This window comes from Molothrus aeneus, chromosome 9 (genome assembly GCF_037042795.1).
Source record: "Molothrus aeneus isolate 106 chromosome 9, BPBGC_Maene_1.0, whole genome shotgun sequence".
Taxonomy (NCBI): domain Eukaryota; kingdom Metazoa; phylum Chordata; class Aves; order Passeriformes; family Icteridae; genus Molothrus; species Molothrus aeneus.
The window spans coordinates 29,595,600-29,717,495 of record NC_089654.1 but is presented as its reverse complement, the minus strand read 5'-3'; the positions used below and the strand labels follow the sequence as shown (position 1 = coordinate 29,717,495).

The window sequence follows — 121,896 nt, the reverse complement described above, 5'->3', positions numbered from 1 at the left end:
ATGCCCACCACATCATGGTGAAGGGCTCTGAAATGAACTGGGCTTCTTCACTGTGCATGGAGTCATGAGAATTGTTCTCCAGCTGTGTCTTTATATCATCGTGCTTCTTGCTGGGTTTTACACACATTTCTTACTTTTGGTTAAGAACACACAGAAACAGGGACTCCCAGCCTCAGAGAGCCCTGAATGGCCTCCAGAACTTTATGAAGATTTGCAAAAACTCCACGTGTACAGTCAAAAATAGGTTTACTGGAATGTCTTTAGTCACAGCTGTAAGCAGCAATACTGAAAACACTGAGCTTGTGCATTCCCATGGCAGGACCAGAAAGTCTTCTGGATTGTAAAACCTAATTTCACTTTTTCTCTTTTCTTTTTTTTTTTTTTTTTGAACAAGAGAAAAACAACACCCTTGCAGTTGTCCTCAAAAGAATCAGTTCCCTATAATGGTGCATTTCCCTTCAGACATTTATCCCCTCCTTTTCTCTGATTCAGAGTCCCCTCTGCCTTCCACAGCAGGCAGCAGGGAGCTGCTCAAACCATATTATTATTATAATTATTATTATTAATATTACAACTCAACCATATATACAGATAGACCATAGGGGAAAGTAGCCAGCTCCAAACCAGAGACCCAGAATTCCACAAAATAGGTGGTTTGGGACCTGAATCTTATGTTATAAAAAAAGTCTGACAGCAGGACGGATACTTGACTGGAAAAGGGTGGTTTGGTAGTTCTTCAAATGCTCCCTTAGAGCTGGCTGCTTGCCACCACCTCCTGCTCCCAGGAGAAAAACCAACTTCCAGGCTATATACAGATATCTCACTTAAATTACACAGCAGATTGGTTATCCCAGAGGCAGCTCCAGCAAAGCCTCCAGCTGCCCTGTCAGGAACGGTACTTCAGGACTATGGGCACTGCAAAACACAAAGAAAGAAACTCTCAGCTCTCCCCATCCCTGCCAGGGGGGAGTCCCCCCATTTCTGCAGTGACAAACCCCAGCAGCTGTGAGCAGAAGTGTGTTCCCAGCCCCCAGCTAAAGCAATCTGCTGTCTGCACACATGCTAGACAACACATCCTGCTACCTTCATCTCCTTCCAGCTTCCCAAAACTAAACCAGATGGGATTTTCCATCAGTCTCTCTCTTAGCCCTGCTGCCAGCTTTGCCTCTCCCACTGCAGGCTGTGTGTTAGGAGGACAACAGAGGCCACAAAGGCTTTGCTGAAGGAACAGAGCTGCCCCTGGACACCTCAGAGGGAGGAAAAGCCTCCAGAGCCAGTGGCACAGAAAAGCTGCATGCCATGCTGGACTGCCTGGAGCATGTCCTGCTGCAGGCAGAGGGATCAATTATTCCTGCCTGGAAGAAACATGCTCTGGTCATTCTGAGCTGTTTGGTAGGAAAAGCAATGACATCCCTGCTCTGGGGAGGCCAGGAAAGGCACAGAGCATGGGAAGGGACCAATGGCAAAGCCACAACAGCTACTCAATGGAAATTAGGCAGCACATCAACTTTGGGGAAGAGCATTTGTACACAGCAGGCTCATTGCAAGGTGCCTGATACATGCAGAGATGTTTCTGGAAACATTGCTCTAGCCTGAAACTCTTCCATGTACTCCCACCCACCCTGGGTCAGCACAAGGCTGGCAGGGCACTGCTGGCTTTCTCTGGTCACAGTCAGCAGGACTTGCTTGGAGCCTGCTCCTGTGTGGAAGAGGAGCACAGAGAGCTCTGCAGGCACCCCTAATGGTCACTTAGGGCAGAGTGGAGCCCGTGGGGTGGCTCAGGCACTGTCCCTCAGGGCCAGCAGCACCACAGTGTCACTCCCAGCATGGAGGGCCACCAAGATGCCCATGGCAGACACGGCTGGGCTGATGTGGAGCTACTCACCGATGATCACGAGCAGGAGAATGACCACCACCATGGCTATGATCGCCTTCATCTGCAAGGGGAGCACACGGGCACCTTACACAGGGAGCCAGGGCCAGCTGCTTCAACCTGAAAGGAGCTCTTTGCTCCCAGCTGGGAAGCAGAGCTGCTCCACCTCCTCCCAGGGCAGGCAGCTCAGCACCCTTCCACAACCCCAGCCCTGCCTGCTCCCCCTCCTGCTCACCTTACAGTCTCGCCACCACATCTGTCTCCGGAGATGCTTGGCTCTTTTGCTAAAAGCTGCAGCATTGTCTGATAAACTGTCTATTAAAGGAAAGGAAAGAGTCAGTTCAGTGGTGCACACACTGTCACAGCACCCACTCACCTGTTCTAACTCAGTTCTATGCAGTAAAAGACCCAACCACAGCCACAACTGGGTCAATGTGACACGCTTCCCCAGAGCACACAAGTCCCACTGTGCTCCCTCTGTACTGGCTGCTCTGACAGGAACATGCTCTGCAAGCCAGTGGCCAGTGCCAGTGGCCAGTGCCAATCTACCTTTGCTCGAAGGACCAACTAGATCCCAGCACCTCCAAACTAATGCCTCTGCACAGAGCAGCAGGTGAAGGTGCAGAGAGACTCAGCAGAAAGTCAGATGTGCAGCCCAAGGCTGAGCAACACCACTCTGAGCAAGGACAGAAATGTAAACCCAGGTGTGACAGGAGGTGCTTTCAGAACTGAAGCAGGTTAAGCTGGCCCAGCAGAGCTGGTTTGCCATCACACCTGATTTATCCTGCAGGTCGTCCAGGCGCTCGCCCCTTTCGATCACCTTGGTGATGTTCTCCTGCATGACATCGATGACTTCATCCACCTGGTTCTGGACACTGGGGAGGCAAAGGCAGCGTGAGAGGCAGGAGTGAGCACTAGAGCTGCCCAGCCTGGCAGGATCTGAGAGCTCACCCACAGAAATGAAAGGGCACAACAGTGGAAAGAGATGGATGGGATGCAGAGAAAGCCAGAGGCGTGGCATGGCATGGGGTGGATCTCCAGCAGTCCCACGAAGGGCAAGGGAACACAAGGGGCTCAGAGGGAGCACTGGGAAGTCAGCAGAAGTGGGACACCCTCTCTAACACCTTCAACCCACAAATGCAGTATGAAAAGGCACTAATTGCTATTGGTGGGCACCTCTGCTACAGAAGAGCTCACAAAGGGGAGAAAAGAAGTACAAAAACCAAACCTTATCTTTCTACATTTCATAGACCTCCACATCACACCTTTGCTCAGTAACTTGGGGTGAAATCAAATCAGTTCCCTCCTCCAGGAACTGAGTTACTAAATTAAACCCACCCTGCCAGGGGCATCGAGAGGATAGCAAAGAAATGGCTGATGTGAACTAAACCAAGTTATAATTCATCTTCTCCTAGGTTATGTAACTCTGTGGGCAGCCTTCAGCAAACAGCAGCCTAAATCACACTCGTAGGGTTATTAAAAATGCATTTATTCACTCCAGAAAAAAAAAATACACTGGCAAGAGAGAAAAATTTTCCTGGTGGAAAAGTACTGCTCCATTCTGGTTTGTATTTTGGAGCTAATACACGTTTGTTTTCCTGGAGATAGAAATGAGGATTTTCTTGAGGCCTGGGGGATAATACATTGTTTGAGACATACCGTTCCCAGAAAGGCAACGGCACCAGCAGGATCTCGGAGGCAACAAAACAGAAATAGCTCCTGAGAGAAACAGCGTATCCTCCCCCAAGGCCCACGAAACTGGAGCCAACACAGACTCAAGGCCAGTCAATGAACCACAAACACGGCTCTGTCCTTGCCACCATGCCTCTAATTAATTGATTAATTAGAGACAGAGGTTCACACTGGCCTATTTCTCCTACCAGCTACATGCCTCTCAGCAAGCAGACACCTGTGCTGATGAGGAGCAGCTGCAACCAGCAATAGTGGTCACAATACTTGCTCACATTTACTTACTGTTCCAAATACAGGGGAGAATGGTCATTAAAAGGCATTTTTCTCTCCAGAAAGCTCTAGAAAGAGTTCCACATCTCTAAATATGAAGGGGTTTCCCATCTTAGCCTTTCAGATCAAGCTCCTCAGCACCATTGAACTGTGACTTCCAGAGCGAGAAGAGCCAGGCAATCCCTCTGAAATTTCTGAGTCAACAGCTGTGATAAGGCACATGCTGGACCCCAGCAGCACATGTAAAAATTTGCTTTATTTAGGACAGCATAAGAAAGGAACCTGCCCTCTCTGCTGCATCGCAGTCTGTGGGAGCAGCATCTCTCTGAACCCTCCTACACCACGCGGTGGCAGCTCCTGCCTTCCCCACTGCCAGGAGCTCCTTATCTGGAGGGGAAGGGCACAGACCATGCCCAAAGACCTCTCAGCAGGAGCTGCCCCGTGCCCAGGAGCCTGCTCTGCTCCCCTGTTTGTTTTACACAGCCCGAGGCGAGTGGCAGAGCTGTTGGCAGAGCTCAGAGGGTGGCACTGAGGACACGGACAGGAACACACAGCAGTGCCCTGGGGGGCCAAGTGTCCATCCCACACAGGACACACAGCCCCAGGGCCCATCCCTGGGCACTGGGGGACAAGCAGGCATGTTCTGCAAGGGGCCTTCCTTATCTTGGCACAACAATCCCAGCTTGGAGCTGCCAGCAATGCAGCTACAGCTTGGGGCGAGAGGAAAAGCACCAACATCTGCTACCCCAGCTGAGCCAACTTGGCAAAACCTCTAAGCCTCAAACATCGGCTTCACACACACAAGTCTACATTTGCACTATGTAAATGTTTCTAAAATCATTTTCTGGCTTCAAAATAGAGAGATTTCCTCCCACAACAGATTTGTCACCAAGTTATCCTGGTACAACTAACAAGTGGGAGCACACAAGGTTACAGTGCATCTAGGAACTTGCAGAGCAATGCAACAGCACCTGTAACCCTGCCAGTGCAGGTCAGAGCCCTGAGGGGGCTGCTGCAGTCCTGGGACACCCCAAAGTGCTCCAGGCAAAACAGGCTGGTAACTTCAAGCTGCTGTGGTGGTGGTTAACAGCATTTGGGGGAGAGCTATGGAGCACAGACCCTTAGTGCCCAAGCTGCTTCTCAGCATCCTGCCTCTTCTCACTTGAGCTGCTGGCAAAATGCTAAGGGCCCTTGTTACCTGCCCAAACCCTGGGCAAGCTGTCAGCTGTCCCCAAGAGAACAAAACATTGCACACATGAAGAATGGAGGCACAAAGAAATCAAGGCTTATAAACTCCCAGAAATGTTGAGGTGTTGACTCCTATGGAACACAAATGCATTTGGGTAGCACAGTTTGCCATCTGGGGGAAAAACCAACAAAACAACACAGCAAAGAACAGGAAGGAAGAGGCCTAGCCAGGGAAATTCAGACCTCCACATAGCACCTTAACCAGACCTTAAGCCAGCCCTTTCTTTCTGCTCTCTCCCACCCTTCACTGCTGCCTCTCCAAGAAGGGGGCTGAAAAATGCTCAGCCTATGTATTAGCCCAGCAGCTTCAGAACAAATTCAAAAATTCCCACTAGTCTGGCATGCTTGAGGTAGGAAACTCAAGTCACATCAAGAAGAAAATATTTTCTTGTTTTATTTGGCAAGAGGGAATGAGTCCTCTAATACAAAGTGTATTTCCTCTTGGGGAGCTATGGGCTTTTGACACATACACTTCATGTGCTTTACTCCTGCCAGACTTCCAAGAGAAATAAAGTGGAATAAAAACCTGCCAGGAAAGGGAGCCAGACAAAAACATGAAATATGTCTCCCATGACCTTCTTTCTTACTAATTACTGCAAGTCTGATGCTTTTAACAAGGACAGCAAGTGTACACCATCAAAGCAATGAGATGCAGTGGCACTCAGCTTGCTTTAGACTCCTCTCTTCTTGTGCTCTGCTGCTCCAGAGTGGGAGGAATAAGCCTCTCCATTGTGGCCACTCTGGGTTAGGTACTGAAAACCTGCCTGGGCTGCTCAGGGTGCTGGGCTAACAGCAGTGCTGCATTCTCCAGACACTGTAAACAGCCTGTGCACACACAAGGGGTGTGCTGCCCAAGGCTGCTGCTTGTCTCCAAGCTGGCTGTTTGCAGCCAGCACGACACTCCAGTTTTCCACCCCTGTGATATTAACAGTGTGTATTTTGGTGCACATTCCACCCAAACACCCCTGGTTGTGGCAGCCACCCAGGGAAGAGGGAACAGAAGGAAGAGCCAAGGCAGATGGAGGGTACAGAGGCAGAGGCTGCACAGCACTCCCCAGCTCTCTGCAGAGAGCCCTGCTGCTCCCAACAACGGGGTAACAGTGCTGAACCCCACCACACAGCCATGGACTGAAGGTGCTGCTCAGTCCCAGCTGGGAGGAGAACAGAACAGCAGTCTGTGCCTCCCTGAGGCCTTTCAGTCACTGAAAGGATTATATCCAACAATGATTCCTGTCAGCATGGGCCTGCTATCACCTTCAGATGAAGGCCTGGACTGTGGTTGGGGTTCACTGCACAACCTGCAAGGAGCCCTGGGAAGCTGCAGTCAGCTCTTGCCTCAAGAGTTCAAACCATTCCCCAAACCTTCCCCTGCTCAGGGCCAGCCAGAGCCACTGGGGCTGGCAATGCTGACCCCCCAAAGCTGCACCATGGGGGATTCACAGAGACCAAGGGCTCCTGGGGAACCCCAGCATGAGCCTCAGCAGCAGCATGAACAAGAACCCAATGGCACAGCTCCCTGAAAGCACAAACATCAGCAGTACAGTGAGTCAAGCAGTGCAGAAAAGGGGCTGATTTTAGCAGAATTTTTAAAAATATGGTCTGTGATGAGAAGCTCCTTTTCCAAAATAAAGAAATCCAGCTGGAAGATGAACATCCCAGCCTCCCTTGAAAAGACTCTCATGCACACATTCAGCACTTCTTCCAAAGCCTCAAAGCAAAGGCAGAGAAAGGAGAACAGCTCTGCCTTACCTGTTCTTTGTACCTTTGGGGAAAAGGATAAAAGCCCTTTAAAAGCTGTGTTTCAGCTCCAGCCCACCCTGGGCATGGGGGGCTCAAAGGGACCCCATGTGGCCTCTCAATTACCAGAGGAGAGTCCACCCCCACCAAGCAGCTCCAGACACATCAGGACAAGGCTCAGCTTGAAGGGGACTGGCACTTCCTCCTGTCACTGTTGCTGACTGCCACTCACCTCTTTCCCCTACAAGGTTTGCAGTGTTCCCCACAGCTGAGCCAGCCTTGAGGGTCTCTGCTGCCAAACTCCACCCTGACCCAATCCATCCCCCTTTCCTGCCAAGGACAACTAGGAAAACTTTCCAGTCTTGCCCCTCACGTTGAACATGTTCCACACCTTTGCTCCCATAATCCCATCACTTTTTCCTCTACCCAATCCTCCACCCAGTTTCCTTTTACATCCCTCTTCACACCTCGTTCCTCTAGCCCCACGCTGCCATGGCCTCTCCAGCTTTGCCCAGCTATGCCTCAGCTCTCCAAATGCTCAAATTCCTCCTTAAAATGTCTTTTCCTTACAGCTTTTCAGCAGCAACCCAACCCTGTCTTTGTTGAAACAAAGAAAACTGAGTGACTATGAGACCAGGCATTGATCCTTACAGCACAAGGGCTGAGCTGATCAGAAACTTCCCAGTGATCTCCATGACAAGAAGTGATGATTGCATGGTGTAAGTGCTTATTAAACAAAGCAATCAATGCTGATGAGAGCAGAAAACAAATTCTGTTGTGTAACAGATGCTCTGGATGCTCCACAGGTGTAGCCCCTTGACAGCCCAAGGGCCATATTCCATGCCACATCCACTGTGTCCAGGCAATCTCTGGCAATGGGCAAGCCTGGTGTGTGGGCCATTAGTCACATCACACCTATGGACCCACCAGCTCCTGGCTAAATGCTCCTTTCACTTTTCTTCCTTGTCACAGTGCTATGTCCTCCTCTACCTAAGCCACTGCTCCCTTCTGCCAGCCTGAGACAGGCAAGAGAAGAGCTCCTGTTGTCTCCCACCAACAGGGAACAGACACTGCAGGTGCTGTCCAGCAGAGAGGCTGAAGGGATGGACACTACCCCATCCCTACCTTTCTGTGGAGGTGAGACCCCACTCATAAACCCAGCTCTCAGTCTTATCATTCCCTGCAGATCATGCCCTAGAAGGGAGGCTCTATCCACACTGGCTTACTCCACAGAGCAGTTCCTCTCTACCAGCAGCATCCTCACACTCTGGGGGGAACAGAGATGCCCTGAAAACTCAGGGTGCAGCCACCTGCCCTCTGCCTCTTGTGCAGCTCAAGTGCCCTTCACCCCTCAAGATAACAAGCACAGCCTGATGCTGATAGTGGCAATGAGTCATCCCAGAGCTGTGCTGGCTTCTTCCAGGCATGGAAAAAATCCCTAACCAAGAGCCACACACAGGCTGCAAACAATGAACAGCCTGAACAATGCCCAGGCAGCAGTACCCACACAGATCTCTGTCCTGGCTCCACAGACATCAGCAAAGAACAGGGCAACACAGACCAGAGGTCTGTGAGTAACCCCACACTTCTCATTAAGTACCACCACCACATCCTTCACAGGAAAAACTGGAGCCCTGAACAAGCTTCATCCAGGAAATGACTCGATGGGAGAATGATCCAGAGTGTTCACTCCTTCCTTCTTGCCCCACTCCTCCTCCAGCTGTAATGGTTTCCTGTTTTCCAGCTGCTTTGACCCCAGTGAGTCACTGCTCATCTCCAGGTGACCTATATCAGGTTTTTATCTGGAGAAGAGGATGCCAGAGCACCAGCTGCTGCCCAAACCCCATGGTCCTGGTGTGTTCCTGGCCACTTACTTTCTTGAAATGTTAAGGAGCATGTTACAGGATGAGGTAAAAAAAGCCTCAAAAATCAAAAAATGACGCTAGGAAAGGTTAAAATTTGGGGTTAATGCTGTAGAAAAAGAGCCTCACAAAAGCATGGAACAGGTCACCACCAGAACACAGCCGAGGGCTTCAGAAACTCCAATAAGCTACTGTGATGTTATTTTATCCCCTTGCCTCTGTCAACACACAATTTCTTGACAGGCTGCATCAAAGCTGAGATTTCCTTTAGCTGTGGACACGTGGGGTAGGACAGGTCAGTTAGAAGAACACAGACACAAGGAATGTTCATATGATGAGCTACACAGAAATACTCTGACAAGACAGCAGCAGGGGCTCCCAGTGCCAGAATAAATTATTATCTCCATGACACTAAGCAACAACAACTTACTGCCTGATCTTGTCATTCCTGGGTCCAAACCTGGTTCCAGAAGGCCCCCTCCTGCAGGCAGAAAAGAGCAATCAGGACAGAAGGTACAATGAAAACATGTTTTTAAACCAGACCCAAAGGATACAGAGGAAAGAACCAATGCCTTGTGCACAGAGAATTGTTTTCATACTCCCATCAGTCCCTCCCACGTCTAAGGAGCCAAGGGACATCTCACTCTTACAAAAGGTCACACCTATTAATTCATGCTCAAGGCCAAGGCTCTGGAAGAACATCCCAAAGGAATCAAAGCTTTTCATTCCCAAGCCCCCAGCCTCAGAGCTGCAGGCAGGTATGACACTGCATTCCAACTCACAAGAAAAAGTCTTCCTCTTCATCCGAATCTTCCTCCAACAGGTTCCTCTGCAAACACAGAAAAGCCATTTCATCAATAAGCACCATTTCACACCCACATTTCCAGCTCTTAGGAGGCAATCAGCATCCTCTGACTGCAGGAAGGCCCTCTCTGCTCAAGGGACAATCCCCAGCCCTGCACCCAAAATCATCAGATCACCCACAGACACCCTGGGCTGTCCCATCCACACAGGAAATCAGATCCATTCCAGATATGAAGGACAAGGTTTCTCCTACATCTGATGGCAGCAGATGTAAGAGGGATGACAAGTGAACCTTGGGCTGGAGGGCAGAGGGGTCTGGCAGCTCCTCTGTTTCACCCCAAAGGGCCCCCCAGGACTCCCCTTTGCTGATCCACTACACTCCATGAGAGGATCCAAAATCTAATTTTTTAAGGGGAACCCCACAATCCCACTGAAGCCTGAATGTTCCAGACAAAACCATTTCTGTTTAGGGTCAAAAACAATCAGGAGGGGAAGGTGACACGCTAAAGCTGTGGGCCCAGGGACCCAGCAGATGGTCCATGGGGTACCAACAGTTGCTGCTTTCCCGTGTGTAGCTCTGGGCTCCCACCTGCAAGCCTGATGCTCTGATGCTGCAGCTCACCTACATTTCCATCTACATTTGTTCAACCAACTCAAGCAAACCTGCAACCCCGTGCAATAGTTCCAGCCAGTGCTTCCCTCAAGGGAGGAGCAGCCTGCTGTGGCAGCACCGGCTCCTGTTCTCGCTGGCAGCTGTTGGAGCTGCAGCAGCGTTTCCGACCACAGCCCAAAGCGAGCTTCAGCACAGCCTGACCCCAGCAGGTTAAATCCACCTCATCCAAACCAGGCAACTGCTGGGACCTGTACTCAAAGCCTGAAAGTGAGGGGATCGTGGTGACAGGAGAAAAAAACAGCTGTAAAGCACAGGGTGACTCCACTCAGCTCCTTCAGCCAACGTGGGCAGCAGAGCCAGGCCGTGTCCCCGCCCGGCTCTGCGGAAGGGCAGGAGGCTGGGGGACACCGGCATCTCCTGGCCACGAATGCGGCCCGAAGGAGCCGCAACAGGTTTCCAAAGCAGCCGTACCGGGGCCGGTGTGACACACACGGACAGCCCTCACCGGCTGAACGGCGCTGTCACGGCGCTCCGGGCCGCTGGGCCCCGCGGCTGAGGCTGCGGCGGCACCGACACCCGGCCAAGGCCCCCGTACCGCGGGCACCGAGCCCGGCGAGTCCCGCTCAGCCCCGCAGGAGAGGCACTCACCCGCTCGCTCTTCACCGAGCCCGTCACCTCGTCGTCGTTCAGGTGCCGCTTGAATTTGGGAGGCATGGCCGGTCTGTGCCGCGGCTCTATGCCCGGGGAGAGGAGCCTGGAGGGGAGAGCAGGGAGCGCCGGGCAGGCCCAGGACGGAACCCGCCGCCCCCGCGCTCAGCGGGCCGGGCCGGGCCGGGCCGGCGGGAAATGGCCGGTGCCGGAGAGCCCGGTCACATCGACCGCTCCGCCCGCCGCGCCGAGCGCCGAGCTGCCGATAGCAGGCGGGCCGGGGCGGAGACACCGCCGGGAAACCGGGCGGGACCAGCCCGAGGTGGGGCGGGGCCGTTCTGAGGTGGGGCCCGGGCCGGCGGGTTCGGTTCAGGCCTCGGACCCGAGCGGTCCCCGTGGGGTTCGGCCCCGGGCCCGCCCGCCCCGGCGTCACCCCTGGCACACGGCCTCGGCCAGCGGCCCCGGGGAGGCGGCGGGGCAGTGCCAATGCCCCCGCAGGCATCTGGAAGGTTCCGGCTCGCCCGCCCCCCGCCGCCCCGACCCTCTTGCTCTATAAATGCGGGCGCCGGTGGCCGGCGCGCTCAGAGGGGCGGCTCCGGGGCCATGCTGGGGGTCTGGCTGCTGCTTTGGGGTTCCGTGGCCCTAGGCGGCCGGGCGGACACCGCCTTCCTCCGCCGCGCCCATGACAGCTCCGGGCACTGCACCTACTCCTTCACGGTGGCCAGCCCCGTGGAGGCCGCCTGCCCCGAGGCTGCCAGCGGCGTGCCCGAGCTGCGCGCCGAGCTGGCCGCCCTCGCCGCCCGCCTGAGTCGGCTGGAGAGCCGGGAGCGAGGAGCGGGGGGCTCGGGGCCGCGGGGAGCCGAGCCGGGGGGCGCACGGGACCCCCAGCAAGTGGCCGCGGCCTCCCGCCTGGAGGCTGCGTACGGCGAGCTGCTGCGGGCCAAGTCCCGGCTGGAGGAGGAGAAGGGGCGGCTGGAGCGGGAGAAAGAGGAGCTGGGCAGGCGGCTGGAGAGCAGCGCCCAGGAGATCACCCGGCTGCGGGCCGCCCGCTGCCCCCCCGGCAGAGAGGGGCCCGGCCGGGACACGCTACGTGCCCCCGCCAAGGGTAAGTGCCGGGGCCGGGAGCCCTGCGCGTCCCTGCCGCCGGCTCCTTCCCTCCAGCCGGGTCCCCGTGCGGCCCCCGTGCTGTGCCCCCACTGCTGCCCCCCGCTCCTGGGGACCCTGGTGGGCTCAGCCGTGCTGGGAGGTCGCAGCCCATTGCCCCATGCCTCCCTCCCCACCCCGCCTCATCCCATCGCCTGCCCCACAGCAGAGGGGGGATGCAGGGTACCGTGCTAATCCGGGCTCTTAGGAGTTTGCCCCAAAGGGAACGGTCACAGATGTGCCCTGCTGCAGGGGGAGGGAGGATGCCCAAAGCATCTGCATTTCGGGGGGCAGCAGCCCGGCACGGAGCCCCCCGAGGGCGGCAGGGGCAGGCAGGCGGTGAGGGGGGCTGGCTGAGCCCGCTCACGCTGTGCCTGGCCCCGCTGCAGCGCCGCGCTGGGAGCCGCAGCCCCTGAGCTACCAGGAGCTGCAGTCGGAGAGGAGCGAGGTTCCCGTGTCCCGGCTGCTGGAGGAGGCGGCGCTCGGCCGCCCGGGCAAGGAGGACTCAGGTACGGGCAGCCGGGCCGGCCCCACGCCCCGCCGCTCCCGAGGGGCTGGCGGTGACCGCTCCGTGTCCCGTCCTGTCCCCGAGCAGGCTGCGGGCAGCTGCTGTGGGTGGGAGAACCCGTGGTGTTCGGCCGGGCCGACTCCATCGCGGGCAAGTACGGCGTGTGGATGAAGGACCCCGAGCCCGTGCCGCCCTTCACCCGGGACAACACCTGGCGTGTGGACACCGTGGGCACCGAGGTGCGCCAGCTCTTCCAGTACGAGGAGGCCGAGCAGCTGGCCCGGGGCTACCCCGCCAAGGTGCACATCCTGCCGCGGCCCCTGGAGAGCACGGGGGCCGTCATCTACCGCGGCGGGCTCTTCTTCCAGCCCCGCCAGTCCCGCTCCGTGGCCCGCTACGACCTGCGGGGAGAGAGCATCACGGCCGAGAGGGAGATCCCCGGCGCCGGCTACCACGGGCAGTACCCCTACTCCTGGGGGGGCTACACCGACATCGACCTGGCGGTGGATGAGACGGGGCTCTGGGTCATCTACAGCACCGAGAAGGCCCGGGGAGCCATCGTCCTCTCCAAGCTGGACCCCGAGACGCTGGAGATCCGTCGGACCTGGGAGACCAACATCCGCAAGCGTGGGGTGGCCAACTCCTTCCTCATCTGCGGCACCCTCTACACCGTCAGCAGCTACTCGGCGCCCAACGCCACCATCAACTTTGCCTACGACACCGCCACGGGCACCAGCCGGGCCCTCAGCATCCCCTTCGAGAACCGCTTCCGCTACCTCAGCATGCTGGACTACAACCCTGCCGAGCGGCAGCTCTTCGCCTGGGACAGCTTCAACATGGTCACCTACCCCGTCCGCCTCTCCCGGCCGTGAGCCCAGGCTGGCAGTGCGCCGGCTCAGCCCCCGGGAGCTCGGTGCGTGCCTCGGCACCCTGCTTCCCTCCCCCTTTGCCCCGGGAGCGCCTCCTCACACAGCCTCGGGGGTGCTGGGGGCCACACGCTGCCCCGCCACAGCGCATTGTGCTCAAGTGCGGCAGAGGGAGACGAGGCACTCACTGCTCCAGAGCCTGGCAGAGCCAGGGAAGTGCCTCGCACCAGCCCCGGTGGGTTTCGGGTGCGTTCCAGCAGTGCCCAGCCCTGAGCACCTCCCTGAGCACCCAGCCTGGCCATGAATGTGGAGCAGGGAGGGCTCAGGCATGGGAAGGGCTGGGCAGAACAGGTGGTGGAAGGGCTGTGCAGGAGGATCCTGCCTTAAAATAAACGTGTTTAGCTGTGAGCAGCGACCCCCTCTGTGGGGTCAGGCTTTGTTGTTTCCAGGCTCCAGCCCTGCAGAGATCCCACAGCCTCCACTGGCATCCCACACTTCCAGTGCCCAAGGGCATCCTGGAGCTCAGCCACCTCCAAAAATCATCGAGTAGGCTCAAAAGCAGCAGAAAACACAGACACACATTGCACAAGCCTTGTTTTATTGAGGAAAAAAAGCAGCCAAGAGAGCAGGGGTGAGGAGTGCTGGCAGAGCACCCTGCAGCCGGGTGGCCTCTCTGTACCCAGCCCTTCCAGCCATGTGCTTCAGCTTTGCAGCCATCCCAGGCCAGCAGCTCTCCCCAGCCAGCCCAAACCACGCTGTTTTATCTGTTTATTGTAGAAAGCTTCTAGGAGGAGGCTTCTTTCCCCCTCTGGCACCCGGGGCAGCAACAACCACATTCCCCAGCGGCTACATGGGGTCTTGGCCCAATAAACACTGCCCAGCACCTCTGCTGCCTCACACCTTGTGTTGCCAAGCCTGTTTTCCAAGGAGTGTGGTGGGCTAGTGCCCCTCTTGATGCACCTACAGGCTGGAGGTGCTGGGGGGAGACCTGCAAAGCCTTGAGCAGGAAAATGCCACAGTTTGGAAGGCAGCTCCTGACAGCAGTACACCAGTTATTGGAGCAGTGGGAAAGGACAGAGAACACAGTGGGACACTTGTGATGAGCACCTGCAGGGATTTTCAGTGAGAGGCTTCACCCCACTGCTGTCCTCCTGACACTAGCACTGTTTTCTTGAGTGTAGCAGCACTGTATGTTTGCATATCACAATGAAGCATTTGGTTTATCCATCATCCCCAGGCTTTATTTTGGAAAAATACGAGATGGTTGTAAAAAGTGAGATGATACATGTGAGGAATGTTTGCTAAGCTGCAGGGGGGGCAGCAGGGGGGAGCCCAGCACGAAGAGGGAGGAGGCTGAAAGACCCATTCCTGCTCCTGGGCAGGAATCTCACCTGAGCCAGGGCCAGCGATGGTCCCAGGAGGGTCAGGAACACATCAGCCCTGTCTCTGTCACAGCCAGAGCTGGGGAGCCCTGGGGCCAGGGCAGGATCTGGTGAGGGCAGGGGAGAGCCAAGCAGGCAGCAGCCAGGGCCAGCAGTGCCCAGCAAACCTGCCACCAAGGGTGGGGAGAGGCATTTCTGTCCCAAAGGCATTTCTGTCCCAAAGCTGGGTGGGAGGCGAGGGCGCAGGGCTTGCACAGAGCCCCGGCAGCAGCAGCAGCGCCTCGCTGAGCCCAGACACGGAGGGCAGACACCGAGGGCAGACACCGAGGGCAGAGACCGAGGGCAGACACCCAGGGCAGACACCCAGGGCAGACAGCTCCACCCCGCCCGGGGGCCTTTTCAGGCCGGGAAGTGCATCTCTCAATTGACTGAGAAAATAAAGGAGGACAAGCCAATGTACACAGGATTTCCAGAAAGCTGGGCTGGAGCTGAACAGCGCTGAATACACTGCTTTACTTAACAGGCTTTGGGAAAACAAGCCCTCCCTGCCCACATCCCAGCAAGAAGCCAGCCTGAGCCCAGGGGGTTGCTGGATCTGGCCCCAGTCACATTCAAACCCCCTCTGGCTCTTGCCCTGGAGAAAAGTTATGACCTTTTCACAGCCTCAGCATTATTAAGGAAAAAAAAAAATTGAATTCCCCAAACAAAATTGTTGCCTAATTTCTGTGAGGTTCAGCACAATTATTTCTGATGACCACAGTCCTAGAAAAGAGATTACAAACCAAATCCCACTCAAATTAAAAAAAAGCAAGAGCTACTCCAGTGTAAATAGCCAGGAGCAAAGTTATCTGATTAAATGTCATAAAATATTCAATCAACCGGGGTCAATGACTGAAAGCTCCACCTGGCCTCAAGGCAGCTGGTGTGGTTTGGGGTTTTGGAGAGGCACACATCAAACCTGGGTTATTTGGAGGCACAAAATGCCCAAGCATTTACTTTAATTAAACTTCTGCAGAAATACTCCCCTTGTTCTGCTCTGAGCACAAAACAGTCCAAAGCCTGGTACATTCCCACAGCCGACTGTGGGAAATTCCTCTGACTTCCCAATGGAATTATTATTACAGAATTGAACATGAATCCTTTTAGCAGCACTTCCTTAAAAATAGAACTCTGGTGAACGAGTTCCCATTTTTGGGGTGTCCTTTTAAGATGAAACAGGCTGAAGGCAACCTCAAAGCAGGGAAACATCACCACAACTCAGTTACTTTTATAGCACATTTCTGGATGGAAGCAGTGTCCACATTTACTCAGTGTCCCATGTCCACCCTCCTTCCCAAGCATTTACTGAGCTGTGCTCATACAGATCCTTGTGAAAAAGGTCATTTACCCCGAGGAGTGTGACCTGCTCAGAGGTTCCTTCTGCCCACAGCTGCATTTGTGGATTCCAGCACCTTTGATTTACTCCATATTGCTGCAGTTTTACCCCAAACAACACCAACCTGGGCAGGAAAGGACTGCAGCTCCTCTGGTGGCCCTAAGCTGCTGCTTCCCAACCCACCCAGGGCTGGCAGCGACGCCTGTGACCAAAGGTCAGCCTGCCCAAGGTGGTGCTTGCAGAGCCAACACTCCTGGCTGCAGCCTCCCTTTCTCAGAGGTGCAGAGCCAGCCAGCACCTTCTCCCCAGGCAGGAACAACTGCCCAGAGAGCGACACCAGAAGTTCCTGATGTTTGTGGGAAGCAAGTTCCCTCTGGTGGCCAGGGCTCCCTGAACTCCTGCCTGTCCCCCGCTGCTGCTGATGCCTTGGGAGGCTCCCTGGAACAGAGGCTGGGCAGAGTTAAAGGAATAAAGCAGAGATTTATTAAAGGACTAATGCAGGGATTTATTAAAGGAATAAAGTAGGGATTTATTAAAGGAATAAAGCAGGGATTTATTAAAGGCCTTCACAGGATACACCTTGGGCAGTACAAGATCTGGCTGTGGCTCCACCCAAGATGGACCCTGGGTCACAAGTTTTCACACTTTTATAAGTTCTGGTCCATTCCCATCTTGGGGTTCATTGTCCAATTCCAGCTCCAGGTGATGCAGTCCCATCCTCCCAGTTTGCTCTCCTCCATTCCCTGTTGTTTGCACTTTTTGGGCCTGCAGCTGCAGTGGTGCCCTTGGTTCTGGGGCTGGAAAAGGATTGTCCTGTGTGCCTGAGCTGTGAGGAGAACCTGCCAACACTTTATATGGAGTTCAGAGTTATGAACTAATGCAGTACAGAATCTGGAAAACATGAAAGCCCCAACTTAAGGCATCACTGGCACTCACTGGTCTATGGGACAAGTGGCACATCCCAGCTCCTGTCTGGAACAAGCCCCAGCTCCATCAGCTGGGGATGGAATTCCCTGCAAACACCCCCAGGCTCCTGCTGGGGCAAGTGGTGGCCACATCCTGCGAGCCCCTGACTGGAGAAGGGCTGGAAAGTGCCAGGATAACAAAGGAGCTTTGGGAGCATTTTCCTTCAGGAGCCTCTCCCTGGGAGCGCCGCTCTGCTCCTGCAGCAATCACGAGAGCAGCCAGGGGCTTTATTTAGAGAATACTTTATTAGTTTCTGTAATCAAACCCATGTAAATAAGACCGTACATATTTCATACAGTGCGTTACCCCTGTACAAATGGAAAAAAAATTAAGTTTAACATTTCTAGACCAATATGGCTGTTAATTTCTGTACAATGCCAACTCACACTACAAGTGGGATACTTTTTTCCAAAGTTGACATCACAGCTAGTTTCCAAAAATTCAAATTATATATATATTTATATAAAAAGATAACCAATAGCGATTCACTAGGCATCAATAGCAGCAACAGCCTTTCCAGCTTCTGCAGTCATTTGAACAAAATTATACACATTAGACTTTCAACTCTTCCTTCCAAAAAACGTAAAAAAAAAAGAAAAAAATCCCAGAAAAAACCAGCAAATTCTGCTACTGATGTGGTACCTGGTGCTTTTTATTAGCTTTTTCAATCATTGTCTGGAAAAAAACCTCTAGAATAACATTATTAAAAACAGCTCCAGTATAGCACAGTCACTACTACATATCATAAGCAGGTACAGGATATCTTACATTCACAGAAGTATCATACAGTACTGTCCTACAGCTAGAATACTAGAGGATACAATTAAAAAGGCATTTATTTGACTTGATTCTACTTTCCAGCACACTGTGGGCAAGGAGGTGGTGCGACGCAGCTCTGATATAAAGAATGCACCTTTGAGATAAAACTCTCGTTCATCTGATAAGGTTTCTTTTATTCTCGTGGCACAGTTTAAGTGCTCGTTGCTGTGTTACAGACAGAAACTGGAAACCGTTTAGGGACCACTCGCATCATATCAAGACAGCTGGACAGGGGTGAACGGAACAACTCTGACTATTGATGCAACGAACCTTCAACTCCAGGGGTGAGAGCCACTGAGGGGGCAGCGGGTGGAGAGGACACAGGTGGCCAAGTAGCTTTTTCATATGGTGATCTAAATGCAGTAAATTGTCATCCAAGCAGCAGCAGCCAGCAAAGCACTGCCTTCAGAGGGAAATCCAACACTGCCAGTGTTACTCTGGGTTAGGTTAAGCCTCGTGTGGCAAGTGTGTGGATCCCTCTGTTTATACAAGAGAGAAGCTTCTTAAGTCACTAAAAACTTAACACACATTACTTGGCCCAGCACCATCTTCAGATCTGCATGTTGTCATACTCACGGGTTTATAAAAAGATAAATAGCAGCTGAAGATCAGAGCCTGAAGAGAATAAGGAGTCATTGTGTCAGCCAGGAAATGCCTCCCCACCGCCGCTGCTGCTCCGGGCTGTGCCTTTGGGGAGCAGGCGGGTGCGAGCCAAGCGGGGCACACACGTGAGGCACGTGCACACCCCAAAGCAGCCTTCATGCTGTTAGAGCAGGTGTGACCCCGAGAGCCAGGCCTCAGCTGGCACCACAGCAGCTGGCAGCACCTCTGCTGCTGGCACCCACGCCCCGTGGGGCTGCTCAGAGCCCGGCAGGGAGGGCAGGCTGCTCTTCATCCTTCGGGCCACCAATTGACGCTGCTGACACCTCGCCCACCCTCCCCTCTCCCCCTCCACGGGAACACAGCCTCTAAGATTTTGTTTCCTCGGTTTTGATTGCCTGAGGTTTGATTGGTCCAGTTCTGACGGGTTTGGGTGTGGCAGCAGGCGCAGGGGTGGCCTTTTCCTCGCCTTTGTCCTGGCAGACTCCCGCAGAGTCAGCAATTGCCTCGCTGGGTTTGCTCCCGTTCTCCTCCACTTTGGGGGCTTTGCCTCCCATGGGTTTGTTCTGCTGCTGCTGCTGCTCAGAAAAGAATCTCTGGGTGGACTGAAGGACCTCTGCTCTTTGCTTTGCCTTAAGAGAGGGAGAAAGTAAGTTTACTGAAGAGAGGGCACTGGAACTGGAGTGACTTCACAAGCATTTCCCATATGAAAGGGGAAGGACTGACCACAGTGGCCAGGTTTTCCTAGACAGGCAGTGTCCATCCTGCTGCTGCCCTGATGTCACCAGGGCTGGGTGCCTGCCTCCTCAGCAGTAGTTTAACATCATGCCTAGGCTTGCCTTGCTCTTCCTAGCCCTTCCCCAAAAAAGAGGACCAGGAACAACAGTGTGAAGTATTACCCAAGCTGTTCTCATGCCACTGCTACCGCAGAGCTGTACAAGTAGGAGCACTGCTGACAGCAGCTGGAGCTGCGCACAGGTCAGACAGGAGCAGAGCAGCTGTGCCCCACCTGGCCCCACTCCAGCTGTCCCTGCTGCTGCTGCACTGCAGAGCACGGGGCTCTCTCTCCCAGCAGCAGTCTGAGCACCCCCTTCCCTCCCGTGGCTCTGGGCACAGACTGAGCCTGCACTGGGATGGAAATGAACCAGGTCAGAGCTGTGCTCTGGGTGAGATGAAGCCTCATCTGCCTCCTGCTCTGAGCAATCCCAGGCAGAACTAACTAACTAACTAACTAACTAACTAACTAACTAACTAACTAACTAACTAACTAACTAACTAACTAACTAACTAACTAACTAACTAACTAACTAACTAACTAACTAACTTCCTTTCTTTTTCTTTCTTTCTTTCTTTCTTTCTTTCTTCTTTCTTTCCTTCCTTCCTTCCTTCCTTCCTCCCTCCCTCCCTTCCTCCCTCCCCTGAATGCTACAGCACAAACTGCCTTCCTTCCTTCCCTCCTCTGAGTCCTACCAGCAACCCTGACCTGCACCTGTGCAATTCCCCTTGTGACACCTTCCAATTACCATTTTGATACTGATCAGACACTTCAGAGCAAGCACTTGTCTGTCCTGCCCAGACTGCAGAGACTCATCAAGAGTTCAATCATTCAGAAGTTGAACAATAAAAGCCCAGTGCAGTCAAACACCTTTTTATTTTAAATTCAAAAGGAGTACCTTAACACAAGGAACCCCAACTACAATACAGGCACTAAACCTCCCTGTACCTCTCTGAATATTTTCTGCTTTTTTACAAGAAAGAGGGCTGGGACACACATACACACAACAGGGAGACAAAACAGCAGAAGTCTGGAACAAGTGGCCTTGGCTCTCTGCTTTGTAGCTGCTCCAAGTAAGTCAAGCAGCAACAGAACAGAAAACAAACCTGTGAACTCTCGTTTGCAGCAACAGCCTGATTTCACTGGAGCCAGAGGGACACCTGAAACCTTCTGCCCAAATTTCAGCCATGCCCTGAGGTTAAGGCTGGATGACTTGATCACCAGTAACCAAGCACAACAGAGTAACTCTCACTGCTCTCAGCAGTGTTTGCAGGAGACTGAAGACACCAGAACTGTGTCAGGATTTGCTCTGACTGGCTACATTCAGTGCACACTCAGGACAATCTGTTAATCGTCACCTGGTAAGCATCTACAGGCTGCATGAACTGGTGGTAGGAAATGGACCAACCACCTGGAATTGAAGGGTTAATCAGTCCTTCCCCAGCCAGGCACAACCAGAACAACTCTGTCCTGCTCTGACCCCTCAGTGCACAGGTTCCAGGAATGGCAGCAGACAAAGGAGCCCCTGAGCACCATCTGCTCAAGCAACCTTTCTGCAGCATTCAGGCTGTGACAGACAGACAGTGCCCAGCAGTGTCCCCACACAGATGTCCCACCCTGCAATGTCCCCACCCTGCACTCCTGCCTTGGAAGAAGAGTTTGCCTCGAACTGAAGGGTCCCAAAGTGCTGTAACAAGTTAGGGTGACTGTCATCACCTGCCACTGAAATGCAGCCCCCTGTTCTGCAGAGTGCTCCAGGTACTGCATTCTAGCACAGAGAATTCACCACAGGCACCTCAAACCACGGGGAAAGATTCTCCAGAGTGCCCAAGGAGTGGGGTGGCTGCAACAGGAGGAGCTGGGGGTGAAGGGACAGCCAAGAGGCAGGAGTGCAGCCTCACTGCTCATTCCAGGAGAAGCAGGCTCTGACACCCCACTCTGCCTTGGACAGCAGTGGCTCTTCCACAGCTGCTGACCACCAGACTGCTTGAGACAGGAACTCCCTATGAATATTTGAGTCTAAAACTCTTACTAAAAACCACCAGGGCTCAGAGAAGGTCTGTTAAGAGCCTGGCTGCTGCCTTGGGGTCCAGAGGGACTTTTTAAAGCCATGACTTGCAGCCCCAAGCCTGCCTGGGAGCTGTCAGACTGAACTGCTGTTCACAGCCCTGCTGTTCACATACTGACCTTCACATCTCGTTCAGCCTTCAGCACAGCCTGGGCCTGAGTGCCTCTGGCTCCAGGCACTGATCCACAGGGACCTCTGGCCACACGTGGTGCCTGAGGGGGGCTCATGAGGCCTGTGCTCATCTGAGATGGCATCTGACTATGCAGAACCCCCAGCAGCCTCTGAAGAGGTGCTGGGAAGGTGTTAGTAAATGGGGCTCTTACCAATGGAGGGAGCAGGTTAGGCTGAGATAAGATCTAAGTGTGGGAAAAATGACAAAAAGAGACATTTCTCAATTAGAAAATGGCCAACTCGACTGCAGGTTGCTGTTATCTCAAAGGGGAAAAAGCTGCTACTCTGCTATGAATGAATGTCAGGAGAACAGGCTGGAACTGCAAAAGCAAAACAGCCCTGCAGCACCAACAGCTTCAGCAACAACTTCAACCCAGCCTGTGAGCAGGGAAAGACCCTGACAGGGCAGTGGAGCAGCCACTGGTGAAAGGCAGCCCCAGGAAGGTGAGGCAGTTTCTGCCAGTGACAATGCAGAAATCAGATCTCAAGTCCTGCAGTCAAACACTCCAAATGCTCAAAGGAAGACAGGAATGTCCTGCACTTTTATTTAGAGGTTCCATTTCCCTGGCAGCCTGGCTCCAGGCACCTGCAGCTCCCTTGTAAGCTGTGCTCCCTGCAGTGCCAGAGCAGATCAGCCCCTCTGCCACCAGCCCTGCCTTGTGTGACCTCAGGGATCCTTTCCAACCTGAACTGCTCCTTCCACACTTCAGAGCTGCACATCTGCTTTGTCCTTACACGTGTAAAATATGCACTGGGACCCTTGTGAGACACTGAGCTTCTCCCCTTCCCCAGCAGATGACCTGTTTCTGCAGGATGAGGTGCATTACAGCTGCCTGGGGAAGCCACACCACCATCTGTTCTACATCATTCACAACTTGGACTGAATTCCTCAGCGTGCACACAACTCTGAATTAAACACCACAAAATCAGCACTGCTTGTAAGCAAGATCAGAGAGGTAATTTTTTGCTCTGATCTTGGTTTCTTACACCACTGCATTTTAAGGATTCCATTTTGTATCTCCCCATGAGAGAGCCTGAGGAGACAGAGTCGAGTCAGAGCCACCAGGTGACACAGAGGAACAAATCTGTTTGCAGGAAGCCACCAATCACCTACCTGTGGTGCAAACTGTGCAGGAAAGGGCTGTGTCATTCTCACAGCTGCAGCTGCTGACTGGAACTGCTTCTGGTACACAATGCTGTTCATTTTATTGGACTGATTGTTAGGACTTGTAGAACTGGCCCTAAAAGAAAGAACTCCAGTTAAAATCAACTGCTTTCATTCAGAGGATGTTTCTGCCCCAGTTACAACTTAACTAGAAATTCAGCACTGGAGGGGGGAAGAATCAATCTCTGAATTTAAAAAAAAAAAAAAGGTGTGAAACTTTTTCTATATAGAAGCTCAAAAAACCTCAGAACTTCAGAATTCAAAGAGAAAGCATAATCAGGAATATTGAGGCTATGAAGAGGGTCCAGGGCATGTCTGTATGAAAGAGCCCTTTCCCCCAAGCACTCATGACACAAACACTGATGTCAGATTTGTGATGTTAGATGCAGTTTCCATCCCTGCTGTTTTATGTTCAGTCCTGCTCCTTTGCAGTCACTCTTTGCTCTCTCATGGCAAGTTCAGAGCTTGTCCCAGCAGGCAGTGAACATGCAGCTGCTTCTGCTCTGACCTGCTGTCCTGTGTTTCAAAATGCACTTGAAGAGATTTCAAGAATTCCCCCAAAATGCTCTCCCTGTTTTATCCGGCTGAGAATGTGACCTTCCACTAAAACTTCCAAGGTGTTGAATCACCAGGAATTCCATGAAGCTTGACTGATTATCTGTCAGGGGAAGGGCAGCAAACAGCCCTCAAAGAGAAAAGAGTGAAAAAGAAGAAAAAGAAGAAAGAGTGAAGAGGCTTCTTCAGGAAATAGAGCTTGCCTTGCAGAGGGTGTGGGTGATGCACTCCTGGCAAAATGAGCAGAGGCACCAGGGCAGGGACACCAGCTAAGCTCCACACATCAATATTTTATAAGCTTAAAGGAGTCTGTTTTCTTTATTAATTTCACTTGTGAGCAGCTTACAGACCTGGCAACAACACTTACTCCTCTAACAGAACTGTTGCCACAACTGCTGTCTAAACCTTTAAGTGTTTTTTAATTTGAACACCACAATTCAGATAAACTCTTACAGTTTTATCCCAAACCACATCTTCCCTGCCACTTCTTGTTTCTTCATTTACCCAAAAAAGTATTTTCCACTTTTTATTTCAGAGCCATTTCCTTCTGTTTAACACAGCAGATGTGATGACCTACTGGAATGCTGCTCATGAGCTCAGATCAAGCAGTGTCTCGTGTATCAGTGGCCCCTCACCTCATACCTCCCAGAAAAGGCTGCTCATGCATGACTAGGTACATTTTCTAGCTCTGGTTTTAAGGAATGTTGAGCTGAAGGGAGATTTACCTGAAGGGACTGGAGGTTGGGGTAGTGCTCCTGCCAGTAACTGGTGGTGTTCCAGGTTTAACATCAATGCCACCTCCAAAGGCCTTCAGGTCCATTTCTGATATCTGAAAAACACAGCAATTGACATGTTAATTCTAATTAAAAAAATGACATTTGCTAAGCAGCTGTTAGCTTACCTCAATGAAAAGAGGTCACTTAAGTGGAGATGAAAGCCTGACTGCAGAACAGCCTCTTATAAATAGGACAGGCCCAGCACCACAAGCACCTCTGTGTACAATTTTCCTGCCCTATCTGGCACTTGCAGCAATGGTACTGGCTTTCTAACTTGCTCCTCCTGCATAATGACAGGGGGTTTGAGAGTCATTTCATCTACTTGGCCCTAAAAAAAAGAAAAAAAAATGTTTTGGAGTTGAGATCTCCTTCTCCAAGACTCCCATCTCAGGTACCACATGAAAATATTTAGAAATAATCCTGAAAAATGCTGAGAAGAAGAATACCACCAAGTAGTCCAGGTCTACAAAAATAAACAAACCCAAGGCACAGCAAAAATGGAGCTGTCACTCATGCAAAACAATCTCCAGACTAACTGGAGCAATGACTCTTGAATGCTATTTTGCAGATACACTCAACAGAATAAATTAGTCTTTGGAACAGTGTATTTCCACACATGGCCATGAAGCGTAACAGCAACAATAAATCACTTAAAATGAGAGGCTGTTTTAAGTTGACTTTCTTTAGCAGCAACATGATGGGAATCTCAGAGCAGGGCAGGAAAGTCATCTAAGGCCAGAATCCCACTGCAGCTCTTCCCTCATTTTTTGCTGAAATGAGCAATCATTTTCCAGTGACAACTGCAGCAACAAACATGCTGCTGCCTGCAAAATGGGCTCCTAACAACTGCCAGGCTGAAAAGATTTGGCCACATCCCATGAAACTGGAAAACTGCTCGGTGCAAAAACCACCATACACACTCTGGGGGTGAGGAGATGCAAGCTTCATCTAGGTGGTCTGAAATTCTGGTTGCCATTACTGTCCAAGACGTGGAATTAACACCCGAGATGTTTCTTATCGCAGCTGTAAATCACTGGGACTGTGGGGTTATTTTATATTGACAAGCACCCTAAAATGGAGGCCAGAAGCTGCAGGGATTTCAGGTGCAGAGGTGGATCAGTCCCCCAGGTGGGAGGACCTTGCTGTGGCTGCCAGCCAGCTGAGCTGTGTCCATGTCCAGGGTGTCACCCACTGCTCACCTGGAAGCGAACTGCAACTGCCGAGTGCTGCACACTATCCGAAAATCCCCGGTGCCTGTAAAGCTGGGATTCCATCTAAGACAAGAGACCTTGTGATTGGAAGCCAGCTCCACACATCCCCTCATCAGCAATTACCTTAGCAGCTTCACATAAAGGAGAGGAGAGACTGCCCCCCATGATACACGAGTTTCTTGCACTGTTTTAGTGTTATTTCCTTCCTAGACCTGTTGCTCAGTTTTCCTGAGCTGCAAGAGCAGACTTTTCTTTTTTCATTACAGAAAGATCCTGTCTTGCATACAATGCTACATTAATGTGCACCATGCTGTGCTGCTCAGAAAGGCAGATCCCCAGCAATAATTACAGAGTTCAATTCTTAAGGTCATGGCTGATACAGAGTCCACTGAAGCCCCTAAAATTCCCCATTTTGCACTGGAAACCCCTGAACCCAAACAGCCTGCTCTGGTTTGAGTCCAGAAGCAAAGCAACCAACTCAAGCAGGCCCAGAATCTGCCACCAGCCCTGACAGAGTCCTGCTGCTCCCCTGCTGCTCCAACAGCATCTCAGTACTGTTTTCTGCATGAAATCCCCTACTAGTCCATGATGTCACTATCAAACCAGCTATTCCTGCAGTGCAAATGGAGCAGCACCAAGTTAGCTACAAAACCTCAGCTAAATGCACAGAGCCAGTCAGAGGCATTAACCCTGACTGGCTTTTTTATCTTTTAAAGCTGAGGCAGATTTTTGATGCAAGCAGTCAGCATGAGTTGCTGTGCTGGTTACATAAACCAAAGCCCAGCTGTGCTTCACATGAATTTGTGTCCTGTAGCTGTGGCAGTGCTGTTACCTTCCCAGTTGCAGCAATCATGCTGTGCTGAGTTCCTGCTGGGATCAATCCTCTGAAGGGCTGGGTCACCTGGGCAGGCCTGCTCAGGTTTTGAGCCTGAGCTTGTGGTGGGGTGTGCTGTAGTGGTGGCTGCAAGGACTGGGGCAGGGCTATCAGTGGCTGTGCTGTGGATCCAAAGTTGGGCAGGGAAATCTGTGATCCTGGCAAAGGTACTGTCACCTGGAGAGAGAGCACAAAATCACCAGTAACAGAGACACAAAGGCCATGATGGCACTGTCATTGCTGGCTCTAGTTCAGCTTTATCCCAGGCAAATGCCTTAATGAGTTCATTTATTTAACCAGAGAGCTGCAAGCAAATAAGTGAATTTATTGCTCAGTTTGCCTTTATAATCAGTTCTAATGGCATTTGGGTCTTTGCTTTTCAGAAAAAAAGGTGCATGAGATCTCCTGCCTCCAATATCATTCAACATGATTTCACTGTGTGACAGGGAATTCAATTCAACTCAGAAAACAACAGCAGTTCTGGCACAGGTAGGGACAGGACAGGACTGGTTTATTTGTTTACTTCAAATAATTCTAGTCAAAGGACATTGGGATAAAAATTAGACTTTACTTTCCAGGATTCCAACAACCAGCACTTTGAGCTTAAAAACAATGTCAAAAATACACAGCCTGTCCCTTGCTTGCATTTACCACTGTGCTGTGGGTAAATGCACATAAAACAAGAGAGGGTGATAGTGATAAGCATGGAAACACAACAGCAGTGACCTGACAGGCAGGAGTTACTGCAGGCCTTGGTCTCACAATGCACTACCTGCAAAATCATATTCTAAGGGTGACAAGGAGAATGATGAGAGATTCCCAAATGTGAAAGGCTTACAAGGATTCTGCTCTTGAAGGGTGACAGATTAAAATCAGAGAGACAGCCAGAACTGAACAAATTCAAAGTACCAACTCTTCTAAAAAGTCCTTAAAACTAGAGGATTCCCAACAGACAACATCCAACCTTTTACCACTCTTCTAGATTTCTGTCTTGGCACCTTTTCCAGTGTAGGAGGTAGGCTACTATAATAAATCAATCCATCCCAAGTTTGGTTTTGGAAGCCATTTCAATAAAAAAAAACAACAACCAGAAGATGGAAACCACTAGACAGTATCCTGCAAATATGACAGAATGCTTCCACAGAACAGTTTAGCAGTTCTTTCACAAAAGAGTGAAAAAGCCCTCAAATCAGTGGAGCTATTTTACTGACCTGCCTGTCCTGCATGATCACCTATCTGCTGACTGCTCAGTTATTTTCTGTGAGCACTCCTGGGTTCCAGCTCAGAGAACTGCTATTAACAATTAGGCTGCACTCAGCACCTGGACTTTGCCTCTCTCCACCACTCCTGGTATCTGCTTCCAGAAAGGCATCATGTGCCTCAGTCAATTAGCATTGTGCCAATTAAGTATCTGCCCATCACTGAAAAATGAACTGTTCAAGGGAAGGATGCCAGGGACAAATGATCAACAAGACCTGCAGGCCACCCAACCTCTGAGCCACCCAGTTTGTACAGTGCTGCTGCTGCAGCCTCCTTCACTATTAGCATTGCAGTTTGATTTTGGAGGACTTAAAGGCTGTCTCAGCCCTCCCCTCTATTCCCAGCCCACAGACACCACCAACCACGACATGCTTTTAGGAAGAATACAATGCAGGAAATTTACCATGCCATAGTTTACCTGCTGGAGAGCACTGGGAGACTGTGCAGTGTTGTAGAAATTGCTCTGGCCAGGCTGCTGAACCTGCCCAGAGTAGAGATTTGAAGCCTGAGTGAGGGTAGCTCTGGCCTAGGAAGAGAAGAGACACCTCCCATCAGGAGCATTCAGGAGAGCAGCTCTGGTGCAGCAACCAGTGCCAGAGAAAGTCCAGCAAGGGAAGCTGACAAATGAAGGTCTCACTTTGTGCTAAGGCTCTCATTTGCAGCTGGTGGAACAGCCCTTTACCACCACTGAGACAATTTCAACCTGAAGCTCTAATTAATGACAGAAGCACAAGGAGCCCTGTAATTTGGGGAACAAGCCTCAATTCAGAGATTATGCTAATGTACACTTATTAAATTAAAAGAACACTCTCCTCCAAGTGTTTTAAGTTTGCTGCCACCCAAACTGAGCAAGACCTGATGTCCTGTATCAGGCCAGAGCAGAAGGGCTGCATGGGAGCATCTCCTACCTGCAGGATGTGGGTGTCAATGAGCTGAGAGCCTCCCAGCCCTGAAGCCTGCCCAAGCTGGTGCTCATACAGGATGGGAATAGGCTGAGTGTTGGAGGTCTGCTGGAATGCCAGGCTGGACTGGGCCTTGGCCAGCTCCTGGTGCTGCACTGCTGGGAAGTTGTGTAAGGCTGTGCCAGACAGAACCACTGGGGATGGCTGAGACAAACCACTCTGCATGAAAGCTTGCTGGGATCTGCAAGAGATTCAAGTGGCATTCATAAAAATTCTGACAGAGCTCAACAATGAACCACCAAAATGAACAGCACAGTTTATATTCTTTAAACAGCATTAGGATGCTTAGCTCTACTGAACACCTTTTCACCTGAGAAAGGTAGATTTTTTTCAATTTACTCTGCATACAGCTGCTACTGAAGGCCACAGGAAAAAACAATGAGGCTTCTTACTAAAATCTTAAATCACAATTACCTATTTAGATGTTCATGCTGCAATAATTCTTGGATAATCAACTGTAACACAGAAAAACTGCCAGTTCTTAGTTCCTGTGCTCCAAGGTGGAATGGGAAAGCAGCTGTGAGCAGCCCCACTTAGTCACTAAGGGAACTGCTTTCTTCCCTTGACTCCACAGTCCAAATTCCATTACAGCTTAAATCACTGGATACTGACCATGGTAGCTTCCAAATGAATGTTTTGATTTCAAAAGACCTCACAGCCTTCAATTTTAACCAGCTATTCAATTCCTCTTTCAGCAGCATGGGGAAGCTGCAGTTTGTTTAAAGAAGACTGAAACCAGTACAGCAAAGCACCACAGACAGGTTTAGTCCATCAGAAATATTCATCTGAACATCCCCACTAGGAACTTGGTGAGTGGCCACCTTCAGCCTGAAGAATCAAGAGTTTTTAAATAACTGCTCCTCTCAAGGCTTTTGAGCTCAGAGTGTTTCTGATGTGAAAACACCTTTTAGTGTCCCTGGTGCTGGCTGTGTGTGAGCAAAGCTCTGCTCCTGCTCATGTGCTGCTGTGGTGGGGTTTGCTTGTGCCCACACCTGGGTGAGCTTTGCTCTGCACCCTCCCCTCACTGCAGAACACTGGAAAAACTCTTCCAGACTGGAAGCAAAGGATTGGCTTCAATGGAGCCAAATTTTTTTTCCCCAAGTTGTTTTTTAGCTCACTTTTAACTTTTGGTTGTAATGTTTTAAACCAGCAACCTGTGCATCTCCAAGCTTCTCCTCCTCTGCACATTTTCTATGTGGGAGAAGCACCCCCACTGTTAGAGCTCCATTAATGCCATGTTTGTGTGTGATCAAATTTATTTCATCTGGACCACATGCCAGCCTGATCGTGTTTTTGCAATTAGCCAACTGTTTGCAACAGCTTTTGTCAGCTGTAGCAGGACAAGCAATATTTGGTCCCACAAAGTCAGCCAAGCACCAAAGTCAGGATACAAATGTGGTTAATTAAACCTTCTGTGGCCTCAGCCTTCTACATTGCACCAAGCAGATTTAACTACAGCCCATGCAAAACCCTCTAATTAAACTTCCAAAGCAGCTTTCTCAAAGTGGAACTAACAACATTTGTCAGAATTCCACTGCTGTGGAGCAGCTTTCCCAGGAAGGGCAAGGGAGCTTTGAGAGGCTCACAGTGGAAGTCTGTCTGTCTGTCTATCAGGGCCACTGCAGAGATACTGGTGCTACTGTTACCTTCTGCAGCAAACAGAAATATTCTGAAACACACCATGCAGCCCCTCACACATCTGCAGTGAGGTTTTCACTACCTAGGAGTTCAAACTGGAACTTCACAGTGTTTCAAGACTCCAGTGTTGGTTTGATTAAAAAAACTTGCTGAACTAAAGGGACAGACATTTTCTGTTCTCTTAGTATGACAGACTGATGCTCTCAGCTCCTTAGCCTGGGTTTTTAAAGATACAACTATCATGCATCAGTTTTTAACCCAGATTTCCCAACTGCATCTGTACAAGGCAGACAATCTGCATACAGAGTTCTCAGGCAGAAGAGATTTTGGGGAAGACAGGAAGATGAGGCAGCTATGGAGCACATATCATAAGTCTGCAGGGAACCAAATTCAGTAATTCTGGCACTAAAATCCCAAAGAAATGTGCATATGCTACCCACCTGTAAGGTTGTAAGGAGGAATTGAACAACTCTTGGGCTTGTGAAACAGCTGGTGCTGCTCCTAAACTCAGCTGAGCTTGGTGCTGTCCCTGCAGGGGTGCATAGATGGGGATGGGGATCTGCTGAACTGAAGCAGGCTGCATAGAAGAGAAAACATTAAAATTAAGTTAGAAAGAAGAGAATACATTAAAATGAAGTTAGAAAAGCTACAGCTGAATGTGTGTGAGGATTTGTGCAGCATTATGAAAAGTAAATTAAGAATGTCAAATCCCCAAGGCTGCATGCAGAGCTAGTATTGCTGCCCTCATGAAAATTACTTTCTAGTTGAATTTTCTACTTTTCCTCACAACCAACCAGCAGAAACTGAGTGAAATATTCGGATCTGCATATAAAACAACTGTTTGAGATTGCATAGGATTTTGTATGACAGAAGTTGAGTAAGCCTGCACTCACATGGCCACAGAAACACAGGAATAGAAACTTTCCCATATATTTGTGAGTGGAAGCTTATTCTCTCAACTTCCATGGCAAACAATCAAGCACTGCCTGCATGCACCAGAAGAGACAGCAAGGGCAGGCATGATCTCATTTTTTGCAGTCTTTAGTCCCACTCTCCCCAGGCCCCATCAAATGATTAGTGGAACTTGAAAGGCAATATGGATAGGGGGGGAACAGGGTGAATGAGGAATCCCCAGATACCTGAGAAAGGCCTGGCTGAAAGCCCTGCTGCTGGGCCAGGGAAGGTGGTGCCAGCCGGGCGTGCTGGGTGTTGAACAGGTGACTTGTATCCATGTAGAATGCTGGGATTTGAGCTGCAGTGCCTCAGGAAGAGCAATACAATTAGTACCTGATTTCAGTACCTGATTTCAGTACCTGATTCCCAGCAGCACCCCTCTAGAAAGGTTTTCATCAAGAATTAGAGATGCAGCTGCTGTCAGTCCTTCCCACTGTAACAGCTCCAGAGGGCCTGGGAGAAGGAGCAGCACTGCAGAGCTGGCTGCCTCAAAAGCTTTGGTATCTTTTCCAATTCACCCCCAGAATCTATCAGTCTTGCACAGGTATCATTAATCCCACACAATTTTGGAGGGATGAACAACAGATTCTGGGCAAAAAAGGCATTTGGGTGAAGGAAGGGTTAGAATGTGTTACACTGCCAGGTAATTTAAGTGGATTGTTAACTAGATGTAGGATTTTCCTTAAAGAAAAAATGCCACAACTCTCAACTACTGTAGCATTTTAAGAAAGAAAACTAAATCACTCCTGGTCTTAAATAGCAATTTACAATTCTGCAACAGAAATTTGGTACATTAAGAGACTCAAACTTACTTTCTTCAACAAACTATACAGCACTACCTTTGTCCTTCCTGATAAAGCAGTGCAGATTCAGAGTAAGACAATTAGTGAATCTGAGTACAGAACACTCTTTATCATTCTGTCTTTACTGCAGAGCAAAACCAGAACCAAATTAAACTCCCCAGCTTCAAAATTAAAAAAAAAAAAACAAAAAGCAGATGTGTGGCTTGTCAGCCACAAACAGCATTACCTGCTGCAGACTGAGACACATAGACCTGGGGACTCTGCTGCTGCTGGGCAATGAGGGATGGCATGCAGCTCAGCTGGGAGAAGTGGCTGGCAGAGGCCAGGCTGCTGGTCTGCAGCTGCTGGGGTTTCACTTTGCAGATGTTAGGAGGGTCTGAGGTGCTTGCAGTCTTCGTACTCAGCGAAGAGGTTGTGTATGTTCCAGCTCCTAGGAGGAGAGAAGCCAGGGATGCAACAATCAAAGACATTTCAGAACCTCCTCATTCAGAGATCAAAGTTTTGGGAGAGTTCTGTAAGCACAGCCACAACTAGTAAAGAACACTGAAACCTAATGCAGCTGTTTCAAGGAAAACATGGAGCCAATCCTGTGGAGTTCACTGTGGGAAGTGCTGCAACCCTGCCACATCTCCCTTCTCAGGAGCACACAGAGCTACTGAAGGAGGCAGCTGGGTCAGCTGTCCAACAAAATATTGCAACCCACAGTGGTTGTGCCTCTCATGGAGATATATTTTAATATTCCAAGGGATGAAGACAACCAGATTTAGCATCTTTTGTTTGCTGCCAAGAACCAAGGTGACAACTAAGTACTGGTTGTGAAAAGCAGCTGGACATTTGCTCTGCTTTTTGCAAATAGGTTTTGATATGAGTTCTTGAAGCTTTAACTTAAAAAGCAAGAGTACAAATAGCAGTAAAACATCAGAATTATCATCTGCCCCAAAATCTACGTGCTTGCCTCCATTTGGCTGAACAAAATTAAACCAGTAGACAAGAGAAGTTTACCTCCTCTTTCAAGTCCATGTAAGCAGCTTAGGCAGAGAGTGTTTAATATTATTTTCAGGTGACTGAAGTGAAACAGGTGAAGTCAGTTAACAGGTTATTTGGGAAGTTGCTGTTCAGATCTGCCATTCCATTTCTAGCACAAACCTTCTGTTAGCTTTGCATTTAACAATTCCAAAAGGAATTCAATCCAAACATAAGCAAGGAACAACACAAGGGGACATCACTGCTTTGGCATGAGTTACCTGAGAGGGATGTTGTGGGGGTAACTGAGGCCACAGGAATAGGAGGCATTGATGCACTTGAGAAAGAGCTGTAAGTGCCACTGCTTGGCCCAGTGTTGCTGCTGCTGCTGCTGCTGCCACCAGCAATGGGAGACGCTGCTGAGGTCACTGGTGAACTCTTCTCCCCCATGTTTGGGGAATTCTCCCATGCTTTGCGTGCAGACTCCATCTATTTAAAAGAAAAAAAAAATCCTCATCTATTAGGAAGTTTCAAGCAGTCCCTGTTCCTCTTTTAACAGTTCTTTTTAGTTAAAAGGCAATTGGGGCTTCATGCCAGCCTCTTTTGGAAGTCGCTGTCATCGTGCAACTCTGTTCATGCAAAAAGCAAACAGCCTCAAGTTGGAGCTGCACATGTGCACAGTTCATCATCTTACAGCCAATGCTCAGGAGAGAATCCACTCACACTAATTTGGCTTGGTTTTGTTTGACATGAAGAGCAAAGACACAGTGAGCAAAAGAAAGGGAAAACCCCCTCTGAATACTTCCATCAAGTCCTTTCCTTCCAGGTTACTTGGGCCATTCAAATGAAGCAGCCCTTTGCTTTCTTGGTCCATCATCCACTTGGAGTGACCACCAAGGATACCCACTGCACACTTCAGTGAACATGACAGCAGTCAGGTTTGGATTTCCAAAGCAACTCCTGCTCAAGAAGCAACCACAAGCTCACACAGCTTGTGTATGCTGCTTTATGTTAAAGCTAAACAATGCTTCATGCTCCTCTGTCTCTATAATTATGAGCTTATGTCTTGCACAGCAAGGGAGATGAAACTTTCAATATTATACACACAGTTATCTTCCCCCAGAAGTGGAAACAACCAGTGCTTTACTGCAGCCAATAAAATCTAATTCTTGCTACGTTAGCTAGACAATGCAAAATCTAAAATGCAAAATCTAAATTGAGACACTTCTGAGGGTCCAATGAACAAGAAATATTAATGTTTAGACTACACTCACTAAGTTAAAAGCTCAAACATGGTCCATGGACTTCTGCACAACCTTCAGGTGTCTCCAGTGGAAACACAAGTTTAGCTAGCAGAACTGAGATTGCTCACTGTCAGTTTTTCAAGGCCAGGTGCTGCCTTTAGTGGTGGACATTAAGGGGCAAATATATCCTCACCACACACCTGTCCTCCCTGCCTGCACCAGAGAGCCCCCCCTAGCTCAGTCTCTCAAAGCCACACTTGTCACCCTGCCCTGCTTTACATGAGTTAGGCAGAGTCTGGACAGATCAAACATGGCTCAGGTTATTTGTCTAGATGCTTCAGAAATGATAAAAAAGCAGAGCAGTATCAAAAGAAGTGGGTCAGGTGATCAACACACACCCATGTGGAAAATGAGGTTCTGGATTCCTGAAGAGAATGAAGGGGGAGGAGGGAAACTTAGTTACACATTAAGTCCTCTGGGGGCAAGTCACCTGTTTTCATTTGTGAGATCATCTTCCCCAGCAATCATTCACTGTCTCCCCTCCACAACATTCTCCTCCAAACTGGTTCTGATTCTTACAGACAAGGCAAAGTTAATCCATCACTGATGTGCTGGAAAGGATTTTGTTTAGGCACTGAGAGAAAGTAAGTACCTGAGACTGTCAGGCTACAGAAGGTGTAGAAGGCTCTGTGTTCACTGATTTTCATGACATCCTGGAGAAACTACTGATAGCAAAAGCTACACACTGCATTTTGTCACATCTAGAGCATATCACCGAGTCCTGAAGTTTTCTTTTGGAAAGCCTCTTAGCAACATCTAACTTTTATAAGCTAGAGAAAAAGATGCAAGAGAGATTGATACTCTAGGAATGTCTATTCAGCACCATCTACAGACCAGATATGGAGGAATAGGAGGCTCTAAGTGAGACTGGGGACAGTGTTGTAGTTTCACTGCTCAGTTAGGGAGAAAGGAAGGCAACAAGGAGGAGATCATGGCTGCCTGAGGCTTCTCTTCATCACTGATCCACTGGGGCCCTCACAGAGCAGAACAGCCCTGCCCATGTTACCCAAAGCCTCCACTGGAGACAAAGCCCAATGTGCCTCTCCTTAAATACACCAAAGCCTCGATGGTTACAAAAACAAAGTTCAAACGTGTCAGTTTCTTGACCAGATGCCTACAGAGCAATTGTAGATGAAACCTTGGACATGAAGAGGGCCAAGCAGCTCAGTTTGAGATTGCTTTGGACTTTCTTCTGCTCAGCTCCTTACCTACAGCAGCCCTTTGAGCCAAGTCCTTAAGAAGATGACTGAGTAAAGGTGTCCTTAGCAAAGTTACTCTAAGGAAACAAGATCTCAACAAGGAGCACCTCATACCCCACTGAAGAATGATGCCAAGCAGTGGGAGCAAGTGTGGCCAAGTGCCCTACAAGTCTCTTCACAGACAGCTTGCTGTGACAGGGGATGGAGGGAAGAGCAGGTGCAAGGATTAATCCTTTATGCAGGCAGAACCTGGACATTTTGTTCTTTTAAGAAAATGAAGGAAATGCTTTCCTTTCTCCTGCTGCACAAGTATCCTTTGAAAAATGCAAGGGCTGTACTGGAAGAGGATGACAAAGAGCAGAGCTGTGCCTGCTGGGACAGGGACAGTCTCAGAGTGTGCTTTAGAACAAGCCTGCTGCCTTCTGTGTTTGTCAACAGGAGGTAGAGCTCCAGTGGCTGGAATGAAGAAATCAGGGACAAAGCTGCTTCCAAAAAGCTTTCCATCCAGATTTCAGTCAGAGGGTTCTTCAAGATAGCCTCAAAACATGGATCTTTGACCTATTTTGTTGCCACACATCCAAAAATCTATTACTCACTGAGAAATCACTGACACCACAAGAGCAGGAAAAGAAATGCAGGATGAATGACACAGACACCACAGTTTGCTCTGTAACTGGGCAGTGTCCCACACTTTGAGCCCTACCTGTGTGACACAGGATTGCATCTCCAGCTGCCAAACAGTCAGAGACTATTTCAGAACAACACTTTCAGACGCCAGAAAGTCACATTAGGATAACTCATCACACAAGAATGTACCAGAAACCCAGTTTTTTTTAAACTACTTGTCCCTCCACAGTGCTCTCCCCATTTCTGTAGGTCTACTGTTTGGAAGAGGTGTTATACTCTTTTTAGGAAATAAAGTGTTAACAAAAGAAAAGCAGAGATTCAACAAGAGAACATAAATATTTCTCATCTGTAGAGAACACAAGCAAGCAGCTGTCAAACCAAGCCAGTGAGACAAGTCTGACTGGGACTGACAAGCAAGCTCCTCCAAAGCATGAGCTCTGCATCCAATCAAGTTTCATTTCTTCTTTTAAAAACTTAGACAAACCAAGGTCAAACACCACTATTCCTTAATACCAGAAGCAGCAACAACACTTCTACTGGCTCAGTCACCTGCACTCACAATGACAAAGCAGATCTAGGACACCAAAAGAAGAAAAAACCCAACAACTTCTAAAAATACAGTAGTAAAGCTAGAGCCCAACTCTGTGTTAGTGAGTTATACGATGCACACAGTCCAAAATCCAACAAAATGAGAAAACAGCACTCAAAATATTCTCCACACTTGCTCTGCACTGGAAAGCAGGACACAGCAGAACATTTACAACCCTACAAAACGTTCTGACTCGCAGATCTAACAGCCCTTCAGAGACACCAACACACCAGCTACGTGCCACTACTTAGAACTTCAGCCATCCAACTCAAAACCTCATTATCACTGCACCTAAGTCTTAGAACTAAGAAGAAATCAAGCTTTGCTTATCAAGCAAATCCTTCAAGCCTTTACACCAAACCAGGCAACTTATTTTAAGCTCAACACTCAAAAAACCTCAGCCAGATTCGGATGGTTTGCCATGAGCACTGTGGTCCAATGCTAAAACTCTAGGATCTTGGTTTTTCAGGGCAGTGGGAGCCAAGATTGGTTGAGATGCCAAGTGTTAATGCAAAACGGGGTTAGAAATTTATGGTTTAAATGCATCCTTCGACAGAGTCTGTGTTTCAGCCATCCATTTATATGCAAAAGCAGTTCAGCAGAGGAAACAAAGGAAGGCTCTAAAAAAAGGTTCACCAGCAAGTTCTCCAATAACTTTTTTTTCCCCTGCATGCAAGAAAACGACCCTTAGAGGGATGTGGTACATACCTTGAGGGTGAGGTCGACGGTAGCGGGAGAAACTGGAGTTAGGCTGGAGCTCTGTTGTAAAGTCTCCCTCCTAGGGAGGGGAAGGGTGTGGGGCAGGGGCACCTGAAAGGCAGGCAACACACATCACATTCTAACTAAGTCTACTAGAAAAGCCCCAGAAAGCAAAGCTCAAGCTTTATCAAGTGAGCTACAATTTCTTCAAGGCTTGAGCATTTGGCAGGGAGACTGATAAAATAAGGTGAAAATTTGGTAGGCAAGGAAAGGCCACTCAGCAGGTGCCAAGATGCTTCTCATCTCTCAAAGAGGCTGAAGATTAAGGTTTTAAGGTGTCCATGTCCTCTGCATAAACAAACCAATTGTCTGTTTGGGGATTTAATTTCAAGTACCATTTCACTTTACTGATATGCAAAAATTCTTCCCAAGCCAGGTTTGTCCCTTTTTGTACCAATACAGTACAGGGGGCTTCATGAACCTTGAGTTCTTAGATGCAGTTTCTGAAAAGAGGAAGCTTTTATAGACCTGCAAAATCACAGGACCATGAAACAAACTACAACAGATTTGCCATCCAATAATTGAGTTCAGTTATTTTCTCTTTCAAAAGATGAAAGATGTGATACTTGGGGAAATAAATCTGACATAATGCTATTGCTGTCTTTGCCTATGAAAACTGCAATGAATTTCCTAGAAGTTTTAAAGGAAATGAATCAAAAATACTGCAGTGTCCAGTCTGTTACTCCTAACTATTCCTTTCTCTCTCCATAGCTTAGCTAATGGACTTCCACTGGATGAGGTAAGGCTAATCCACAAGACAGATCCTGAAGCTTTGAAGCAGGGGATGGCACAGATCCTTTGTGGCCAGGAACCCCTAATTCCCGTGTTAGAAATTCAACTCTAACATCCACAAGGATTGGACATCACTAACACAAAAGAGTTCAGTCTTCCACACTAACCACCAAAGTCAAACACCACAACACTACCAGAAAGCCAGCAGAAGAGTAAGAAGTTCAATCAGTACTGCTTCAAAACGGTGCTGCAGTAAGCTGAAAAGCATTTTTAGACGGAATTCACAAGACATCTTCATAAAAAACTGAGATCCTGGAGAAACTATTCATGATTCTACCTTCCCCCATCAACAAGGGACTCAACCCTGAGCTAATTCTGTTACTCAAACAACAAGAATCACAAGATCCAAGCTCCCTGATGCCCCAGCACACTCAAGACAAACTTGATTTTGCTGCAAGTCACAACCCAGCTGGTTCTCTCAATCACTGTGCCATGCTCACAAGTCAGGACCGCTGCACTGGCTTTGAGGGCTGCAAACATCTCATCTCCATAGCAACTGAACACCTGAAGCCTGCTCTCTGCTCTCACAACCATTCAGCTTCTCCCTCTGCATGCAGCTGCTGTGATTTCAGGCTACAGTTCAAAACTCCTTTGTTTGGAAGAGCCTTTCTTCAAACTCAGCCTCCAGAGCTTTGCTCCTGGTACCAGGCTCAAGTGCCAACTGCTGCCAAGAACACGCTCCCTCCCTCATGATGCCTACCTGTGCTTTTTTTAGAATTGTTGCTATAAACATCTCCACTTTCTGTGCTCTTTAGCTCACTGTGATTGTTCAAAAGACAAGAAAACACCTGAAGAATTCCAGAGCAGGTACTAATCAAACCAAATGTCCTTCAGAGTAAGATTACTGGAAAAAGCCCAGCTAGTTCACATGAAAGGAACCCTGTGGACTTGTTCACTGAAGGCACTATTTGGTGCTTTAAAAGAAGTGTGAAAATATTTTCTTGTCTTCAAAGTCAAGACGATCACTGCAATGGACTTACGTTCGTCACCAAAGTCTCCTCCATTTTTGTACTGCTAGTAGCCACTGTGTTAGGATGAGAAGAAGGTGTAGTGTAGTCTGTTACAGACTCCTGTGAAGAAAAACAATTCCATTAAAATATCTCCCTTACCTAAATTCCATTTCAATTTCTTGGACAGATGCCAGCCTTTCTACAGGAGGAGTTCAGCAAGCAACAGAAGATTAGAATTTCACACTGATTTTTCTAACAAGTCATGTCTAGCAATCCTTGCTGCAGAAGTGCTACTCAGGTCAGGAGGATTCTCAAAAGATTACAGTTTGCCTCATGACCTCACAATGTACATCTGGAGAAAAGTCAAAATACAGTCTGTAAGGCAAGAACATACAGAGCAATGTATCTCCTGGGCACTGTAAAACTGGACTGTGGTGGTGCAACCAATCATCATTTGTCACCCAAGGTGCTTCAGCCACCTGCAGGCCCTTTCAGTCTGCTTAAAAAGTAAAATACCTTAGCTGAAAGCTTTCTGTAGCTTTAAATAAATACAGAAATTTCTTAGAATGACAAGAAAGGCCTTCCAGATTAAAAAGAACACAAAGGGATGGTTGCAATTTGCAAAACAATTTTCTCTCCTGTAAGTTTTGTCTCTGAAAATCACAAGACTCAGATTCTCTGGATGGTGCAGGCTACCTTCTGATTTCTGCACTGCTTAATGACTTCAAGGAAGAAAAGGACTGAGGTTTCCAGTCTGCTCAGAGGCTTTCCTTGAAGCTTTTTTGTCACAGTTGAGTGGCCCTTCATGTGCTCAGCAAACAAGTTCCTTTCAGTGCTGGCTGTAGGCAGTGACTCCTGCAGCTGTAGAAGTTGAAATGTCTGAAGTTTTACATCCCTGAAGCCCAGGAAAGGCTCCACCATCTCGACAGAACCAAACACCACAAAGGAACTGAAGGACAAATCAGCAGCAGAACTGTTACCCAGTGTCTGGACTTGCCAACCCATAATGATTTTGAAGACACAAGCCATACAATGCTTGTTTAATTGCATCCAACCTGTAGGATGATAAGCTACTAAAAAAGTGCACACTCCATTTACTCCTCAGGCCTGTGGCAATGCCTCTAAAAACGCAATTAGAGCACTGAGACAAAGTGACAAATGCCAAAGAATCCTCCCTAAAAGGATGAGCTCATTTTGGTACAAGACCACAACAAGCTAAACCCTAACAGGGTGAGAGAGGACAATGTGCACAGTGATTTGGTTTTATAATTTATGAAGAAAACAGAGAACTCTTTTCTCTGTTTATTTATTTCCTTTACTTGTTAAAACTGGTGAAATACAAGATATATGGTGCTTCCCACAATGCCAACCACCAAACTGCAAGTTGCACATTTGCACTGGATTCCAACAGGCAAATTTAATCTGGGTAAAACAAGGCAAGCATGCAAGGCTGCTTTAACCACAAAAGCCTTCTAATGAAGGAATTAAATGGCTCCATGTTTTTTAAGGATGCATCACTGCATAAGAAAGAGGAAGTGTTTTTATTAAATTTCCTTAAGGTCTAGATGCAATTTTTTCAGGGTTTGAGCAGTGAAATTCCTTATGAAAGGAGATGGATCAAGACTACTGCTAACCTCCTTACTTTGTAAACTCACAGCACAAAAGGAGTTTTTCACTAGAATTAAACCCAAAGCACTGTACCAGCTCTGGTGCCCTTACAAGGGCATGTGCAATGCTGAAGCACAAGGGTGGTTTACAGGCTGAACATGAAGACAAGACAGAGCTTTAACCACATGAACACTCCTCCATAAACTGCAGATTAATCTCCATCCTTCATTTCCTGGCACATTAAGTCCAGGATTCTGTTAGATGTGGCTTAGCACCATAAGCTTTTGCAATTCAGTTCAAGTGATTCTCCTGGACAACTGTTTGACTGAAGAAACCAACTGATTACTTTATTAATAACTAGCTAGAGCCAAAAGCTCATGTTTATGCTTTTTCTGGAGCTCTCCACAAATGGTTTGCACCTGAAGAAAAAGAACAGGCAGACTTCTTGTGACTACCTCCTTGAAAAACAAGAGATCACAAAACCCCCAGTGACTGATGAACCAAGAACAAGGCAAACCTCAGAGCTGACCCTGCTGTAAAGGATCAGGCTATTTAGTGGGATGAATTAGCTATTTGATTGGTTCCTGATTTACATAAATCACCCAAATTAGAGCTTGAAAGATACTCAAAATCTTCTGAAAAGCAGTCTGTGTGTCCTTTTAGCCATCATCTGTAAGACACAGCTGTTGCTCCCTGTACAAATACTTCACCGATGTCCACAGCCAGGTATTGACCTTCCTGAGATTTGACAGGTTCAAATGGAAGGCTGGGAAAGGCAAGGGCCAAGATGTTTTACCCAATTGAGAAAGTTACACATCAGACTGCCTTTACTACAAAAATAGTGTAAAATCCAAGAGAAACAGCTGCAATGGCTTCTGAGGATCATACTTATGGACTAAACTTAAACATCTCACTGTAGGAGTTCATTTCTATTTCTACAGTTTCTAAGCAGTCTTGTATGATTAAATGCACATGCTCTTATCAAGATGTTTGTTTTGGAATGGATGGGGCACTCTCACAAAGCTTCTGAGGGAGGACAGCTGGCTTTTACAGCCATTTAAATCAAATACACCACCACAAGTGTGCATTCCTAGAAGCTGAGCAGGAATCTCTGAGAGGGATGTTTAAGACTATCAAAAGAAAAGACATTTAGGTTTGCCAAAACTTCAACATTTGACATTGTAAACAACAGGTTAAAGATGTCAACACCTCTTCCCTCATGAGCAAGCAATGGAAAGAGTAGCAAGACAAGAAAAAGCAATTGCAATGTGCTTCAGTACAAGAACTCCAAGGCTGGAGCAGCATTTGAAGCCCTTTTAAAAGCCTCTTAAAAAAGAAGGGACATTTCTTGTAGGTTTATTCCTGCAAAACCTACATGAAGGTTATCTTATCCAGTAAATTTGCAGGTTGTTGGCTTAACTTCCAGAGATGTAATTCTGTTGGTTTAATTTCCACTTCTTTCCTAGAAAAAACAACTTACTATTGCCTCAGGAACTATTCCTAACAAAGGAATTTAAAAGCACACCTGGTGCTGTTAAGACAGGAGTATTTAGGCCTATTATTAAAGGCTTCTTTAAGCAACCACTCAATAAAGAAATTATTGGGAAGTTCATATGCAGCACAAACTGGAAAGCTTCTTTCCACTCTGGTTTTCCTTCCAGAAGACAGAACCTAGGTGCTTTAGTAGTGTGGTAGTTCAAAGAACCTTGGCAACCCAAGTTAAACTAAACCTAGACTGGCACAAAGTCCAGACTCCCCTTCTGAAAAACTGATACTTCAAAAATACAATTGCAGAGGGGAAATGTTGCTGATTTTAGCAGAGCTACTTAACTACACTCAGGCTGCAGTAATCAAAGCTCTGTTTCCCATTCTGTTTGTGGCTTAGAAGAAGCCTCTTCTCCTGTCTTGAGCTCTGGCCACAGGAGTTTGTGGGACCTTGGGAAGCACAGGATCCAACCAGGCTCACCAAACACCTTAGCAAGGTATTTGCTGCTCTGCACTTCTGATTCTTATCCAAGGACACTTTATCGATTTCTGGTATGAACATAAACCACTCACACCTACCTACAAGATGGAAAATGTCAGGAAGGATGAGAAATCCCTGCACGGAATTTTCTTAAGCCTGCAGCTTTCATGTTGGACACAAATATCCTTCCACTTGCTCTGTAGCAACACTTCATTGAGACAGTATCTTTTATGGCAAAAAGCTGCCTAAAAAGCTTGTTTTGGGGTTCTTTCCCTAGCTGTGGGTGACAAAGATGAATTGGGGGTGATCTACACTCCATAGTCCCCAACTATCAATGTAACTCTCAAAGAGGATCAGTTTTCCTAAATGACATCAGAAGATTTCTGTTTAAAACCAGGATGGTTGAGACAGTAGGTAACCAACCTGGGTCTGTGCTTACAAAACTGCTTTTCAAACCTGCAAGGAGAATTTTTCCTGTACCAAAGCAGGTGTAACTACTAAGCAGTAGCTACTCAAACTGAGAGAGCTACTCAAACATTTGAGAGATGACAACCAGAGTACTTGCTCAAGACACAGGCAGAAAGGAGATGCCTCTGGGGATGATTTTCAGCCCCATCTAAGAACTGACCTGCAGAGCAATGAATCCCAACACCAGATCACCATCTCACTGCTGAGCAGTTATACAGAAAACAGGGGACTATGATGAGTCCTAAATATTGTGAAGTTCTGCAAGGAATATCTAGACAATATCCAAGCCAAGAGGATACTCATGACCATCTAGGGACACAGAACAAGCCTTATCTAAAGCTTTAGCACATTGCTAGGATAGAGATTTCTTTTTTTCACAGAACAGCACTCAACTCACAGCTTGAGGTCATCCATACACTCATCCAGCAATCATGCACCACTTCACTTCTCTGCTGGAATACATCACATCATCTTGCATACATCACATTGATGTGAGTCTACAGACTCTGCCCACACCAGGCTCCAGTGCCACTCTCCACAGCAGTGCTCAGGAATGAGTTTTGCCATTCAGCAGAACAGATTTCCAAGACAGCACATCTCTGCAGCACTTCTTTTAATTCAAGCAGCACCAAAGTTTCCTATCAGCCACTCAGTGGGCTCTGCTGCCCAAGCACCACCAGCAGGCAACCAAGTGTCAACCACCTCACTGTAATCACATTTTACATCCAGTGCTCAGTAATGTGGCAGGATTTTTCTTACCTTTGTGTTTGTCCCAAACTCTGGAGCAGACACAGAGATCATGGTTCCTATCTCGGTGCTCAGCTCGCTCGCTGCTTTGGTCTCCTTTGCAGTGACAGGTTCTGGGCTTCTGACAGAGGTGGGAGATGGCTTCTCCTGTCCCTCAGGCTCTCCCTGCTGGGCATCCTTCACCTTCCTGTTCTTTAAGGAACGCTCTTTCCCAATAGGACCAGGTTTATACTCTTTGTTTTCTACTGGGCTCAAGTCTGGAAGCTAAGTTAGTGTTAACTTGTCAGTCATGCCTTCCTCTCTGTGTCCTATCCAACAAAAACACTTTAACATGCTAAAAGTCATTGTTTAAACAGAACAAAGCCTTTTCTAGCAGGTAAAGAATTTGAGACTAAGTCATAAGTACATGAAATGCATTGATTTTGAACATTAGGAATCTAAACCATTGTTTTCAAGCAATGAATTTTTTATGTGAAGTGGCAGAGTTCAAATAAAATACAAAATAACGTCAGTTTGATTGTCCTTACAAGAAAAGCACAAAAATTACAGAAACTACATGACTTTGTATACCTATAGGTTATTGTAATTTTCAGGGATTCAGGATTTTATGGGACCCCAGGAAACCAGAACAGAATTATTTGAAATTATCTTGACATATGGATGTTGGCAGCATTTTCCCCTGGAAAATGATCACTAAAGGGATCCAGAAAAAACCAAAACCACCTACACACAAGTGTTGCCTTACACTGCAGACACCATGGCTGGATCCCTGCTGCAATTCAGCACTTCCTTCCTGTGCAGCTGAATTACAGCAGCATGAAGGGCCCTAGGGAACCCGAGTGCTCTGCTGTTTCAACAGCCACGTCCTTCCTGGCTGAGACTCTCAGCCCACTTCACTGCTGAGCAGCACTCAAATCCCTTCAAGGCACTCCTGAAAATCCAATTCCTTAAGCTTTGACAGCAGAAAGACAGAAGCTGCTGGTAATTGTTTTTCTCAATAAACCAGGTATTTTGGGAGTGGATGAAGACTCTCTAAAATACCCCAAATAATTTTTTCTCTAATAGTTTATAGAGGCTGAAATTCCTCCAGACACTTTAAGGTCACTTAAACCTTCACTCTTCACCTTGGAAAGGTAAACTGCTTTGTTTCAAGCATGGTCCTCTTATATTGCCCATATTAATTCAACAATCCCAACCTCCAATCTTAAATATAAGCTTGCATTTAGGCCTCACAGCAAACAATATCAGCACAGGGGTGGGTGAGTGTGTAAGAATTGTTTGTTTGTTTGCTGGCATTTACTTTTTGTCATCAAGGCAGTTAGATTTACAGCTGCCTCACTCAAAGGAGTGTAAACAATATTACCCTCCAATGCATTTACTATTTAGTCATATAAGTGTCCTTCAATAAAATCTGCAGAAGTCTTGATAGCTCTAAATAAGCAGAAAAAAGGAACTTTCTACACAGTGTCAAGCAGACTGTCTCTCCATACATTGAACTTTGGAGTTCAGTATCTGAAAGTGGTTTTACTGGGCAGTTTTAGGCATGCTGCAGTGTATCTGAGACATGGGGTACTGCAATTCACCAGCAGTTTTAATCAGTGCATATTTCTCTGCTGAACAGGTTTCATATTCTGCAGTGAAAGCCATGAACTGCAACACATCCACTCAGTGTCTCCTACAGCAGAAGTTAAATTCATTCTGTGGCTGAACTTCCAGATTTCAGCTCTTTTTTTGGAGTGGGGGGAGAACCCAACAAAGAACCAAAACATGAACAACCAACACAAAGAAACACCCACTCTTCCAGAAAGACAAAAGGGCTTTAATTGCATCAGGACTGCTGCCAAATCTCAGCCATCAAGAGGGACTGGAATAGCTGATGCTCTAAGTCACCAGACAAGTTTATCTGCTATAACCTTCTCTTTCTGAGAATTAGGAGCTGGTGCTGAGTGCTAGTGATGCACAGATTAGTGTGCACTGGAGGTGGAAATAACAGAAAATCCCTGGAAGGCAACACACTTATTTTTTTAAGCTGATTTAAGTTTGATTAAAATTTAATTATTCAGACATCTGAATTCTCCAGTTCATCCATTTGAACTGGAGACCTCCAACTAATGCCTCTAACATTCCTCCCTTTCCTCAGAACACTTCTTCTCCTGCAACTTCAAGTACTGATCAGTTATAACCTGGCTACAAAACTAAATAGGGCACCATTCATCACTTCAGGGGGCAGGGCAGGAAGAACCAACTGCACCTGCAGACACAGCCAGGGCAGCACTGCAAAGCTGCTTCCAAACAGCTCTCAAGGCCTGAGTGAGGCAAGCTCAAGAAAAACCAGAAAACTCAAACTACAGACAAAGCCAGAGCACTCCAGCACATCCACAGCTTCCCAACAAAGCTATCACAAATCCATACTCCCATCCCTGACTCCCAACACAGAACCAATGTGCAACCTCTGCTGGGCTAAAATGCAGTTTAATTACCTTGCACATCTTCTTTGCAAGAACTGCCTTGCTGTTTGTATTAGGAAATATAAAAAGGGATACAATTTTAATGGGTCTAGTCCTAACTCACTGTATTCTATTCTGCTATTTGTGACCCTTTTTTGATTGAACTTTGTACTGCAATTATGAACTTTTACCTTTTGTGCTTTGATGGGTCCAGCCCGAGGCTGTTTCTGTCTCTGCTCTTTGGGTTCTGGTAGTTTATCAGTGGACTTCTCAGACAGCACAGGACCAACTTCATTGTCACTGCCACTGGAAGCTGGGGCTCCAAACTGAATGGTTTCTATACCAAGATCGACTCCACCTTCTTGTCCAGGCTTTGTCCCCTGGTTAAAAAGAAAACACTTAACCCATTCTGAGAAATTTCTGTGTCAGTACTGTGACAATGGATCAGAAAAGAACACAAAACATGCTCAGCTGCAAACCACTAGAGGGGTACTTTTATCTCTTGCAGAGGTACCATTTGTGACTGCAACAGATTTGCAAGAATAAACAATATCTGAAGCTACACTTCCGCCTCCTCAAGTCTCTATTGTTAAAGGAGCTCAAGAACAAAGCAGTGAAGACATCAGGAGGAACAAGTGCAATTCAGATTCAGGTTCACAACATTCTCTGGGAAGTTCAAAACTTAATGCTCAATTCAGGAGAAACAGTAAGAAATATAGAAGTTATATAGATTTCCAGATCTCTTGTGCAGTTCAAATTGTCTCCTACAAGAGCTGTCTCAACATTCTTGCTGTTTAAAACAATTAAGACCAAAAAAGTACCAGGAAAGTAAGACCACAGCACTTTAAGTGTAAAATTTAAGGCTATGCAAATTCCATGGGAATAGCCACAGATAATATTGTCATAAAGCACTGACTGCTTTTTATATTTCCAATTTAAGGAACACAAAACCCCTTTAGTTCTCTGGAGACATCCTGTCTCTGTCTATATTACTGAACCCTACACAAAACCCTACACAAACAGGGCCATGTTTTTCCACTGGAAATGCAATGAGTAACAGCTATCCATAGAATCTGTGCATGGCTGAGTTATTATCAAGAGAACAGCTTTTCCCTGCTGCAATTATAAAACCACCAGCCTATAGCCCATGCTTCAGTACCATCTCCTGACTTCATGGAATTTTACACATTAGTTTAAGTATCTGCACTCCTGGATAAATGGATAATCTGCACCCAACCCCAGTGAGATATAATTTGGGTAACTTCACATACAGCTACTCTTCTTCCCCTCATTCTCACCTCTGGAGATGGAGCTGAACCAAAAGATGTCAGAGGCTTGTTCCAGGCACTGACGGAAGGTGGCTGAGGGGGGCTGATGGGTCCCACTGGCAATTAAGAAAAGAAAGAGAGTTAAAAAACCCCTCAGTGTTGCTAGAGGTATTCAAATCAATGTATCGACTGACTGAGAAGTAAATTACAGATGTCTTGAGTAAATAAGCTTTAATTAACCTCTTCAGTGGTTAAAAACGTGCTATCTGTTCAGTTGCTTTCAAGTGGGGCAATTAACATGTCTGGAACAATGACCAAGTCTGACAAAACAGACTCCTCAAGGGAGTGACAGTTGCTCATTTCTTGTGAGTGAAGAACACAGTAACATAAAATACTGACTAATACTCTACTGCAAACCCCTCTTTTTGGAGGTTACTGTGCTGCACTTGGGTATGCTGCCCTCATTCCCTGTACAGAATCCATCTGCAGGTAAAAAGACAACTAGAGAGCTAGATGGCCCATCAGCCTTCTCTAAATACAATGCTTGCTTGCCCCCACTTTAAATCCAAAAGCCAGCACTTACATTTTTTGGAGATGTCATTCAGAACTGCTGTAGGAGGCACTTTGTTGTCCCATAATTCAGCTCCCAGGCCGTTGTGAGGCTGGGTGTTCTGCAGGACTTTGCCTGACACGCTGTAGTCTGTGCTGGCTGTCCCTCCTGCAGCCTGGCTCTGTGCTGCAACAGGAGCCTGGGGCTGGGCTGGAGACTGGGCTGGGCAGGGAGGCTGAGCCTGAGCTTGAGCCTGAGCCTGCTGTGCAGCTGCAGCTGCTGCCTGCTGCTGCTGCTTTTTGGCAAATCTGGGGGGCAGCTTGGAATTCTGACCTCGGCCTTTTTCGCTGGATCCTTTTTTGGTCCAAACCTGTAAGGAGAAGCCAATTTTATTCTCCCAGGTGACAACGTGTACAGACAGCAATTGCAGAGTGCAAAACGCAACAAGCAAACTGACGAACCCAGCCTTACAGGAAATCTATTTTTTGGGGGGGTATTTAACCACAAGAACAATGATTTCATTTCTCATCCATTTTCTTCTTGGAATCAACTGCTATACAAGCAATAGGGTAAATCTTTATCATAGTATGAAAAATGGTGTTTTTATCAGTTTGCCAATTCCACCTCCCTGACAGTGCCCAATTGAGAACTACAGAATCCCAAGGTGACTAAATAAAAATTAATTTACGAAATAGGAACAACTTTAAATATAACTAAGTAGTTGTTTATTTATTTAGAGGGAGTTGTTTATTTATTCAGAGGGAGAAAATACAGCTTTTTTGGAAGGAAGTTTCTGCACCCCTGACAATCCCAGTACTGCAAGCAGCTTTTTCCCCACTATAAATGCTGGTCTTGTACCTGCACTGTTTGTTCTTCCTTCTTTCTGCGCTCTTCATCTTGCAAACGTTTTTGCTGCTTCTTAGACACCACTTCTGTGAAACCATCATCATTCAAGTTAGATTGGGAGTCTTCAACTACTGTCACTTCAGGGTGATCATCAATGATCACAACACCTATAGGAAAAGGAAAGGTATAGATGCTGCTGTTTCAACAGCTTCAGGTGCAATGCACCAAGCCAAAATTGGCTTTGGAGTGGAAGTTACTTCCCCACAGACACAGATGGGGGCCCTGATCAGTGGCAAGCTTCTGCTTGCCAAGTGCTTTGCTGCTGAGCTCAAAGGCAAGGAGTTCATATTTAAGAATTCTAAAACTGGAGCTCCCTGTACCAGATTCTCCAGGAAATTACTGAAACACAGTAATGAATAATGAACAGCCCTCCCTGATATCAAGTCTAAGCCTAGCAGTGATAACCACTGCCCTTACTTTTGAAAATTAACTAAATTATGAGAATGTGATGGAGAATGGTAGGAATGAAATGTTATGATTATACAACATTGTTCTCATCTAGCCATAACACACAATTAGGTTTGCCATCTTTTAGAGGCACATACATTATTAGGTATCACAAAGATAGCCATGCTCAAGTGCACAATTATTCTGGTGTTTTAAAAAAAATCCCCTTCTCTTAAAGTTTTCAAACATCTAGCTCTATATGCAACAAAACTAGCAGAACTATCAAAAATTATTAGGATATTAGCAATACATACTTGCATAATTATTAAGATCAAATTGAGACAAGGCATCCACTTTTTCCTTAGGCTTCTTTGGACCAGCCTTTGGTTCTTCTCTCTTTTTGCCACTTGCATCCTTGGTGGTCTTCTGTCCTGCAGCAGTGACACCTCCATCCTCCTGATGTACAGAGGTGCCATTGGCAGGGTCAACACCAGGCACAGGTGCTGCCTGCTCTTCAAATGGCCTGTGTTGGAAAAAAACATTTCAAAATTAAGCCACAGAGAATGCTCAGGAGGGAGCCAACAACCTAATTCAGATCCCACTGTAGGGCTGTACATGTTTACTGACTTCTTAGTAGGGTCCTGACTTTTTACTTTCAGCTCCTAATGAGAAGCTCAACAGCAAAAGCTGTTTTGGGGAAATACCAAATGCCCTGCTAAATTTTCCATCAAATTAAGCTTATGGAAAAATGAAGTTTAGTCTAAATGGTAAGCATCTCTCAACCTGTTAGCTGATTGATCTATAATGCAATGCAGCAATTTATATATTAACTGCAACCCTGTTCACATGAACATTTCTGCTTGCACCCAAATCTCAAGAAACATAGCTCAGCTCAGAAACAGCAATGCAATTTTTTAAAATTAGGCTTTTTTTGCATTGTGCATACAAGAACACCTCACTCTCAGCTTCAGGCTCCAGGTGTCTGTACATAAACAGAAAAAATAGAAAGTACAGAGCCACAGGTGCACATATCAGTGTCTTTTCTACTGCTCCAAAGATCTAAACTAGCTGGTTATGGTTTCAAACCACAAGAGGACAACAGAAGACCACCACCCCGTGTGCATCCTCCCAGAGGCTGGGTACCCACCCTCTTTTTCCACTTCTGGGAGGAGGACCACTCCGCCTTTCACTCCGGGGCCCTGAGAAGTTCCTCCCTGGCTTAGCTGGCCCATTGTTGCCACGTCGGTTCTGACGGTCTATCCCAGGCCGCTGACTTGAGAAGCTTCTCTTGGCTATTTCCCTTTTTGGAGCTCCAGCATTTTCTCCTGCCTTTGCAGCAACCTGTGCTGCTGCATCTGCTGTTTTCTTCTCATCCCTTTCCCGTCTCTCGTTGAAGTCGCTGCTTTCCGAGGCGGTTTCCCACTCTTCATTTGCCTGGTCTGAAGAATTCTGGTTGGACAAGTCTGGTGTCTTACTTCCTGACACATCCAGAGCAGGGTTGGAGGGCTCATTAACTGCATTATTAACTGTGGTGCTGGTTGTGGAGCTGGTCACCACCTCACTGATCTTGGATGCAGCCTCTCTCTCCTTGAGGCGCCTGAAGCGTGGTGGCTTGTCCTGCCGTGGAGGCCGGGCAGGCCTCTGTCTTCGTGGCCTCTCTCTGTTTGGATCAAACTTCCTCTCAAACTTTGGAGGTCTTTTATCAATTGGTATAGGACCATAATGCTCATTTCTTCTTGGAGGCTCTCCATCTTCTGGTTTAATGATCTCTGTTTGCCTGGGGTTCCACTGATTGTCCCTGTAGGCTGGTCTCCTTATTGTGGATGGGCGTGGAGGACGTCCCCCGGGATCCCTGCCACCACGCCTGTACATTCCCCCTCTGCCTCGTCTGGAAGGCTCTCCTTTAGGAAGAAATCCTGGTTTGGGCTTGTTCTCATAATCTCTGATGTATGTTTTTTCTAGGGATCTGTTGTCTACTCTGATATTGTTCTCAGGTTTGAACGACAGGGGCTTTGGAGGCTTCTTGCCATCAGCTCTTTCTTCTCTTTTCGGGTGCTTGCCCTTGATGCTGCTGTCTTTGTCTGAGAGCAGGGTGTCACTGGCGCTCTCGTGCACTTCGCTGTCAGAATCTGTCTCCGAGCCATGCTGGCGCCGCCGCTTCGGGATCACTTCAAAGTCAGAACTCTCACTACGAGTTTCACTCTCTTCTCTTTGCCTAACAGGCCCTGAAGGCACATGCTCTGATCTAGGCTTAGGATCTCTGTAGTGTGGGTACTCTCTGTTATGGCCTCTACTGCCCCGACCACGTCCTCCGTAAGAACCCCTGTAGCTACGGCCCCTAGAATAATACTCGCCCCGACCTCTGCCTCTGTATCCCTGATCTGGGAACCAGTCCCTATCCCTGGCCTCCTTCCAGTATGTCCTAGGTGGTAAGCCAGGCTCTCTTTTCACTGGCCTGGTTTCTAGGCGTGGTTTCTCCACCACCTCCTTGCTCACCACCTTCTCAGGCTGTTTGTCCTCCTTGCTGGGGGGCGCGGGGGGCTGTGTGTGGGGCGGGGGCTGAGCGGCCGGCGGGGCGGCCGGGGGCTGCGGGAGGGCTGGGGGCAGCTGGGCAGTGGCAGGCTGGGCAGCTGGGAGCTGCTGCTGGGCTGCAGGGGCAGGGGGCTGCACCACGGCTTTAGCTGCTGCCTCGGGCTGACTGCTCTCCTGGCTTGCTGGTGCTGGGGGAGCATCCTGGGTTATCTTCTTAGCCAGAGGAGCGCTGCCGGAGGTGGATCTCTCGGGCTCAGCCTGAGACAGTGGCACTTGAGGTGATTCCTTTTTGTCACTTTTTTCAGGCTTGCCTGGTTTTTCACTAGCTGTCTTCTCTCCTTCCTTCTCCTTTCTCTGCTCGCGCTCTTCTCTCTGCTCACGCTCTTCCTTCATGTCCCTAAGCACAGGTTTCTTAATAGGACCCGATCTTCTCACTGGTCTGTCACCACCTTCGTCTCGCCTGCCATAACCTGGCCTAGGACCCCATCTTGTTTCAGACTTAGGTTTGAAAGTTTTCTCAGGTTTTGGTCCTTCTGATGTTCTATTAGTGATCAAAATTTCTTTTTTCGGTTTAATCTCAAGTCTCTCAATTGTCTCCTTTGTCTCAATAGGTCTGTTAGTTAATTTAGGGATATTTGCTGCTGTTTCACTCCTCTGGTCTTCTGATTTTAGAGAGTGGCTTGAACCATGGGAAATGCTTCTCTTTAATGAAGAGTGACTTTCCCCCATAGGCACCAATTCTTCTGGAGAACTACGTGTGACCTTCTCACTCACTCCTTCAAAATTAACTGCTGTGCTAGGTGTGTCAGTTTGGAGAGGTTGTACATCCTCCAAAGGCCTGCTTGGGAACTTATGTATCTCTACCTCTCCCGATTCTCTGAAAAATTCTGTCTTTGGATGAGAGTCCAGTTGGTTGTGTTCTACAGGATAAGCACTGGCAGGGACAGCAACTCGTTCTTGCTCCAAGTGTGCCTCAGACCTAAGCAGAAAGCAAATAAGAGTATTAGAATATGGGGGAAAAATTTATTCATACATAATTACTCAAATCAAATCATTTTCTATTAAGGATCCATGTCGCTTCTAGGAAGGAACAGGAAATAATTTTAATGGAGCTACCAACTATTATACATATGGCAGCAGAATAAAAAGAACTTCTGAATACTTCTAAGAAGCAGAGGAAAATCCTGACCATTCACCATGGATCAAAGGCCAAAAGGACTTTTGCTTTAAACCACTTGTATTTAACACACCACTTTTGAAACAAATACACAAGTTCTCTAAAATGGGGAGAACTGAGTGCAAATGGAGGAGAACACTGTAGAAATGTTCTACAAAACTACAAATTCAAAATATTCTGCCAATCACCATTCATCTAGGCTAATGATCTTAAACAAGGACTAAATTGTCTTTCTACATCCTGCTACAAAGCAGGGTCTTCTGTTTTGTACAACAGCACCAAGCACTTTGCATCCCCCAGTCACAACTCCTCCTTTCAAGTTTTGTGTGAAGCTACAACCCAGTCAGTCAAAACTGCATTTTACAACCTGTGTGACTTGGAGAGTGGCACAACTCAAGCTTACCTCAAATCCTCAGGCTCTTCTAAGACCTTGGGAGGAGAAGTGGACTGCTGAGATTCTGCGTGGGGGTAGGGCTCCGAGCCCCACATCATGCGTGGCTCTGACAGCGGCACGCTGTGCTCCCTCGCAGAGCGAGCCATGTGCTCAAAGGACTCTGAGCCAGCTGCTGAGCCCTCCAGCTGCTCTCTTCTCATCAGTGGCTTGGGAGGCATGATTCCTGTGGCACAGTGAAGTTCAGCAATTGAAACACATTTAACACTAGCAAAGAAACCGACCTCAATACAAACAAAGCCTGTCAGGAGGTACCAAGGAATGCTGTTCTCTCCCCTCCAATCTCCTTCCCTTTGAAACCAAATGTCTGTTCCCTGCCAGACGACCTGAGACTGACTAAATCACATGCAGCACTTGTATCCCATGTCCCAACAAAAGGAAAAAGCTGTCTGCTTTCACTATAATGGGAAGAACCAAGCCTGTGGACCTGTAAACTCATGGATGAAGATTGTGCTGTAACATCTGAATGGCAAAATTCAAGATGAGCGTACACACAGGCAGTTTTTTATACTCTATTATTCCAGCTTGAAAAACTTTGTACCATTTCAAAGAAATTTTATAGTTTTCACTATCTCTGCTTAGCCTGCTATTTCCTCCATTCATTCCTTGCACTCACTGAGAATACCCTTTCCCTTGCTCTTTTAGTTGGGCAAGTATCTTCATTACATTACATGACAGACTTCTATTGTTTATGCCCAACAGCTTTCCTAACTGCAAATCAGATGGCCATTCCACAAATTAAAAAGGACTTTTTAGGGTCAAGAGACTGAAACCACAAATTTATTACGACACTGGAGCTGTTAATATGTAATGTAAAAATAGCAAAGTTTCATGGGATTTTTTAGGAAGCAAAGTAGTGCCAAGTGTTAAGAGGTAATGAAACACAAATGGTAAATACACTTTTTCTCAGTTCAACCTAACTCTTGCTAGCTTTCTGTCTGTAACAAAGAAAGGCTTATGCAGACATTCTCCATCATCTTAACTGTCACTCACATGCCTGCAGTGTGACAGCTGGGATTTTACTTTATAGTCAAAGGTATACATTCTCACAGGACTAAAATTTTAGTCACACATACCTACAATCTATTTTGTCTCAAACAATAAAATAATGTTGATTTTTTCTTAAAAACCCACCAATTCACGAAACAAAGCGTGGTCAATGAAAGAATTCTAGCTCAAAATCAGTAAGTCCAACAGCCAAAAAACCATTTCCAGGTTTACCTGGATGAATAGGAGGCATATCCATGGCAGGTCTTCCTGACATCATGCGTGGGTCCATGTAGGATTGCATCATGAGCCAGCGGGGGTCGAAGCCCATGGAAGCCAAGTGCTGGGGATGGGGCTGCATGGGCTGGTAGAGGGGTCTGTGCTGGGGGGGTGGGACAGGGCCACTGGAAGGCTGGGAGGGAGCAGACTGTGGAAGGACACCTTGCTGCTGCTGCTGCCACTGCTGCTGTTTCATTTGCTCCTGCAGATGAAAAACCAGTGTTACAGTATAGGAGTGTGCTTCTTGCTGATGGAGTGACAAAACTGTGGAAGGGGCTAACAGCAGGCTTGTTAGCTAAAGGAGCGAGAAGAAACTGAGAAGTAAGAAGAAACTGATAAAGAGCTCTCTTTAAAGCTGTAACCAAGGAGACTGAGAGAAGAAAGATAAAAGAACTTTGCAGCTAGACGAAACCTTTTTTAGAAAGTTAGTTAAGTCACTATAACTTCTCACCAATTGTATTATGTTGATTTATTGTAGCCAATAGTAAAGATAGAAAAAGCATAAACAATTAAAAAGTGTATAGAAGTCAACCATGTTCAATAATAAAGTGTTGCCAATTGAGACTGCATGTAGTCTCTGCTTTATGTCGTGACTGCCTCAACAGCAACACAAACTAGTTTTTGTCTTCTTCAAAAGGAAAGAAGCTTAGAAGTTTTTCTTTTTGATTAGGTGAAAAAGATATCTCATAGGCCTAAAGGACTTCACCTCAAACATAAGGACAGTTAATTGGACAGAAGCCAAAAAGTCTTTCTTAGGCAACTGACTAGAAAAAGTGAACAAAAGAAACTAATCGTTTTTGTGAGGCGTTTTACTAAGAGCAAAGACATCCTACACTTAGCTTAGCTTTTCTCTGCTTCTTATTTTGCCTTTTATTAAACTTTTTTGTTTCCAACAATGCAACAGAAGCAATCCTGCTAATATCTATGCCTCCAAAAGTAGCTGAGCTATCTTAGGTGTGTTATAGGCCTCTGAGAGCTTATTAGACCTGGCTCGAGGAGGCTACTATAACATTACAGGACTTTTTGATAAGATGAAGACTTGAGCACAGCTCTAATAATCTTTGGGAACAACAAGGACAATTATCTCCAGGACAGCAAGTATTCTGAAAGTTAATTGTGAACATGCATCAGGTTGATGTAGGAGAAAAGGGAGAAAACCAGACTGGGCAACTTACAATAGCTACAGTTTAACTGGTGTGCAGCTGAGACACAGAACAACCCATACTTTGTGCATGTCATTAATGCAAAGTGCTCCTCAGACCACAGGACCCAAGTTAAATGTGTGTGTCACACCCTTTTAGGAAAAGCTGCAGAAATAATCAAGCATCAGACTTGAGGCTCCACAGGCAAGCCCAGGGCAATGCCAGTGTGGGCCAGTTTCAAAGCCTCTCCAGCCTTCTGCTCACTTCCAGACCTTAAAGTGACAAAAAGTGTTTCAGGCAGAGCAAGTCCTGCCAATATGATTTTCTAGAAGCTGGGAAGCAAAAATTCAGGATTTCTGAAACTCCTTTGGTCACTTTCTTCTTCAGAATGAAGCAGAACACAGCATTTTTTAAAAGTGCCTCCTTTTAATGAACTGCTTTGTTACCTGCTGCCTCTGAAATCTTGGTGGCAATGACTTCTGGAACTGCTTAGAATAGCCTGAGGAAACAGCAGGACGAGGTTGGGATCCTGAGTCTGGCTCATTCTCATGAGTCACCTGTGAAACCTCCTTCTCATTCCGACCACTGTCTTGGCGAGCAAAGACTGCTTGATCTTCTGAAAAAAACCCAACAAAACCCCCACCTATGTGAGACAACAGTCAATCTTAAAACTGACAATTTTACCAGAATATCAGGTAAAGAATGCTCTAAAATGCCTTTCTTTCAAGTCCACAGTTTCCAAAACCAGTAAAGGCACAAAAAGTCAAGGACAACCCCTCAAAACAGAAGAACTGCTGTTAATACACCTCTGTCTTTTTAAACTCATTGGGATATCAAGCACTGGCATTCAGGTTGCAGCTATTACGTGATTTAAGAAGTGCTGTACCAATGACACCATATAGCATTTGGATCAACTTTTTTTCATTAAGTAAGGTTTGGTTTTACAATCAATTTTATCCACTTAAATTTATATAACCTTACCAAGCACAGTCTGACAGTTTTCTCATGGCATTCAAATTACAGTACAAAAAAGGCACCACATTTAAATAGGTGCCCTTTGTGTCTACTTCTCTAGGCTTGGTGAAAGAACAGAATAGCTGAAATAATTTGCACTGCTTTTTAAACAACATGGGTGGCTGACCCTTCTTTAGGAAGAGAAGAAAGCCTGCTTTTCTTTCTGTATTCCTCAAAGTCCAGCCTAAATCACAGAAGCCATTTTTCCCCTAATCTTTTGATGAGCTGGGCAAACAGGCTTAGCTCAAAGGACAGTTATCAGCTGTAATGCGCCAAGAAAATAATTGGTCTAGATGCACTAGGTTAATTAGGTATGCAAATGAGACTTCTAGACAACAGCTATGCTCTGTGACTCAGCTTTAAGAAGGACAACTCCTACTTGTGTGCAAGCATACCTTTTTCTTCCTTGTTATTCTTGGTTTCACTTTCTTGTTTTTCTACTACAGGTGTTGCCACAGTTTCTACAGGCTCAGGAACCTCATGTGCTGGTTTCTCCTCTTCTTTCTCTTTTTCATTCTCCTTCTCTTCTTTCTCCACCTCTTTTTCTTTCTCTTTCTCCACTTCTTGTTCTTTTGCCTTCTCCAGTTTTTCTTTTTCTTCTTTTTCCTTTTCCTTCTCCTTTTCCCTCTCTTTCTCCTTTTCCTTCTCCCTCTCTTTTTCTCGCTCCCTCTCCCGCTCCCTCTCCTTTTCCCTCTCCCGTTCCCTCTCTCTCTCCCTTTCCCTCTCCCTCTCTCTCTCCCTTTCTTTCAGAGGGTCTTCCCGGGAGGGTTTTGTCACACAGCCGAATTTCTCGTTTAACCGTTTGAGCTTTTCAGCACAAGCTGCTTTGCGCTGCTCTTCCATTCTCCTCTCTTCCTCCTCGCGCCGCTTACGGGCTCGCTCCACTGCGGCCGATATCTCTGACTGCTGCCTCCTCCTCTGCTTCCAGATTTCATCTTCATCTGGCACTGGTTTAGGGGGAAAGGGTCCCTGCCTTCCCATCTGCCGGTCAGGGGGAGGAGGGTGCTGCAGGAAGAAAATCAGTCGGGTTGTACACATGTTACATAAGCAGCCAGCTGAAATTTTAACTACATTTTAACTATTTGTCAACACAGGTGTATCTGCATGGCATCCTTTAAAAGTAGGACTTGGAAGAAAAAGCCAGCCCCCACCTTCCTGCTCTGGTTCAGATTCTCACAACCTGGGCTCAGAAAGGAGAGGTAGAGAAGCACTTGGGCTCATGTCTGCTCTCCTCCCCACCACCATCAAGGCAAAGTGACAGCAAAGATAACAAACATGTTTTAGATTTGGTTAGAGGCTGCTCTGAATCTCAGACAGAAGTCCCTCAAGGAGCTAAGAATTTCAAGGTAGCTCAGGATAAGAGAGATTTTAGTTCACATTTCATTTGGGACTCATCTCCTCATCTGTGTTGGCAGCCATCCCTCCAGCACTGTTCCCCTGCTCCCGTCCTCTCCAGTTCCCAAGTGGGGCTGGATAACTGAAAGCTCCTGAAATTCTTCTACATTTCATATGGCACTTACAAGATGGGGCAGCTTTACACAACTGCAGCATGGCTGTGTTGGGGTCCCATTCCTACCAGCCCCAGGCACTACAATCATTTTACTTGGTAAAGGAAAGTTTTATCATTATGTGAAGCATATTTTTACTTTTCTTAGTCTAAATCCCTCTACCACAGCCTTAAAGAATTTAACTCAAGGAAATGAGGACAATTCTAATCTTTCTTACCGGTGGTAGGATAGATTTTGGAGGAAGAGCAGGGCCACCTCTTTCATGTATAGAAGGCTGTGGTGGACCTCGATCCTGTTGGATCAAGCACAGTACCAAGGTTAAACAAGCTTCTAACCACAGACAAGCTGAAAAATTCTAGATTTACTCTTTTCTACTGCATTAAGATACTCCATCTAACAAGGCATCTGCATTCAACACAAATCTACACGTGAAACAAGGGCAAAAACATTTTCACTTTTATGTACTGAGAGCTGAACAATTTAAGTTCATGTTTCCTTAGATTCAATGTAGCATCAAACCTTAAAGAACAGTGTGATCTTTAATACAGAGAGAAAGTGCAAGTAAAACTGCTCTCAGACTTCCCATCTTCATTATTACTGGTGTCAAGAGAAAATACTTCTGGGAAATTTTCAAAACCAACAGCAGCTTTTCCTGGGGGAGGGGAGGGGGGAAATAGGGCTGTAGCAGGGATAAATTGAGGTGGATGGCAATATTCCTCTACTAGAGGAAACAAAAAATGGCTGAGATGATGAATTCTACATGGGCTGTATAAAATCCATTAGTGTGAGAAGTGAACTCACATTACAGCTAAGCTGCACTGCACAAAGTGGACTGTGATACTAAAAAAACATCCCCACACCCATGAAAAATCTGTGGGCTATTTATCCACTGGAAAACCTGATAAACAGCAGAATGGCTTCATCCAGTTCCAGGGATGGACACACAGAGTATGGAGCCTGTCAGCTGAGCCCCAGTGCCTGATGAAGAGCTCTGCCCCCTCAGGGCTGTGGGGCAGGACACACTGCATAAAGCCAGGCTATTTTTGTGCTGCAACCAGGGGCAGCTAAGTTGTCTGAGCAGCACCTGATCAGTTAGCAGAGCTCAGATAATGCTTTCAGCAGCTAATGCCTTCCCTCATGTTCATAACCTTAATTGACCTGACAGTTTGGAAAGACACCTGAGTCGGAGCTCTCCTGACAAGGCTGCTGTCACAGGAGCTCAAGAGAAGAGCACACAAACCTGATCAAGCTGAGAGCTTTTGCTGTAAGACCCTTTGGCTGCTGCTGTGGAAACCTGGGTGGTAGACTTGGCATTTGTCTGTTCTTCAGTTTCCTTCTGGCCATCAGGACTCTGGGAATCTTTTGATGGTGTTTGTTCATCACTATGTGCAAAGAAATAAGAAAAACAGAATGCATACTCCACACAGGTATTTGGTGATTTATCTCCTAGCCTCAGCATTTCTTAGTCAGGATAATTTCTACTCCACACCCAGCTGCCTGGAGTCTGCAGGCAGTTATGCAATTGAATACAGCATTAAATTACTGGAATTAGTGCTACTGGAATGAGTATTTGCACTAATTTCATTAATCTTTCCAAAATCTAGTTAAGTGACATTTCCCATCTAATTGGCAGCACCAACTCACCCGCTTTCCTTCTCCTTCTGACTGCTTCCTTGCTCATCATCATCACTGAAATTCAACTGCTCAGTGTAATCCACTTCACTCTGAGCACCTGATGCATAAACAAAAGTTCAATTAACCTTTCAGAAACATTCAGCATACAAATAACAGCCCATTAATCTGATGTTCTTACCTGCCCAGCCTTCATCAGCCTCAGCATCCAGATTATCAAATTTATCAAGCTCTTTGAGTTCACTAGCACTGAGGATGGACGGGCGTTCAATAGGTTCTGAGCACCATGAGGGTGGGCCTCTTCCCCTTGGGCCTCTAAAAAATGACAGAAACAAAAGCCACTGTCACTACTTATCCACAAGCGACAGAGAAAAGGTCAGCTTGTATGATCATTATTTGAAATATACAGCAGTGTTGTTTCAAGCACAGTGAACTCTCATGCACTGTGTGTCTACCAGAATTCAAATAATTACTCTTCCATGTGCCCAGCTATCCCACACTATGGAAAAACACACAGAAATGTGGAAAATTAGTTTTATAGTGCATTAGAGCTAAACTTTAATTGGAAAGCATCAAAGTTGACAACCAGGAGTTGATTACTTTCACTGTAACAATGGAAAAGTCTTTTTATGGGCAAAATACTGGTTTAATTTTCAAAGATGTTCCTGCAAGTGACTCCTGCTCTTCACAATCATAATCCCTGTAATATGCAGAATTGCCTCAAGTTTTCCAGCTGAGCTCTGAAACTCCAGACACCCCATGACACTGCTCCACACAAGCAAAACTTGGGAGGCTGACCAGTGTCAGTTCTTATCAAGGGTATAATCACCATTGAGATACTCAGTGCAAATGATTTCTTTTTTGAAATTAAGTCACAGAGTTCATATCCATACAGAAACCACAACCATTTTTAGGTTTCTTACCTGCTAGGCTCAGAATTAGGAAATCTTGTTGGACCTTGCATGGAGGGAGGATATGCCATTCTGGGATACTGATTAAACATCTAAAAAGGGATTAAAAACAGGAGCCACTCATTAAAAAGTATTACTGCATTAAGTACATTGAGACCATCAAAAGAAGTAATGGAAATAAAGTGAAACTCTCCACTCAAGTTGGCTTAATACCTCAAGTGGGTGACATCAGGTCCCCAAGGGGAAGCGCCTGGAAGTGTTAATCAACCCCTGACAAGTTCAAACTCCATGAGCCACATCCTGTGCTGGCTTTCAGTCCTGCCCTTCCAGCAGAACTGATAACAATTCCATGGAGGGGACAGAAAGGGGCCTAAGAAAATCCCACTAGCCAAAACCCAATCCCTGCTGCTTAAAAAGGGTTCATGCAACCATCACTCACATAAGGAGGCATCATTGCTCTGTACTGGGATGAGATGGGTGGCTGCTGCTGGCCATTCAGCTTGGGCTGAGGGACCTGGGGCAACCTCACATCCCTCTTGTCTCCTGCCTTCTGGCCATCATTCTGTTCTGCTGGTGTAGCACTGCCATCTTCTTGTCCCTTAGCTTCTTGATCTGTTAGAGAAGCAGGAGAGTTGTTCTTATTACCCCCATCCCTCCAATCAGTAGCATCTGCATGGACAGAATCAGCACACAAAAAGCCAGAAATAGACTTTAAATTGCAGATTTCCAGCCAGGGATGGTGAGAACACGTTGTTCCCACGCAGCCCTTGGTGACACAGCAGATGCATGTTCCTATCTGCTACTGCAACAAGCACTGGCCACTCAAGAATCAACAGAAGCTGCTCCTGATCCTCTTCAGCCCTAGGTCCAGCTGTGTTCCTCAAGGGTCAGAGCTAAATTTATGGACTGCTCTAGTTGTCCCATTCTACCTTCCAAAACACAGTGCAATTTTGGAAGGATACTGATTATAGCACAAGAAAGAAAACAGATTCAGCTGTACTAAGTGGGCCACTGTTGACTCAGTGTGAAGATGCTGTCAAGGCAAAGATCAAGGTTCCTAAGCAGCAAAATCCTATAAGGAAATTCTCAAGCAGCTCAAAAAGAAAGGTAATGCACAGAATGTATCCAGATGAAGACAGGTATAGTCTGGTTTGCATCTCTGACTGATAAGAATGGAATGAAAGTGATAAGGGTTGTACTTCTGGTGTGAATGTCTACCTAACTGTCCAGGAAAAGTCAGAGATTTTAATGACTTATTTGTGCCAGGCACTCCATTCTTTTAGGAGTTTCTGCCTGCAGAGCACGGGTTAAAACAAAAAAATCCACCAGGGTAAACTTAGCAGCAGTGCTCAGATCAATGGAGACAAAAATTCAGAGACACACACTGTAAATTATGTTCCTTTAGGGACACAAACCTTTAAGCAGAGTTAAACTCTGCTCCTAAGTATCCATTACAGTTCTTGCACTTATCTTTGCTGGGAAGCACAGCTGCTAAAGGGGGACTGACTACTTGCCAAGTTCATTTAGCTTTCTGCTGTCAGACAGGAAAGAAGGGCTTAATATAGCATGTACAGTGCTGACCAAAACTGTAACTGCCTGCAGGAGGCTGCACAGACACAGAGCTGCTCTCATTTGGGGCTGGACACCTCTCCCTTCTCCTGACAATTTCTTCTTTAGATCAAAATCAAGACAAGACATGAACAGGCACAAGGCCTTGGTCTGCAGGACCTGACAAACCAATCAAGGAAAACCAAGACCTGTAACAAGGAAAGGAGTTACAGACTCCTTTCTAAAGTGCCTATCACTGGCACAGGACAGCACATCTAGTCCATCAACCCTCATCAAAACCAAACTTCTGAGGGAGAAAGGAACTTTGTTTTCCACTGGTAACAAGCACATTAAAGTGCTTGTTACCACTTCCCATTAAAGTGGTCTGGGGAAGAAATACACATTACTTTCCTGAGAGATGTAAGGTGTTATAGTTGTTTTCACCAGATCTAATCCCCCACTGCTGAAACAGGTCCAGCTGGTCAGAGCACTGCATCCAGGAGCTGAAGATGCCTTTAAAGGCACAACCCACTCTTTTGGCATGCTGTAGACTGAACTTCCTCTTCAGGAATCTTCAGGCTCCACTCTTAGGAGTACGAACAACTTAAGGCCAGCCCTGATCACCATTTGTGTAATTAATTAATTCTAGGAGAGCTCTTTAAAGAGGTATCCCACCTGCTGTGACATTAGCAACTGAAGTAAGAAAATGACAGTATTGTGCAACTAAAAATGCTCCTCAGAGCACAACTACAGTACTGAGTACACTGGGAAAATGGGAAGTGATTAAACACATTTTCCACACACCAGATACACAGAAAAGCAGAAAAAAAGCCCCAAATATCCACTTCTTCTGTTTAGCAGTGTGCTGATGGAAACAACATATTCATCTACTTCTTTTGTACAGGGCACAAGTAGTAAGTTCCACACAAACCAATTTCACAACAATTTGTAGCTCACACTTACTCTGTGGTCGTAGGTTGGCTCCTGATCCATCTTCAGCTGCATCCTTATCCTTGCCTGACTTCTCCTGATCCCCAGCTGCCGGCAGACTGGGGAATTCTTGCTGGAAATAACTATTGATTGGAAGAGGTGGGCCTGCACAGCAAGATATTCACAGAGTCACAACCTGCTGCAGTCAAAACACTTCAGAAAGCAACAGAAGCCTGATCATCCTTTAGGAGTGAACATAGAAAGCTTTAAAATAAAAACCATGAAGTGTTAAAGCCACAGTCATTTACTGGCAATATAAAGGGTTCCAAAATTGTTAAATTTACTGGACCAGCTATGACAGCTGCTGAGGCTGAGAAAAATCCAGAAATACTAGAGAGCAACAATTGACAACGGGACAAGACTTAGCCCTGGGAGTACCTGGAGTTCCTCAGCTCTGTAACACTTTTCCCCACTCCTTCCAGACAAAAATTTCCCTCTTTTCACTCTAAAACTATAGTCCACCCAAGAATGGGCAAGTGTGTAATTGCAAATCTATTAATAATTATTGTTCTAGTACACAATCTCCAGGACTTTAAAAGGCCACAGCTTTTACACTATGAAAAAAATATCAGAACAACATTCTTTGATTTCTAAAACCCTTGACATCACACTCAAGCTTGGAATTCAAGACTTCTGTTGCACATAGCACGGAAGCCACATATATAGGTTTTCCTTGTCAGAAGGTTCTGTTGGCATCTGCTTTGCATCAGTTTCCTCCCCATACACACAACGTATAGTGACCTATTAGACCAGCAGCATTCCTGTGCCAAATCACCAATAACCTGAGTGCAGACTTCCATTCCAACAGTGTGAATAACAGCCTGTTCCTGTACCTGTCTCTGCTACTGACCACTGTAAGGGATGTGGTACATGGATTGTGGGAGAGGGCAAACTCACAAACAAGGATCTGAATATATGGGGTCCAAAACCTCCCAATCCTGACTAATGGCTTTTTTTAACAACTACAAGAACTTCTGTTCTCTCCAGTCTCTGACAGAATCATTCACAAAGATAAAATGCAGGGATGTCAGAGGGCTTTCATTTGGTTGGGTTTTTTAAAGAGTTAAACACAAGATAAATTCCTTACTCTGTGCTGTGTAAAGGCATGTCAGCAAATACCAGTATTTACCCCTGGGTCTACAAATTTCCTTAAACTCTTTCAATTTTCATTCTGACTTCACATACTACAGACCACATTAATTTGTTTTTCTTAAAGGACACTGGACTGTAGCTGTTCCCAAGCAGCCACATGCAGTGACTTACTCAAGGGGAAAGAAAAGCAGTCCCACTGACCAGATGACCTGCCAGGCAAGGGAGCCCCTTCTGAGATCCTGTGGCATGCAACATTCCTGAGTTTTATGAATCTGGAAAAATGCTTCCTGCTCAAGCCTACCCAGTGAGCAACATTTTAATGGCAAAGTAACAAAATCAGAGCTCTCCTTGACTGTGTTTAAGCTAGAAACCTGAAAAAGCCAGACTGGCAACCAGCAGTTCAGAAAAAAGTTAAAAGATATTTTGGTAGCAATTTACTCCAAATTTTAGCTGAAGCATGGGCTGAAAAATACACACTGCTGTTACATTTTACAAGTCTTTCCCTTCTCCATGGCCACCAAGAGGATCAGAGCAAGGTTGAGCCTTGCCTCACTCAAGTTTTACAAGAGCGCGAGGCTGAGTGAGTGCTGGAAAACAGCAAGGTCTGAGAGCCAAGTGCAGCTCAGGAGAGCAGGAGCACAACAGGTGGAGCCTGGGTTCCAAACCCAGGACAGCAAGCAGCTGCTGCCAATTCACAACCAGTGCTGCTTCCTGAAAGCCTGAAACTGCAAACCCAGTGCTGCATTAATTGAATGAAATGAGGGTGCCATCTGGGCTTGGCACACAAGCTGCCATGGTAACTATGAAATAATTAGCTAAATGCATTTGGAAGCTACTGAGCCCAATCATTATTTCCTGTGTCATGGAGATGATCTTATCAGCTTCTGCAGGAAGGCTGCTATGCAGATCACTTTGCATCAGTGTTCATTCTTGGTTTTTAATTGCACAGAAATCCTATAAAAGCTTAAAGGAGAAAAGTTGCTATATTTGACAGAAGAGCACTGAACATTAAGCAGCAAGAAATGGAGTATTTAGAATTGTCACTTCTAATTCTCAGTGCAAAAAATCATTAAATATATGATGTTAATGAACTCCATATAATATGTAAGAAATTACCCCCATGCTATTAATATTTTATTATTTGAAGAACTCAATTCTTCAGCTGGAAAACCTAAACTCCATTTTATAGACACGGAAAGCTCACAAGTCTCAAACTTAAGGAATCAAACACATTGCAGGTTATTTATCATAATGGGGACAGAGGAATTTAAAGTAACCTCTCACTCTACAAGCATTTTAAAAGAAGATTTAGTTCTGAACTTACATCTGTAATAAAAACACTCAAGCTGAGAGTCACACTGATGGAAACAATTTTCCATCCTTTCATCCAATTATATTAAATAACCCTCAAAACACACCTTCAATGTTTTTCCCAGAAAGAAAACTACTTTAACGCAATCATTTTGATACTAAAATAACCAAGTAACTTATAAAATGAAGGGAAAAGTACTGCTATTTCACATGTTTAAACAGAAGCAAAACTACACATACTTTGCACCAAATGATCCAAAACTATGATCAGAATGACCACCAACTGTTTACATCTCTCCTTCCCGTGCCAAAATTGTTTGTATTAGAAGTGACTGTGATTTGCCCTCCTCACCACAGCCACACTGAAGATTTTATGCTGCCACCATCACTTCCCTGTCAATTCAAAAGAGGTGACTACACCAAGCTTGTAGAAGTGAGCCAGACCTGCTGATGAATGCAGTGGCTGGGATGGGCTCATTTCCCAGCCTGGAATGTTGCTCCCACGACTTTCCCCAGTCCCAACTGGCCTGGCCAAGCCTGAAGGGGCTGCTGAGTGTGGGGGTCTCTCCCAGCCTGGTGTGCAGTGCAGAACCTGAGCAGCACTCACCATCTTGTCCTGGCTTGGTGTTGGCCCAGGATTTGGCAACAGGAGCTGCTTCTGGAGGAGCAGGAACAGCAGGCTTTGGCTGGGTCTGCGGCACGTCTGGCTGCCTGCAAGGAGAGGAAAGCACTTGTGAATACAAGAGGGTGAGCACACAATAACAGTGCCAGGATGGCTTCTGCAAACAAGGGAATAAAACAGGGGAGCTGTGCAGCTGAACAACCAATAACTACTCTTCCTCAGGAAAAGCATTTTCTTACATAAAAGGAGTTGTTATAGTAACAGTTAAAAAATTGACTAAATTAACTAATTATTTCAAGATTCTATTTCCCAAAGAGGAGAGGAATGAATGAAAATGGCTGGGCAGAAAATGCAGCCAGGCATGAACTGAATTACAGCTTTTAAAGAATTGTATTGGACAATCAAAAAAACCAATCCATCTCCAACCATCAAAGGCAATAATCTGAATTAATGTTCTCTTGCCTTGGGAGTTAACAGAGGAAAGCAGTTCAAGACCACCATGAACTGAGAGAAAGAAGTCAAATACATGTCAGGAATTCCCAAATAAAAGGAACTGATAAGGAAAGCTAAAGATATCATGAAAAATTCTATGGGTATCATGAACTGAAGCTTAGAACATTAAGTCTTAAGAAATGGGCTCAGTCCCACCATCTTAACAATGAAGAGGCACAAGCACTCTTTTTGTCCAGGGTAAAAAGCCCAGACACAAGCCCTTTCTAGTCTGCAGATTCACTCATATTGTTCAACCTCCTTCAATAAAGGCTATTTCTGAAACCTGCCTATTCAGGTAACTTAAGACTCAAAGCATTAGTGTCTAAAACCAACTAAGACTCCTTAGCTCCTTAGTAAGAACTTTTGATAAAACAGCAACTCTGGGGCAAATCCTGTAGTCTAGAATCACTTGTACACCAGTGAAGAGAGAAGCAGTGTGGTACCATGCCACTTCACTGAAAAGAAACAACTATAAATGCTTCAAGTAGATCCTAAAGTGATCCTAAATTGCTGAGGACTATCACTCAGAAATCAGTTCCATTTGGGTTCTGCAGTGATCAACCCATGCAACTCCACAGGACTCTCAGAACTGACAGAGAAACAAATGCCATCAAAAAGATCACTGCTGGCAGAAACACACAGCTTCTCATGGGGATAACAAAATGCAACTTTCATGTTCCAAGAGAGTATTACAATCTAGGGAAAAAACCCAGTTCTCATTTTTTTCTGTTTTGCACTTGCATTTCTTACAGCTGCACATTTTCTAAGCAGGCTTTGGGAAATTTATGACTTACATGGCTGAACTTTGTGACACAAGTGAAACAAGGAACAAGACTGTGAAAGAAACTACTCCTTGCATTTCTCCTGTTTCAAATACAAGCCCATTTAGAATTTGAATTAGCTAAGCACTGCCCTGCAAATATGGATGAGTGAAAGAACTCAGCTAAATTTATCAAATCACTACACAACATCCTGCACTATCCAGGAAAGAGACTGAAGCAATACCCACAGAATGAGTGGCAACTCAAGAAAGCAGTAAAGTAATTAATTTTCATAATTACAGGGAATAACAAATCCATGTGAACTCCAATGCAATGATACAAGAGAAAACGAATTAAACTAAAGCAAGCTGTTATCAAGATGTAACCTTTATCTGCAACACTTCTGAGAGGAACAATAAAACACTTCACATGTAAACTGCAGCATTTCAAGTCTAAATATCACAAACACAGCAGTAGTCAAACAAATGATCTTGAGATCTGAGCAAACACATCAGATATTCCAAATTTTGGACAATTTCCTCATGGCCTGGGCATACACACCTGTTCTTGGGAATGAATCTCTCCCTCACTAGTTTTATCTGGATTCTGAGGCCCTTATCAGAGTAATACATAGGGAAATACAAACAGCTTCCAGTTGCAGATAAGGGACAGTTACTCATTTGTTTGTAAACAGAATCTCCTAACACATGGTCTGGTATCTCCTAGCACATGGCCATGCAAAGGCCTGCTTTAGTCAAACAAGCTCAACACAGATTTAACAGGGCACAGTGTGACCTTGAAGCACAGGGAGATGTTGTTAAAATACCAAAGAAAACCCAGGGCAGAAAACTGGGACTCTGCAGTTTCAAAAGTTTAAAATAAAAGGCTAAATACAACACTATATCCCTGAAGTCTATCAGCTTTTTAGGGAGATGCCTAAAATTGGTATTTAAATGTAGGAATGTATACAAAGAAAAATAAAGGGAGAGAAAGATGAGGAAGGAAACCTTTAAACCTCATCTTTTACTTTAACAAGCACTAGGAACATACAACCACTGTCCCTAAATTCCAGTGTTTTCCAGAGCAATTTGTATGAAAAGAATTAACACTTAAACCTTGCTTCTACTTAAACAGTGAGAATCACATCCTATTTTAGGCTTACATGGCAAAAAAGAACTGCTTTAAAATACTTTCCAATTAGAAACTGAAAAGTTTCAATTTCTATTTTATTTCTTCCTGTGCAGGACCAGGAGTTGGACTCCATGACCCTGATGGGTCTCTCCCAAGTCAGCATTTTCTAAGATTCTATGATCCTTTCATCCTATTTTCTTTAGCTGTACAAGTGTGAAACAAATCATGCACTGAGCATGGGAAATTTGTATCACACAAGATATACAACAGTGCACCAACATTGCCACAACTTCTGTCTTGTTTATTTCACATATTGGAGGAGTCTGAAACAATAGCGTAGAGCTCAAGATAAAAAAAAAATTGAAAGTCTTTAGAATTTATGGCATTCCAGCAAAAAAAATTAAAGTACAAATATTAAAACCATTAGGAAAATAAAGCAGAGACTTAAACAAACATATGCAAACCAAGAATTTTTGAGTTTCCTCTGCCATACATCAGCACAAGCAAATTAAGCTGATTTTTACATACTCATGAACTTGCAAGCTATTCTCTAATTTTCCTGCTGTGCTCCTTGGGGTTTCAAGAGAATTTTATTTAAGGTGATGACACTGATCTTACAAAAACATGCTGTAGTATTTCCTGTCAGCAGACATCAAAATTTACATGTCCAAGGAAATATTCTTCCCCTCACATGGAATTTATAGCAGATAATTTTCAACTTAAATGTAAGGAGGTTTTTTTGTGCAAGTTTTTTTTTTTTTTAAACTATCCTTCTGCTAGCAAGATTCTGCCTCACAGAAATTAATAGTGTGCTATTTCCTCTCTGATAGCTACACTGAGAACAATCCAGTGTAGCCAATTTCTTCCCAGGTCCTGCCAATCTCAAGTTTTGGGCAATCCTGAGAGAAATGGCCCTGCAAACCAAGCTAGAGGGTTTTTTTTTTTGTTTGTTTGTTTGTTTGTGGTTTGTTTGTTTTTATTCCACAGAAATCCTGTAAAAGCTTAAAGGAGAAAAGTTTCTCTATTTGGCTGCAGAACTGCAGAAGAAATAGAGTATCTAGAATTGTCACTTCTAATTGTCAGTGCAAAAAAAGGTGAAAACTCACTTCTCTTCTTCGTGCTGTTCTTGTTTTGAAGCCCATCCTGTGCCATCCTTAGGCACAATGTTCACATTGGGGTCGTTGCCTTTGTTCTCTGCTTTGAGGCTGGGCAGATTAGCTGGGGGAGGCATCCTCCTGGAAATAGCAACTTTTCCAAGACTCTGCAATCCATGGCGTGCAGCAACTGTGTGCCAGAACAGAAAGTGCAAGTTAACAACTCTGTTTAGGCAGAGCTACATAAAAATGTTTTGTAAGAAAGTCAGAAAAATTTAAGAGTGTTAAGAATTAAAAATTTTAAATGCTTGAGAATTTATTATTTAAAAAAAGGAACTGAAAACACATGGTTTGGGAAGACCTGAGTACTTTTTGAGGAGTGAGTCATTATGCCTATTCCAGATATTAAAAAGGATATATGGCCCCACCTTTATATATAACATTCAGTGACAGAAAGCTAAAGAAGCCATTTACAACATGATGCTAATGTCAAGCATTATTCTCTTGCTCTCCTGGAGCTTAATGTACATTGATGAGTCCAGGAATACCCCTATGGGTCTGGCCCATTTCCTTATTGCTGCAAATTTCAGCTGGCAGACGCTGCCCTTGCAAAAACATTCCTACAAACTGTATTTACTCCAGACCACAAGTACAAAGCTAATGCACTCCACAGGACATTCAACCTACCAAGCACCTAACTCAGGGAACAAGCACAAGTTACTGCCCTGGGTAAAAAACAATATTGTGGCAACCTTCAACAAGCTTGGGCACTCTTTTTCTCTTCTACAAACAATTTAGGCAACTTTGTCAAGTTCAAAACCTTCAGAACATCATGTCCCCCTGGTTCTCCATTCAATGACTCATGAAAAAGCAGGCTCACAGTCACCTTTTTCAAGATATCAGGGTGTAAGTTTTATCTAGTGTTTGTCAAAAAATCCAAGTCCCTGAGCTGTAAGTGAGCATTGCCTTTTCCTTAATTAAACACTTCCAGCATGGCAAATGTAAATGCAGTAAAATGCACAGCTGGGGAATGGCACATCTTTATTTACCCACATTCTACTTCCTACTAGGCTGCAAATGCTGTCTCTCTGAATTGACACTCCTGTTTACAGCTAAGCAGAAGCTCTAATGAATGCTGCCTTCCACAATCCCTCCATTTCACTGCTGCACCAAGCAGTTATGGAAAAGCATGCTGTGCTTAAGTGCTCATATACTCTGCACTCTTAATTAGCACTGCAGTAATGATGAAACTGCAAGAATGCAACTCTAAAGAGAGCTTACTCACCTGTGGTTTTCTGAGTTTCCAGTGACTTTCCCTTGTAAGTATTAAACAGACTGAGTGTTGCATACTTTGTTTTTCCATCCTTTGCTTTTGTACTCTGGCCTGACTTTTCCGACATTTCGCTGGAAACTCATCGAGTCCGGTACCTTCCGTTCGCTCCTCAAAATCTGCCTGTGGAGAAAAACAACAGAAAAGTGAAACAACCTGAACAGGAGCCAGGACTGAAGTCAGAGTTCACAGGGCAGGAGTGGACAGCGTATTTAACACCATTAGCACTGTTTCATTTAAGAATTCTGCAGGATGCCAAGGAATGCATTAACTCCAGAAACCTTATCCTTATGTAACATCAGGAATTTTTAAGTGTTTCTGTATCTTCAATAAGAATGTCAAAAAATCAGGAGGGTCAGCATTTAATTAACATCAAACACTGTTAAAATGGTAAATACCATCCATGATTTCACTAGAAAATGAATAATAAAAAGCCAATCCCAAAGCCCACAGACACACACAATTTCCACCAGCAGCTCCTTCCCCACTGGGGAAGCTCAATGACCTCACCCACTCCCAAAGCCAAGTACTGAGACAATTACAGTTACTGCAGTACAGTATTTCTGGAATTTGCTTCTTTTTTCTCCAATTAAAACCATCATGAACACAGCAGCCAGAGACACTAAATACACAGAGTAAGAATTTTTTGTTTGTCAAAACCAGAACACAGTCTGCTCAGAGGAGGAGAGTGAGAATTCCTTAAACCAAGAGTTACACTATTCTTCCTGCAGCAGTAAATTACAGGGCTCTTGCAGCAGGTCATTCCTCTCCTCCCTCCTTCCCCCAGAATAACAGGCCTTGAGAGAAAGAACCCAGTAATTAACTGTGATACTTCTCCAGAAGTTCTTGGAAGGAACTTGCAGAGTTGCTGCTCATCACCAGGCAGGAACACAAGTGAGCATTCACTCAAACAGAGCATTATTATACATGTTGATTTGTCTTAACAGTCAAAAATCCTGCCACTCTCTTCACAACAATTTTTAATCTGTTTCTATATGAATTCCAGAAGAGTTATACATGCTCAAAGCCTTGTGTTTCAGTCTAAAAGCAGGCAGCAAGAAGCAAGACATCCTGCTCAAACCCTTCAGTGATCAAACTCCCATGTCAAACCCAGAGCTGCAGATCTTCAAAGGGAACGTGATTCACATGCAAGGTGCTCATAGATTTAAGAGTCTGCAAGGACAAGCAATCTAAAGACCAAAGCACCTACTTGGGCATGACAGACATTCAGCAATGTCAAAAGACCATGGAAATTTAATTTATACAGGTATGATAACACTCCCAACCTCCTCTGCCTTCTACCTCAATATACAAGGCATGATTGAAAAGAAATTAAGATGGCAAATAACCTTGGGATGGCTCAGATTCAGCATAACTTGGGAGAGAAGCTATTCTATTACAATCCATGCAGGCTGCTGCAAAGGGGATAATCTCCAGCCTTGTGTGGGGCCAAGAAAATATTCTCCCCTTAGAAAAAGACAGCAACTCCCAGATTCTTCTTCCAGATTAGTCAGCACTTGGCTATTTCAACAGCAACTGTTCCACCAGCAGTTATTTTATGTGTCATCCAAAAATACGAAATGCAGGACGGGAGCAGGGCTGGGAATCAGAACTCTGGATGAGCTGTTTGCACTTGACAGAACGTGTGAGCACAGTGACTGCAGTTCAAGGATCACCTGAAAGCTGCTTTGCCACCCTGTGCTCCTGGCAGCTACTGCCCAGCACCTTCTGTGGTGCTCCAGGATGACTGTGATGGATTCTTTTCCATAAATACAAGGCTGGGAACAGAGAGGAACAGAGGAGTGGAAGGGACAGAGTCTGCCAGGCTCTTTCACAGAACTCCTCCTGGTAAACTGGATCTCCTTCCAGAAGGAAAGGCCAATGCAGAGGCTCATGTCTGATGCAGACCCAGCCTGATAAACGAGTCTGCCTGGATTCAGGTCCCCAGACAGGCTGAAAGCAGCAGTCTGGCCATGAATAACACTGATGGGCAAAGCCTGACATGCTGGATTGCAAGCAACTCCTGGGGCAGCCTGAAGAGTGAATGGTTGCTTGATAACTCCAAAGATAAGCTTGTCTCAATTCATGTTTCAGACTGGGTGGGTTTTTTCCTGTAAAGATATTTGAGTGTTGAGCTTTGGCTCCCAGTGGAACCTTGCAGTGTAGTTTTTTTGGAGAGATGAGGGACAGCCTAGCAGCCAAGTCTGTGGCTGGAATGTAGATTCTGTATTTATGATAAAGAGTCCATCACAATCATCCTGGAGCATCAGAAGGTCCTGGGCAGTAATTGCCCAGTGCAGAGGGTGAAAAACCAGCTTTGAGGTGAGCCTATAACTGTATCAAGTCATAAACTACAATCACTGTGCTCACACATTCTTTCAAGTGCAAACAGCTCCTCCAGAGTTTTAATTTTTGGCCCAAGACTCATCCCAGCCAAGGAGTTTGTAAACAAGAAGCAGCTTCACAAAGGTGAATAATCTAAAAACTGGCAAACAAAACAAATAAATTAAAAAAAGACAACTTGGGTCATTTTTTACCCACAAAATTGTCAACAGCAGCAAAGCCCTAACAGATATAGACAAAGCAAGCAGAGAGCAGTTTGAGGGTGGTTTAAGATAATCTTCTGTCATATTCTTCCAAAGCCTGCACCGCTGGTAGAGATGAAATATGGGAAATCTTAATCATAATAACACTCTTTTTTACAGAGCAATACAGATTTCATACTTGGGCAGACCTTCACTGTAACAACTGCTCTTTCTAGAACATTTGACAGCTTCAAGAACAGGGCAGTGAACACATTCCCTGAATACCTCTTTTTATGTTTAATTGAGAAAAATTAGTCTGCTCATTACAACTGAGCTCTAAGCCTTTTATACTATTAAAATTCATACTGTTTGACAAGTTTTTCCCAAATTGTATTACACAGAAAAATAAACTGTTTTACAATTATTAAAACTGCACATTCCTCAGTAATCTGACTTGCACAAAATAACTAATTTCAACTAGGCAGGTCAATATATTTGATAATATACAATATATAGATATATTTAAGTACATTTAGACCTGATACTGGTTGCCAAAGAAGATATTCTTACAAAATTAGATTTTAGACCAGGTACTGAAGCCAGGGATGACAAACCCTCCCTCTGAAGAGCCTTGAACAAACATCCTGCCGAGTCACACATTAAACAAGCACTCAGAGCACTCAGAGCCACCTGACATCAGCTGTGAAGAGACAAATGCCTGACTCTGAGCCATGTGAAACCATCCAGCTCCAAGACTTCATCCAAACTTCAGCTGTGTGTACCACATTGCTACACCTGAGCACTGGAATCACTCCCTCTGTACAGAACACCTGAGGTGTTTCACCACAGGACACATGGAGCCCTTTCCTCCCGAGGTGAGTCCCCATTTGCCCAGCATTTCCATGTTTTGTTATTATTAGTCAAATCCTCACAGTGAAGCGCTGCTCTGCACTAGTTTAGGCTGTGTGCTGTAGCAGAGGCAGCTGTGAGCACCCCTAAGGACACACAAGGTGTCAGGAGCACTTTCCAAGCTGAGGAAGCGCAGTGAGAGCCACCAGGACAGGACAGCACAAGCCACAATTGCACTTGGCAGGAGGGTTCACTGCACCATCAAGAAATTTAAGCAAGTCAGCTGCTCACTGGGAATGATTACAGTTACTATCATGCACAACTACAGAGAGCACAGTGCTCCCAACATTCTGGAGCAAACCTGCTCTGCAATGTTATTTAATAAGTTAACTGAACTTCACTGTGCCTTGAAGATTTTAGAGTAAAAATTATTACTCTAATTTCTGTACCAGACTATTTTTTCAGACTCCAACTGGTTGACTGTTTTAAATCCTGCAAGGAACTCAGAAGCTTGTGTACAGAAAATAGCACACAAAGAGGCTGCCACAAATTCTAAATATCCTGGTCTCTGTTAAGGAATATTTACTTGTGCCCTCTTAGACGTTTAGAGCTGGTACAAGAACAAACTGAATGCAGTGGATTCCAGACTACAAAAACATGTTTTTAATAGTAAAACCCCAACAAACAAACCCCCACACATATTCCACTAAATTCCTAGCTCTCCTGATCATTTTAGAACTCACCTCTAGGACTTGTTTAGAATTTCCTGATACCATTTGTTACTCCTGCAAACTTTGCACAGTGTTCCATTAGGAACAATTGCAGCCTTGAAAAGGTGTCACCTCTGCTTCAGAAAAAAGTTTTACTTAAACAAGGGAAAAATCTTGTGTATTTTGAGGTCACTTTTGAGGACTGAGTTGCAAGAAGTAGAAAACATTTAACAGCTTGACTCCTAAGTTCTTGTGAGACCAGATGATAAACAATATTTTATACACTGCATTTTTAAACTCCTACCTAGACAAAAAAGGTCTGATTTTTAGTGCAACATGTCAAGAGACTTCTTCAGCCGTATTACAGTCAGATTTAATGCAGTCCTTCCATGTTAACCCCCCAGCCCACACCTCTTCAGCCTGCAAGCTCAATCAGAACAGGAAACCTGGACAGGAGCTTCCCAGGATTTAAAGCATTAAAAATACTGGAATAATTCTCACAATTCCTATTCAACACAGCAAGGATCTCTAGTCCCTGTCAGCTCTACTCCAAGGGCTGAGTTTTGGCCACATTTGGAGAAAGATGCACTGAAATGATTTAAGGCAAAGAGCACCACTGAAGACTCAAACCAGGTGAAGATCTGAACTCTCAGTGCCTCAAATGCCCATCTGTGAAGTGGGAAACATCACCAAAAACACGACATGAAAGTTTATTCATAACTGGGACACATTAGCACCTCTCTCAAAACAGAAACCAATCCAGAAGGAATTTCCATACACTATTTTAAGCACATTAAAAGTAGTGAAAGGGTAAAAACCATCTTATACAAATCTGTTATTTGTATCCAGCCATAACTTCACTTTTCTAAGAAAAGCTTTGTTTCTGGGACGCTGAACAATGTGGTTCTGGTAAATCCTGGAACTAAATACAACTACAAAAAAAATATTTATACATATATTTAAAATATATAAAAATATATATATTTATGCATATATTTAAAAATATATAAATATATACATTTGTACATATTTTAAATATATATATATATAAAATTAAACTTTTTAACCACATATGCCATTGGTTGTAGAGACAGATGCTCCCAAATCAGTGTTAGTAATTAAAAAAAAAAATTCACTACACATAAAAATGTGGCATTAAAAATTTTAGACAAAGTTTTCATTTCAACTGTAAGTCTGGCATATTTAGATCCTAAAACTGAAGAAACTGCCCACTGCTGTAAAATCTAAGCATAATCTCCAGCTAGATATGAATTTTTGAAAAACAACAGTGTGATCTTCAGAAAAGAGACCAGTTTAAATCAATTACAGAAACAGAATGCCAATTTAAAACAAAGAAACAGAGGATACTGGAGTCAAAGCACTTGGAACCCAAGAAAGCCTTTTTTGTGCTTTTTGTAAGCCAGTCTCATGGAATCCTATTATTTTAAAAGGACACTCCAAAATACTGTGCAATTACTGAGTACATGGGGTTTGGATGTGGCTTTGAAGAGGGAAGGCTGCACACAGATAAAAAATGGAATTCCAATTAAACATTCCTCTGACATGGATGTTTATCAACAATCTCTTCTTGATGGCCTCATACTTTCACCTCTGGAACCAGCATTTTTAGCCCAATTTTTATTTACAAAAACATAACAACAAAACAAATACACAAAAGCTCTGGTCATTTATCCCACTATTAAGAATTCTTAAGAACTGCAGCACTATCAGCTTAATATGACCCAAAAAAACAAGCTTGGTAGCAAAGAAGTCTCTGTCAAATCTAAGCATCTAATAAATAAAATCTCTCAAATCAGGATTTCCCTTCCCTCCAAGAGCCACTTTCAGCAAGGTTTATTATCAAGCAGATTTCTGCTAAGTAGGCTGAAAATTGCAGGAGAACTTTGGGGATTCCAATCTTTTTTCCTTCATGTATCTCCATCAAGGCTCTATGACCTACAAGAGGAGAAACTCCTCAAATTTTTGAAGAGTTTAGTATAGATCTCAGTACAGTCCATTCTATACAAGTTTACTATCCTTAGAAAGTCTCACTTATACACTCTCCCATCTCTAGGTTTTGGGCTCACTGGTTTCCAGCACAGCTTGAATGAGGGTACAAAGCACTGATTGCATGGACTCTGTAAAACCCATGGAGATTGGCAGCCAAGGACACAAAAACCCTTTAATCACCATCTCCTCTTACCCATCACCTCAGTGGGAGAACTGTGGGATGGGCACAATCTACAGAGTTCAACAGCCACCAAATGGAAAAAAATCAAAATTAGTTTGGCTCCTCAGAAGCAAGACACTCCATCCTGAGACAAAGCTGGAGCAAAGCAGGCTTTGCTAGTTCAATTATTCCTCAAATAGCTCCTCTTTAAAGGCTAAAAAAAGTCTTTCCAGAAGAGTACCAAAGCTGAGTGTGCCAGGTGGGAAACACACCATGACACCAGACAGCCATTTTAGGGCATCATCCCCACAAATACATCTATAAAAATGCAGTTTGGGGATGCCAGAAATGGGCATCGACAAATATGTCAGCATCAATTCTAACAGACATGCAACAACAGTCTAAATAGAGCTAAGCAATGACAAACAACCCAAATTAGCCACCCACAAAAAACCCTCTACTCAGAAACTACTTCAAAGCATATGTTACTTTGAACCAGCAATCTACAGGGCAAGCAAATGTGCTGCCTTAGAAGGCAGCTTGTGGAACCCATTTTTGGGAGAAATACTGATCACCTAAACCCTGGCTTTCCAACAGGAGAACCAGCAACAAGCCACAACAGCTCAGGGAATTTTTGTTGGGAGCATTTTAAAGCTAGCATGGCACTAAAACTTTTAGGATGATTACTGCAGGAAAAATAATTATGTCAGTTTTATTCATTTTTTTTTCTTCAGAACAAAAGAAAAAATAATTAAAAACTCCACAGATTCAAGTACAGCAAACCTTAAATTTGTCTCTATCCATAGATTTAAATATCTATTTAACAGTATGTGCATGAATATTTCAATGCAACCATATTCCTGTGGAACAGCCCTGACAAAAGAAGCTTGATCAGCAGGCTCAATCAGAATCAGCATGACTTAAATGTGTCCACATAACAAGGGATTAAAAAGGCACAGACAGGTTAAACTCACACTGGCAATAAAGCTGTCAAAAATGCACTCAATACTTTCAGGTGTCACACAGCTGCTTTTGTTCAGCTGAGATCATTTCTGGTGTTTCTAGTGCTTATGAAATCTTTTCCTTTTAGGTAACTGAGAGATTCTGGTCCCATCCCCTCTCCTCACAGGCAGAAATGATGCCAGTGCAGCGATTTAGGAACTTTGGGTGGAAATAAAGCAGTTTCAATTTCATTTTTTGTGGAATTTTTTTTACATGTTTATAGTCAGAGCATAAAATAAAGCTGTTCAGTGTCCTCACAAATACTATTTCAATATTACCTACAACAATGCAGTTATCCAGGAATTCAATGCTTTCAATGCTTGTCTCTTTCTTCCATATTTTACACCAATGGCCCAAGTCTGGTCTTCAGCTTTCTACTGACTAAGGGAAGCTGTTCATCAAGACACCCCTTGCACTGACCTCTGCCTTTTACAAGGAGCTAAGGAGACAATTTAGAGATGCACTCAAGCATAAATACAGCTACTCTTAAAACAAAATGCTGAAATTAGGAAGCTCCTCCCTAAAAATTTCATTCAGTTCTCAACTACTGCACATGCAGAAGATATAATAACCCTGTCTGCTGTAGCTTTATAATACTGTTATTTCTATTGTAATGATAACTTTACAATTAAAACAGAAATTGATTTCAAAAAATATCGATTTTCAAAGTGGAGTATCAAGCAAGGTAAAATTAAGAAACTCCCTTCAGTGAATTTTGTGTCTGGTAATTCTTTGCATTTCCAGAGGTTAGATAATGAAAAATGGTACAAGAATCACCAGAGAGTTTTAACAAAAGCTCTTCTACTTTTCTGGACTGAAAGCCCAACATCTGCCACCTCAAACAGCAGCACTTTCAAGCAAGTAAGACTCCTACAGAAATCCTACTCTGGTGGTCAAGTACCCTGAAGACGTGAAATACATGATGTCCAAACTCAGCCTTAAGGCTCAAATCCTTAATTTAAAAAAAAATTGCTTGGTTTAAAAGATCAAGATAGAAGTGATTTTAATTTGGTTTCTGAGTTCAGAAAATTTACTTTGGTCATTTTTTTCAAACTTCTTTGCAACACGAGGAATAGTTCTTTAGGCTAACAGACTGATGGAATTTGCATACAAATACTAAAGAGAAGGGACCAAAAGGTTGAAGTTGTGAACCTGATTGCACCAAGTCATGAGCATCAGAATGTGCCTGGAGGTGCCAAATGCACCCTGGGCTCAGCATTCCCCTCTACTGGGATGGTCCAGACTGGTCCTGGCAGAGGCACAGCAGCCTCAACACTGCAGCATAGTCTGTGTGTCTGTCTGTCTGTCTGTGCACCCACAGGTTTGTAGGGCTGCCCACTGCTGATGGAGGTGATGTGGAACCATGTTCAGTGAAACAGTTCTCCACATGTCTGCTTGCAGATTCCAAGAGTAACAGCCATCACACTTACCCAGTTCTTCTCAGAGCAATTCCCAGTTTGGGTTGAGGCACAGCAATGCAAACCAAACCTTATTGCTCACTGGCACATGAATGAAAAGCTGTCAGAGGCCCAAAAGCCTCCTACCTGTGGGATGGGAGCAGCACAGGGCAATATGGCAAACACAGCACAGCCCTCACTGCTACTGCAGCTGTCCAGCTCCTTTTCCCATTTGTTCTACACAAACCACACCAGTGCAGAGAAACTCAACACCACAAGCACAGCTCAAGTGCAGATGAGGAGTTAACCACCAATACCTGTACTAGAAGCCTTCCTTCAATGTCAGCCCTTTGCAAATTATCTGAGTTTCTCTGCCACAAAGGATTCTTCAAGACATTCCAGTAAAGAGACTCCACCTAGATCAGCACCAAACTGGACAAAGGCAATGCACCAACCCAACAGAGCTACAATTTAGATGTTTCAATAGATTACCAAACATGTTCCAACCAAAAATCTATTCTTTTCTGAAAACCCAACATCCCAGATTTCTCTGCAGGTCACTTTTAGAGCAGGTTATTTTATTTCTCCTTAGCCTGACAAGGTCTTTACAAGTCTTTTCTGATTTCTTCGACATCAAGTATTAAATGAATTTTTTGCAAGACAGATTTTTGATTTTCCAGTTTCATGCAGCTGGTTAAGAAACTTTCATAAATTGTAAATTTTTAATTGAGGCAGGAGTTTTGAAGTTCTGGAAGAAAGCCAGGGCCAGAAAAAAGCCCCAAACAGTTTCTATAGAATTAAAGAGAGCATCATAATGATAAGCATTCTCATTATTTCTGGGAACAGAACAATGCAAGTGCTTTTGCCCAATTAGCTTTTCAACTTGCAGATGCCAAATGAGACTTATTTTTAAGATTTGCAAAACCACTTATTAAAGAAATTTCCATTATTTGGAAGAATGAGAAAACTTCAAAGCTCACCAAACTGAATCACTGCCTATTTTTGAGCACAAGATAAGGGAATAAATTAAGGCAAATTCTTGCAGAAAGAAGCTGTGTACCTGCTATCAAAGTGCAGGATTGAAACAGCAGCCTGGGAGGCAGCATTTTCTGTGAATACAGAACACTACCATGACCTGTCTTACCTGTCAGAAAGATTTTTAACTGAAAAAATTACAACTATTCACCAGGCTTCTTCATAGCTAATTGAGATCAGTTTATCCAGACCCCAGCAGCTCTCTGTAAAGGCATCTGGTAATGGTTAGGATCACAAACAATCCCATAAAAATTACAAACACACTCAGCAGACTGTCACAAGCACCACTCTGTTTCTTGCTCAACTGAACCACACCACCCAGCAGAAGCCTGGAAAGGCAGAAATATCAGCAAATCCCTTCTCCCCACACACGAAGTGACATGGGGAGCATCCTCCTTGGTGGCATCCTGAGTGGTGGCTGCTGTGTCAGGCTGAGAAAAGGGGGACAAAAGACAAAGGCACAGCGGGGCTACAGCAGCAGCCTCAGCCTCTCCTCTGAGGTGAGCTGGCTCTGCAGGTGCTGCCTGGGGGAAGTTACCACAACAACAGCTGAGCAGGATTCCCCTCCTGAAGCTGCTCCCAGTGAGAAGCTGGTGCAAAACACTTCCTTCTAGGAAGCTGGTGAAAGAAAATCAATGAATACATGAAAAAAGACCAGATGCCCAACAGATGAGCAGAAGCTGCAGCCATTTACAGCCAATGCCCATCCTTCCACTGTTTCATTTTTCCCTTTAATACTTACTGCAAAAACCTCTTTATTACCAACCCTCACTGAGCTGGTGGCACATTTCAACTCTTCCTACCCACCCCATGTAAACCTGGGCAGTGGAAGAGAGCAGGACAGATTAGGAGAAAAAAGTTAAATCACTCCTTTGCTGGAAGTAACTCAAGGAATCTCTTTCAAAACTTCCATTTCCTGCTCCTTTACCACAATTTCCAAGCCCCATGGAATAATTAATGTTTTTTCACAGAGGAAGTGAGACCTTTTTTCAGCATTCTTCCCCAGGAACAACAACATTGAGCAGATTTCTCATCATGCTTTTCTGTATCTTTAAAGTATCCCTGACCCCAACTGCAAATAAGTAAAAATTTTTATACTTGTTTTTCCAAAGCCCATATTCACAAGTTAATCCTTAAATAAGAAATAATTACATCTAAAGGGTTTTAATTTGGAAATTTGTTATTAGTTGCTTGGAAATAATGTTCAGGCAAGCTCCTCTGTTCATGAGCTCCTACAGAATATTCTGACAGAGCACAGGAACAACTTTAGGGCCACATCCTTAAGGATTTCCCCTCTTCTTTAGAACACACGTGCCAAAATTATTCCCCTCTTTGCCAGCTTTTTTCCCCCAATTCTTTTGTGCTCATCTTCTCAAGGTGTTTCTGTTGTGAAGGCTCCAACCTGAAGATGAAAGCACTCAACAATAAGAACCTACTGAAAAAACCAGTTTTGAACTCTTGTACAACCTCGCCATTATATAAAAAAGTTTAAAACAGTTACTCTAATCACTTATGTAATGACTTAAGCTACTTGTCACCACATTTAAAACTTCCCACCTTGCCCAAATTCTTTGCTGCCCATTACTCCTATTATTCCTAACCTGACTCATGTACATCAAAAATAAACATAATTTCTTCTCTGTATTAAAGAGATGTTAGTTACAGCGTTATTTTGAAGGTTTTTAAGATACTCCCACTGTGATAGTGAGAGCCAGGGCTGCCAAATACTCCAGCTTGTAACAGGCTGTCAGCAGCAGTAAAAAAATCTCACTGCAATGCAAATAAAGGTGGCAGAATTTTGTTCCTCGGCCTGGTCCAGCTTGGAGAGAGCTCCCAGCCACTCACAGGCTCTTCTACCTGCTGCCCATTATCCTCTGGAGCTCTGGTTACATGCTTTTCCCTGTGACTCACTCAGTTCTTGGAACAGACACATCTCCTTGTTCACTGAGGAATGCTCAGCATGGAAGAGATGCAGCTGCCAACACCACACTGACAACAGCTCTGGACAACACCAGTTCATTACAGTAATGGTTGACTCCAGACCTCTGCTTTACACTGGGTTTGACCACAAAAAAAGGGGAAAAGAGAAGATGAGAAGCTAAATTGAAAAAGCCTTATCAGCACAGGCAGCTTTCTGCATCTGTCTCTCAGCACTCCAGAATCCATTTTCCATGGAAGTTAACTTGCATCTGCCAAATGGCTGCAGAGGAGCTTTAACATCTTCACTTGCTCTGGCTTCTCTGTTTCTTCTGCTCAGAAAAAAAACCAACCCACACATCCCTTGACACTCTGCTTTCAAGATGCAGTAAATAATTCAGGCTCAACACATGATTAAAAAACTTACCAGGGAACTTTTTGTTATCCAAAGCTCTGTGTGTCCCACAAAGCTCTGTCCATGCTGGTGGCTTCATCTGTGGCATGAAAACACCTCTTAACCAAGGTGACTGCAGCAAAGCAACCACTCAGAAATGCCATAAGCCAAAGGCCAGCTTTTCTTGCTAAAACCCATCTTTTTTATTTCCATTATCAAGGAAAAATGTTCTTGTTCCTTTTCATTAGAGGACTTCTGCTGTGCACCCATAAAAAGCACAGACTGTCCTGAACATGACTAAAAAACAAGCCCTGGAAATCAGTATTTTTTTTTTTTCAAAACAAAAGCATCAATTCATTGATACTAAGACTGAGGCCCTTCAGTGGAATATCTGGTGAGTTTGAAACAGAAGTCCTAAAGCAGTATCAGGTGTTTAACTGAGGAAATTATTGGGTTCTCAAACAAAAAGCAAATGTTGCTGCACTTCCACCTTAGCTGAAGGTACAAATCATTTTAAGTCCATCTTAAATCATTACTGCTGCAAGCATTCCTTAACATTTTAACTGTAGATTGAAACTGTAAGTTAAAATTTACAAACAATAAAATCCAGCAACAGTCACTTGCTTACAAAATATAAATTTTAAACCAAGGTGTAGTGATTTATTTGATTTCATGAGGACAGCCTGAGAAGGGCTGCTTTTCTAAGCACACAAAGTTTGGTTTGCTAACTTAAGCAAGCAGTGCAGCAAAAAAGGGCAGCCTAGTCATTGCCAAACTACAATTTACAGCCCAACTAGGTAAAATCCCAGTAAGGCTGCCATTTCACTCAAGAATCAGCATTGATTAAATTGGTACATTGGTACATTGATTAAATTGGTATTTAAGAGACCTCTCTTCTCTCAGTTACCCAGGACTGGGGGATGCCCCAGTTCTTCAGGCAGTACTTGTGCATTTGCTGAACACAAAGTGCAGCCATTCCTGTCTCTGATGCTGGAAGACCCTGGAAATGCAGCCCACATTTTTTCAAATAAACATCAGTTAAAATTTATCACCATCATCCTCCAGACTGAAGACATGTAAGGCTGATTCTGCACTCTAATTTCCCCGTTAATCAAGGCAGTGGCAGATAATTTAAACCATGAACAATGGGAATGTTAAACAGTTTCTCCCTCTAGTATGTGTTTGCAATCTGTAACAGACGAGCTCGTTAGCATTGACTTAGAATGTTATGTAATGGCTGAGGTATTTGTAATAAAAACAGTCTATTTCTGTTAGCCTGTTCTTCATAGACATAAAAGCTGTCTTCATCTGATTTTTATTAGGACTTCATCTTTCTCTGCTCTTGATGCATTTTTTAAGACTCCTGTGCACTCCATTTTCATTTCACCAATGCTCAGTGTTATTTTCTCCCACGTCCTCACACGAATTCCAGTTTTTATTTTCACACTACTTTCACCCGTAAGCTTCCACTGGGTTTTGTAAAACCCAAACCCAAAAGACAATGAGAGCATGAAGCTGAGCAAAGGAAAAATTTCCTACAGAGGATGAACTGGTTCTACCAGTAAAACACCACCAGCAGTGCTGTCATTACAAGCCCAGCATCCATCCTCAGCTAGTGGGAAGGTGCTGCATTTTCATGTGGTGGTTTTCCCTCTCAAACCCTCCACTACTGCAGGAGCCTCTGAAGTGTTTTTCCCTCTCTCACATCCCAATCCACTACACAAGGGTTTACTCCTCTGTAAGAGTACACTGTAAAAAGCTTGAGCTCTTCTGTGAGATTTTCATCTTCTCATTTTATCCATACCACCCCTTATATGGTATTTATCCTACCCTCTCTCCACTCTCACATCCCTGCCATTCCCTAGCCTGGGAATCAGCCTGCAACACAGCAATTCCCAGTCCTGCAGGACACCTGGCTGAAATGGGCCCCACAGACCAGAATCCTGCTCTGACTTCCATTCTTTCTCTTAACTGGCACCCAGCATTCATCCAGACAGCCCCAAACCCACAGGGAGCTCCCTCTGGAATTGCATCATCTCCTTCTTGCTCGCTGGGGCCTGTTTCACTTTCCCAGGGACACAGGACCTATGGAAGGTGCATCCCATAAATCTCCAGCACTGGACCAGGAGCCCAAGTTAAAACTGGAGACTGATGTAACATTCTGCTCTACAAAAAACCAGGGCTCCCATTCTGGAAAGTCTAAATGAGAGCAAAGATATTATAAATTGCAACTAAACTGCCAAGACACAGAATATTTATATTACCAAGACTCACAGAAGCAACTGTATATTGAGTTATACATATTTCATGGCCTATTATCTACAAAAGCCAAGAACTTCATACAAGCACATCCACCCAGCAAGGCAGAGCTTGAGGTGGCACACAGAGCCTCAATCCTGGTCCCCAAGTGGCCTAAGAGAGAACCAAGCTCTCACTTCAGTTTAAAGAGTGACCTCTCAAGCTCACATCACCAAACCACCTCTGCACTAAACACCTGTCCAACTTCCAAAACTTTGAGATTCTTTATTCTCAACCAAATGGTTGCAGAGTTGCAACAAAACACCACAAAATTAATGCAGAAGCAAAATTCTCTAGACTACAGAATTAAAAAAAGCCCTGACAGGCACACTGAGCTCCTGGCAGTCAGTATTTAAGGTCAATCCTTTTGTTTCTCATACATGGACAAATGAGATCATGTCCTGTTTCCTGCCTCTTCAAAAGCAGTTTCTAGTCTGAGCAGAGCTCTTTAAGATGAGACACCAAGTAGGCCAGGTGCCTCACTGCACAAGGAATAAAACTATTAAAAAAACCACAGCCCCGTTCCTTCTGTTGGAAATATTGCTGTAATATAGCTATTTAATCCCAATAATCAGGGCAACAAGGAGAAACGTTCCTTCCTTAAAAATACTGACTTCAAGACCTTCCACCAAATAATATATTTACAGAACACCCACGTGAAACACAAAAAGGAAGAAAAACCACGATGCTCCATGCAGGGCCCAGCACCATGCTTTCTGCATGTCCTCTTCCTCAGCAAGAGGGCCCAAACTATTGCCTTTTAGCCTGAAAATGATCTTTTAGCCTAAAAATCTTCAATCTCTGCATGCCTGGATGATGCCCACTGCAGACCAGCTGCCTGAATTTCAGCCGTGTCATCTCAGCACGCTCACCCATCCTTTGAGCGCTATCCATGAGCGCAGCCCCGGCTCTGCCCACCCCGACCCCAGGAGCACAAACAATGACTTCCTTCACTCAGCCCCGCACCAAACCACCCAAGAACCGCCTTTTACCGTAGGCGAGGAGTCAAAGAGCCCCGGATGCGGATTCCAAGTTGGAAAAGCGAGGCGCTCTGCCTCCAGCACCCGCAGGACAAGGCTGCGCTCCCCCCGCGCTCCTGCAGAGGAATCACAGCCGCGGAGTGAGCGCGAACGCGCGCAGGGCTCGGCGCCTTCCTCCGGGAACCCCCAGAGAGAGAAAGGGAGGGAGAGAGAGGAGGGGAAGGGAGGAAGGAGCAGAGCAAGCGCCGTTAAAAAAAGGAGAAAAGTGAGGGGCAAAAAGGAGAGCGGGAGAAGGAAGCAGCAGCCCCGCAGGAGCGGTCCCGGCACGGCCGCCTCTCCCGCCGGCCCCGGGCGCGGCCCGGGCCGTGCCCGGCGGGGCGCGGCCGGCCCCGAGCGCCAATGCGGGCGGCCTGGCGAACCCCGGCCCGGCCGCCCGGCGCCGCCGCCCGCCCCGCTCCGTCCGGCGGCCGTGCCGGGCCCGGGGCGCCCCTCACCCGCCGGCCGCGGGCCCGCCCGGGCGGAAGCCGCCCCCGCCCGGGGCCATGCGGCGCAGGCCGCCCGCCCGCTCCTGCCGGCGCCGTGCCGCCACGCGAGCCCGCGCTCCGCCGCGGTGAAGCGGAGGAGCCCCGCCGCTTACCGGGCGCGCTGGGCGGCGCTCGGCTGCCCGCGGGTCCCGGTGCCGGCGGGGCCGCTGCCTCTCCCGGCGCCGCCGCTTCGGCCGCTCGCACACAGGGGCCAAGATGGCGGGCGGCCAAGCCGGGAGCCAACGACGTCTGACGTCACCGCGCACAGCGCGAGCGGCCGGCCTCACCCCCGCGCCGTCGGTCACGTGACAGCGCCGTGCCGCAGTCGCGCGGGCTCCCGGGGACAGGAGCGCCCCCTGGCTGCGCGGGGCGGAGGGCGGGGCCGAGCGGAACCGGCCCTGTCCCGGTCCTGTCCTGGTTCCTATCTCTGTTCCCATCCCGGTCCCCTCCCTGTCCCGTCCCAGTTCTGTCCCGGCCCCATCCCAGTCCTGTCCCGGTTCTGTCCCGGCCCCATCCCGGTTCTGTCTGGGTCCTTTCCCGGTTCTGTCCCGGCCCCATCCCGGTCCTGTCCCGGTTCTGTCTGGGTCCTTTCCCGGTTCTGTCCCGGCCCCATCCCGGTCCTGTCCCGGTTCTATCCCGGCCCCATCCCGGTTTTATCCCGCCCCTGTCCCTGTCCTATCCCGGTTCTATCCCGGCCCCATCCTGGTCCTGTCCCGGTTCTACTCCGGTTCTATCCCAGTTCTGTCCTGGTTCTGTCCCAGTCTTGTCCCGGTTCTATCCTGGCCCCATCCTGGTTTCCATCTCGGCCCTATCCTGGCCCCATCCCTGTTCCCATCCAGCCCCATCCTGGCCCCATGCCAGTTCCCATCTCGGCCCTATCTGGGCCCCATCCCAGTCCCATCTTGGCCCTCTCCCTGTCACATCCCAGTTCCCATCCCAGCCCCATCCCTGTTCCCATCCTGGCCCTGTGCCGGTTCCCATCTTGGCCCTATCCCGGCCCTTTCCCGGTCCCATCCCTCTTTCCATCCCTGTTCTTATCCCAGTCCTATCCCTGCTCCCATCCCAGTTCCCATCCCTGTTCTCATCCCTGTTCCCATCCCAGCTCCATCTTGGTTCCCATCCTGGTCCCCATCCCAGGAATTCAGGGTTCCCTATAATCCTAAGGCTGCTGGGGCAATGTCAGGGATGCTTGCTTGCTTGGATTTGTCACTGTATGTGTAATTTATTATTGTATATCAATATATTAACATATATAACAATTCTCATCTACCTTATTTGTTGATATTTCTATCTATACAATGGGTAGATTATACATACACAAGGGCAAGAGTCTCCCCTCTGCCACAGCTTGGGATCCACCTCACACACCCTGATAATAAACCATTAATAAAACCATCAGCAAAGAGCAGATCTGTCAGGTTTATTTGTGGCTCCCTCCTTCACATCCCAAGTTACCAGACAGAGAAGTAGCTCTCTTCAGACAGTTCATGTTTCATGAAATCTCAAGGTGGTGTGGGTCTTGCCCACATTTCAGGGAGCAGGGGGAGGAAGGCTGGCCTCATGCTCAGAATGGTTCAGGGTGAGCTCTCTGTGTCACCTTTGGTGGAATGTCAGAAGGAACATTGTCCCTATAGAGCACAACACGGTGCAAAGCACCAAGACTCCATCAGAGGGGTGCATAAGAGAGATTTATTACAGCAACATGTGGCCTTTATAGTTTTTCAAGATATTTATGTTTACTTAACAGACACGTTCACTGCCCATTGGTCATAAGAAAGAAACAAAATTCTGAATAGGTGAACAAGGAGCCACGTCACTCTGTGAGCCAGCTCGAGTCCACATCTTTTAACTTTCTCTCTTCCATCACATTGTCATGGGGACAGCCTTGGTGTCTTCCTTGAGAGAGATACAGGGCTTTCCTTATCTTCAGGAAGCCTTTGCTGGCTCACAAGAACAGCACAAAATGCCTTTCCTACAGAACATCAGCAGGAGGTGGCTGGACACATATCACCCTGATTTTTTAAGATTTTCTAAGCCTTCTGATGTTTACATTCTTGTAACAAACTTTCTCACACACTTTCTGTAAATAACTTACTGTTTTGCATTCTTTTATGGAGGAAGAGAAATGTGACAGACTGTTGGTTTGTCCAGTGTCATTGGAGAGGTGGCACTGTCATTCTCCAACCCACTGTCACTTTTAGAAAACTATAAATGTTAAGGTAAGAAAATAAACTTCCCTTTTTCTTCACTTTAGGGAAAAGAAGAAGCAGTGTGTGCACTTGTGTTGTTTCATGTCCTATAGTGACAGACACAGACAGCCCCAGGCTCCTGCTGGTGCCAGCTCCATCCCTCTGGCAGCACCTGGCTGTTTCAAGGCAAGATGTTTTCAATTGTCATCTGTATGGCAGGTTATCTTTTGTCAAGTGGGCAGTTTGCCTTATCTCTCTCTCTCTGAGTGACCACATTCACACCTCCCTCAGGAGGGGACATCTGCTGATAACAGCTATTGAATGTCCCTGCATGGCTGATAAGAACTGCAGCATCCCATTGGGAGATGTGAGCCCAGAGGGAGGAGCCAAGCATTCCTACCTGGATATAATCCAGAGGTTCTGAGACACCAGCACGGCTTCTGCACTGGATTCCCCAGAGGAACAGCAGCTGCCTCTTCCACTGGATCTTCAGAGGCAGAATCCATCCTTCTCTACAGGATCCCTGCTCCAGCAGAACCACCCCTGACACTGCAGGAGGACTGCAGCCACATTTCCAATGGCACTGCTGCCAACACCCTGACCACAGGGTGTCAGGTTGGGTTCTGACTCTGTCAGTGTTGTTCTGGTGTACTGCATTGTTTATTTTATCCTTTATTATTTTTCTTCTCTATTAAAGAACTGTTATTTGCTGCTCCCATATTTTTGCCTGAGAGGCCCTTAATTTAAAATTTATAGCAATTAGGAGGGGTGAATTCTCCATTTCAGGGGAGGCTCCTGCCTTCCTTAGCAGACTCCTGTCTTTCCAAACCGAGACACTGGCACAGCTTTGCACCATGCCCACATCACTTGGCATCACATCTCTCCATGTTCCTCCTACAGCCGGGGGCTCCAGCCTGGCTGGGGGTGTTTGGAGCAGAGCCAAGCTGCAGTGAGAGCTGCTGGCAGAGCCAGGAGGCACATCCAGCTCCAGCCCCAGGAGCTGCTGGAGTTGTCACCCAGCATTCGTGTCCTCAGGGGCCGCAGGGAGCGCTGCCACTGGGTGAGGATGGCAGCTCTGGCCCCGCTCCAGCTGCCCCTGCCCTCCAGCCGGTACTGGTAGGGGGAGCAGGGCCCAAAGAAGATGGCCAGGCCCAGCTGGGGGTCTGTCAGCAGCAGCCTCAACACGCTGGGCTTGACGCCGGCGCACGCAGCGATTTTGTCCACGTAGCTGATGAAACTCATCTTCAGGTTCTCCCTCTCAGACGGGTTCCTTTGATGGGACATGAGAAATAAAAGTCAGGTGGCATCATCCTGCCTCATTTCCCCACTCCATGGGCAGCAAAGGCCTCAGGCTCAGAGATCAGGTAAGCCCCAGGCTCTGGGGCAGAGCTCTCTTAGCCCCAAACAAAGCCAAAAACACTGAAGGAGCCTCTGTGGGGTTGGTGCCAGCAGTTCCCCGGGGCAGAGGACAAGCAGAAGCTTGTTTTGTCTCTGCAGCATAGTTGTGGCTTCAAAATCAGCTCTAACTTAACAGTAGCATCATTGTAATGCCGCAGCAGCCTGCTCTGTCCTTCTCTGAGGTTCAGGGGTATGGATTTGGCAGATTTTGAGAAGTAGAGATATAGACTTTCAGAGATAAGAATGCCAAGGGGAAATCTGAGAAATGCAGAAAGCTTCCCATGCTGGGAGGGACCTCCTAGATTTCTCTGCTTGAAACCTTATCTCCCTCACAGAAGGAAGGACGTGCTGATCTGCTTCAGGAAAGTTTGAGACAGCCTCAAGTTTGTTCCCCTTGCACCTCAGGCTTCAATATTTCTGTGTAACAGAAATTTCCATATTTCTGTGTAACAGCACCCTGGTGCAGTCACTGGGGCTCCTGGTCATTACCCCTGTGGCTCTGTTTTGTCCCAGCTTTTCCCCAGTGTCCCATGAGCCAGCCCTGGCAGACCCAACCCCTGAGGTCCCCTCCTTGCTCCATCATGATCCATCCCCCATCCCTGTGGACACATCTCCACCTCCTGTAAAATCAATCCCAGTGCCAAGGAGGCAGGCTGCCAGCTCCCACACACACACACAGCAGCCTGGTGGGACATTCACCTTGACCTGCCAAAAAGTGACACAAACTGTCCCCCACCCACACTGCCCAGCTCCAGGGGGGTTCTGGATGGAATCTGGATCATAGCTCTCGCCAGGGCCTGGATTTGGGAGGGAGAAGCCACGAGATGGCACCCTCAGTCTGGAGGAAACCAAACCTTCATCTGGACGTGCTGGGAGCAAGGACATGGCTGGGAGGCCTGGCAGGGGGGGATCTCCAGAGAACAGGAGGGAAAGGGAGGGAGCAAAGGAGGTGGGAAGAGAGGGAAGGGGAGCTGCAGGCCCTGGTCTTGTCATAAACTGCTCCAGAGAAGCTTATGGTGTCTTGTTCCATAAAGGAGCCACGGGAGCATTTTCCCAGCTCACTGTGGGTGGTGAGGTATTAAATGCAGAGTTGGGTGTGCTGAGCAGGTCCCTCCCATGTCTGCCATCGAGTCCCCTCCTTCCCCGAGCTTTTCCTGGCACACAGAACCTGTCTCATCCTGACTGCAGGAGCATCACACACCTTTTGACTGCTGGCTTCCTCTTCAAAACCTCAGCCATCATCCTGCTGGGGGGAGGCAGCTTGTTCCAGCCTGAGAACAGAGAAACCAGCAACTGCCCATGACATCAAAATAAATAAGAGTCTTGGGATTTTAACTCTTGTTACACTATGTGGTCTTTTCTCTTTTGTATGAGGAAGAGATACCATGGATGCAAAGAAAAATGTTTTCCAAATGCCTCAATTTAATTTCAATCTGTACTTTGTTTGAGCCAATTTGTTAAGTCTAGAAGGGGTCTCATTAAGTGATTAGAAGCTGGGTTAGAGCTTTATAGTATCTTTTCACTTTCTGAAAGCTTGAAGCCTCATTTAATTATGTCAGAGTTTTTAATTCTAGCAGGGGTAAACCTAGACAATATTCATAAGTATATAATAGTTCCAGCAGCACCTTAAGAGAACATTCAGCCCCTTCCCAAGATCCCAGCACTTTTCCTGAAGTGTGGGATGCAGCTGGTGGACAGAGGCTACCCATGGAGCTGAAATATGCCCTAAGCTGTGTAGGCAGCAGCTCAGGCTGCCCCAAACCTCCCAGCCAGAAGATCTCCCCCATCTCCTACCTGCAAAGACCCCTGTGACCCAGCGAGCCTGCATCTCTGAGCCCACCATGATGGAACCTGTCAGCTGGATCAGGCCAATGATGGCCAGCGTGGGCTGCTCCAGCTGGGGAGGGAAGATGCAGTTGTAGAGGGAACGGTTGTCGTGGATGGTGCCCCCAACAGACTCCTCGAGGAAGGGGAAGGAGAAGTTGTAGCCCGTGGCAAAGAGCACCACGTCAATGTTTCCTTCGGTTGTGCCGTCTTCGAAAACAGCAGAGCTTTCAGTGAACTCCTTCACGTTGGGCTTCAACACCACAGTCCCAGAGAGGAGGCAGAAGGGCAGCTCTTCATTGATAATCATCTTAAATTTGGAGCTTGCAGCAGAGAAAAGAGCGGTGTTAGTATCTGGGAGAGACCTAAAATGACTTTTTTTACAGTCAGAATTCCCCTCCAATGGTTTGCTATTCCACAAATATCCCCCAAACCTGAAACTTAAGCATTTCATATTATAAACACCCCCTGAGCACCCAACAAAACAACCAGAAAAATCACCTTTTGCTGGAGGCCAAGCCATAGTTTGTGTGGTTGAACCATGAATTGAACTTCCGAAACTTGATCCTCCTTGTGAGGGCTGATGGGAGGAGCCAGTCCAGGAGGGAGTTGAAGCGGGTGGTGCTGACCATGTCCAAGGGGAAGCCGTGGTCTGAGACCCGGCTGACGACCCATGTGTGGCTCCTGGTGCTGAGGAACACCTGGGGGGAAGGCAGGTCTCAACCTCCTGCCCAGGCATCTCCTCGGTTTTGCCCTGAGTGGCACATCCCATCTCCTGCACTTGAGCTGGCACAGAGTTACCCCAAGGGAAGGAGATGACATCCAGTTGAACCAAACAGCTTGGGTTGCTTTGATAAAGTTCCCACAGCTGCTCAATGGCCAGTCCTCAGGTGGGCCAAACTCTCCAGGAGTTGCAAAGCTTCTTCAACTGCCCTCAGTGAGAAGTGGAATTTATAGAGGAATCTGGGGGCAAAGCTCCCTCAGGTACCTTGAGCTGATGCCTCAGGTTTTAACTTATCTATTTTTCAGGTTCTGTGCTGCTTTAGTGTGTGGGTCTGGGCTCCATATTATGGGATGGTGAGCTCTCTTCACAGAGTAGGAAGACAAAACAATTCCTTCTCTAGCTGGGGACCAAGGACAAATGAACCAAATCTCAGGCCCAAGAGCACAAACAATGTGGGCTGAAGAGAGAAAACAAGAAGGATGGGACTTCATGGGCTGGAGCTGCAATTGCACAATTAACTCCAATATACAAATGGAGCAGAACTTGTAAAAGTGAGAGACCCCTTGACCTCTCGTGCATTTTGTGACCATTTTGAGTTGTGCTGCCCAAGGTGGATCCATTGAGGTCTCTTAATAAATCCCTTCTTTATTCTTTAACTCTGTCCAGCCTCTGTTCTTGGTCAGCCCTCACAAGGCATCAGAGCCACTGGTGCTCAGAGGCCCTGTCTGGGGCACCATGGAGCTGTACCTTGGGGGAGGCCCTGTCTGGGGCACCATGGAGCTGTCCCTTGGCAGAGGCCCTGTCTGGGGCACCATGGAGCTGTCCCTTGGCAGAAGCCCTGTCTGGAGCACCATGGAGCTGTCCCTTGGCAGAGGCCCTGTCTGGGGCACCATGGAGCTGTCCCTTGGGGGAGGCCCTGTCTGGGGCACCATGGAGCTGTACCTTGGCAGAGGCTCTCTCTGGGGCACCATGGAGCTGTCCCTTGGCAGAGGCCCTGCCTGGAGCACCATGGAGCTGTCCCTTGGGGGAGGCCCTGTCTGGAGCACCATGGAGCAGCAGAGGCCCTGTCTGGGGCACCATGGAGCTGTCCCTTGGGGGAGGCCCTGCCTGGAGCACCATGGAGCTGTACCTTGGGGGAGGCCCTGCCTGGGGCACCATGGAGCTGTACCTTGGGGGAGGCCCTGCCTGGAGCACCATGGAGCTGTACCTTGGGGGAGGCCCTGCCTGGGGCACCATGGAGCTGTCCCTTGGGGGAGGCCCTGCCTGGAGCACCATGGAGCTGTACCTTGGGGGAGGCCCTGCCTGGAGCACCATGGAGCTGTCCCTTGGGGGAGGCCCTGTCTGGGGCACCATGGAGCTGTCCCTTGGGGGAGGCCCTGTCTGGGGCACCATGGAGCTGTCCCTTGGCAGAGGCCCTGTCTGGGGCACCATGGAGCAGCAGAGGCCCTGTCTGGGGCACCATGGAGCTGTACCTTGGCAGCCACTCGGCTCAGCTCCACAGACAGGTCCCCGCCGGTGTTGCCGATGCCAAGCACCAGGACGCGCTTCCCACGGAAAGCCTGCACGTCCCTGTACTCCCAGCTGTGCAGGTACTGCCCTTTGAAGCGACTTTCAATGCCTAGGCAGAGAGCAGGGAGCATTTCCTACTGCCAGATACATTTATTCACCCCAGGCTCGTGCCCAGATCATCTGCAGCCCCCAACTCTCCCCACTCCCACCTCCCCTGGCAGCTGAGAAGCCCATGGAAGTGCCCTGTACCTCCTCAGCTCAGTCTTGCTTTGCAAATCCTAAGGGAAAAGCCTGGCTGCACCCTTACAAGGTTTTTTTCTCATTCCCTGCAATGCCCCCCACCATTTCCATGGGGTCAGGGTCCTGCTTACTCCATTGTGGGGGCTTCATGGAGCAGGCAGGCTCACAGAGCAAAATCCAACCAGGGATTGGGGGAACCAAATCCAACCATGGCTGCTGGGGGAACCCCACTGCTGGGACAGGCCTTACCTGGGAAAGAAGCCAATGGCAAGTAGGGCTCCTGGTAATGGCCGGTGCAAACCATGACAGCGTCGAAGACGTGGGACTCACGGACACCACGGCTCTCAGTGACCACCTCCCACCGGCCTGAGGTGCTGAAATCTGGGCACTTCCTCACACTGAGAACTGTGGTCTTGCACAGAAGCCCAAGAGAAGAGAGCAGCAGTCAGGGATCATGGAGACATGCCTGTGAAAGGCTGGGTCCCTGGGGAGCTGTGTGCCGCTTCTGAAGCTGTTAAAGCCCATCCTGAATTTCCCCTGGTGATGGCACTGGGGGGTAAGCCTGTGTGAAACCTTGGGCCTAAAGTCTACATTCAGGACTCAAAAGGGCCTTGAGGGTTGGCACCCAGCCTTGTCCCATCCCACCTCCACTCTGCAGTTAGCCATGGCTCTTCTCCCTGTGGGTTTGGGGTCCCTGCTTCTTGGGACCCAGGACATTGCTCTGGCTGCCCTGGATGATTCCAGACCCTGGCAGAGGGCTCAGAGACCTTGGCACAGAGTCAAAAACACCTGTGCCTTTGATTTTAGCCCATGGAAACAATTACCAACTTTGTGTGAAGATTTACAAGGCACAAGAGTTTGAGTAGAATGATAGTGAATTTGTCACAGGGTGAAAAAGTAGAATTTTGGGGATTTAGAATGGGGGTTCAAGGGGCAAGATGGAGGAATCTGGGTGTGTCCAGAGCTTCTTCTTCTTCTTGTCCTCCATCTTCTGCTGTGATGGTGACACTTCTGGATTGGTTTAGAGTAGATACAGACTGTCTAACATAGGTGATAGGTATTGGAAAATTATTGTAAATAAAGCACAGGTAGTTCATAGTATAAAATGTTAAAACCACCCCAGGGGCAGTCACTGTGCCACAACCCGACCTGCTGGACAGATCTCAGCAGGTCAGAGAAAGAATGGAACAGATAAGAGAAAATAAACAACCTTGAGAAGCAGAACTGAGGAATCTCGACTTCCTTGATTGTGGGGCTGGGAAAAAAAAAACCTCTTTAACACCTTGGGAGCCATTCCAGCCACACAAAACCCAAGACCTGCTCACCTGGAGGCGAATGTGCCGCAGGAGGTCGAAGTGCCGGGCGTACATCCTGAGGTATTCAAGGACCAGGCTGTGGGGCAGGTAGTTGGGAAAATCCTCGGGGAAGGGGAAGTCACTGAAGCAGGACATCTCCTTGGAGGTGTTGGTGATGACTGAGCGGTACACAGTGATCCTCCTGCTGTCTGTGGAGTCCTATGTGAAACCAGTGCTGATGTTTCCAGGGGGGCAGGGGAAGACTTTCTCCCCATCAAGTATATGAGTATTTTTCTTCCTCACATTTTGGTACAAGGAATAAGCCAGGACAAGCACCTGGAGACAATCATTACTGCTCCCTCTGTCAGATTAAGCTCTTTTCTGACCCAGAGGTGGGACAACTGAGAGGCATTTTAAAACTTTTATTCTATTTTTAGTCTCATGTGAAGGATGAGACAATACAGATGTTATCATTCACTCTATCACAATCAGAAGCCAACTAATTCTTAATTACAATACACTATAAGCATTTCTTGGCCTATCTTGGCCTTGGTGTTTGCCACACCATGCTGTAAATGCCTTAAAGCCAATCATCTAAAATTATCCCTCATGGGTCTTACTACAATGCATCTTTCATTGTTCTATTTCTCCAAAGTATTTAGTCTTATTGGCAAGGCTATCCTTTGAAACTTATTTCTAGTTCCATTTCTCTCTCAGCAATGCCTATTCCATGGCATTTCTAAGTCAGCATTTCTTATCTCAAAGTTTACATGCAGATGCACACTATATGAACCTTCTGCCAGGGTTTGAGAATTCTCTACAAATCCATTTCCCACATTTCCCTCTCTCTCTTGAACAGAAAAAACTTCTTTGATGGCTTTGTTTGTCGTTTGCAAGTGAAGTACACAAGGCACAATCACCACTATTTTCACTACAACAATCAATGCATATAAACCTATTTTGCAAAGCTCCTTTATCTAAGGTGCAAAACTCCATCCATTTCCCACCCCTTCCATTTCCTTCTCCATCTTGGAGTCAGGAGGAGCCCCACGAGTGGGACCGGGACAGTCCCTGAGGGTGTGGCCACTCTTTCCTCTTTGCTGCAGTCCAAGAGCATCCAAGGAAGGGGATGAGAGGAATGGTGGATTTGTCTTTACAAACAAGCTGTGGGTCTGCTGGTAGATAAAACTAGCACTGGGAGAGAAAAGAAACAATGGGAAGGATTCCACTGATTGATGAATGGAAAAAGATATTTGATTTTACAAATAAACTTTACAAATAAACAAATAGAGAAGAAAAAACCCTAAATTCCATAAGAATTAAAAATGAAAAGGGAGGGTTATACATTAGAGGGGAATCTCTGGTATCCCAGGTGTTCAGGGAAGTCTTAACCTCTCGGGTACCTCAGCCAATAGGGAAAAAGAGAAGGGAAATTTGGCTGGGAAATTGGGATAAAAAGGAGGCTGTGTGCTCCAAAAATTCAAGAGATCCCAGGGGAATGCTCCATGGCCTCTGCCTTTATTGGAATAAAGTAAAAGGGCTCCTCTGTCTCCTTTAAGACATAAACCTCTGGTGTTTGTGGATGAATTTTCCTGAGAGGGACAAGCCCGGGGACAGACGCAGGGGGCACTGACCGTGTAGCGCCAGACGCCGCCGATGTCCTCGCTGCTCTCGAAGCACGTGGGCTCCAGCCCCTCAGCCAGGCAGCACTTGACAGAGGCCAAGCCCCCAGCCCCAGCTCCAACCACAGCCACACGCTGGACCATGGTGGCCTGCAGCAGGTGACAGGCTGGTGTGACAGCAGCTGGAAGCACAACAGCCCAGGGGTCAGCAGAAACGCCACTCCCTTCTTCCCATCCCCACAAAAACACCCCTGGTCTTCTCTGCTGCAGGTGTCCATGAAAGAAAACTGTCCTGGGAGAACCCCACAGCCAGCTGCTGCTGCAAGTGCTGTGCACAGATCCTGCTCATTCCCCTCCCAAACCCACTCTGGGGATCCGGGAGTCTCCCTCCTCCATGGAGGGGGAAAAGGAGGCACTTTTAAACCTCGCTGTTCTGCTGCTTCAATTTATTCTCTTTTCCAGCCCAAACCAGGGCATGCAAAGAAGTTGCAGCTGTCTTCTTCTGCCTGAGCATCCTGAAACCTTTGGGAGAAGCAACTCCAGCTAAGCTGGCTCGTTTTCACGCTCTCCTTTTTAACTTCCCATTAAAGAGCAATCTCTTGAAAACAAAAAGGGTTTAAAAAGAGGGAAAAAAGCAAAGCAATGCCTGACTGAGCAGGAGCAGGGCGCAGCCATTCAGCAGTTAGACAGCTCTGTGAAAGCAAGGCTGGGATTACAGGATATACAAAAGGTAAGGAACCCGGGAAATGCTGGGGATAAATGGGAGGAACTCAAAGCTGGGGTGTGTAAACTGAGCTGCACTGAGCTTGCCTGGAAAGCAAAGAAACTAAGAAAAAATGAACCCACGTGAACTTTGATTAGATAAGAAATACTGCTACTGCAGGGTCTGCAGAAAGAGTAATTTATAATTTTTTCTATCGGTTTTGTGTCAAAAAGTAAATTAACATAAATAGAAACTGGAGAAAACTGAAGAAAGCCAGGGAAAAATGAGGGAGGTGCAAAACAACCCCTTTGGCATCCACAAGCCTGGCCTGAGCCACTCCTTAATCTGCAGGAACAGGGCAGGACATGCCCACAGCTGCCTGCCTCATTTCTGGAGCCTTCCTTGACTTCAGGAAAGGGCAGGCAAGCTCAGGGTGCTCAAGCCACCCCACTTTTCCAGGGCTGCCTGCAGATGGATTTACTCCAGAGGGTCCCTGCAACACCCCTCTCCCCCCACCAGCAGCAAGGCAAAGCCAGCAGTGAATGCCAAAACCCTGGAGAGCTGTCTGCCCGCTTTTAAACCCTGCCAAAGCCACCCAAGAGAATTGAGGAGCAAACCTTGCAGGACAGTGCTGTGCCTTCGCCGCTCTGCCTCTCCAAATTTCCCTTGAGTTCCTCCTCTGGCTGTGGATTGGAAGGGAAGGCTGAAGTCCAGGCACAGCCACAGCTCTTGCACCACTGACCTTTACACCTGCATTCCCCCGCCCTGTGGGCTTAAATGCACTGGAAGAAAGTTCTCAACCTCCCTGCGGCAGTGCCAGGTGAAAATTCAGAGCTAATCCCAAAGAGAACATGCTTGCAAGGACTCCCACGCTGTAACTTGTCCCTGCCCCAGCCCAGGCAGCAGCGTGGGGCTGTCCTGATCCTTTTGTGGTGCCTGTGCTGGGCTCTTGTTCCCTTGGCATCCCCAGGAGATCAGCAGAACACGCTCCCTTGGCCAGCAGACAGCGTGGATGTGGGACATGGAGCACTGTGCAGCTTCATTTTGGGGAGTCAGGGAGAGCCCTGAGAGCCCCAGCCTTGTGAGCTGCCCACAGCAATTGGTGGCACTGCCCCCACTCAGACACAGCCTCTGTCCCCCAGCTCTTCCCATGCACACAAGAAAAGCACAGGGAGGCATCTGCAGCAAACTCCTGCCACAGCCACGAAGATTTTATTCATTTAAAGTCTCTCCACACACAAAACAAAACCTCAGGATTGTCCAGTGGTGGAGCACACAGGGAAGCAAAGGCAGGAGTGCTCAGCCCCACAGGCTCCTGTGGGACAAACCTGGAATCTTTCCAAACAACTGGAAAGATGCACCAATTCAACCCCAGCTGGGATTTTGGGGTTGCAGTGTTTAGGTTTGGAGAAGGGACAGCCTGACCTGTGTGCATAGCCCAGGTAATTCCTGTGATAGATAATCACAGGAATATTTTCCCAGATAATTCTTGCTCCTGTGACACACCACCACTTTTGCTGGTCTTGTCCTCTCTGCATCCTGTCTCGTATGATGCAGGCACAATTGTGGCACCAATCCCTGCTCTGCTCCTGGCAGCAGGCAGGGGAGCAGAGGGGCAAAATACACTTGGGCAAGGCTGCCATCCCTGGTTAATGAGGCCTGCAAAGCTGGGCTTGGGGCTGAGAGGGAGGTTTATACTGCAGGTTGCAGATTAAAGTTTGTTGCCATCTACTGAAATCCTTTTCCCTAGTCCCGTGGGGCTGCCTGACCTGAGATAAAATCCCTCAGGACAAAAAAACCAACCCAAACAAACAATAAACAAATAAAAAAGCTATAGGAAACCAAAAATCACAGCAGCCAGGAGCAGAAGGAATCCCACCACCGTCAGGAGAGACAGGGAAGAGCTGGAGGAGCCAGCAGGGACTCGTGTTCTGGTGGGCTTCAGCACACGGTCCCACTGGGTGAGGATGGCCTGCCGTGCCCCCTGCCAGCGCCCAGGACCCCCCAGCCTGTACTGGTAGGGGGAACAGGGCCCAAAGAAGATGGTGAGAGCCAGCCAAGGGTCTGTGCAGAGCAGCCCCAGCACGCTGGGCTTGGCACCAATGAAGGAGGCCAGGGTGTCCAGGTAGACCAACCACTCGGTTTTGAGGACTTCATCAAAGGTCAGACCAAACCTGAATGATCAGAGAAGAGAAAGAGGCAGGAGGAAGATTGGTGTCAGCAGGGCTTAGAGGAGCTGGGGTGGACATCCTCTGCATCCTTGGTGTTATTGCATCTGGAGTATGACTGGGTTCCCTAGGAAAGGACTGGATGTAGCTGAGAAGGTGGGACACAACTCCTGGCCACCACACAGCTCCTGTAAAGGGATGCTGGCTCCAGTCAATCTTTCTCGTCCTCACTCACAAGTTGCACTTGTTCCTCCCCTTCCCTTTGGTGAATCTTTGTTAACAGACTTTGGTTAACAGTTTGGGGTCTTTTTCAAAGCAAGCAAACAAAAACCCCTCAAACCCAAATCCCTTTGCTTTTTGCAGAAAAGTCATGTGCAGCATGAGAAAGGTGGCACCCTTTAGTATCCCTCACATTCATTTCCACCAAATATTGCAAGAATACACAGTGGCTTGGAGAATTGCTCTCAGTTCACCTTCTCTGCAGAATTCATAGCTTCATGTCCCACCTTCAGAGGTCTGCAAAAGCCCATACCCACTTAGTCTTGTATTGTATTCTGTGCAATTCTGTACTTCACTCTCCTATACCTTTTCTCCTATAACTATTTAAGTGAGCCATGGATTTATCTATCACCCAGTTTCCTGGGATTGGCTCATTCATTCCCTAATCCTTTTAAGCCTTTTGCCTGCCTGTGAACCACACACCAGTGTGCTCAGACACCTGTTCACAGTGAGTTAGGTCTCCATGTCTCCATGCTGTGAGATGAGACAATCTCAGTGTACACCTTGCTTGTTGTAGGTTGGCTTTCCCCCCCCAAGCTGAATTACTTTGCATTTATTTCCATTTATTTCTCTGCCATTTTATCTCTCAGTCGGTGGGGGTCCTGATGTTCTTCCCCAACTCCTAAGCAAGCTTTTGCCTTGAGTACCCTGAATTATTTTTTTCCTGTCACCAACAGGCAAAATATCAGTGTTAAATCAAAGGTTACATTGGCTCTTTGCAAGTGAGTAAAGGGGGAGCTGGATCCAGGAATCCTCCCCTCTCACTCTGTGCCTGCAGAGAACAGGCACAGAGTGAGAGCCCCAAAAACTCCAGAGGTTTTTCAATCCACCAAAAAAACCTTTGGATCTCTGGGGAATGACTTACCATTGGATTTGGTTTTTCTTCTTCTCATTTACTTCCTTCTCCATGACAGCCTGGGGAGGCAACTGACACAAGCCTGGAAGAGAGAGTGTTCTGCAGAGTTTAACTCCTGGAGGGAAACTGTGAACTCACTCAGTGATGCAAAATGTGGGAATCCCTTCCCTGGGAGGGCAGGAAACTCTCATTGCAGGCAGTTTATTTGGCAATGCTGCAGTCCTCCAGTATTCCAAATTCACCCACACCTCCTCCTGCTCTTACAGATGTGTGCTGTCAGGGCACAGGCAGGGGATGTGGGGGCAGATGGGCTGTGCAAGCCCCAGAGAGGATCACCCCAAAGAGAAACCCCAGAGCTTCTCATCTCTGGGGCTTAGTCCTGACCTAGCTCTCCACGAGGTTATTCTTACTATTTTTATTAAAAACCCCAAACAAAACACCAGTAGGTTTCTTTCCTCACTCATGTTGCTGTAGCTTAGCTGAGGTGAAATAACTTGGGAAATCTGAGCCTCAGAAATGCTCCCTCATCCACTCTGAACTTCTTAGCTCTGGGATCTCCCTGGGTGAAGGGACAAACCATGTCCAGTTTTGTCTGAGCTGCATTTTGGGCCACAGGAGGGCTCACATTTGCTCCCCTACCTTTGAAGACACGGCTCACCCAGCGTGCCTGCATCTCTGCCACGGGCATGATGGCTCCAAAGGGCTTAATCAGCCCAAGGACAGCCAGGGTGGGCTTCTGCAGCTGGGGTGGGAACACGTATTTGTAGAGGGACGCGTGCTTGTTCTCCACCCTGACGATGGATTCTTCCAGGAAGGGGAAGGAGATGGTGTAGCCCGTGCAGAAGACAACGATATCGATGGGCTCCTCCTCAGGGCAGTTGTGGAAAAGGACTGAGTTGTCCTTGAACTCCTTCACACCTGGCTTGATGGTGATCCTGCCTGTCAGGATGTAGCTTGGGAGCTCGTCGTTCAGCACGGGCTCCCGCACCAGCCAGCTGTGGAGAGCCAGGGCCTCTGAGAGTGGGGCACCACAAACAAGCATTGCTGCTCCCCTGCTCCTCCTCCCACCAGCTCACACCTCTTGGTGTTGTTTTCTCTGAGCAAACAGCCCTGCCTCCCACCTCCAGGCAATGACACGTGTCACCAATGTCACCCTGTCCCACAGCGGGAGTGATTAACTGACATCTCCTGCCACCTTATTCCCCTCACTCAGTTACTCTTCAAATCATCTCTTTCCAGAACTTTAAGCTTTAAGCCTTCCTTCTCCTCTTTACCCAGAGACCCTCCTCTGGGCCGTCCTGGGCTTTTCCAGCATGCCCAATCTTTCACCACTTAAGGGAGCTACAGCTTATTTTCTCCCCAGTCTGGGCATTGGTTGATGCTGGTTACTGAACATCTCCCCCTGCCCACACCACAAGCCCATCAGCATGGGATGGGGACCACCAAGAATACCTGTTCTCTGGCTGAAGGCCATAGTTTTCATGGTTGAACCACTGGTTCACCTTATAATTAATCAACCACCATGAAAGGGGTCCAGGCAAGCTGGTTTTGATCAGGCTCATCAGGCGAGTGTTTAAAATCATATCCCAGGGGTAGCCATGCTCAAACACACGGCTGAGCAGCCAGGCTCCTCGAGTGGTGCTAATGGTCACCTGCAAGAGAAGAACCAATGCTTCAGGTGATGAATTTGCTGCTTTTCCTTTATAAAGGGGCACGGCGCAGACAGCCGCATGATGGAAAAGCAGCAACTGCATCTTTAATTTCTCCTGGCTGCTGATGATGGAGGTGAAACCGGAGACAAAAACAAAACCAGCTTGCTTTCAAGGTAGCTTTTTGGCCAAAAAATTCCGGCTCAGAAAGACTGTTTGTGATGACAGCACACTGAGCTACTGTCCCCTGTTACTGTGATATTTCATGAAAAATCCCTTTGCCAGGATTTCTTCTCCTGGGAAGCTGGGAAGCTTCAGCTTCTCCATGTTTTGCTCCTCTGGGATGTGATTTGGAGAATTGTTTACCCAACATGTGAATTGTTTTTAACTAATGGCCAATCACAGTCAGCTGTGTCGGACTCTCTGAGTCTGTTATGGGTTTTTATTATTCATTCTTTTCTAGCCTTCTGATGTCTCCTTTCTCTTTCTTGAGTATAGTTTGTCACAGACATCTTTTATGAAAAATCCTTTCCTTAGGATTTTTCCTCCTGAAAAGCTGAGAGGCCTCAGGAACAAAATGTAACCAATGGTTATCTGCTGCTGTGGAATGCAACAGGTGCATCTGGGAATGGTCTCATGTGGTTGTTTCTAATTAATGGCCAATCACAGTCAGCTGGCTCAGACAGAGAGCCAAGCCACAAACCTTTGTTATCATTCTTTCTTTCCTATTCTATTCTTAGCTGGCCTTCTCAGGAAACCTTTTCTTTATTCTTTTAGTACAGTTTTAATGTAATATATATCATAAAATAATAAATCAAGCCTTCTAAAACATGGAGTCAGATCCTCATCTCTTCCCCAACCCGAAAACCCCCGTGAACACGGTCACAGATGGCACCGTCACAATAGTTTTAGTATATGATTTTCAAATAATATATAATAATATAATATATAATAATAAATCAGCCTTCTGAGAACTTGGAGTCAATTCTCATCTCTCACCTCATCCTGAAACCTACAACACCACCACAACAATGAATAACCACAGTCCCCAGTGTCCCTGTCCCCAGAGGCCGGGGGTGGCAGGGTGGTGGCACCTTTGCAGCGACCCGGCTGGCCTCCACGGCGATGTCCACTCCCGAGTTGCCCATGCCCACCACGAGGACACGCTTGCCCTGGAACACGTCAGGATGCTTGTACTGCCTGCTGTGGAAGTGCTGCCCTCGGAACCTCTCGATGCCTCAGCGGAAAAACAAACAGAGCTCTGAAGCACTCCAGCATTTGTGGATTTTATTGGGAGAACTGGTGTTAAAAAGCAACCCAGATGGTAAGAGCAAAGAGTGCAATCTCTGGCCACCAGGGTCTCAGGGAGGTCCAGCCCTCCATCCCATGCACACAGAATTAATTGATGCTTCCTCTGCAAAATGGGGTCTCAGAGACAAAGCTGCTGAAGCACGGGACAGTATTGCTGTTGATGCCAGCAGGTTTGGAAAGCAGAAGCAAGAAAAGAAAGGGAGGATTTTCCCTGAATAACCCCTAAATCTTCCCTCCCCAGCCCCTGAAGCAGGTAACAACATTTCCTTGTATACCATACCAGGAAAACACTGCAGGGGGAGGGATGGCTCCGAGAAATTGCCGCTGCAAACCATAACAGCATCAAAGACATGTGATGTCTGCTTCCCCCCTGCCTCCGTGACCACATCCCACTGGCCCGTGGCGGCAAAGTCGGGGTGCTTACGGATGCTGACAACGGTGCTCTGAAACGTGGTAGTGAAGCAAATCACTGTCACCATCATATTTTCTGGAAAAATCCCTTTGCCAGGAATTTTTACTCCTGGGAAGCTGAGAAGCCTCAGAGAAAAAGGAAAACAATATTATCTCATTTGCTTCTCTTGTGTTTTGCTGCCTTGGAATGTGGTTGGAGATTTTTTTTATCCAACAGGTGGTTGTTTGATTGGTTTCACGTGAATTGTTTTAACTTAATGACCAATCACAGTCAGGCTGTGACGGGACTCTGGAAGAAGCCACAGGTTTTTGTTATCATTCCTTGTAGCCTTCTGTGTGTATCCTTTCTCTATTCTTTATAGTTTAGTATAGCATTAATATAATATAATATAATATAATATAATATAATATAATATAATATAATATAATATAATATAATATAATATAATATAATATAATATAATATAATATAATATAATATAATATAATATATCAGCCTTCTAAGAACATGCAGTCAGATTAATCAATTCCTCCTCCGATGAGGACCCTGAAAATACCACAAGTGCCCACGGGCACCCAGGTTGGGTGGGGAGCAGGGCAGGGTGGAGATCAGGGGCATCACTCACCTCAAATCTGATGTGCTGCCTCAGGCTGAAGTGCTCGGTGTAGCGCCGGAGGTAGTCCAGGAGCAGGGCATTGGTCAGGAACACGGGGAAGTGCTCGGGGAAGGGGAAGTCAGAGAAGGCAGACATCTCCTTGGAGGTGTTGCTGATGACTGATGGGTAAAGGCTGGGCCGGCTGGCCTCGATGTGCTCCTGCCACAGCGCCCCGGGTGCATCAGCCCTGTGCCCAGGCTGGGCACTGTCCCCCTGCTGCCCTGGCCTCTGGGGTGCACCTCAGCACCCAGCAAACCCTCACAGCCACTCCAGCCACCCCACAACCCTGCAAAGCTGCAGCTGCCAGAGGAGGTGAGGATGGCCTTAGCAGCTGGTCTGCAGGCCAAACAACTGAGCTAACAGAAGAAGAGATGTCACTGTCATATTTTGTGAAAAATCCTCTCTGCCCAGGATTTCTTCTTCTGGGAAGGTGAGAAGCCTCAGAGAAAAATGTAAAGAATTATCTGATTCGTTTCTCCTGTGCTTGGCTGCTTTGGAATGTGGTCTGGACATTGTTTACCAACAGGTGCATGTTTGATTGGTTTCATGTGAATTGTTTTTCTTAATGACCAATCACAGCCAGCTGTGTCAGACTCTGAGGAGTCAGTCACAAGTTTTTATTACTCATACTTGTTAAGCCTTCTGTCTGTATCCTTTCTCTTTCTTTAGTAAAGTTCTAGTATAGAATAATATAATATAATATAATATAATATAATATAATATAATATAATATAATATAATATAATATAATATAATATAATATAATATAATATAATATAATATAATTTGTACATGCTTTGTACCAATAAAATACAATAAGCTATTGCTTTATCCAATGAATATAACGAGCTGGTTTGATGTAACCAATGACTTTAGGGGTATAAAACTTGAGAACAACTTGCAATAAAGAGGGAGCTGTTGTTGTCACTGCACAAATGTGTGTGTGTGTGGTGTCCCCATCTCTCAGTGGCAGGGAGGAGGACATGTCCCCTTGCTCACCGTGTAGCGCCAGAGCCCCCCGATGTCCTGGCTCTGCTCGAAGCAGGTGGGCTCCAGCCCCTCGTCCAGGCAGCACTTGGTGGCTGCCAGCCCGCTGACCCCCGCGCCCACCACGGCCACTCTCATCCCTGTGGGCTCTGCTGGGCTCCCAGGAGCTGGAAAAAACCCCACAGATGATCATCACTCTCTCGGGGGGCAGCTCCTGGTATGCCTTCCATAGGGAACTTCTCTATCTGCTTTTCCCAGTTTTTCTTTCCCCAAAAGCCATTCCATTTCCCAGCATTCTGGGCTCTTTGTTTACAAGTTAGATAAAATGTCTTAAATAATAATTTTCTTTTATTCCCCCTTTATTTTAAAAAATCTCTTCACTTTTACAGTGTGCTCCCTGGGCTGCTCCCAAACTCCATTCCATTTTCCCAGCATTCTGGGTTCTTCATTTACAAGTTAGATTAAATGCCTCAATTAATAATTTTCTTTTTTTTCCCCCTTTTTTTTTTTTAAATCTCTCCACTTTTACAGTGTGCCCCTGAGGCTGCTTTCAAACCCCTGCAGCTGCCCTGGAAAACTGGCTTGGAAAGAATGTAGTTGAGCCACAATTCACTGCCAGTTTGTATTTACAAGCTGGGTTTAAACTATCCTGCCTTATCAGACTAGCAAATATTTGTATTTTATCTTTGGATATCTGCCCCTGCCTCTCACAGAAGAAAAAAATAAAAAATGCACTGGAATTGAAAATGCACTTTATTTTATCTTTGGATATCTGCCCCTTCCTCTCTCAGAAGAAAAAATTAAAAAATGCACTGGAACTGTTCCGTTTGTGCCTCTCTGGCAGGGTCCTGTCCCTGGTGGCTGCCTTTGACATGGCCATTGGGGCTGACAGAGGGGCTGCAGGTGTGGCACACCTTGGATTGAGGACGATTTTGTGTCTCCTGCAGGGCTTGAAAGGCAACAGCCCCTGGGTTGGCATCCAGCCCTACAAAACTCCCAGTGGAGATGATGGATCCTAATCCCTGGCAGTGCCAGGCAATGAAACAAGGGATGAAGGCCAGGCTCTGTGGCTTGGGCTGGACAATTCCAGAGGCAGGACCCTCCCCCAGGTGCCCTGGGGGTGCTGCTGCCATCTGTGGTTTAACCCCAGGGCTGGAGGGAGCCCCCTGCTCAGGTGAGTGATTAGCTCAGCATGGCAGGATGTCACTAGGGGTGGCACCAGTCCCTCTGGCCTGAGAGGGGCTTTCAGCTCCCACCAGACACAGAGGGTGGTGTAATCATCAGGAAAAAGGAAAACAAAAACAGTCTTCAGTAAAAAAAATGGGGTTGGACACAGTATTTTTTAAAACCCACCAAATTCTCCAGAATTATTTCAACTTTCAGACATAAAGTGACACCTAATGAATACTCTGCTTTGCCAGGTTGGAACAAAACCTGGACTTTTCCCTTTATAAATCAAGAAAGCACTAGCAGGAGCTGCTCACTGTTAACTGGTTTGGGGGAGACTTTTATTTTTTTTTGCATGGTGGGAACTAACTTATATCACAAACACCTCCCAGCTACATTTGCTATTTGATTCCCTACCTTCTCGAGGAGAAGCTACAAATAACAACCAAGAAATACCAATTCTGCCACACTTTCCACCCTAACCCTGCAAACAGCCAAACTCAGAAGAGCCCAGGTGTGGCACAGGAAGGGAAGAAAAGGCTTCCCAGCCCTCTGGAACACTTACCTCCAGCCCCAGGCAGCTGTGTGTCACCTCTGCTGTGGGAAGGGAGGGTCCCTCTCCCTGGGATTTATAGCGAGACAGGAGCTGGGCAGGGGCAGGGAGGGCAGGCAGCCACCCCACTGCCAGAGCATTGCACAACTGCTGTGGGAGGAGTGGCTGCAGTGTCCTGCTGTCCCTGCACAGCCCAGATGTGGCTCCCTGCAGGGAGTGGAGTGATCCAGCTGTGCCCCGTGGTCGTGCCAGGGGCACCTGTGGGTGAGGGGGCAGCCCCAGCTGGGGGATGTTTTCACTTGCTCCATGTTTTCATTTGCCAAGAAGGGGCTGAAGCTGCAGATGAGCAGCAGGGGTTTGTCAGGGCTTTGTTCCCAAGGCACCTCTGAGGACAGAGCCGGGTTGGTGTCACTGCTCATGGGGCACAGAGGCCACGCCAATGGTGCCAGGGCTGGGCAGGAGGCTGCCCCTGCCACCTGAGAGAGCAGGGAATGGCCACAAAGCCAGTGTACCAAGGTCCCCTGCACACAGGAAGGGCTGAAACATCAGTGCAGGACATAGAGCCCATCCAGGTATCTCCCAGGAGTAAATGATCATGGAAATGATAAGGGTGGCTTTGGATATTCAGATATTCAATATATTTAGGGGTGGCTGGGGAGAAAGTATGAGATCCCTGCAAATGAATCCAGCTGGACATGGAGAATATAGAAGCCATGGATGGACAGTTGATGGAGGACTGGGTCTTTAGGAAAAGCAGGGTTTAGAAAAAGACAAAGGTATTTGTATCATGGGGGTGACAGCAAAACTCACAGAGTGAGTGCAGGGGACACAGTCAGGGCTGCCAGCCCCATTGAGATCTCACCTTGTCACTGACAAAGACACTGCCAGGGCATTGGCCCCAGATTTGGTACCAGCTCTTTTAGCACTTTGAATAACCAAGGAGTCCACAAGGGAGGAGGACAAAAACCCATCCAAGGTCTGCAGAACAGAGGGTGGTACATGAGGTATCACTGAGGTGTCTGCTCTGGCCCTGTATTTTGGTTTGCAGAGGCTGAAGGGATGTGTTTGCCAAAAACTGGACCCTTCCCCAGGTGCACCTTGCTCCTGCAAAGATGCTCACCAGCACTCAGCAGAAAAGAGTCAGGAATCCACTAAGGCAAATATTCTGTTCTTTATGTGCTTCTGCTTTTCTTGAGTTCCTCAGCAGGCATTCAAGTGGCTTGCACTTAGAGGGATGCCATGGCAGCACTCCAGAAGTGGTGTTAGTGCTTTTAGGAGGGCAGCTCAGGGAAGCTTTCTGAAAGAACAAGTTGTTTTTGGCAAAGAGGAGCTGCTGGTGCAGAAATGGGACCAGGTGCCTTTGCTGCAGCTGCTGCCAGTAAGGCTGGCCCTGATTCTGGGGAGGAATCCAGCTCAGAGGTGCAGGGCTGGATGCAGTGAGTGATACCATGTGAGTATAGGGTAGAAATACCTCCAAAACCTCAATAATCTGCCTTAGGGCTGTGGTGTTCCCCTCCATACATATCCCAGGCCAGGGTCTGGGCCAGGTGTGCAGAACAAAGTATCAGAGGAGATGGAGATGAGATAGCAGAGAGCAATTACTGTAATTATGCACACACATGCCCAGGGCACTGCAAAAGCCTTGTCAGAAAACACAGAGACATTCTTGCTCCTTTACTCACCTCTGCTGGGCACGGCAGCCCTGGCACAGCTCAGCAGGAGCCAGGAGCAGTGAATGTCCAGAGGTGGCTGAGGATGAGAACCAGGAATGGGAAATTCATGTGCCTGTCCACTGGTGAGCCCCTTATCCCCTTGAGAAGCAAAGCTCCCCAGCACTGTGGTACAAACCTGGGCTCTGTAACAGCCTTTTTAGTCCTTAAAACAGGAGGAAAGAGAAAATAAATATATCCATTCAGTCTGAATCAGGAGGGAAACTCACCTTGTCTGCAAAACTCTGGCACCAGTTTTACAATTTCTGTTTAAAATGATACTTCAGGTCTAGGAGGGGCAAATTTCTGCTCAAACAAGTCTCAGCACAGCCCACTTTGCTGTTTTCTAGGTTTGTTTCAGCAGCTTCTGGCATGTGCCATGCTGAAGGGGGAAAAGAAAAAGGAAAACAAAAGTGGAGTTTCTTGTTAAGCCGGTCTCAGAGCAAGGCAGCTGCTCAGGACCTGGAGGGATGTGAGCTTTGGGCTCATCCCTGAAACACTTCATTGTCCCCTCCCCAATGCTCTCACTGCCTCCCCCAGTGTCCTTTAGAGGCTTTCATTGACACTCCTGCCCCAAAGCTGCCTCCCCTGCTCGCTGCAGAGCTGCAGCACAAGGCCATGCACAGAGTGAGGGAAGAAGCTGCTGCTGGAAAAATGAAAAATGTATTTCCCCCCCATTTCTTGAAGCCTCGATTTTGATCTCTAAAAAAAAATAAAAAAGCTTTTCCTTCACTTCCAAGGCCAAGAGGCATTTTCCTGCTCAAAACCAAAGAAAACCCCTGACCTGTTTACTATTCCCAGCACACAGAGGATAATTCCAGTGACAAACACTGGCAGGACACTTCTGGTTCTGCTTAAACTGAGCTGGATATGTTCAATATCTTGAACTTTTCCTGAAACCTCTCAAAAGGTACCATTTTTAAGGAAATCCAAAGGATGTACTGGAGCAGACATGGGCTGTAGAGTGACTTTGGGAGAGGGGTTTACTTGTTAAGCATGGAGGTTTCTGAAGTGTTTTACTCCAACGTTCTTGGCAAAATTTAACCTGATTTAATAAGTCACCATGTTTTCCAGGCATGTAACCTGTGGAATTTCAACAACCAGAAGGCTGCTGGTTGTTGAACCTATTGTGTTAATAAATCCTGCAGAGCTGCAGGTTTAAACTTCATGGCTTTGGAGTTTTTCAAATGTACATTTTACATCTTCCCAAGCCCATGGACATTTACACCCTCCCTTTAGCACCACATCCTTGAGCCAGGACTCAGAGTGGATAAACACAGGGAGATACCCCTAGGAAGGATCTCAGACCCTCCTCATCTCTTCTGAGCCATTCCTCAGTGTCAGGAGGTCTGTGCCTGATATTCCCCAGGCAATAAACCACAGCTGCTGGAGAGACTGGCACAGCAAACAGCACTTGAGGAAACTCCTTAGCAGAACAATCCCAAGAGGAGCTGTGTGGGGAGCACAAGGTTAATGCAGGCACAGCCTGAGCAGGAGGTGCCTTCCTACCACCAGCAGCAGCAGTCATCCATCAGCCTTTGAGTGCTTTCAAAATTTCTACTCAGTGCTGAGCCTCAAAAATTCCACTCAGCTGACCCTCAAAAATTCCACTCAGTGCCGACCCTTCCCTTAAATATTGACTGAGCTGCCAGGCCAGGCACTTTGAATGCTTCCAATTCCTGCTGCCTCTCCCAGAGTGTCTCCTGAGGCTGGGCACTCCTGCCCCAGCACAGGGACACAGCTGAGATATTCCTAATTCAGGCAGAGATGTGCCCCTGCACCCCCCCAGCCTCCCACCCAGGGGCACTTCTGGGCGTTTATTGCCCAAAATGAGGGGTTTTAAGAGGACAAACCCCCAGCACAGCAAGGCAGTACTCTCAGAGCCCTCAGTGGAGCTGCAGGAGCTCTCAGCACCTGGCACACCTTCCACCTGCAACTGCTTCACCAGCCCCCAGATGAGGACCTCAGGGATGGCTGACCCATCTCCTCCCAGTGCAGCTCCAGCTGACCTGGACCACCTTGTTTCCTTCACCTGTTGTAAGAACTTCTAGTTCTGGAGACCCCCATACAGCTCCAGGCTTGCCTTTTTTTTTTTAGGTTTTTTTTAGTTTTTTTTTTGTTGTTGTTGTTGTTGTTTTTGGTTTTTTGTTTTGTTTTGTCTTGTTTTTTGGTGGGTTTGTTTGTTTGTTTGTTTGGGTTTTTTTTGTTTTTTTGTTTTTTGATTGGGTTATCTTTTCTCCCCACATCCAAGCCAGGCTGACATTTGAGGATAACTGAGAACATTTTGCAGCCTCACCCCTCCCTCAGTTTAAATGAGAGCTGATTAATGGGATGGAGGAGCTCTGACTGGCTCATGCCTCAGGTTTCTAATTAATCTGAGAAGCTGCTGGGCACCCACAGGTGATCCTGGATTCCTGGGACCGCTGAAAATTCCTGGATTCCTCAGCACCACTGCAAATGAACCCCACTGGCTGCTGTTTCCTATTTGCAACCTGCAGGAGGACTTCTATGAAACAAAAAAGATTTATCAGAAAGGAACACCCAGGAATGATGCACAGCATGAGAACATTGTCTCATTGTCCCATTGCTGCTGGCCCTGGCATGGGGACAGGAAAGGTCATCCCAGGACAGAGGGAGGGGAATGAAGCTGCAGGAAGAGTTAATCATTTACCTGGATTGACACAGATGTCAAGCAGCTGGAACAGGAAAAGGCCATGGACCTCTTGACTCATCATTTCCCAACTGCAGTTTCCCTCAAAAGAGAAAAAACTGCATTTTGGATGTTCTTCTCTCCTCTCTAAGAAGGAGAAACAAAGGAAAGAAGAACTGCAGGTGTGGGAAGGCAGAGAAGAGAAGAAAAGGTGGTCAAATATCCCAGAGAGAGAGAAAAATAAAATCAAAGGCCTCAACATTCCTAATGGCAATGGTTCTGCTCAATATCTGCAAACTTTTGATGGAATTTTTGTCACATGATGGAAGAAAACAAAAAGAGAGGGCTCCCAGCATCCAAAAGAGCACAGACAGTTGGGAAAAGGCATGGAAATCTCACCTACAAAATCCTGCCACCCTCCAGGCTGCAGCTGCCCCACAGCCCTGGCTGAGGCTGGAGGTGCCTCCTGAGGTGCTCAGGGGTGCCACAACAGCACAGTGGGGATCCTGCTGGGGATGGAGCCTTGGAGTGGCCACCTAGAACAGAGGCTAGACCAGATTAAGAGAATAAAACCAGGTATTTATTGAAGGTGTTCAATAGGCACAGCTTGGGCAGCCAGAAGCCTCCAAGGGGCCGCACCCAGGATGGACAATGGTCATGAGTGTTCCAGATAATTATGTTTGGTCCATTTACATATCAGGGGTTAACCCTCCAATTACAGCTTCAATGAAGTCATATTCCCCCAGTTTGCTCCCCTCAATTCACTTTTGTTCGTACTTTTCAGGGCCTGAAGCTGTAGGGTGTCCTTGAGTTTCAGGCCCAGAGGGATTGTTTTGTCTGACCAAAATGTGAAGACAGTAGCTGACACTCTGTATAGAGTTTAGAGTTATACACTGAAGCAGTACAGGATCTGAAAAAGATAAAAGTTAAAATCCTGAGGCATCAGGGACAAGCTGCAGTGGCAGGAGCTGCAGGAGGTCAGTGGCACAGTGTGACCCTGGGGCCATGCACCATGCACAGCTGGTGTGACTGCAGCTCTGTGTGCCCTGGCTGCTGCTCCAGGACACCTTATTCCCTCCCAGAGGGCAGATGGAGATCTGGGCTGGCCATTCCCAACATTCCCACTGGGAGCAGCAGCAAAGCAGAGAGGAAAACCCATCCAGCTTTGATGCTTTGGCTGCCTGCAGAGGCTGTCTGGGGCAGGAGCTGCAGGGATGCTCAGCTGCAGGGATCCCCAGGCTGGGCAGCAGCTGCCCCATTGCTGTGCTGCTCCTGCCCCAACACCCCAGATGCTCCCCCAAGGAGCATTCCAGCTGGGAACAGAAGGATTCCTCACTGTACCCCAAAGGAACAAACCTCATGCTGAAGGTTGCAATGCAAGATGTTTTCCATTGCCATCTGTATGGCAGATTATCTTTTGTCAAGTGGGCAGTTTGCCTTATCTCTCTCTTTGAGTGATCACATTCACTCCTCCCTCAGGAGGGGACACCTGCTGATAACAGCTATTGAATGTCACTGCATGGCTGATAAGAACTGCAGCATCCCATTGGGAGATGTGAGCCCAGAGGGAGGAGCCAAGCATTCCTACCTGGATATAATCCAGAGGTTTTGAGACACCAGCACAGCTTCTGCACTGGATTCCCCAGAGGAACAGCAGCTGCCTCTCCTTCCCCTGGATCTTCAGAGGCAGAATCCATCCTTCTCTACAGGATCCCTGCTCCAGCAGAGCCACCCCTGACACTGCAGGAGGGCTGCAGCCACAATTCCAATGGGACTGCTGCCAACAGCCTGACCCACAGGGTGTCAGGTTGGGTTCTGACTCTGTCAGTGTTGTTCTGGTGTACTGCATTGTTTATTTTATCCTTTTATTTTTCTTCCCTGTTAAAGAACTGTTATTTCCTGCTCCCATATTTTTTGCCTGAGAGCCCCTTAATTTAAAATTTATAGCAATTAGGAGGGGTGGGGAGGGTTTACATTCTCCATTTCAGGGGAGGCTCCTGCCTTCCTTAGCAGACTCCTGTCTTTGCAAACCAAGACACCTCAGCACGGTGCCTTGGCCAGAGAGCTGCAGCTGGGCTCCCAACCCATCAGCCAGGGATGCTCCAAAGTGGCCCAGCTGGGAGCACTGGGAGCACTGGGACTCTGCCCCACAGACACCCACAGCTCCTCCTGTGCTTCCTGATCCCTCGGGCTCCCCTCAGCCCTTTGATGTGCAGCTGCATTGTTCCAGCAGCTCTGAAGCCCAAAATGAGGAACAGCCTGGGTGGAGGCTGGGCAGAGCCCTGGGAGCTGCCAGCAGCGGCACCAGCCAAGGCTGCTCAGGGGACAATAAATCTGCAGCTGGAGCAGCACAAAGCCAGGCACAAAACATTCCCCTGGCCTTGGCTATGCTCTAATTGCATCCCCAGCCAGCTCTTGTTTTTCTTGAGCACAGCAAAAGGTCCCTATTTTATTTGCTTTTCCACACCCTTCTCCCCCTTTTTTGTTGGTCAGCAAAATCCTTCCAGGAAAGGGCTGCAGGGCTGCTCCCAGGAGCTTTGGGGTGCTTGAATGGAGCACCCCAAGGGGAAGCTAAGGCCCTGTGATAGGGGAGAAGATGTTACAGTGTCTCTTCATCCTCCTTAAGGCTTCCATCTGCCCTGGAAGTTGGTTTTTGCCATTCCCCAGTGTGATAAACGCAATTTAAAATTTTAAAAGTTTAATAGTAATAAAATGGTTATAAAAATAGGAATACAATTAGAGTAATAATAATTTGGACAATTTGGATTAGGACAATATGAGACAACAGAAACAAAGAGTTATGGACAGACTGGGAACCTCTTTCTGGGCAGCATAAGCCCGAAAAAGGACCCAAGTTAACAGAGGATTGACCCTTAAAAGCAGCAGCCTGTTGCATATTCATACACCTCATCCATGATGCATAAATTCCATTCAAACACAGGATTCTGTCTGGGCAGTGTCAGCTTCTTCCTCTGGATCCTGATGGTGTCTCAGGGCTGAGCAAGGCAGGAAGAAGTTCATTTGTTCTGATAATGGAGCAATAAATTCTCTTTCTCTGAAAGATTCAAGTGTCCTGTGGCTGCTATTTCAGTGTGTAAATTCAGTAATTTCTTTAGAAAAAGTATTTTACATAGCATAGTTTCTATTTTAACATTTTGTTACAACCTAAAACTATATTTAACACACTACTTAAGAAAATTAAGACAGCATAACTTTCTAACAAAACACATATAATATTTATTTGAATATTTGTGAAAAGCCAATCATAAAATACACATTTTTCACACCTAGGGACCTGTTCTGACCCTTTCAGTGGAGGTAGGAGCTCAGAGGGCATCACTCACAAGGACAAATCAAACAAAAACCCAACCTTGCCTCTCATGGAATCTCTGCACACAGCAGCTGCAGCAGGTGACACATCTCACTGCATCTTCTCAGAGACATCTCCCCTCTTACCCCCCTTCCCCTCCACTGCTCCCCAGCCTTGGAGCTTGGTGTCCTGCAGACCTCCAGACCATTTCCACTCCTTCTCTGGGGTCTGTCCTTAGGCAGATCCTCCCTCTGTCCTCCCTCTTTTTCCTTTTCCCTGCCTATGTGTTGTTTTCTAGAGGCAGGAGCAGCAGAAACTGCTGAGAGCATTGGGTGAAGCCACAGCCACCCTGTCACAGCACAAGCTGCTTGGGGGTACCTGGCTTGGAGGATTCCAGAATAATCCTTCCCTTGGGCAATCACCAGGCACAAAGGGGTTCAGCAGGCTCAGGCTCTGCTCCCAGCCTTACAGCACCCAGCTGGGAGGAGCACAGACCACAAGGACTCTGTCTGAGCTGCTTTTGCTGGAGCACAGCTCTGTCCAGCAATCCATGTGCCCTGCAGGGGCTGCCTCCAGTTCTCCTGGGGCCAGGGGGGCTGCAGGCATGGAGAGGCCATGGGATCTGCTCCCAAACACAGGACATCTGCCAAGGGTTACTCTCCCTTCAGTAAAATACATTTCCTCCCCTGCTGGCTTCTCGAACCCATGTCCTGCAAGTGATGCCTTAGGATTTCAGCCTGTATATTTTTCATCTATTTGCAATCCTGCAGTTCTTTAGTGTATAGCTCTAAACTCCATATGCAGTTTTGTTCTCCCATTTTGGGCAGACACAACAATTCCTCTCCAGGCCTGGCAATCAAGGACACCTCACTGCCTCAGGCCCTGAGAAATGTAAAACAAAGTGAGTTGGGGGGGAGCAAAGTTGGGTAAATGACTTCATTGCCTGAAGCTGTAATTGGAAGATGAACCCCCAATATGCAAATGGACCAAACTTACAAAAGTCTGACAATCTGTGACCCATCATCCATTTTTGGGTGTAACAAAGCCCTGAGGGGCTTTGTGTGCCCTAAATGTACCTGAAGGTAAATAAATATAATATATTTAATAAATATAATAAATGTCAAACAATAAATATCAAAATCAATAAATAGAACAGCTTTTTATTCCCTTAATTTTGTCTGGCCTCTGTTTTTGAGTAAGCCCAAAAAGGATTTTGTCAGCCCCAGGGTAAGGGCTGTCCTCTGTCACCCATGTGCAAGCCTTGCTTGGGGCCCCAGGTCTTGGTGAGGCTGGGATTTCAAGGTTTGCCCTGTTTTTCTGCAGAAGGAACAAACACAGCCTTTGCTCAGCAGCAGGACACCAGCAGCTCAAGTTTTAGCACCCAACTGCTCCAGGATGCTTTGTGGCCCTACCAACCCGCACAGTTTTTGTGGATTTAACACTCCCAGATTTCCTGGTGATTTAATCTGTGCTTCCTCTTTTGGCCTTGGAGAGAGGTTCCCAGCAGGAGGGGTCTGGTTTAAGCCCCTGGAGCTAAGCAGGGACTAACCCAGGGCAAACCCCTCACCCCCACTCCTGCCTCCCAGCCCCGGGGGCACAGAGCAGTTGCCATCCATGGCTTGAATCACTGCATTTAACTCAAGGGTCAAAGGCAAGGATCCCCTCCTGGCTTCAGCAGAGAGGTTTTCCAGGGGTTTGGGACATTCAGTGGGATGAGGGCTGCCAAAGAAGGCAGCCCAGCACCTCCAGGGCTGCATTTCCATGGGGGCAGCTCTGGTCCCAGCTCCTCCAGTGGAGATGAGACCCAGTGTGGCATTCACATTCTCTGGAAAAATCCCTTCACCCAGGGTTTCTCTCCTGGGAAGCTGAGAAGACTCAGAGAAAAGGCAAACAATAATTATCTGATTTGCTTCTCCTGTGTTTTGCTGCTTTGGAATGTGTTTGGGGATTGTTTACCCACAGGTGATTGTTTCATTGGGTTGTGGTGTGAGTTGTTTTCACTCTTTGGCCAATCAGGGCCAAGCTGTGGCAGGACTCTGGAGAGAGTCACAAGTTTTCATTATTAGCTTTTTTGCCTTCTGTCTGTATCCTTTCCGTATTCTTTAGTATAATATTCTTTAACATAACATAGTATCATAAAATAACAAATTAGCCTTCTGAGAACATGGAGTCAGATTCATCATTCCTTCCTTCATCAGAGCACCCTGCAAATACAATAACCCAGGGTGCAGGTTGGTGCAAACCCAGAATTCCCAAGCTTTCCCCATTACATAATTTCTGAGGGCTGCCAGGATGATGGGCTCTTGCAAGCTGGACACCTTCAGTGCTTTCCTGCTGCTTCCTCTGAGGCAGTGGCACAATGTCCAGCCTGGCCCTCACATTCTGAGGGAAAAGCTGTTAAAAAGGAGCATTACCTTTCTTTACACCAGGGATTCCTGGCTTACTGTAAAGGGGAAAAAAAATATACACCTTAAAAAACCCCTAAAGTTCACCTCGAGCTCCCTCTTGTGACTCCTGTCCTGTCCAAACCCAGGCTCTAATCCGGGTTTGGATAAAGCTTTCCTACTGACACTGGGGGAATATTTATAGCTCCCAGTCATGTGTTAGCATTACTTAACACACAATTAAAGTAAAATGGGTCCAGATGCTTAGACGGGCCTTGACATCACACACAGGATCCAGTTTGCCCTGCTGCTGTGCCAGGAAACCTGGGAGAAGCTCTGAATCAGCAGGTGAAACACCACTGCCTTTCCCCTTCAAAGCCAGATCTTATCCCCCAAAGTGCACCTTGCATTTGGGTTTTCCTGTCCACACTCTCCTTCCAGCTGGGTCTGTCCTTTAGGATGTTAAATCCCTGCTGCCCCAGGGAGGGCAGCCCAGAGGAGCTTCCCCAACACACATTTTATTTGCCCTGCAGGTTGCTTGCTCCAAGCTGTATTTGGGTGTTTACCCCATAACTCTGTGAGCTGATTTATGCATCTATAACCTCCCCTAATCACACACTCAAAAGGGATATCCCTACTGTTAGGAAGTTTTTGTGTTGTGTTATTTGTTCTGCTCACCTCAACACCCACAGCCTGTTTATATTTCCCATTCCCCACTCCCAGATGGTCCCAATGAGCAGATGGGGATTGAGGCAAAACCACCAAATTCCTGGTGGCACAAAGAGAACACTTTGACCAGCAATGGGTGCAACACAGATCCCTTGGGTCTGGGACCTGCACTTCTACTCACCTACAGAATTCTGCCCCTTTTTTTTGTCTCCTACTGAACAGGAGGAGCTGGCAGCTTTTGGGTGGAGAGGACTTGTGGCTGTCACTGCTCCCTCATTCCCTGCTCTGTGAACAGCCCCTGTAGCCCAGAAGCTGGAGAGAAACATCTCTGCATGGGAAAGCACTGCTGGGCTGTTCCTCTGTGGTTTGTAGCCCCAAGAGCTCTGGAAGAGCAATTCTCTTGGCTGAGCCCATCCCAAGCCCCACAGGAGTGGGACTGATTTCTTTCCATGCCAGTGCCCTTTCCCATTGTCTCCTTGCCATTGCTCTGCCTGTTGTGCAAACTTGCAGAAATAACCTCAGAACAGTCCCTGGCCCTTTTTGCTGTAGGGATATTGCTAAATCATATTATTCTTGCTGTCATGCTAGAAAAAAAATGATCCACTTCAGCACAACCATTAACCATAATTAGTGCTCAGTTGCACACACAGTCTGGAATGAAGGGATCTGATCTTCTGCTACCAGTCAATAAATCTCTCCAAATGCTCAGGGAGCAGACAGCAAAGTGAGCAATCACTCATTTCTGCTCCTGTAACTACTTTTAAATGCCCTGCCAACAGGCTCACAAGAATATTTTCCCCCCATTTTCTGTGCCAGTGGTTTCTATTCACAGCCAGTATCTCCTGCTGATGGATTTCCCTGGATCACCAGCCTGGGAAACTAAGAGCCAGGGACTCACAGGGCTGCTACAGCATCTCCTGTTCCCTTCCAGGAGATCCTTTACATCTCTGGATGCTCAACAACCACTGAAATTAAAAACAAAAAAACCAAACCAAAACCAAACAAAACAAAACAAAAAAAACCCCAAAAAACAACAACAAAACAAAAAAAACACCCCAAACCAAAACAACAGCAACAACAAAAAACCCCCAAAAAACCAACCAAAAAACCCCCAAAAAAACAAAAAAACCCCAAAAAACCCCCCCAAAACCCCCAAAAAAACCAAACAAACAACCCCCCCCCAAACCAAAACAAAACAAAAACCAGCCAAAAACCCCAAAAACAAACAAACAAAAAACTCCCAGAAAATTACTCACACTGGACTTGGGAGGCACCCTATCCTTGAGAAGAAAAACAACCCCTAGCAGTAGAAAGTCTGTCAAACTGAACCCTTCCACTCAAAATTAATGCAGAATTGAATTTTTTGGCTTGAGAAAATTCTCAGGAAACACACAAATTTCTGAGCCTCAGCTCCCATCAGACTCCCAGCACTGGATGTTATTTTGGAGGGCCCAGCTGAGTCTCCTTGGGGCAATTGAAGCCCAGCAGTCCCTCAGAACCTCAATGGATGAATTCAGTTCTTCCCTGAGGCTCAGTGGGGTGGGCAGCAGGAGCAGGGAGGCCATTGTGCCCCTGTCCTTGTGCTGAAGGCACACCCTGAGGGCTGTGCCCAGCTCTGGGCCCTCACTTTGGGAAGGGCTTGGAGACACTCAGAGGAGGCAACGAGGCTGGAGAGGGGCTGGGAGCACAAACCCTGTGAGGAGCCACTGAGGGAGCTGGGGGTGCTCAGCCTGGAGAAAAGGAGACTCAGGGCTGCCCTCATCACTCTCACAGCTCCTGAAAGGTGCCTGTGCTCAGCTGGCCCTGGGCTCTTTCTCCAGGAACTGACACAACCAGAGCACACAGCCTCAAGCTGCACCAAGGGAAACATAGGTTGGATGTTAGGGAAAAGTTTTTACTTTTTCCTAATATCCAACCTGTATTTGCCTTGGTGATAAAGTTCTGGAATGGCTGCCCAGGGAGGAGGTGGAGTCCTGGGTGTGTTTAACAAAGCCTGGATGTGGCACTGGGTGCCAGGGTTGAGTTGAGGTGCTGGGGCTGGGTTGGACTCCATGATCCTGAAGGTCTCTTCCAACCTGGTCATGCTGTGATTCTGTGAATTAATCCCAGCACAGGTCAATGAGGAGCATTTTGGTGAGATACCCCAGCTCCTGTCCCAGCTGCAGCCAGGGTGGCCCAGGCTGAGCAGCCCAGGCTCATTTCAGCAGGGCTGATCTCTCCTCTCCTCCCCCAGCTCCTGGGGCACAGGGATCCAGGGCATGCCCGGTTTCTGTGCCCACAGCTGTGCTGCTGAGCCAAGCCAGAGCTCTGGGGTTTGGGCTATGGGGAAACCTGTTGGTTCTGCCCCAAATCCCACCCCATGCACAGCCCAGGCACCAAACGTGGGGAAAGGGAAGGCACATGGAGCAGACACCCAGCATCCCCCTCCTTTCTTCACCTGCAGGCTCCAAGTGCCAGGCCCTGTCTGGGTACCAGCACCTCCAGCAGCCCCCACAAGCCACGTGGGGAGATGTGGTGGCTCCTAATTCACTTTGGTTTGCTCTTCAGCCCTGTCTCTCACTCCAAATCCTCTCTGGGGCTGAGGTTTTTGATGAGCTGACTGTGGTCCAGCATGGAGCTGCTGTCCCTGGGCTTGTGCCAAGGTGGGAGGAGTGGGATGAGACATTGTCCCCCTCCCTCC

The 121,896-nt window shown here is 46.9% G+C and overlaps 5 protein-coding genes across 15 annotated transcripts; 1 reads left to right on the top strand and 4 right to left on the bottom strand.

The window, feature by feature from the left end:
* Nucleotides 1–229: 229 nt before the first annotated feature.
* VAMP4 (vesicle associated membrane protein 4) lies at nt 230–11,000 on the bottom strand. Its single transcript, XM_066555593.1, has 7 exons — nt 10,748–11,000; nt 9,465–9,511; nt 9,113–9,163; nt 2,648–2,748; nt 2,109–2,188; nt 1,886–1,937; nt 230–915 (listed from the first exon to the last, which is right to left on the bottom strand). The coding sequence occupies exons 1-7, from the start codon at nt 10,811–10,813 to the stop codon at nt 887–889; spliced, it is 426 nt and encodes a 141-aa protein (XP_066411690.1). The 5' UTR covers nt 10,814–11,000; the 3' UTR covers nt 230–886.
* Nucleotides 11,001–11,141: 141 nt separating this feature from the next.
* Nucleotides 11,142–14,494, top strand: MYOC (myocilin). Of its 3 annotated transcripts, none has more exons than XM_066555249.1 (4): nt 11,142–11,852; nt 12,280–12,399; nt 12,486–12,637; nt 12,767–14,494. In XM_066555249.1, exons 1-4 carry the CDS (start codon nt 11,234–11,236, stop codon nt 13,268–13,270), a joined length of 1,395 nt encoding a protein of 464 aa, XP_066411346.1. In that variant the 5' UTR covers nt 11,142–11,233; the 3' UTR covers nt 13,271–14,494. The 3 variants fall into 3 exon arrangements, with proteins under 3 accessions (XP_066411346.1, XP_066411345.1, XP_066411344.1); XM_066555248.1 differs by having other exon boundaries at nt 12,486–12,697; XM_066555247.1 differs by having other exon boundaries at nt 11,144–11,852; nt 12,486–14,494.
* Nucleotides 14,495–17,213: 2,719 nt separating this feature from the next.
* PRRC2C (proline rich coiled-coil 2C) lies at nt 17,214–87,155 on the bottom strand. 9 transcript variants are annotated; one of them, XM_066555236.1, is made up of 35 exons: nt 87,067–87,155; nt 71,108–71,275; nt 69,835–70,012; nt 66,330–66,433; nt 63,293–63,424; nt 61,221–61,393; nt 60,794–60,873; nt 60,052–60,185; nt 59,883–59,970; nt 59,479–59,620; nt 58,456–58,530; nt 57,126–57,735; nt 56,163–56,332; nt 54,530–54,776; nt 53,261–53,474; nt 50,296–52,659; nt 49,463–49,671; nt 48,714–48,868; nt 47,889–48,225; nt 47,336–47,421; nt 46,229–46,417; nt 43,603–43,854; nt 38,832–38,921; nt 37,009–37,110; nt 32,863–33,070; nt 31,845–32,048; nt 31,001–31,113; nt 30,302–30,438; nt 28,170–28,404; nt 27,665–27,787; nt 25,960–26,178; nt 25,116–25,190; nt 23,866–23,969; nt 22,535–22,661; nt 17,214–19,038 (listed from the first exon to the last, which is right to left on the bottom strand). In XM_066555236.1, exons 2-35 carry the CDS (start codon nt 71,220–71,222, stop codon nt 18,775–18,777), a joined length of 8,055 nt encoding a protein of 2,684 aa, XP_066411333.1. In that variant the 5' UTR covers nt 71,223–71,275; nt 87,067–87,155; the 3' UTR covers nt 17,214–18,774. The 9 variants fall into 9 exon arrangements, with proteins under 9 accessions (XP_066411333.1, XP_066411335.1, XP_066411337.1 ...); XM_066555238.1 differs by having other exon boundaries at nt 27,680–27,787; XM_066555240.1 differs by having other exon boundaries at nt 48,714–48,787.
* Nucleotides 87,156–88,625: 1,470 nt separating this feature from the next.
* On the bottom strand, nt 88,626–99,179 carry LOC136559837 (dimethylaniline monooxygenase [N-oxide-forming] 2-like). The gene is made up of 9 exons (XM_066555246.1): nt 99,075–99,179; nt 97,767–97,936; nt 96,163–96,351; nt 95,087–95,249; nt 94,561–94,706; nt 92,866–93,065; nt 92,335–92,687; nt 91,742–91,811; nt 88,626–90,412 (listed from the first exon to the last, which is right to left on the bottom strand). Exons 2-9 carry the CDS (start codon nt 97,896–97,898, stop codon nt 90,037–90,039), a joined length of 1,629 nt encoding a protein of 542 aa, XP_066411343.1. The 5' UTR covers nt 97,899–97,936; nt 99,075–99,179; the 3' UTR covers nt 88,626–90,036.
* Nucleotides 99,180–100,288: 1,109 nt separating this feature from the next.
* Nucleotides 100,289–106,912, bottom strand: FMO1 (flavin containing dimethylaniline monoxygenase 1). The gene is given in 8 exon segments (XM_066555634.1): nt 100,289–100,608; nt 101,744–101,842; nt 102,400–102,755; nt 103,213–103,412; nt 104,504–104,646; nt 105,001–105,163; nt 105,758–105,946; nt 106,787–106,912. Coding segments are annotated over 8 exon segments (1,596 nt in total).
* Between the last annotated feature and the right edge of the window lie 14,984 nt (nt 106,913–121,896).

Coding starts and splice junctions, on each gene's coding strand:
- VAMP4 (XM_066555593.1), bottom strand. CDS start 10,813: ATGCCTCCCAAATTCAAGCGGCACCTGAACGACGACGAGGTGACGGGC. Junction 9,512..10,747: donor GCTCGGTGAAGAGCGAGCGG/GTGAGTGCCTCT, acceptor CTGTGTTTGCAG/AGGAACCTGTTGGAGGAAGA. Junction 2,749..9,112: donor AGGAATGACAAGATCAGGCA/GTAAGTTGTTGT, acceptor TTGCCTCCCCAG/TGTCCAGAACCAGGTGGATG.
- MYOC (XM_066555247.1), top strand. CDS start 11,234: ATGCCCCCGCAGGCATCTGGAAGGTTCCGGCTCGCCCGCCCCCCGCCG. Junction 11,853..12,279: donor GCTACGTGCCCCCGCCAAGG/GTAAGTGCCGGG, acceptor GCCCCGCTGCAG/CGCCGCGCTGGGAGCCGCAG. Junction 12,400..12,485: donor CCCGGGCAAGGAGGACTCAG/GTACGGGCAGCC, acceptor GTCCCCGAGCAG/GCTGCGGGCAGCTGCTGTGG.
- PRRC2C (XM_066555236.1), bottom strand. CDS start 71,222: ATGTCGGAAAAGTCAGGCCAGAGTACAAAAGCAAAGGATGGAAAAACA. Junction 48,226..48,713: donor AGGAAGAACAAACAGTGCAG/GTACAAGACCAG, acceptor TTCTCCTTACAG/GTTTGGACCAAAAAAGGATC. Junction 33,071..37,008: donor CCGTCGACCTCACCCTCAAG/GTATGTACCACA, acceptor TCTTTTAAATAG/ATGGAGTCTGCACGCAAAGC.
- LOC136559837 (XM_066555246.1), bottom strand. CDS start 97,898: ATGGTCCAGCGTGTGGCTGTGGTTGGAGCTGGGGCTGGGGGCTTGGCC. Junction 93,066..94,560: donor TGAGCCGAGTGGCTGCCAAG/GTACAGCTCCAT, acceptor CCTTCCCCCCAG/GTGTTCCTCAGCACCAGGAG. Junction 92,688..92,865: donor GGCTTGGCCTCCAGCAAAAG/GTGATTTTTCTG, acceptor CTCTGCTGCAAG/CTCCAAATTTAAGATGATTA.